General features: G+C 38.6%; 2 protein-coding genes across 3 annotated transcripts; one reads left to right on the top strand and one right to left on the bottom strand.

The window, feature by feature from the left end:
* Positions 1 to 76,131: 76,131 nt before the first annotated feature.
* Positions 76,132 to 102,988, top strand: LOC139140591 (G-protein coupled receptor 54-like). Its single transcript, XM_070709935.1, has 4 exons — positions 76,132 to 76,261; positions 92,388 to 92,824; positions 97,391 to 97,526; positions 98,947 to 102,988. Exons 2-4 carry the CDS (start codon positions 92,486 to 92,488, stop codon positions 99,618 to 99,620), a joined length of 1,149 nt encoding a protein of 382 aa, XP_070566036.1. The 5' UTR covers positions 76,132 to 76,261; positions 92,388 to 92,485; the 3' UTR covers positions 99,621 to 102,988.
* Positions 102,989 to 106,101: 3,113 nt separating this feature from the next.
* LOC139140590 (G-protein coupled receptor 54-like) lies at positions 106,102 to 142,001 on the bottom strand. Of its 2 annotated transcripts, XR_011554027.1 has the most exons (5): positions 141,864 to 142,001; positions 116,561 to 116,989; positions 112,848 to 112,983; positions 107,760 to 109,032; positions 106,102 to 106,731 (listed from the first exon to the last, which is right to left on the bottom strand). XR_011554027.1 is itself a non-coding variant. In XM_070709934.1 (4 exons), exons 2-4 carry the CDS (start codon positions 116,900 to 116,902, stop codon positions 108,347 to 108,349), a joined length of 1,164 nt encoding a protein of 387 aa, XP_070566035.1. In that variant the 5' UTR covers positions 116,903 to 116,989; positions 141,864 to 141,973; the 3' UTR covers positions 106,102 to 108,346. The 2 variants fall into 2 exon arrangements, 1 of the variants encoding a protein (XP_070566035.1); XM_070709934.1 differs by having other exon boundaries at positions 106,102 to 109,032; positions 141,864 to 141,973.
* Positions 142,002 to 144,179: the final 2,178 nt, after the last annotated feature.

The raw sequence follows: 144,179 nt of genomic DNA, 5'->3' as shown, positions 1-144,179 counted from the left end.
AAGAATTAAAATAATTAAAAGACCATTTAAAAAACATGCGGCCTCGGCGCGTTTTGCATTAGAAAACCAATATGCACAAAATCGTCCTACATGTACATTTGGCATAGGAACCCGAATCTTTAGGTTTTTTCGAGTGTCTATGATTTGACACGGAAACACAAGAAAAGAGAAAAAAGAACTGTTTGCTGTGGGCAATACTTTGAGTAAAAACAAAACAGAATAAATTGCTTTGTTATAATTTCTTATGCAGCTGTTTTAACAATGCCTACATTTTCATCTTCTCCTGAACTCATGAAAGGAGATTAAGTTTTTCCTCCGTCTCTCAAAATAGCCAATACTCTGTACAGAAAAATGACTTAGGCAATTTTAATCGCTTCCACATAAAACTCTGTTATTGAAAGCTTGAGAGAGGACACGAGCAGTTTGCGCAAACATCCATCCGTGGTAATGATGCCACGAGCACTTCAGTGCGCAGGCGTATCACTGATCATCAAATTGCAAAATCTCTCAGAGATTTACTACTTGTTTTCCTAGAATTGAAACGGCTTCCCTTGGGGACATTGGTCGACTGTCATGCGTGTGATGAGCTCCATTACATCAACAAATAAGGCTTTTTTTGGTTGAATTTGATTTAAAGGCAAATGATCGTCAGCTGATCATCGGCTCGATCTTTGTTTCTCATCATGAAGGCATGCAGAAAATGCCCAATAATTACACCACATTGCGTCATATTTAACTATAAACTACACAGTTTCTTCTTTATCTGTTTTATCTCTATTTTAATCAATTAAACTATGCGAAATCCCTCGAAGATTTTTTCTTAATATAAATAGTATATAATTTGCTTGTACTCGATTTGCGATGAACTTTGGCAATACTAGGTTTCATTTCAAATTGCCCTTTCAGTGTAAGCCAGATTTTCTTATATTGGAAATGTCAATCATATCCCTTGCCGACTCACGCCCGAAAACATTGATAAGATTCATTGACGTCACGTGATTTAAATGCTAAAACAGGTCCTGTTTGGCTCTTAATAACCATACTCTTTCAAATCACGACTACTTATTGCAAGTTGGTTGTGGTTCCTCGTGGTTTCGAGAAGATGACAACTTGTTAAGGTAGTATGCGCCTCGAAAGTGAAAGACTACAACTTTTTCTCAAACTTTTCACAAGGATATTTCAACCATTCTTTTTCAAATCACCGTGCGAATTTTAGTACTAGAGAAACAAATAACCCGGCATTTACCGATATTTGAAATTCGAAATGGCCGCCATTCCTTTGTTAACTCTATGGAGAAAATTAAATTTATGCGAAATCCTTGAGCCAGTTGTTATCGAATCTTTTAAATTGCATTTATTTATTTATTTATTTATTTATTTATTTATTTATTTATTTATTTATTTATTTATTTATTTATCTATTTATTTATTTATTTATCCATTTATCCATAACATAATTTAGATGGCAGCCACTATCAATGTAATATATTATAGAAAAGAAAGGAAAAAATCTATCCATTAAAATCCATCGCAAGATAAAACTGTTTCCCATATGTTTTTGCCATAACATTACATACCGCCTACGAGTCTTCCCTTCGTACATTTACATCGGTCATGATCACGGAGCAAGACTAAACAACAAAGGTCCAGAAACACAAACTGTTTGGGATAACTGGTCAGGAATTTAATAATATACGCCTCGGGGAAAGATATTTACAGATTTTCACATTTTTTCTGGTACTATACTTGTTTTGCTCATTTTAAAACTCCTGGAGATTCTTGAAGCAAAAAATCTTCCGTATACCGTCTTAGTTTTTCGAATAAAATATTTATTGAAAATTTTATTTTTACCTCATATAGTTAACACAGGGAGGAAGGCCATTTTGAATTTCAAGTGTAAGTAAATATTAGGAAATTTGTTTCTCCAGACTGTAAAACTTTTTGCACGGTAAAGCCTGATTTGTTTTTCTTGAAATCCGAAAAAGGGGTGGTCTGAAGTTTCCTTACGGAAAGTTTGAGCAAAATTTTAAGCCTTTCGATTTCGAGGTGCGTACTACCTTAAAGGTATACAGTTACCTGTAATCTAAATATGCCCATATATGGTCAAAGGGGTGTTCCGTGGTATTCAAAATGCCCATGTGAGGGCGCTGTTTTTAAAAAGCGGCCACCCGCTTAAAATGTGTGATGGTAAGTGCAAATTGGAACAGGTGACAGTATATCTTTAATCCTTGCGATGACTGTCTGAAGAACACAATTATTTTCGGACGAGTCAGTCATCGATCAAACGACGGGGCTGACATTCATTGGAATGATCGAATTCAACTGACTCGGGGTATTTAAGCAACCTCACGGCAAGTGATTTTGGTTAAAGATAATCGGCGCGGACATACTTCAGCCAACCGATTCAACGTTCCGTCTCTCTGTACATTGACCTCTGAATTAGAGGTCGAATTTACAATGCTAATAGCGTCTGCCATTTTGAGCAAATCTCTATCGAGACAGACATCATGATAGATATGATGGAAAAACGACTCAAGCGTTTAATTGAACCTATCAAATACCTATTTTTTCTCTGACGTTGTTTATCGGTGGAAATTGTCAAGGAAGATAGCTGCTATATCACGGATTCCCTGAACTCCAAAAGTAGAACGATGACGCACTTTGAATGAATAACAAGCACTAGTAGATCGTCTAGCCCTTACCTTTGTGAGTTTCAGTAACATCTCACTCTTTTTTCAAATGAATTTTGATTCTTAAAGCGATGCGCGTCCTTCATTGACCTTATGGCATGATGATATCCTGAAATTATGAAACTTACGTAAAGACTTAAATCAATCACGTTTTATATCCCCCTTGCCCGGTCACCATGTGTCACAACCTAATCGAGTCCTCCCTATATTACACCAGTGTCTTCCCATTTAACTTCTAAATCATGCAATATTGGATGCTTTACTGCGTCACCTAATGCATTGGTTCTGTTGAATGTAACATCCAAGACCCCACAGTGTCTTCGTGATACTTTTCATTTCTTAGCATGATTGTTCCGGCGAGATCTCAGCATCTTGTCATCAAATAAGCTCGGTACTATTGGTTTTGACCATTTGAAGAAGATCCCAAATTCTTAACGATTAAGCTCCGTGATATTGAATAAGAATTTTCAAACGAGATCTCAACATTTTACAAGCTTCTTGAGACCAACGCGGCAAGATTTCAAGTCTTAGTTCAATAAATCCATACTATAAGAATCCGTGCAACTTTTAAATTAAAAAAAGAAAAATCTTTTATTGTCAATTTTTAGGTAGTAGTAGCACTACTGTGGTATTCTGATCGAGATTTTAGATCGCTGTAAATACGGCTAGTTTTCAATCGGGTCCGAACCCACAACATACGGCATCAGTCGCCTAGCGGAGAGGCCACAGAGAGAACCGCTCGGCTAAATCTCCACTCCCAGAAAAGAGTGGTTCAATAGCCGGCTAAGTTGTTACATTTTTCTGACTGAGACCGCTCCACACGTTGTAGAGTTCGTGAAGCACTCACGCACGCATGCTCACAATCACACATCACAAATACAAACTTTATCGAAGCGAAGAAACGAATTTCATCGCTTTAACTGGGCGAACGATAACTTCGGGGACAATTCTGTCCACCAGCAGAGTTACCAACCCAGGGTAGAAAATACGGCTAGTTTTCAATCTCGTTTGAACCCACAACATACGGCATCAGTCGCCTAGCGGAGAGGCCACAGAGAGAACCGCTCGGCTAAATAAATAATAACTAAATAATAATAAATAATAACTCATACACATCACGCTATGAATGGTCTCTAAAACAATATATAATATAGGAGAGACAAAATATAGTAAAGGAGTATGAACGGCTCGGTATAAAGTATCAACCCTCTTAATGATGTTGTAAGATAATTCTACATGTACTCAAATTGTTTAAAGATACATTTCCAAAATAGCAGGACTCTCCGAATATACAAAATGAACTTACCCATGGAGTTGTCGCTACAGAATATAGTCCTCAAGTCGTTCTAGCTTTTTTGTCCGAGATATTTTAAACTATAATGTTTCCCTAATAACGCCATTTATTCATGCTTAACAAAACTGGTATAGCCAATTCCGATTCTACTAATGATGAAGTTCACTATGTTTAGTGAATGATTGGCACTAATACTCTGAGAAAACACCATGTCAAACGGCGCAACTATGTCATGGCTGTCATATACTAAGTAGAATGATTATTCGTGCTCGCAAGTCTATATTCTCAAAACACTTCTTCAGTAACTACAACAAAGAGCAAAATAATATTTTAATCATCTTATCTCATATCGTATCACATCACATCATATCACATCATATCGCATCGCATCGCATCACATCACGTTGTATCATATCATATCATATCATATCATATCATATCATATCATATCATATCATATCATATCATATGAAATATAACCAAACTGCGTTATAACACAACAGAAAGCATCACATCATTTTACATCGTACCAAAACACATCACATCACATCCAATCAAACCACACACACTTTTCACTTAATCACAATCCAACTCATATCACCACATCACATCACATCACGTCACATCATATCATATCACATCACATCACACCACCCCACGCCAAACCATATCACAACTGCACTGCACCGCACAGTAACAGATCAGATCAGATCAGATCAGACCAGATCAGGTCACATCACATCACATCACATCACATCACATCACATCACATCACGTCACGTCACATCACATCACATCACATCACATCACATCACATCACATCACATCACGTCATGTCATGTCACATCATGTCACGTCATGTCACGTCACATCACGTCATATCATGTCACATCATATCACATCACATCACATCACTTCACGTCACGTCACATTACGTCGTATCATACCATATCATATCATATCGAAAAGTCTCTTGAGCCTTTTTTTCTCCGATTAATATGTCATCAGACAAACTCTATCACCATTTTAGCGTTTTCATGGATATATACTTTACACATAATGTATCCAGACTTTTCGCTTTAATTCTAATTAATATTCACCTGGAAATTGCCAGCTAAAAATGAGAATAGATAACCTTGTCGTTTTTATCACATATACTCTAGTTTAAAATGAGATATTAAATTTTAGAAAGTAGAATTACGTTTTTGACATAAATTAACTTTTCTCATTAATACCAAATTGAGGTTTTCTACCCAAAGTATGTAAAAAATTCATTCTTCCAGTAAATCATTGCTACCACACTAAACCTTATAAATTCTCTGCTTTTTTTGAAAATGTATATGTATTGAGGGGGTTATATGTAAGTATGTAAACAATTTGTTCTTCCAGTAAATCATTGCTACCATACTAAACCTTAGATTCTCTGCTTTTTTGAAAATGTATATGTTTTGAGGGGGTTTTCGTGTCATCTTTTATAAGAAATATTGCTTCGAAAAAAAGTGTTAAGTGCAGCGCCACCTTAAGTGCCGTGATCTCAAGATTAGGGCAGCAAACTCAATGAATTTCAGCAGAATTCGAACACGTCACACCGAAGCAGATCGACGCTCCTCAGTCCCATTTTTACATTTTTTACAACAATCAAGTAATTCTATTCATCACCGTATTCATCGATGTAAAGAGCATGCGTTTTACAATTTACAATTACACATGGCGTCTGCAATTTTACACGTCATCGTTCCAGGTAAGTAGCTTTATAATACTGTATGTTTTCTTTAATGTTAAGACGTATTGTTACTATAGCTTCCATTCAAGATATTTTACATTCAGGTTTATACGTGACGGCAGTTAGTTTTTTTGAAAAATTCAATCACAGATCGTGATTCCTGCTTTATACTCACTCCCTTGTTGGAAAAGAAAATGTGTTCAATGTGTCTGATAAATATTTCTTCTATCAAATATAGTTAATTCTATCAGATTATTGACGCTGGTAGTATCTTCCATTCGATGCAAAAGTGATCACGCGTTACTGTGTGCCTGAGGAATGTGATAGTTCACATAAATATTTTCTAAAATGTGAGAATTCTGCTCTGACACATATTTGTAAACGGAATTTTGCAGGAATATTTTAACAAATTTTGACACTAATTATTAATGGCCATAGGTAATAAGCTCTTATTTAATATTCACAAATTGCTTTATCTCATCCTTTCGTTTTGAATTAACATCTTTAGTGTTTAGAATGATGTGAGGTTCGTCTACATGATATGATTTTCATATTTGTCAGGTTTATTATTTATGACCAAATTTCTGTCCTGTATTGAAATTGAGCAAGATGTGCCTCGCTTTACACTTTCTGTAAATCCATAATCGCCTTTGAAAGCTTTCAAATCTTGTTTGCATTTTTTCTTATAATAACATTACTGTCAATGTTTCTTTCGAATGGCCATAGATAGATAGATAGATAGATAGATAGATAGATAGATAGATAGATAGATAGATAGATAGATAGATAGATAGATAGATAGATAGATAGATAGATAGATAGATAGATAGATAGATAGAAGACGATTGGAACTAATTTGGGATAATTGGATCTTCATATTTTTCAAGTTTCTCAGAAATGTTAGGTGCTATGCAGCTGAATGTTGCAACATTACAAATCACTCAAAGAACAAATGTGTAACTTAAAAAGAAAAGCAGATGCGCCTACATTTGCTGTTTAAAACGACCTTACTTCACTATCCCGAATTAGTTCAAATCGTGCCATAGATAGAGAGATAGATAGATAGATAGATAGATAGATAGATAGATAGATAGATAGATAGATAGATAGATAGACTTTGCTTCTTACAGCGTCCATCACGATGTCTATTTCTTCGTCTCTAATGCCGATTGTCCAGACAGAAAAAAATCACCAACTGCCTAAATTCTTAATTTCAGGACAACAAAATGAACAGAATTGTTACGAACACGATGCCACTGTATGAATAGCATTCCTCAGCCTTCCCTATAAACTCATGTTATACGCTTTCATATTTGTTTCCTAATTAAACCATGAACAACAAATCTGAACAAGAAACATATTTCAATCGCAGGGCAACGATTTAAAATGGCTAGTACACCAAGATACACGGCGCGAATTATCTCAGAATGCCTCGTTGCCGCGCATGTGTAGCCATGGTACAACAGGAGTAAAACTTTCAACTATAAGCATGAGAATACCATTTACTTGCTTTCAATTAAATGGTAGAATGTGCCTCGGGGACAGAAATTCAGACTCTCGAACTTTTGGTCTACCTTTCATAGGGAATCACGTTGAAGCTCATGGTGTAACTTTTAGTTGAAGTCGAAAATTTAATTTTTCCCACTGAGTTAACGATGGCCGAACGGGATGGCGGCCATTTTGAATGTCAAGATTCAGTAAATATTTGGTAATTTGTCTCTATACAGCATATTGCACCGTGATCCCTTATGTTTATTCTTGATTTTGAATGATTTAAAATTTTGGCAAAAGTTTAATTATTTCACTTTCGAAGCGTGTAATACCTAAATAAACATACACTCGACACTTGGCCAATACAAGGTACCGTGGTACTTGAGAAAGTGAACAAAGAACAAAAAACAAAAACCTAAGAGATGAACAAAGTATAATAATAAATGTTTGTGACCCTGAACTAGTAGTTAGACATATTAGATAGCGTCACCTTAAAAATAAAGTCAGTCAACTTACACACCAACGAAGCCTACAAAATCAAACAACAAAGTAATTCTTAAATCAAGGAATGGGATGGAATGGAATGGAATAAGGGATCATGTCTGCATTAGGAATAGAGGGCTCCTTCCCTACCAGCGAATTCTGAAACCGAGGAAAATTCTGAAGCCCTGATTAATTGCGACAGGTATCAATATACGACTTCTACTCTTCTCATTAAACGCTTTCCAAATGTTGGGCACAGAGTCCAAGTAAGGTCATCGAATTTGACATGACATAATCTTGATTTCGGTTGGATGACTGCTAAATACACAGAGAAGGGCACATGCCCGAGTGAACACAGTGATGTCTGTTGACACTTGATGTCATCCGTGACGTCATCGGCGCTGTTCACGTTGAATCACAAACACATATGTAACTTTCAAAATCACAAGGGTCCGGTTTAATGAGATATACTTATTTCACACTTACGAACTTACTTTCACATTTACGAACTAACTCTGTTACGCATTTTTAATTAATGAGAGATACTATGGCGACAACGTTTCTGTTTTTATCAAATTCACTGTTTTGCGATTCTCATTCTAGATGAGATACATAAATAAATGGTTGATTCATTTTCAGGCTAAGTAGAAGATACTGGATTTCACAAAGGTCTTAGATTCAATCTTCTTCGACACTCTTTTTTCCTTACAACATCAACAGCGCTGGAAATCTTTGTCCTGGATTGATAGGACGTGCTACAATGCCAATAATCTGACTATATACGATCCTCTGTTGACAATATCGCGGAATATTCGAGATTATATAGCCGACAAGGTCACAGTGACCTTGTCAATTCAACATGAGCGAGATATGAGGATGCGAACGAGGCCATGTTCGTAATAATTTCTTGTCCCATGACATTGGTAAGCTTAGTGGTTTGTTTTCAAATAGCATATTGGATTTCAGTACGCGTGGAGATTATCCGTCAGTGATATTAGATTATGATAGCATGGTTTTTACTTACCATGAATTATAAATTTGACCGACATCACATGACAATGAGTCAGAAATGTACTACACTGATTCTATAAGATTATTATTTTTGCATGGAGAACGAATCCTTCGCTTCCGTTTCTCTCTTTCTGACCGAGACTGTCGACGACAGTGATGCATACATCTGTGAAAGTCTGACACCGTCATAGAAATGTATCACTGTCTTCGTTTGAATATGAGCATAGACTCTAAATCTGATTTTATTTTTACCTTTTCTGTGCATAATTTCCTGATGTGCCTGAATTTTGGATGTAATTCATCGAAGAAAATCACGAACTGTGCTGTTCCTTCATCGAGGAAGTTCACTATGGGTCGTCATTTTCTGCCGAAAATCAAAATCAAGCGAGCTTTTGCTCTTTTGCTCCACGCGGGGTTTCCGTCCCCGCCAAGCTCGCTGTAGGACAATTCCCGAACCATTTCACCCAATGTTATCAACACCTGCTGATATCAATGCTTTTGTGATGTTTCGTCATACAGTTTCTTGAAACTAGAGTGAGCAGGTGAAAAATGAAACATCGACATGCGACAAGCAAATAAATCATTGTAGACATTATGACAATGTTTTAACAACATCGCAACTTGAAATATAAATAAAGGAAAAAACCCTGAACATGTGGCACATTTACATCATCCACGTTGAACTGATAAATTTTTAATTCTACGCTAGTTGGCTGTGGATACACGAGATCGCTTTCATGTTGAAGTCACACTCTAAATGGAACCTATCTAAGGCAGTAAACCGGCCATTGAAGGTAAAATTTGGATAGTTTCAAACACTATAGAATGCTAGTGTCACTTATTTTTGTACAAGCTTGGGGTGATGCGTGCAACCACAGAGTTACATAGACAGAGTGGTAACGTCTGCATGCCTTTTGTTCCATGGTCGTCTCGGTAGACTATTGGCTTTTCATATAAAAATGAGCTTCAAAGGTGTTAAACTTTTTGGAGGCTTTGTTTGTGGTTGATAATTACACGAGATTATGCGAAATATACGACGAGATGGCATCGTACTGCCAGTCGCGTAGCAACCATATTTACTTTGTGAGCTCTCAGGCCAGAAACATTGCTTCACGCCAATCAAAACATAACACGCCAGCAGTTTTATAAACATGTCCTTCCTTGACGCACGTGTGAAAGACGGTATGACTGACCGTATGAGTAAAACCAGACAGTACCGATAAAAGACTTTCAAATTTGGTTCAAACACACTCATTATATATTCATAAAAATATGAGAGGAATTTTTAAAACGGTAAAACTCACTTTCCTGAAGCTCAAAACACTCCCGTTTTCGCCAGCACGTCAATTCTGCTCAGCACCACACGAAAACAACAACACAAACTTTGCCGAACATACTTTCGCTTAACAATTGGCGAAAATCCGAAAATTACCGAAGGATTCATGGTCGGCACTCTTCGGAAAAGAGAGGCGAGAGCAACCTGAGGCGAGGCGAACATGGATGGGTTACGTAACCGCTTCACGCCTTAAACAATACCCGTTGCGACTCTATCTATCTTTCTCTATGGTGCAACCCATGAAGTGACGTCGGTCCTCGTCGTTCGGAGGAGGGAGGGGGGTCTTTCGAGTCTACAGATAAATGTTTCGCTTGCACTCATAATGGTTGCAGATCAATCATTACAGCGAATAATTAGAAGTCTTTTTTCTCTAATATTGTAGTTCTTTACAGCAAATGATAATAAGAAATATTTAGTTCTGTTGTAGCCCGGTAGGTAAAAGTTCGATGTCATATCACCGAACGACTATGTTCTGTCGCTTCATGTTGCGAGATCATTAAGATATACCCGGGAGAGTACACCCCAACACCGTCGTCTGTGCCAATTGACGGCCTGCGACGACCGAGTTCCGTCTGCCCATGGCAGAGTAATCACCATCTGTGCGAGACGGTAATTTGAAGGTCAGACTCAGCGGGCCAGTGTTCCTTCAGAAGTTAAACATCCCAAAGTGAATTGAAACACTAAGTGGAAGACCCGATTGCCAGACGTTGTACACTTCTACTTATTCAAAACATCAGGCCTCTTAGTGGTGTTTTGTCAGAGAAGATTTCACCGCGCAAAGAAATTGCCAATGCTTTTACGAATTGAACCCATGAATTTGTCCCAATTTTCTGTAATCACGCTACTGTTTGAAAAGCTCAGCTTTCAGGTAACTCGGCCTATTTTTCCCCGGAAAGCTTGTACTTAATCTACTGCCGGGTATATAACAGAGATGGCTCAGCATGTAGAAAGGTGCCAGACTTTTTGATGGATTTGATGTGCGGTTCGACCAGGAAACCTTCTGCTTAGTCCGTGTTTTAATTGTGATAAGTAATCAATTGTATTTTATGTTCTCAATTCTGTGACAAACATTGCTACTAAATTGTCCATTCTCAAGTCACGAATATTTTTTAACAATTATTTTAGTGGGTATTCTATAATAATTGCATTTTTGATGAACACATTGTATAATGAGAGAGAGAGAGAGAGAGAGAGAGAGAGAGAGAGAGAGAGAGAGAGAGAGAGAGAGAGAGAGAGAGAGAGAGGGACAAACTGCGCCACCTGGCGAACTAAAACGACTTTGAACATAGCATGAAACAAAAGTAAATTTTCTGAAGTAGTTTATCTGTCCAATAATATATCGCTAAATTCGCTTTAGAAGTTAGTTTAGAAGTTAGAAGTGAACTACAGCTGCATTGCCATCATAGTCTCTATTATTAAATTATCAGTTACAAATATCACCTAGAACTACAACAGCGGACGCAAGTTTGAGTGTGAATACTCTGGGTAACTCTCAAGGAAGCCCGTCGATCCAGTGATGTCTTTTACGAAGCCAAAGTTGCAACTGCAGATGACATCGAGATAAATTGCACGGCTCACAGATACAAACGCTAATCATGATAATCATGATAATACGTGCAAAACTAATCATATCTTTAAACAGCACTCTATGAAAATGTCCTGCATTCCCAAAGGAGTCCTCAAATGTCCTGCATTCATCCAAGTTCATCTCCAAGTTCGTCTTATTGCAAGGCGTATGATATGTCATGGTATATTCCATTCAGGTCAGTACCATTCATGCAAACCTACGTAGGGGAGAGGCAAACTGTTATTATTGTAGTTTTCGGTGGTATTCGGATTAGATCTCGTGATTTGATACTACAGACCGTGCTGCCACTTATTAACTCGTTCAAAGACTTTGGGAATTTCCGGTACAGTCGATATAGTTCTAGCCTGGTTTATGTCTTATCTTACAGATAAATGTCACTCTTCTTAAGAATCTATATGTCTTGTTTTCTTTACATTTGTTGATATCTGTACAGCGCCCTTGAGCATTTTTTGAGATATGGCACATAGTATAAGTTTTCATTATTATAAGAAAAGCTGTAGGCCTATTGCATGATTCCTAATGTTGAAACAGCGTATTTACCTGGCAGGTGAGCTTTCTTAGCAGGTTTCCTTGGGTCACCTCCAAAAGTTCAAATACAAGTCATATTTTTGAACGTCTTAAAGGGAACCAGTCGGAGGAACTGCGCCTGTGCGAGTTTCTTGTTTACAAACAATGTGTTTCGTGCACGATATCTAGATTCACCTCATCATCATAGCTGCAACATTTGAATTATACTATGAAGACAGACATGTTTTAACTTTAATCAATCACCATCGTACCTTGGATACAGTGTTTACATCGATCGTATGGGCCCCATACGACCTTTGAGCGCAGAAATAGACCGAACCGTCTGAAGTTTGTTTCACATGTAATGCATACAGCTTGAGTTACGGAAATTGTTATTCTATACATGAGAAATGACTATTATGTTCATACCGTACTGCACGTTGTATCGAGCGCGAGACTTTCCTTTGAAGACACGTACATTGAAATTTCCGAATCATATAATCTGCGTAAGTACGTATGTATGTATATGTACATATTGTATACGTATTGAGTCACGACATTTACTTTTGAATCACTGTCGGGTGCGTTACGTGGGCTGTGTGTTCCCGCGCGCGGGAACGCTCGTCTCCATTTAAACTTCATTCTATTTGAAAGACAATGTGTTTTTCAATTAGAGAAATTGATGGAATATTATACAACGCCTTACAAAGACCGACACAGTGTCAATAAAATCACCCTCTCATTTTGAAGACAAGGAAGTGCATATTGATCTTGTCGTCGCTTAACTAATCTGCCTATAGACAGTTCTTTGAGATGTAATTCCAAGTTCGTAACCACAGCTCAAATCGTGTAATTCAAGTTGATTTATTTAATTTGACGGTGTCTGAATATGTTTGCAAGCTAATGGGATTTAAAGCAGTTCTTGCCTCGGGCGTATTTTAAATGTAATCAGATCTCGCGACGGGAAGATGCGGGAAGCCTCTGCTTTGTCTACACTGTTCTAATTTGTGTAATGATCTTTACTTAAAGATTCATTCATTTGATTTGATCTAGACGACGTATCACGGGAAAACTTAATTGCCTAAACTCTTTTAGCTCCAAACTTTGCGTAAAATTACAGTTGATCAGATGAACGTTTTTTTTTTCTTTTCTGGGTTTCCAGGAAGTGAATTCAAGGAAGGAAGAAACATTGTAAGATACAGTACTCTGGAAGTGTGCCTTGAAGTATCAAGAATGTTTAAAAACTGCCCTTACACATGCAAGAATTCATGTTTGCGCAATAACTCAAAGAAACCAGATACTACGATGGCCAGTGGTTTTGCTTTGCTATCGGGGATATGGATTGAAGTGCGCATGTCTACACCGTCATGCTAAAGTATACACACTGGCAAATCCGGTGTGCTATTCAAAATAGTATCGATGTTTGTCATTTTTTACAGTTTGCATTCTAGATCTGAAAGTTAAAAGTTAAATATTGATGTGGCAGTTTGTATTGATGTATTGATATAGGATATCAAGCCCTCTTGTGATGACGTATCTGTGGCAGCTAGGGATGGTCCATAACATGTCGGAGGGCGGTCAGAATCAGCTCATGCAATTCTTTGCGCACTGCACGATTTGACATTTGTCCGAACTTGGCACAGCATACATTTGACGTTTTAGAATTCCTCTCAATGGCACTTTGAAATCATGTGTATTTTTTGAGAACGCGCTCGCGATGGAAAACTATTTTGGACCGCCCCCCTAAGAGCTAATCGTCGATCCCTTGCATTGTGCAAAATATCCTAAAATGATGTTCTTTATCAACTTGCACTGACACTTACTCTAATTCTATAACTTAAGTGGAATACTTGACAACAAAAAACTTTATAATTGATAAATGCCGTTGAAAGTACAGCTGTTTGCCGACGATGGTGATATTAAAAGGGTGTTTATAACATTGATGTCTCCCCCACACAGCATTGATCTAACTGACACGTTTATCTGTCTTGTTAACACGTACGTGCATACACGCTCGGCTGAGTCGACAGAGCGGCAAACAAAAATCCCAGCGCCCGAAGCAGACACTCTGATTATTCAGTCTGCGAACGGTAATCGGAAAGAATCTGCCCAGATGTTTGGCGGGTATTTCCAGCATCAGAATTTAGTCTCTGATTCTGACTTCAAGGCACGGTTGTGCGAATATATTCTGATTATTGATAGTTTCGCAGGGAGACTTTGAAAACAAAAATCTAATCTATATACTACAGCCTTTGTTGCTACTATCGAAAGCGGGCTTATGATAAGCTCGGCACATTCCTTATTTCACCTAGATTTTTTGCCGTGAGCTTGTTAGATTTATTTGCGATTATCTAGAGTCTTAAAATTTGTTGTGACAAATGCCCTACATATATTTGCAAAAAAAGTGAACCATGTGATGATACTAGTGAGTAAAGATTTAGTTTCAAAGACTTACTGCTGAACACTCGTTATTGAGGCCGAATCACGTGATTCAAAAACACAAACCACATATTCTAATCACAAAATTGCGTTGTCATAACAGGATTCAGTTGATGGTAAAATGTACCCTGACATTATCCAAATATTCTGCGCACGCGTACATGCATACCTTAAGGAAAATCCAATTTCATCAGTATGATAACTTTTTTTTCCAATTTGAAGACAAACCATCGTGGCGCCTGGAGAGGAAATGTGAAATGCGTCACTGATGAAATTTGTTATATGTAAGTTTAGATAGAGTTGACGTCGAGTACGTCATTATCAATATCGTCACGCGGCGGTGGTGCCGGGGAAAATAGCCATGTTCAACAACTGACGGAAATTGATATTCCGCGAAAACAAATACGGATGAGAGGCTCGCGAAAAGGTGGATATAACTGTAGATAATTCTTTTCATCTGCCCATATTGCAGTTTAAGGTCGGTTTCTTGCGATTTTCCTCGATATACCGTTCACAGTCGGTGACTATCAGGTTTATGTGTTCTACGTCACTTCCGGTTGAGGACTCTTACTTGACACCGTTTTCCTTGTAACTTGCACACTACAATGTTGTTATCTTTTTTGGTTGCTTTTAAAATCACAAATTGTACTGCAAGTTTACATGTAGCTGCAGTGTGTCCTTAATCTGCCATAACTCCGATGGCCCCTGTGATGAAATACTACTGTAACGCCCCTCCCTGTAGAGATTATATCGTGAAGCGTCCCTCACGTGGCCAAGGCGTGTGAAGTTCATTGACTCAGATCGTACGAGAAGCAGATAAGAGATAGTGTGATAGTGTAATTAATTATTGGTTAAGATTTCATTGAGAACAATCGAGAACGGGATATTCCATGGTGTGATCTTATTTAATCTTAAGAATCAATCAAAGACTGGCGGGAAAATAACCACGTGATAACTTTTGTAATTATGTAAGTTTGAAGATGTATTTAACTTTGTAGAGAGTTTAGACTGAGACTTGAGATCAGACCGCTGACAGTGAACGTTACGGTCGCCATCTTGCAATAAAGTACAAGGTTGTGTTACCATCTACATCTTGGTGTGTCAGCTTCAGTTACTGAAAGCATTACGATCCAGACTGGTACCTCTCAACTCGTAATTCCCCTAACTACGAGCGCAACACTACATGTTATAGATGGAACGTGAGAATTTTTTCGTCGGAGAAAAACCACTTTACCGGACGACAGGAGGGCGAGTATAGTTTTCTGCAGATAGGCAAATAAATCCCCGTATTCAAAGTATAGGCTCATTATATGCCTCTCAACTACGACGTACGTTTCACTTCTTCAACATCTAGAACAGCCTGTAAAAGAGAAGCAGAAATGAATGAGACCTCCTTCGTCTCATGAAAGTGCACGGCGGGTTGCTTAGTTTAGTGCACCCCTGTACTGGACAGCACTGCAATGTGTACACGCAATAACGAACGACTGCGCCGTGAGAAAGTACAATGATGGCACACATGTCATTATTGTTCGTGGTGTTGGTGGCCATATTGGATATTACGAAACAAATTAATGTGCACATGTATGACGTGGGTCAATGTCCTTTTACCAACTTTACAGACATGTCTGAGTTATGGCTCCGGACATGAACAAATCGTAACAAAATTGCCGTATCGTGAAACAAATCGCATATGTATAACATAGGTCAATGGTACCAGGCGCCAAATGTAAAAAAATTAATTTACACAATCAAGCTTTTTTTAGAGATAGAAAAGATGGAAAATGTATATAGGCCTATAGAGAGGAATTTTATATATATATATATATATATATATATATATATATATATATATATATATATATATATATATACATATATATATATGTGTGCGTGTGTATACACATACGTACATACAGATACATTGCCCCACACGTTTGCGTATGCATACATATACATAGTAAAAAATACGCGCACGCATATAGCGTATTCATTCATACATGTAGAATACATACATACATACATACATATACATACATACATACATACATACATACATACATACATACATACATACATACATACATACATACATACAAACATACATACACAGACTATAGAGCCTGGACAGGGGTCGAGCCTCGACGCGAAAACATTTATGAGTCATTCCACAGTAAAGTGCAACCACTTTGTGACAATAAGGTCAAAAATTAAATTTATTAATCTGAATCTAAAAGTTGAGTGGGTGGACAGTACTACAGGTGTGTCATCTAAAAATATTTTTTTTAAGATAAATAATTTCTTTGTTTAAGAAGGAGGGTAAATTGTCACGGCAACAGTAACGCGTGTAACATGGACAGACATGACATTGTATTGTATTTGATCACATGTATCCCATTATCATCCCTGTGCCAAGTTTGAAAGAAACCCATTAGTCTACAAGAACTAGAAACACACTTCAGAAGATGTTTTAATCTTAATATTATCAGAAGAGGAGGATATCTGATGCAACGTTATGGCAACTGGCAACGTATGTAACATATACAGACACTGGATTGGCTTTATACACAAATTGTGTGTGTTCCATTCTGAATAAATGTACTTGATTGATTTATATATGTATATGTCATGACGAAGTTAAATACCTCAGAATTATGATGTGAATTGTTATAAATTGGCTCTGTTGATAACCATATAGACAACAGAGGGAAGACCCCTGTATTGTCTATGGGATAACGTATGTAACATTGGACACACATCATCAGTTCTGTCCAATTCGTTCATAAACGATATGGGCATCTAAGGTGCATCAATAGTTGTAAAGAAAGCTTTGAGTAACTTTCTGATACAGATAGAATTGTCACACTAAAAAACAAATTAACATTATTCTATCCAGTATTTAATTAAACTACAATTACTTCCACGCGTGTAACGAAGAGGACACACATCCTGCCATTCAGGTGCTCTCTGTAATGGTGGCCATCGGTTTATATTCAATTGCGCCATAAAACATGAACTTTAGGGCACCCTCAAATGACAAAATTTCAGCAATGTATACCAAAAGAATTTTTTTTAAATCTTGATTTTGGAAATGAGTTAACACGTGTAACATGTGGACACACTCCTTCCAGAAATATTTTTAACTGCAAGAGAACCCAAGCTTCCATAAAGACAGAATAAAGAATGTTACATAGTGGAAGATTTCATTGTTAGTCAAATGTATGAGTGGTTTGTTGCAGCTTACAGCCTTCACTATATTTATTGTTCTCATATTATCAATTCGCATAGAGTTGGACAGACATTGTTACACGCGTTAGCAATATTTTTGGGCATAATATTTGGCCCTTTCCCTAGTGCTTTTTTTCTAAGAATAAATTTAGTTCGTAATTGCTTATAATACATTACTACTTTGCATTTGAAATCAATTCAAATAGTATCAATATTGTAAATATCCCTTCCTAATGTTACAGGGGTACAAAATGTCACAAAATGGTGAGCAAATAGAGGCCATATTTACAAAGATAAAAATCTATAATTTTTGTTGAGCTGCACATACAGCTTTAATATTATTTTTTATATATGTTCATATGTAGTACTTACTAAAAATAATATCATTCTGTGTGAATGCTGTTATCATTGAAAAAGCTAGAGCTCCAAAATTGGGAATGTCAAATGTTGCGCTTTACTGTGGAAAGACTCCTATATACATAGAACCTCGTTCTGACTTACTGATACAGCTGGACCTCGTTCTGACTTACTGATACAGCTGCAAAATTTTACATACATAGAACCTCGTTCTGACTTACTGATAGAGCTGCAAAATTTTATATACATAGAACCTCGTTCTGACTTACTGATAAAGCTGCAAAATTTTATATACATAGAACCTCGTTCTGACTTACTGATAGAGCTGCAAAATTTTATATACATAGAACCTCGTCCTGACTTACTGATAGAGCTGCAAAATTTTATATACATAGAACCTCGTCCTGACTTACTGATAGAGCTGCAAAATTTTGTATACATAGAACCTCGTCCTGACTTACTGATAGAGCTGCAAAATTTTATATACATAGAACCTCGTCCTGACTTGCTGATAGAGCTGCAAAATTTTATATACATAGAACCTCGTCCTGACTTACTGATAGAGCTGCAAAATTTTATACACATAGGACCTCGTCCTGACTTACTGATAGCTGCAAAATTTTATATACATAGAACCTCGTCCTGACTTACTGATAGAGCTGCAAAATTTTATATACATAGAACCTCGTCCTGACTCACTGATAGAGCTGCAAAATTTTATACACATAGGACCTCGTCCTGACTTACTGATAGAGCTGCAAAATTTTATATACATAAGCTTAGAACCTCGTCCTGACTTACTGATAGAGCTGCAAAATTTTATACACATAGGACCTCGCTCTAACTTACTGATACAGCCGCAAAATTATATATATGAACTTGTTCTGGCTGACTAATACAACCGCAAAACGATGCTGTGCGTTCCCGGCGTTGAAGGTGCTGGACGGGAGGCGGTAGGCCTCTCGCGCCGCGCTGGGAAAACACAGTATCGTACGCAGGGCCATGGAGCTAAGAATGATCCAGGCTAGGTGCAATTATTGTAGCCCATATGCCGTGCGCGTGGGCTGGCTTTTCTGACCTGTTTCCTTTGCAGCGCTGGTCTGTAGCGGCTGCTGCTTCACAGCAACACGTTAGGAAAAGACCGCGCACAGCCCGGCCGGCTGTGGGCTGCCTTTTTTGCGGCTAGATCCTGGCAAGACTAAAGCTGATACATACATAGTGCTAGCTCTGCATGGCAGGGCTGTGTGTTACCGGCGTTATACGGCCTCCCACCACAAGAGCCACCATGGGAGGCCGTATATAACGCCGGTAACACACAGCCCTGCCATGAAGAGCTAGCATAGTGCTAGCGCTTATGCTATTCAAGTGCATTTGAACTTTCCGGTTTATTTTGTGCTAGCGACAACAATGACCGTGGTTTTGCTATCACGAGAGATCACCACTGATCTATGCTGTTCGTAGAAGCACAGTCCCTCCACGGGACCGTGGTAGAAGAAAGGACATGCGCTAGACGTCGACCACACAGTGCTCGTTCACTGCAGTCGGCTGTGCAACCTACTTTCGCGGTCTACAGAGTTAAGAGAATAAAGACAAAAATTTAATTCGGAAATTTTGGTGCAATAAACCATGCACTATGACGGATGAAGGCAAATTTGTGCAACAAGACAGCAATTCTTGGACTTTCCTCGGGGCATTCGACGCAAGGAGAATGGCAGTACACAGAGCATGGTGCTTGGTTGTGTTTACGAGAATTAGAAACGATCAGACATTCCAATTCACCAGTCAATCAGCGACACTCAGCCGATAGAGTATATGAGATTCATTGAACATGGCATGAAGGTAGAAAGAGATCTCTTGCGACCTCCATGCCGTCTTCAATGAATCTCATATACTCTGTCGGTTGAGCGTCGCTGATTTTATACTGGTGTTTTGAGTGTCTGATCATTTCTAATTCTCGTAAACACAACCGTTGTATTAGGGACTGGTCAGTGTCTTTGACCTAGGGGGCGGTGGATTATTTTTTGCCGACGTCAAAAAGTGGCTGAACCCCCCTTCCAACTTTCGAAAACAGGGTGACCCCCCAGTGTGAAACAAAGGTTAACAAAAGGTGGAATATAAATTGAATAATTCAGTATATATATATATATATATATATATATATATATATATATATATATATATATATATATATATATATGTAATTTTGGGAGTATATTTTCAACAATCAGTCATTCTGTGTTTTAATGAAATTGGTGTCATGTCAGTTGTAAGATATGAACTTAAAAGTGTCAATTCTAAAGTTTGAGTACAGTAGTTGAATGCGCTGTATGTATTCCAACTCTCTTTATGCATAAGCAGATGTCCAGAAACTATTGTAAGGAAAATGTGATTGAAATAATAGTGCATCTTGCTTCTTATAGAGAAAACAGAAAGTATCAGGAACTTGCCATGCTTTTCATATGAAGGGCATGCTGAAAAATATGTTTGATATTTTAAAGAAATGCGCCCAAGGGCGCGCCGAAAAATTTTAAACAAACAGATATCTCAAATATATATATGTCAAATATATAAAGTTTTGCACTAGGACAGGGGTCTAAAAATATGTCTTATTATTATATTGTTAAAGTAACGTGCCCGAAGGGCGCCCTAAAATGCAACTCAATGCTGAAATTTGAGGCTGGCACAATGCATTTTATGCAATTATGAGCCCTCGTTGAACTTGAAAAACACACTGACCCCCCTATTGGGCATTTCAAAAACATGGTGCCCCCATCACCAAAGTCAAAAACAGGGTGACCCAATGAATCCACCGCCCCTCTGGCTGAAGCAACTGACTAGTCCCTTAGCTCCATGCCCCATGCTCCTTCTGTCAGTGTCAAATGCCCCGAGCCCGAAGAAAGTCCAAGACCAAGTATTGCTGTCTTTTTACTCAAATTTATCTTCATCCATCATTGTGCATGGGTTTATTGCACCAAGATTTCAGTGTTAAATTTTTGTCTTTATTCTCGTAACTGTGTAGACCGCGAAAGTTCGTTGCACAGCTGACGGACTTCAGCGGTCTCAGTGAACGATCTTTGTATGGTTGACGCCGTTGTATGGTTGACGAGTAGCCCTGCGTACAGGTCTCTGTGTGTTCCCGGCCGTATAACGCCGGGAACTCACAGACATGTACACAGGGCTAGGCTGCGAGCAGCCCAGATCAGTGGTGATCTCACCTGATAGCAATACCACGATCATTGTTGTGGCTACCTTACTAGATCAAAATAAACCGGAAAGTTCAAATGCACGTGAATAGCACAAGCGCCAGCACTATGCGTGTATTGGCTTTCGTCTTGCCAGGGTCTAGCCGCGTACGATACCGGGCAGAGTTCAATCACGCTTTATGATCACCAGGTATTACACTCAATCCAAGACGAGTCTGTATGTAAAAGTTTCCCACGGAGTCTGTGTATAAAACTTCCCAGCTAGCTGTATGTAAAATTTTCCCGCCGAGTCTGTGTATAAAACTTCCTAGCTGGCTGTATGTAAAATTTTCCAACCGAGTCTGTGTATAAAACTTCCCAGCTAGCTGTATGTAAAATTTTCGCACCGAGTCTGTGTATAAAACCACAGTCGCTCGAGAGCTATTCAGCTCTGGGACTATTCGCCCCATAGACGAGTATACAGAAGCGAGAAATACCCCAAGTCAGGAAATGAAATGGCTATTTCGTATAGGGATTGTGCCACCATGTCATCTTCGACGTTCGATTTTACCGTGAAAAGTAGCAAGTTCATCTATCATGTAACCGTCGACCGTTCCCTATCATTCTCAAAATTCATACCTGGTAGTTGATTTGCTTCACAAACGCTCGTTTCGTGTGATTTTCGGCCGAATTCGACAGACACGTCGCTACAACATAAGCGTGAGCAACATTCCGGTCACCTTACAGTGGACGTTGGGCACCTCCACTTTACTGACGTTAGCGCCGCGTACCCATGAGGGGTGACTGGAAGGTTGTTCATGCCATACGTTTTGGCGACGTGTCTTCTGAACTGGGCCGAAAATCACACGAAAATTCATACCTGATACTTCATCTGCTTACAAAATGCTCATTTCCTGTGATTTTCAGCCGAGTTCGAGAGACACCTGGCCAAAACATAAGCGTGAGCAACATTCCAGTCATCCCTCATGGGTAGGCGGCGCAAACGTCAGTAAAGTGGAGGTACCCAAGAGGTGACCGGAATGTTGCTCACCCCCAGGTTTTGGCGAGGTGTCCGTCGAATTCGGCCGAAAATCACACGAAACAAGCGTTTTTGAATCAGATAAAGTATCAGGTATGAACTTTTAGAATGATAGGGAACGATCGACGGTTGCATGATAGATGAACTTGCTAATTTTCACAGTGAAATCGGACACGGAATGTTACATGGCGCGGTTTTTATAGCCATTCTGTTTCCTGACTTGGGGTATTTCTCGCTTCTGTATACTCGTCTATGGGGCGAATAGTCCCAGAGCTGAATAGCTCTCGAGCGACTGTGATAAAACTTCCCAGCTGGCTGTATGTAAAATTTTCCCACCGAGTCTGTGTATAAAACTTCCCAGCTAGCTGTATGTAAAATTTTTGCACCGAGTCTGTGTATAAAACTTCCCAGCTAGCTGTATGTAAAAATTTTCCCACCGAGTCTGTGTATAAAACTTCCCAGCGTGTAAATTTCCGAGTCCCATCTATGTGAAAATAAATTTCCGAATCCCATCTATGTGAAAACGTTAACGAGACTGTATATAAAGTTTTGCAGTTGGTATTACGTGTATATAAAATTTTACAGCTGTATGTATGCAAAGTGAAAACGAGGTTGAATGTAAATGTTTTCGAGACATACGCTTACAGTTGACAAAATGTACATTCAACCTCGTTTTCAACTGTATTTCGAAAGCGAGGCTGAATGTAAATATTTTCGAGACAAGCTCACAGTTGAAAAAATGTACATTCAACCTCGTTTTCAACTGTATGTCGAAAGCGAGGCTGAATGTAAATATTTTCGAGACAAGCTCACAGTTGAAAAAATTACATTCAACCTCGTTTTCAACTGTATGTCGAAAGCGAGGCTGATTGTAAATTTATCCAAGTCCAGGCTCTATGTATTTATGTAATGTATGTATGTATGTATGTATGTATGTATGTATGTATGTATGTATGTATGTACCTGTGTTTGTTTATATGTATGTATAGTGTGTGTGTTTATGCATGTTTTTGCGAATGTATGTGTGCACATACGTATGTATGTATGTATGTATGTATGTATGTATGTATGTATGTATGTATGTACGTATTTATGCATGTATGTATGTATGTATTCTACATGTATAAATGCATACCCTATATGCGTATATGTATATATATATATATATATATATATATATATATATATATATATATATATATATAATTTCTCTCTATATATACATTTTCCATCTTTTCTATCTCTAAAAAAGCTTGATTGTGTAAATTAATTTTTTTACATTTGGCGCCTGGTACAATGGCCTTGAACCAATTTGAAAGAAATCGGTTTACACATGTCTGAGAAATGCTCGGTGACGGACGGACGGAAGGACGGACATGACCAAAACCATAAGTCCCCAGGATTACGTCCGCGAGGACTAATTAAGACCCTTTTTACGCATTTTTTACAAAAGGACAAACGATTCAGTTTTGCAAGGTCAGAGCGTGAGTAATCCGTACACATAGCATTTTGCCCGCCACTCTCTGTAACGTCATCCGCCTCGAGCTGGTTTAGGTGAGATGATGTTTCATGAAGCAGGATTCAGTGATACAGTTGTCAATACTTAACTAAATGTTTATCAAAATTGTTTCTTGAAAGTTTTGCAAAGAGACATTGGATAATCAATAAACTTAAGATTTTAAGACCTCATTTGGTTGCTCAAGTCAAGGTTATTTTTTAATGGCTTGCAGTGTGGTCAACACATTACCATTGACACCAACAGAGTGCAGGACGTTCGTTCTATGAAACATGAGATGAAGGCTTGTGTATGCAGATAACACCTGTATTTGTTACGAGTTGTTTTGTATGTGAAGATGTTTTATGAGTAATGAACTGGGTACAGTGCTTCTCAGAAAGTTGTAACACTACAGTTCTCGGTTACCATTTATCATTTGCCTGTGCTTCCAATGTTTCATAGTACACAGTTCTGACCATTCTTGAAGAGTGGTAGACTTAACCATGCCGTTCAAATCGAGCTCGTCATTTGCATGGAGATATTTGGCTTGGACGTCATCCCTTCATGACGAATAACCATTTTCATAAGGATGATGGCAACATAGTGGAAACCTTTGTCGCCTAATATTGATTTCCCATCGATGAGGATGACATTGTGTTTTATTACCCCAGATGATCTGGCTTGGGAGACTTGTCTGCAAGTCTTCATCACACAGGTTGGTAAAAACCCATGATGCATTCCTCTGTGTGAAAGGAAAGTGATACTACTTGGTAGTAGTAGGGATAGAGTTTTCACAGTAAAAAGTAAACTTGAATACATACTCATCCACAGGTTTTAGTGGTGGTCTTGAAGAGTTTCCAAGGATGCGTTACATCTTTGCCTAAATATCTTTAGGCAAAGTTAATGCACGCTCACTGATCTATGTGCAGTTTTGACATCTGTAGCCTTTATGCCTCCTTCTGCAATTTCATCTATTACGTTTCTACTATTTCTCTCTTGACCGTTCCACAGGAATTCGAAGACAACCTTCTCCATTTTATAAAAGAAATCTTGATGTGCTAAAGCATGAATTAGCTTAAATAAACCGATTTACTACGAGGGTTAAGCAAATTATTTATTTTTTTACAATTTTAGCAGAATTTCAGGGAAAATGGTCAGCTAAAGGAGGAAAGTATATGTTTCCAAAGCGAAAGCGTAGTTTTAGGTTTTTTCCTCGCATATAATGGGCTAGTGTACAATTTTGCTTGCTTTCCTTCGGTCACATCGAGCAAATAAAAATGGAAAAAGCAGTTTCTGACCGACTTATTCCATTTCTCGAGTGTACGTAGAAAATACACTCATTTTTCTGTTTCGTCACCAGAACACTTAATCCTGGAGATCTTGAAGGATTACGGGGGATATAAGTTCACATTTAGTGTTCATAAACATAAGTGTAATTTGCTATATTATGGCCGATCCTGGCATCTTGTGTGAGAAGACGGCTAGACCATGTGAAAGTTCAATTACTAGTGGGAGAGTGCCTCGTCAGCCCCGAGGGAAACAAGTCCTCCCACTGAAGCGTGTCCTGTTCGCCCATTTTCCGCTGCACTGCACATTGGTTCCCCCACTGCAGTCAGCTATAAGCATTAAGTGATGATATCTTAATTTGCAAGAATTAACCAATGGTAAAAGTAAATCCAAGTCGCATACGATGATAATATGCATTAATAGCTCGGCTCAACTCACTGTCCACTGAAATCTGTAAGCTTTTAGATTATCTGAGACAGATCGAGCCCCGGGAACAGATATTCGCACTTAAAAGACTCTTATTACATCTTCGCTAGTATACAGCTTGTACGAACTGGAGGCCATTTTCAACTCCTAACAGCCCTAAATCTGAAGTGATTTGCTTCTTTGATAAAACTAATGTCCAGGGAAGTACAGCTTAAATTTCTAGTTGATGTGGGGATTGACTAATTCAAAAGCGCCCGTCATTAATATTTAAGTTGTAGTCTGGTCATCAGTGCAATGAAGAATATTATAAATCCGCTTTCAGAATCAATGTAGATGATACAACCTCTATTGTCTGTTTTTGTTATATGTTTTTGTTTTTTGTTATATGATCGACTTACGGTGTTGTACACACCGCAGATAATAGCAGTTCAACAGAAGTATTTTAATCATAACAGTTAAAAACATATTGCAATCCATTTACCCATTCGTCATGCACTGTGTTTTGTATATTACACGTGCTACACGTCACGAAAGTTCAAACGAGATACAACGACATATTTTAACTAGTCCAAAATCGTAGCCTTTAAGTTTGGTTATAAATACACGGCTTCACTCTTATAACTCTGAAATCGAACGAGCCCGCGAGGTACATAGTGAAGCGCCCTCAAGCACTCCACATGAATACGCTTAGATCAGACCGCCATCGCTGAACAGACGGAGTTGATTGGGACTAATTGGCACAAATGCAGACTTCTCCACAACAGTCTGGTACTTCCCTGCATTTCACGAACTGTTCACCCTTAGGCTTACCTGTAAAGCCGACAAATAATAGATGAAGTTTGGGCGATCAGACTCGCGCCGTCAAGGTCGCGATTCAATGTACTGAAACATGCATTTAAAGCCGCTACTTAGGGACTGGACATAAATTACAGGGGGGGGGGGGGGGGCCGGTGTTTTTCGAAAAACCGCTGCGTAAAAAATAGTGACCCTTCAAAAGTTCATGCACAAAAATTAGTGACCCTCCCCCTTATCCGTGCATGAAAATAAGTGACCCTCCCCTGTTACTCAATACCCCCAAAAAACCGTAATGTGTTAAAGACCCCCTTCTGACTTGCTATACTTTTTAAGTCGCCCTCCCGAAAGGAAGGCAAAATGTGGCCGATATAACGCGTTGTCCAAAAAATATCAAATCATATGTGTGTGATAATTCATGTAAATGTACTTTGCTTGAAGTGGCAGGTAAAAAGTGCATGCCTGTACAAAAAATGTAATTTTTAGATTTTATCGATAATGTTGATTCACTATACATGTAGTCGACTATAAGAAAACTACGAACGTGTATTTTCCAGTTTAAAACTAGCTAAATCTGTTCATATACAGATGTTTAATAACTGATATAGATATACTTGATTAGCATGGGTTGTTTACAAGTGCACATGTGAACAAGATATTTGATTTTGGAATTTCTGTCAAAATGTTGATCCACTATACATGGGAGTCTATGACAAAACTATACATGGGAGTCTATGACAAAACTGTCAAAAAAAAATTTTCAGAATTAAAAATTTGCACTATTTGTGCATAAATGGACCCTGAATAATTGACATAATTGTGCTTGATTAGAAGAAGGTGGTAACACGTGCATCTGTGTACAATAACTTTGTTTTTGGAATTTCGCATGAAATGTGGATCCATTATACATTGTAGTCTATGAAGAAACTATGAATAATTTTTTTTAAATACAAAAGTTGGCAAATCTGTGTATTTATGTGTGCTTGATTATTGATATTTATGTTCTTGATTAGACTAGAGTGGTTACAAGTCCATGTGTGTGCAAGAAATTTGATTTTGGAATTTCACCGAAATGTTGATTCACTATACATGGCAGTCTATGGTGAAACCCTATGAATAATTTTTTTCCAATACAAAAATAGGTAAATCTGTGCATTTATGTACACTCAATTATTGGTACTAATGTTCATGATTAGACTAGAGTGGTTTCAAGTCAATGGTTGTGCAAGAAATTTGATTTTGGCATATCACTTAAATGTCGATTCACTATACATGGCAGTCTATGATGAAACTATGAATAATTTTTTTCCAATACAAAAATAGGTAAATCTGTGCATTTATGTACACTTGATTATTGGTATTAATGTTCATGATTAGACTAGAGTAGTTTCAAGTCAATGGGTGTGCAAGAAATTTGATTTTGGAATTTCACTAAAATGTCCATTCACTATACATGGCACTCTATGATGAAACTATGAATAATTTTTTTCCAATACAAAACTTGGTAAACCTGTGCATTTATGTACACCTAATTATTAGTATTAATATTCATGATTAGACTAGAGTGGTTTCAAGTCAATGGTTGTGCAAGAAATTTGATTTTGGAATTTCACCAAAATGTTGATTCACTATACATTGTAGGCTATGAGGAAACTACAAATAACTCATAGGTTATCTGATCCTAAATTGTTATTCAAAAGTTGTTCGACCTGAAGCTTCCGATTGTTATTGATGACACTATGCACTATTCTGAACAGTTTGTATTCTGTCAATGTCCTCAAAAAATTAAAAAAATGTACATACAGCGACATGAACATTTGACACCGACCTATACCCAATGTATTGTCAATGGGAGAATGATGTCAAATAAGTAATCTCCCAAATTGTTATTGAAAGAGTCATTATAGGGGACAGTTATGCACAATAGTGTTGAATAAGTAGAAATCATGACAACTTAAATCAATTTGGCTGCTTGGATCATCAATACATTATTTATTAGACCTGAAATTTGCGCCCGAAGGGCGAGCCGAAAATGGTAATGGCAGAAACTGAAAGTGCCAGGAGGTATTTTTTCTTTTTTCAGTATTCCATAACGTGCACATGCAATTTCAGCTTTGATGCATGAAAAAAGGTGACCCTCTCCCATAGGCTTGCACAAAATTTTATCACCCTTCAAAAATGCTTGCGCGAAAAATGGTGACCCACCCCCAAAAAACACCGGCCCACCCCCCCTGTAATTTGTGTCGAGTCCCTTATATCTTCGCAAAGTATACTGTATCGAGTCAGGCAAGACAGCTTCTCTAGGTACAGACTACCTCGCTATGTGACTTTAAGATCTCTGAAAGTTGGCTTTTCCGTTGAGTAAAGACCTTTGACTATTCTACGTCATTTTTGTTTCACCGGGTCGATTTTTACTGCCTAATAAACACACCTTTCAATAGACATACATTTTATATGGCGTCCCCTTTTTTTGCGAATCCTTATTTTACAAATGCATAGGGCAATCGCTAATCATAAAATGGGCAATAAGGAAATACGATTAACAGTAAGAAGCAATTAAGACTAATTACAGCGATCGCGAGATATGGACTGTCTCTGGCTCTTCGATAATGTCACGGTAACTGATTCTACGATGACGTGTAATTGGTTCGAAGCTAGGCTTGCTGTAGTCTGTGCGTGGTGTAATTAAAGTGAGTGGCTGAGAGCACTTTTCCCGGGCAGTTTTATGATCGGAATTCTCACGTATTTACTTTTATCTCCCCTTTAGCAATCTCTCTTGTCTAATAGCACCACCAACACACCGTTTTTAATGTCTGCGCATCTAGGGATGCTTGATGCAGACCGAACGATAACGACACAGTGACAGATACCTTTAGCGGAGCTCCTTGGCGAACTCTTCACAATGAGGAAGTACAAGTATTGCCCTTAAAAACATTCATTGAAATGATTAGAATCAAAGACATCATGTCCCATCTTGTCCTTGTCCATATACCGTAGAGAAAAACAGGGTCTATGCCTTGTCTCATTGACTTTTCGGTATTGATTTCCGTTTACCCAAACTATTTGAAACTCGGAAGTCTACACAAAAACTATTTCCCCGAAGTTGGCACTTTCCTTCTGTTCCCAGGCCCAAAAGTTTAGAATGAAAATTTTCTGACCTACTTAAACCACTCATCGAGGTTCTGCCACATAGAATAGAAATATACATGTACTGTGTTATCTTGTGCTTACGCTATGGAAATGTCATTTTCGATCCACAAGGCTTAAAAATCGTTTCATTCGCCGAAAACACTATATCAATTATTGAATGTATCGAAACAGGGCGTGGATTAGATTTAAATGGAAAGTATCTGTGCACTAGTCTAAGATGCGTCTTAATAGCAAGGGTCAATGTCTCGAAGATATTATGCCTGTTATGAAGATTTTTTCAGAATTGTGCCTTTTTGTTGTTTTGGACCTAATAATTATTTGATTTACCTATTTTTCTTTCTGGTGCCCCGACTTACTGAATATCAAAAGCAGGAGTCTATATGCGCATATGCGAACGAGTTTCTAAAAAATGGAAGATATTTTACCATTTTTTACGTTATTCCTTTTGATTGTAAGACCCTCCAGCCTAATGAAATCTGCCAAATCTAATTTCTAGATGATATGCCTCAGCAAACACACATTATGTTTTTATGTCCTTAAAAAATAGAAAATGTCAAATTGTCATTTCGATCAACCCAGGCTCGCAAAACAACATCGTTCTGCCCTTAGGACACATGACGCGCAATCGATAAAAATAGTCTATTGATTATTTCGGTACGGAAAATGGGATTTGAAACAAAAAAACAAGCGTGCATACTCTCTTAACCGAACGAATTACAGGGGTTGACGTCTTGAAGACATTTAGAATGTTTTTGAATATATTCGTCAGAACGCCGGTCCACAGTATTGTTTTTCCTTTTAATTGACGGACTTTCTACGTCAAGTAACTTTAAGTAATGTTTCTCAATACACTAGCTGGATTATATCTCGACTCTGTCATTGCTGCTTTCTCTGTACATAATATGTATGTTAATAGTCACAGATGGAGCTTTTACTGTAGTACAACATTGTGCGTCATAGCATGAATCCGTTACCGACCGGAGTAAAATCGCTCAAAGATTGAATGCATGGCTAGTTCGTGAATAGAAAATACTGCTACATCATTCACGTAATTGTCGTCGATTTCAGAACTTTGTTTTCTCTTTCCGATATCGGTGACCTTGCTAAAAGCCCCACAAGGGCAACAGGCGAGTATAGACACTCTCATAATGTCAGTATTGCATCTATTATTGGAGCTTAAAAAAACCGCATTTTGCGAATGCATGTAGGTCCCGTAGAACCCTAGTGTGAAAGAGACTGAGTTAAATATCGGGTCAGTTGGTATATGTTACTATGTCTGAGAAATACAGTGTAGTGCAAAATTTATTTGCAAAAAATGGGTGCTTAGTATATAAGATGACTGGCAATGAGTTCAAAATCCTGCTCATTTCAATGTAGGCAAACGGTATATTTATGATATAGTTATTAGTGACTCCATTTAGCAATGGTGCAGCGGTAAGTGTCTGCCATTAAGGTAGTATGGCCTCGAAAACGACTACTTAAACATTTGCTCAAACTTTTCTCACGGAATCTTTCAACTGTTCTCTTTCAAAATCAAGAATAAAAATCGGGGGTCACGGCGCAAATTTTAGTACTGGACAAACAAATTACCTAATATTTATCGATCTTTGAAATTCAAAATGGCCGTCATGCATGTGTTCACTTTATGAACCGAAATAAAATGTTCGATTTTCGAAAAACTAAGACTATGAAAATTGTTCTTACATCAAAAGCTTTCAAATGAGCCCCAACAAGTGGTAAGATTAGAAAAGAATTGTAAAAGTTTGAGAGTCCGAATATCTGTCCCCGAGGCGTATTCTACCTTAAGCGTGCTCCACCACCGGGGCTTAAGATTCTCTTCAGAGAATCACTGATAATGCCGACAAATAGTTGTTGCGTCTTGCATGGCGAGCATCAAAAGTCCGGACGTTGGGAAGTTCATGTTACATGTATAGAGGTTGACTGCACTTTTCACTTCCCAGAATGATGGACTGGCCCCAAGAGAGATGCTCTTGGAAAAAGATATTCATCAACAGGAAATTATCAGATTATTGTCACTTCAGACCTTATCTCAGGTTCTATAAGATTCAATCCGCCGGTCAAAACGAAAAATGTCAAACTTAAACATGTCGCTGTTGGCTAATTCTCCTTAATAGGTGGCAGCGTTTCGAAATCGATCGCACCAGACAATCCGCGGATGATTTTTACATGTCTCTTAAGACATTCAAATGCTCCTATGGCTATTCTTCGTCAGTGCAGTTTTAGCTATCTCCTCGTTCGTTCATAATCGGCTTCCTGGAAACACGGGACGCCGAGTGACGCACGTGCTCCTTGACCCCTTGACCCTCAGAAAGTCTATTTGCAGGAGACGGTGTGATATAAAGTATCGCTTCTTTCACTCGTGCCTTTGAACCGTACATTTTCACCTTTCAAATCACCCATTTAACAAAGCAGTCTCCCCTATCGACTCGGTCGCCATCCATTAAAAAACGAGTTAAATTGCTACTCACCGTATCGGTGTATATGCCGTACTTGTACGACTTTTGGAGACGTATAACCCATTATAAGGTAACATTGATAGTCAAAACACACCCGTTATGCATTCATCGGCCACATAAAACACTATTTCTGTATAGCTCAGTATTAAAAACTGAGTTGCAGTATTGCCATCATCTGAGACGCAGTGGTACTCTAATGGTTTTACTTTCAATTCACATAAACATGTCGACAAAATAAAACCACTCAATTTCTTTCGCCATGTCGTGCAGCAAATGATATGGAGACTCGCTAACTTTGAAGTTAGCGAGTCAGAGACAGTTTGTTTTCTGAGTAACCACTGAAAATATGTCGTGGTCTAAACATATACTGTCATTTTTCATTATCTCTGCTCGGACGATGTCATTTTCCGCATTTAATTGCACATTTTTCACTGATGTTACGCGGATCGGTTGACCAGAGCACATTTAATGGATTTTTAGAGATTGGTGCTTTGAACAGTCAACCCCTCTCAGTCGTTTTTTGATGACACAGCAAGATGACAGAAGTTTCTTCATTTCTCAGGCTAGACTGATTATCAGAACTTCTTGATAAGGTTCAATTGTTTTTAAGGTTTTTTAAAGATTCATTCCAGTGTAATTAGCATTGAACATGGTCGACGTTAAGTTTTTTACTCTGTGTGTACAATAAATAGTTTATTTGTGGCCAGTGGTATATCGCACTGACCACACAAATGACAGATTAAATTTGAAACATGGTCTTTGTCAGTCAACATCGTTATGCTACTTGATCAATACAGACTCTTCTTGAAACTAAATGTTGACAGCACCTTCGAATATTCACTGTTCTGTTTTCAAGTCCGTGTATATATGAAGGTAATTGCGCATACCGCCAGGACCTCACCAGTTCACACTTCCCGCCGACAGTGCGTCTAAATGCGCACACCTCGACGAGACTTATTTATCACACACAAGCCATGTACCATCCGGGGACGAACCATTGAATACTCACGAACAATTGAGAGATAAATAGTCGAGATCCGCGAAATGCAAAACAAATGAACAACACTTGGGTATCTTGTTCAGGTTACACCAACTGACCAATTCTTGTACAAAGTTATGTTGGTAAAAAGAAACGTTCTCTCCACAGTATTGCACATCTTACCAGCGATAAATCTAGTTTACAGAGTCTAGATTACAGGCCACTTTTTAGTACAGTAGCAATAACACTGGTTGAAAGTTAAATATGAACCTCGTTTTCGTGTCTAACAATTGCTCGTTTTCTCTAGGTCAGTAACGGCTTTTCCCTTCGGAAAAGAAAACATGTTATTCTCAAACATTGAGAAAAACATGCCTTTTAAATTCATTACCTAGACACTAGCTTGTATGCACAACTAAATGCACTCTACAATTCCAGTAAATTCAATCAAATCGAATGAATGTTGTCAACAGGGAACAAATCGTTGGAAGTTTGTCAATAACAAGAGTAGAAGGCGACAATTTTATCAACTGCTACGCGTCAGGCAGTCTTGTTTTTGTGATTGACTGAGTATTTTCATTTTCTATGTTTTGTCTGATCAACGGCGACCATTCGCATGCAAATTTCCACTTGACGTAAAGAAAACGGTCGCAAACTAATCGTTGGGCCCATTACCTTAGAATCTTTGTTTATGACGACGACAACCCTTGCGATGTTGGCCCCGACTCCCAGTCAAGGTATACTGACGACTATACGGGAGGTTCATTGTTAAAATTCTGAGTGTGTGATAAAAATGCTGTTCGACATGTTACAGGTGGATTGTGGCTACATGAGCCAAAAGTACGCGGTGTGAGGGCAAATATATTGCGGCTATAGCACACTATATGCAAATCAAAGATCAAAGTTGATAAGTTTCATTGTATTTTCGAGTACTTTTTCTATCGGTGAAATACAGTTTCTTGTTCTATTCCCAAAATCAACTTCGAAGTATGTGTTTAACTTGTCGAAACAATGTCAAGTATAACATTCACATTTGCAAATAGTGCTTTGTCTTGGCAAAGCTGACACTTTGTACGCAAACACATTTTATGGGGAAAATGAGAAATTTACTCCTTTGATGCATTCAAACTTGCGAAAATACGATCAAAGTTGTTAGTGTTTACCCTTTTAAATGAGGAAAACAGAGATGAAAGAAGCGCGAATGCGTAAAAATTCTGATAAACTCTTTCGTGACATCTGAAATCACTAGTCTCGAGCTCCTGCAAACTAATTTGCAAAACGTACGGATTTTACATGATGAATGAAAAAAAGTATGTCAACTTCAAGAAGTAGGCATTTAGATAAAAATGCAGCCGGAAACAAACTCTTCTGCAGTTTCGAGTAAAGATAAAAATCCCAGACATTCTTTTGACTCATCGCACTGGTTGATAATTACCATATTACTTGCGTTAGTAAGTATAAAATGACGCATTGTTTTTATAAATGAAACTACACAGAGACTTGCGTTATCAATCTATATATACCACAGATGGGCTTGTTATTTCAAAAGAAGAATACGTTGGAGAGGCATAATGAGCAAATTACCTCCGTTTCAAATTTAGTCAAATATATATCATCTGTAAGTGACGGCTGTATCGAAGGTTTTATTTTGAGGCTTTGGTCAGTAGTTTGACTTTTGTAATGCAACGCAGTTTGGACACTATTGTATGAGGTTTGTTCAGAACAAATGCAAGATGGGAACATTTTAAAGTACTCTACGGTCCGAATACAAGCACAGTTGAAAAGTTGGGAGGCTATCATGTGGAGGTTGACTGTGCTCTATAGAAAAGCAGCAAGCGTGTTAATAAATTGCCTGTCTTAACGTTTCAATGTATCTTTCCATCGCCTGCACATTTCTGTCTCTAGAAATAGGTACAGCAGATTCTGCTGTCCTAAACGACTCTAACCTTGAAGTTAAATTGGACCCAGCTTCACGTAAATATTGATGTAGCAGAAGGGTCACACCTCTACGCGGATTTTTGTTTTCAAAAAATGGTTACACCCTTAATCTAGTCCATTGTCTCTCATGGTGTCTTCTGATTATTACTTTCAATGGACTTAGAGAATTCTTCTACAGTAGTTAGCTTGGTAGATGGGTACTGGGAGGCAGTTGGTTCATAGTTAGGTAGGCGAGTGGCAAGCATAGGTATAGATTAGTAGTAAATGGATGCTAGCTCGGTTGACTCTGCGTTTATATGAATCTCCCTATGTCTCAGCATCTTTCACTCCATCTCTGTGTGCTATTCTCTATGTCTCTATCATCCAGAGTAGACCTCTATTTGTCGCCGTCTGTCTCTCCTCTCCCCTCACATTGTCCTCCCATTTAGCTTCTCTTGTCCCCGTGTTGAAGTCCCCGAGCTGTAATTGCTGTTGTTTTTACGTTCCGCCGGCGTCCTCTCACCATTTAAATTATCTGACAAGTCTCCCGTCACAAATTAATTTGAATCATAATGGTGATTAGTGCGTTGTATATGACTTCCATGTTACCACATTGACGCAAGCATAAAATCCCCGTCCACTGGAGATTTAGGCGCCGTGCCACCAATTTGAACAAATGACACTGGTACTATCCATTTCTGGCACACGCGCAAATCGTTTTTGACGATTCACCATTCATTAAGTATCGTTATCTGTTGGATAATATTTTACCATCTTTACACGACCCATCTAATAAAAAACACTACAATTGTAGCGTTAAAGCTGATATAAAGCTAAAATTACTATCAAAAGTACAAAAAAAAACCAGCCATACAGAAGTGACCCACTTAGCTTCCAAAACTTACCAATGTACACGACTGTAAATAGCATAGCGTTTGCTGTTAGTATTTATTAGCCATTTTACAGAATGTAAATAACAGCTTTCAGTGTAGTGGAGTACAATTCAGGCTCGGTACAGACTTGGCACTGATACTTATATCTCGAGACAGAAGTCGAACGCAATGCACTATGATAGACCGAACTCGAGGTAAACATTTGTCTAGCACAGTAGTTACAACAACCAATAACGCAATACATACCACACAGGTTTGTCTGTGAAACGGTACATTTCACATTTTATTCGTAAAATCGCAAGTTATGAGCAAACCTAATTGGCTCCAGCGAGTACACAACGAAGTTGTCTTTGCATTAGAGCATTTTCTTCTACATGGTGAAGCCGCAATATATCCAGGGTACTTTATAACGTTCACAGACTTGAGGGGTTTCCGTATAAAAATACGGAGGAATTGTTCCAGGTTTCCAAAATCTCGGGAAGATAACCATACGTTCTGTTTTGGTAGCATGCAATAGAATATTACCTCCCCCCTTGATATAGTGTTCGCGATGCCTATGGATAAGGCGTCGTCGCCTGATCTCGTGCCTACTGATCCGTCGAATGAATGAATGAATGAATGAATGAATGACATAAATAAATAAATAAATAAATAGATGTATAAAAGATAATGAATAAATAAGTAAATAAAAAATAAATGAATGGATTGATAAATAAATAAATAAATTTACAAAAGAAACTAAATCGTAAAAAGTTATGATGAAAGTAGGCTCTGATGTCTTTCACTAGAAATCGAACTCTGATTCAATGTGGCTGAAATGGAATGCGTGAAATGCATGAAACCATGGATCTTTATCGAGTGTCTACGTCTATGCGCACATGATCTGTCACGAGCACTGCGCATGCCATGCTAAAACGAAGACGTGTATTAACTCGTAGGATTCTCCTCCTCCTCCTCCTCCTCCTCCTCCTTCATTTGCTGCTTCTTCTTTTCCTTTTTCTTCTTTTTCGTTTAAACTCGATAGGCTATTGAGCAAAAGGCTCTTCTCGCACAGTGTCGAGACGCAACAAAAATATGCAATATGTACTTTAAAATATAGAAAAAGAACAAAAAACATAAACATAAAAGATAGCAGGAAAGAAAAGGCAAAATAAAAAACAAACAAACAAACAAAAAACCGAAAAACCCCACAAAACAAAAAAACATGGTTTCAGTATTAGATTTTGCCCAATGGATGAGACTTAGATTTCATTTTTAAACAATGAAGGTTAGGACAAGATGTGATATCATTCTGCTGATAACTATTCCATATTTTGACACCATAACGTAAAACCTATCTTATAAATTTGTGTTCTATGATATAAAACAATTGTAAAACGTCATCTTGGCTCTCTGAGTTTAAAAAGTACTGTACGTTTAAGTTGCAGCAAAAGCTACCATACCTCTAAGTGAATTTACTTGCTTTTCCCAATTTAAGGTGTCGGCAGTAGTTACACCAAACAATTTTTCATGAGTTACACGATCAAGTCGATGATTCTTTTTCCAGCGGTTTTTAATATTGGACAAAATCTTTGTGATCATAATCCAACCTTTCATCCATTGGACAAAAACTGATTCGCTTATTTCAAACTTCAGCCTCTAAAGTGAAGGTTTTAACTCCAAGTCGTCAGTCACGTTGCATGTGATGCCCACTGTCCCTTCAGTTTAATTTATGTCGCTAACATTTCCCATGCCACGTCAATAATTATTACAATTTACTCTGTGAAACCAAAACAAAGAGGTATGGTCTCAACGGTATATTATCACATGCTCCTTTCGAATCTAGCCATCTGATTGGCTGGCTGCCTAATATTTGAAAGTTCACGCAAATTTTGAACTCCAGCTTCAGAGCTCAAGGCGCTAATTTATGTCGCTAACAATTCCCATGCCACGTCAATAATTATTACAATTTACTCTGTGAAACGAAAACAAACAGTTATGGTCTCAACGGTATATTATAACATGCTCCGCTCGAATCTAGCCATCTGATTGGCTGGCTGCCTAATATTTGAAAGTTCACGCAAATTTGGAACTCCAGCTTCAGAGCTCAAGGCGCTATCATGTCGGACAGGTGTACAGCTTGAGGTTGATGAAACTTTAGACTGGTACAGTTTGATAAACTCACCGATGAAGAGCTTATACAAGCAGCAACGGCGATCGAAAAGCAACTATATTTTCGATTTCTTGTTGGGCGTTTTTAAAGTAAAATTCTTCAAACGAAATGCGATTACTTTGATACGTTGTGTTAACTTATTGTTTACTGTGCACGTGCGCATGTGGCTCGTACTGACATCATGCGTTCTTTTAGAGTTTGTGTTGAGGCCCCTTAACCCTCGTCCCAACTTCGCGTCCACATTGTCCACATTGTCCACTGATATTTAACTTTATCATATGATAATGAGGTTGTGAACGGTGCACTCTGGTATTTGGTTGCTGATATAAGAACCCTTTGGTGAAAATTAACATATATGGGTGAATAATTACCATTATTATACATCTACCATAGAGAACAATAGAATTTCGCGTGCGCTAAAAAAGCCGTACGGAACGCCCGTTCCATAACACGAACGGTTTCAAGGCTCCCCATCGTGAGACTAGAGAGGTTTAGTTACACGTAATTACGTGTAACTAAACCTGTCTATTATATCTGCGCGTTCACTGTTGAACGGTTTCAAGGGACTCATTGGACGAGTGCCAGAACATGTCTCGCTCGCTCTGTACGCGTGTAGTGCACACACACACTATCCAGAACTTGCAGAAGCGCGCCCGAGATAGCGTTGCACACTTGTGCTATAAATTTGAAGAAAAATTGTTGACATTGTACGAAAACGGTCATTACTCTGACAATTTGATGCCCCAGTCACGAATGTAAGATGTATAATAGTAAGGTTATTACGAAAATACCGCAAAGGATGCACTCGGACATTGGCGCCGCGCATCGCCCTCCGCTTCGCGTCGGGCGATACGCTGCGCCAATGTCCTCGTGTATCCTTTGCGATATTTTCGTAATAACCTCATAATATCCGCAACTAAATACCCTTGCCTTTTATATCGTTTAATTATTGCAGTCACCTTCAAAATGCCATGGTCGGTTATTCAATAACCTTGTATCCAATAAGTCCACCTGGACAAATTATTGGACAAAATTTTAATGGTGTAAAATAATGGTTTCAACCCTCAATTCAACTGTTCAACGAAAGCAGGGCAACCTAATGAGACAACATGAAGGACGTACACAACAAAATAGTGCGATAAACGTCACACTGTACCTTGCACAGAATACATGATATCCTTAGCGTTCAGACTTCGACAACAATGATTCTTCAACCATGTATTGTAGATAATTTGATTGACAAAACAGAGGGTTGTGAACGTCGCCTCAAAAAGTCTGAAAAGTACAGCTAAATCATTAGTACATAGATAAACTTGGTTCTATCTGAAACACTTTCTGCCTTTCACATCTATGATAAATCCGATCTGTTTAATTTCAAGGTCCGGTAATCCTATTTCGAAGCCTTAGAGATCATTACAGATGCGTTTCTTGTCACCCTGGGATAGTGGGCCGGGCACCAGATTCTAAAATCCTTGATTCACTCAGATATCATCAAACAAATTTCTTCGACCGTGGACAAATAATGAGAACGATGAGCGAGAATGAGGTCAATATACTCATGCGAATTAGAATTCACATATTTTATAAAGTTTCCAAGAAATTATGCATGTACCGTATCTAGAAAAGTGCTTTTTGCGACATTAACACACAGAAAACTATTAAGCTTGCAACATCTTGATATAGGGTGATCTGAAAAATGTGTTATCCTTAAAACAAAACAAAACGTTTTTCGAAGTGGGATGTCGGAAAATACTAGACACAACGAACGAAATATTAGAGTTGGATTACACCTTCAAAGAAGCAAGCATAATAACTATATACGGATTCATTTTAACTAGGAGTCTGCATTTGAAACCATTGCGTATTGCCATGCGATTAAAGTTTCTGTTTAATATTATTTGACGGCCTGATCAAAATGATCTTAAACTTCCTTCTCAAAAATTTCTTCTTTCATTAAAGTGTGACGTAAAAATTCCAACAATCAGTTGAAATTTAATGGTCAAGAAAGCAAGAAAGGTCTTTGCTGTAGGATTTCTCTTATTTGTACAATATTGACACCTGGGATCGGTTGAATATGTTTGATAAACACAGGCGTGATTCATGGAACTTGACTCCTCTCTATCTTTTATTATATTACAGTTTTGTCAATACAAGTGAATTTTATGACGTCATTCCAAAGATTATTACCAATAATGTATCTGATTATCCAGTATTGTGGCGCCAGATGTTTTTTACATCTACAAATTCCCTGGCATTACCAAAACTCTAAGATAATAGCAATGATGTACCCACTCCCGGTCCATAATGTACTCAAGCAAACTTTGCACATTATGTTTTGCAAAATTTCCTTCCGTCGATAATGGTCCGGGAGGGGTACATTATTTTGCATAAATGCTAGACAAAATTTGGTCTTTGAAAGTGTCATTATAAAATTGGCGGACTTTTAGTTTTTCAGTATCTCACCCAATAGAATGCATCTTTCGTGGCCAATAGTGGCACTTAAGCTGCATGTTCTCGAGATATTAATGTTAACCTATATTTGCCAATTGCATTCCCTGGCACTAGCAATTTGGAAAGGAGGGCGTGGCTTAGCTGCAAGCAGGGGGTCAAATCGATTGTCGGTAGAATCCAGGGGTCCGGCTGAGCTGAGCACAACACCGTTTGCTCGAGAGAAAGAAAGACGTATTACTCTCAGAATCTCCTGACCAGTGCCATATCTCTGCTGTACAGCCAAACAGCTCGTCCTTAAAAATTTTTACACGTCCAGCTCCGACGATTTCAACACCCTGATCTAGGTAAGTGATGTACATCGTCACACTGTCAGCATCAATAATTGTATGCATTGTCTAGGTATAAAACAAAATCACAGCCTCCCTACTTGATGTAAGAGGCCATGGATAATTAAAACATGCGCACGGTAAACGAAACAAAGTGGGTTTGGCCTCAACCCCCTCCCCCCTCTCCTGAACGAAAGTTTGGAAGTGCGAAAATTCAACCAAGCCTCATTCTGTATCTGCATCCAACAATCGGTAATTACGTCGCTATGAAATCACGCATACTCTACCGACCGTCCCCCTGCATACCCCCTCTAAAATCAATCTCTGTTCGGCGCCAACTCAACAATGACGCAACCACCAGAATAAAATGAAACTGTGTATCCAAAATGATTGTTACGATATTTTACTCGTGCATTGATTATCACTTGTATGTTAGAAGAGTGCTTGTGTAGCGCCGGTGCCTTAGTACTGGCCTGGTACATGCCAAACAATATAGCGCGATATTTTGCGATACAGATGTTGCGATATAGGAAAACTTGTAGTGCGATTTTTGCGCACGGTAATCGAAATACAGCCAAACCCCCTCCACCCTAAACACAGAAGTTGCGTTTACTTTGCGAATGTTTTAATTATTCACGGCCCCTAAATTCGCACAGTAGATATAGAAGCGAACCTGAAGCATGTAAAACATCAACCATATAAACATTTCGACCATCGCCTCCATATACTCGTATCGTCTCACTCTTTAGTAATTCAAACTGAGAGAAAGATCCCCGCATTAAGCGTCATCATGAGCAGAATGAGCACCGAATTCGTGTATCTATGAAGTTCTGTTGCCTGCTAGCGCCGCATTACGCTTCATAGCGTTGGCTTTCTTCTCCGTGCGATACATGTAACCCAGTTAAGTTTGCACGAATTCTGAGCGCGTGTAACCCGCATTGCTATCTCAATCAAGGGAATGTGTTAGTTAATCAAGTCACACGTGTCATTCAATCAACAAAAAACGGTTGTCATTCCGTGTATGTATTTCTTTTCAATAGTATATTTTCTCCATGAATTTATCATTTGGAGGGTCGGCAGGAATCACGATGCTTGCAGGCGTTGGAGTGTCCAGAATGTTTGATGCCTAAAAGTCTTGCTTCTCACAGCAAAGTGCAATACCTGTAGAAATACAACAACTTCAGCTGAAATCGCACACCTACCATTAAAGATAGATTTCATTTAATAGTGTTCATCAATACGTTGCATACAGCCTGTACATTTTTCATCATTTGAAGGCGAAACAGAAGATACTAAAACAGGGTGCCATCACAATTGCAACTGTCGACAGGAAAAACACTAATTCAACAGTGCGCAGAAAGATAGCTACAGAATCTTTATGTCGTACGTAATTAAATTCCGTTATTTCAATAAAGATCATAAAATGTAATAGATTTCAAATATTAAATTTGAAAAGAGGTTATAATTGCAAAAGTTACATTCACATGTAAATAAGTTGTGGAATAAACTTAAAACTTGCGTAAGTTGTTCAGGGCTAGTGACTTCAATAAATAGTTGTTTCTCAATTGCCATAAAGTTGTGTTATTTTAGACTCCATAAAAGCAAAGAAATGCCTTCTTGGCACTTTAGTATCGATACCTGCTTCTTAAAGTCCTAAGATATACGAGAAATTAAAAGTGTTAGATGGATTGCTTTCAGTAGGGAAGCTGCGATGAAATAATTTGATATCTGAGACGCATGAAGCCGTACTGTTTCTTCGCCTGCTTTTTTGTAAGTAAACATTTAAAATGAATGGCAAAAGGGTACCCGATGCCAATCAAGCTATAGTTCCAATGATTTATCAGCTAGAATGGCATGAGTCAAAAGTAAACACTATATCTCTGTATGTATGTATGTATGTATGTATGTATGTATGTATGTATGTATGTATGTATGTATGTATGTATGTATGTATGTATGTATGTATGTATGTATGTATGTATGTATGTATGTATGTATGTATGTATGTAGTAGTATGTATGTATGTATGTATGTATGTATGTATGTATGTATGTATGTATGTATGTATGTATGTATGTATGTATGTATGTATGTATGTATGTATGTTGGTGTATCTGCCTGTCCGCTTGTCTTTTTTAACATTGGGGTAATTCTCAAAAATATATTCTTTCTGGTGACCATAAGCAATGTCTTAAGCCCTGGGACTCTCGGTACTGTAACCCACTCTTATTGAATAACAAGTACGTCTACACAAGCATCCGAACTCTCAAACTACGTCTATTTGTCTTTCCTGAACAAGCTAGTATAAATATAGCTATCCTCACAACAATAATTGAATCAGACTGACTTTCACATGGGAAAGCCTTGAAGTACTACACGCCTCGAAAGTGAAAGAAAAACTTTTGCTCAAACATTCCTCAATGAAACTTTCAATCATTCTTTTACCGAATAAAGAATATAAATCAGGGGCGCCGTGAAGATTTTGGTACTAGGAAAGCAAATCACCTAACATATACCGATAATTGAAATTCAACTAAATGGCCTTCCCCGTGTTAACTCTATGGGGAATAACAATATTCTCGATTTTTCGAAAAAGTAAGACGGGGGAATGTTTCTTACTCTAGAGCTTTAAAATGAGTTTCCATACAAGACGTAGACCAGAAAAGAATCGTAAAAAAACTGAGAGTCCGAGGCGCATTCTACCTTAACGAACCTGTTTGACAAGACTGGAATGACTTACCTGAGCATGTTATTCAAGCCAAAACTGTGTGTGACTTTAAAATAAGTCTGGACCAGCATATTAACAGAATGAGGGATTATATAAGCCTTTAAGGCTTCCTTCCCTTTCTAGCCATGGCTTTTTTTTTCCCATGGCAATCATAGTAAATCATAGTAAATCATAGTAAATCAAGACTGGGTGAATGTCACGCGTATTTACATGTGGATGGCGACATATTACATTATGGAAAGCAACAAATCATGAAAAGCGCTCGGTCGATCTTAAAATGCAACAATGTCGCTATGAAGGCATAGAATTTTTGCGCACGATACAAAAACATAAAAGCCGAAGCTTTATTTCGTTGTAGTCGGCTGAAGCGTTGCCCAGGGCAAAACATTTGTACCAGCGTCAGGTACTACTTTAATAGTTTTATGGAAAAGAAAACCATCACAACACGACACGTAAAATATGACACGGTAGTTTATTTTTTACAATAATGTTCGTGATATATCGGCAGAAAAACAACTCATTAATACGTATTTACATTTAGTGTCGAAGAATCTCGGTGACTTTATTGTACATTATTGTTAAGATATTTTCTCCTAAGTAGGGGTTCGACTAGCTGTCGGCGTAATGTCCACCAAAATCAAGGTTTTGCTCATCTCAAGTTGAAACGGGAGTTTCATATCAAGCGTACTTATCCAATCCGTCAAACGTGATTCGCGTGAATGGTGACCATATTGTTGGGTAACTAAGCAGCAGACGGTGTGAATTGAAGTGATTTTGTAACCATAATTTCTTCATAAATAGATTTTACGAGGTTCATCATCGCTGAAGAGCTGGTATTGTTCCGTGCGTGTGTTTCCAATTACTGGGTGTGAAAGGAGGAAACAGAATTCTCTGATTTTTTGAAGTGTGTATCATCATGCGGAAAAGCAGAGTTTCCCTTCATTTGAATAGACAATTTCGTCAAAGCTTCTGTTCTATGATAAGGCACGCAGACAAAACTGCACTCAGTACACTAATTCTCAATAGGTTATCACGCCACCTACCTCCCTGTATCTATGCATTCGGTGTTTACTGCAGAGCCCTCTGGAAAAAAAGTTTATAGGACGACGGCGTGTACCTTTTATCACATCTTTTGAAGGCTACTATCAAAGAGAAAGTGCACATTCTATCAAAAATGACCTAAAGTTTCAAAAATTTGATTACATGCGGAATTATATCAAAGGTTTTCAGGTGGGATAGAAGTCGAAGTTTGGTGTACTTGATACACATTCTTGCTTTTCTTCGTATTGAACAATAACTATATCATGCATATAGACCCAAGGAAGCATGTGTTGCTCAAACAATTCTGCTTTTGCGTATCTCCATCATTATGGTTTTGGCCTTACAATGAATGTGATAGCAAATGAAATGAAATAAAGAAAAATGGAATTACCAAATGACATGATGTTTCATGATAAAAATATTTCAGCAAACCACCGACTGCTTGGCATAAACTGTCCAGCTGATTAAAGTTTAACAAAGCGCACCCCGCATTTTTTAAAAATGTTTGCAAGCCACATGTAGACATTAAAACAGAGATCAGGAGAGTGTGCATAATATTATGTGTTTAATACAGGAAAACATTTATGCACATGAAATGTTAATGTACTCCGACATTGCATGAACATAATATAAGTCTCTATTTTTACAAACATGCTCGCACGTGCTTTACTGTTTTCATCATATCCTTTCATTTGTTTAAATTTTCTACCAAAACATATCATCTCTCCATCTCTCGGTTGATATGTAAAATAAATAATATATATATATATATATATATATATATATATATATATATATATTATGTTTTTATCGCCTTTACGTATACCAAATCGCGGCATGTCATTATTTGTCCACAACTGTGGCTTACAGTTCAGGGACACTTTTTGACATTGATAATCTATATTTCGTCAGGGATAATGGCCTCCATTGTAATCCAACCGGTAACAAACACATTGCCTCGGTATGACTTTGAGATGTTCTTGACTGTTGACAGTTTAAGGTAGAACGCACCTCGGGGACAGACATTCGGACTCTCAAACTTTTACAATTCTCTTCTGACATACCACATATGGGGGTTCATTTTAAGGCTCTTGGCGAAAGAAAACTTTTCACCGGCTTAGATTTTCGAAATTCGAAAATTTTTATTTTTCTCCATAGAGTTAACACAGGGATCGCGGCCATTTTGAATTTCTAATATCGTAAATCTTGGGTAATTTGTTTCTCTAGTACCAAAATTTGCACGGTGACCCCCTATTTTTATTCTTGATTTTGAAAGAGAATGATTGAAAGATTCCTTGAGGAAAGTTAGAGCAAAAGTTTAAGTCTTTCACTTTTGAGGTGCATTCTACCTTAAGTGATTTTCTTTCTTAAATCCAGTCTTATCAATGGAACGTCACCCCTACATGTAAACTCTTATCGACATTACTGGTCAGACATTTTCAATGGTACCCATACAAACTTTTGCGGTTTATTTGCTCTTCCGACACGTGATGTGAGAGCTGTCAAGAAACTGATATTTCTAAAGGAAATGATAAACAGCAAACCACGCTTTCAACGGAAACCTTGACTATTTCGCCGGCGAGAACGGTAATACAACTCACGTGATATTTACGTTTTACGAAAACGTATACGATTTCTAATGCATTTCCCCTTTTTCAACATAAGACGATATCAAGTATGAAGTCAGAAACCTGTAGAAAACTCTACCAATGTTACTGCCTTGACTATGGTCATAAATTGAACAAAAGGAATATAAATTTGACACCATTGATGGAGCCAACTGTAACTGCAATTAAAAACTATCTACTGTTGATTGACCAATCAGAGTGCTCAATTCAGGGTGTTTTATCTACTCATAAAGCCTTGGTCACCAAATTCCAGAAACGAATGACAGCGCCATAGTAAAGTACTGTCCAATCAAAAGTGAACATGTCATAATCTGTGGTACGATTTAATATTCAAATTTGGTAACACAGCGGAAAGCAGCTGCAACACAAAATCTGCTCTGGTACAAACATAAACTAATATGCCCAAGGGCATTTATATAATGTGCCCAAGGGCATTTATAGGATGTTCCATTACATTGGATAGCTATTTCACAAATAAAAGTTTTAATTCATATCCTAAACATGTTACATTGACAAAGGGGACGGTTGACGTAAACACATTGAAAACGAAAATATATCAGTTAGGGGCGATAGTTTTTAAGTCGGATAAAACCCTCGTACTCGGGCTCTTCTGGTATATAAAGTCCAAACCTACGATAAAATGTCTCGGCCTGCGGCCTCGACATTTTATCGTTGGGTTGGACTTTATATACCAGAAGAGCCCTCGTACTCGGGCTTTATCCTATACTAAAGCTTATGCACGACAAAGAGACTGATGATCAGGATTATTGTTAGGACGAGACAACAACTGTGATCTTTTCGTTGTTGTTGTCGTTGTTGTTGTTGTTGTTGTTGTTCTGCTTCTTTATGATGATAGTGACAACGACATTCTTGTCTTGTTGTTGTTGTTTACGGTTGTTGTTGTTGTCTTTGATGTTGATGTTAACGATGATGATGATGATGATGACAACGACTACGACGATGGTGATGATGATGATGATGATGATGATGTTGATGATAACGATGATGATGATGATGATGATGATGATGATGATGATGTTGATGATGTTACGGCACGTAATGATGTGAACTAGGTTGATAGAGCAGATCGCAATGAGGAGAGTCACACAAATATACAAACGGGTAATATTTTTACAAGTAGAATTTTCTTCGACCTGACGTCATTACGTATACATTAACCAAATCCTGCTTATTTCTCAACAAACGGCAATGGTAACAATTGCAAACCTAAAATCAACTCTACTGTGTGTGGAAGAATCATTATTCCTTTCTCTTAACAGTCAACCATGGCAACGTGACCACCTCACTGACTTAGATTCGAAATCAAATGCAAAATACCTCAAGCCCACTAAACATGTCACGTGATCCGATTTCTAAACCTGTAAAAAGGTGACAGACGAAAATTCGACCCCACTTGGTTCTTTGTGATTCTAAAAAAACAACAATCCTTCGAGATCTACACAGTTGAGATGTTTGCTGAGAGTGATCTTGCTTAGAGTGACGCTGATAGACTATACCAAATCATAGCAGACTGCCAGGACTCGCCATCAGATGTCATACGAACCATCTGAGAATAAGACTGTGTACCTTCTTCAATGTGCTTTTACTGTTATTTCGATCGACTGAACAAAATTGGTGCTGGAAAAAGAATTACCTTGGCAATTTAAAACAACAAAATGTTTTCGTCAGTTATTAAATATTGTAAGGTAACGTTGGTCCTGCATTTCTTGAAAGCGAGGAGATGTTCTCTCTAGAGATCGACCCACGTAAGCCGTTGAAACCACATGCCAAGCGACCTGGTGAATAGTCCAGTCAATCTACGAGATTTTGGCACCTAACCCACCACAAATTGCAACAGAATTTTTTTCTTCAGAATGCATTTTAGAGAGGTACCCAGAACAACATATTAAAAGTTTACTCGAATCAACCTTGGGGAAATATGCCTAATTTGCATAAATCAAATATGGCGGCCAACCATCCTACAAAATAACAGAATTGGCCATATATCACATGTTAAACAAGTTATTTCAGTGATTTCAAAATCTGATGCTAGTTATTTGGCTCGGGGAATCATTTTTGAGGTATAATGTTTCATATAGGCACTTCATTAATTTGCATAATTCCAATATGGCGGCCAACATTCCTACAAAAGACATTTTCGGCCATATACAACGTATTAAACCCGCTATTTAAGTGATTTTTAAGTTAAAAGTATATTTCTTTGGCATGGACAAACGATTTTCGAGATGCTATGATTCGCATAGGTACTTCGCTAATTTGCATAAATCCAATAAGGTGGCCAACATACCTACAAAAGACATTTTCTGTCATATACCACGTACAATCCTTTGAGCGCCAAAGCCTATTTTTATCAACTTTATATAATGTACCAGTCAATTTTTGTGCTATTTGCCAAAATTTTGACAAAAAACTGTAGCTGTCGAAAAATGAATCCATTTGGTCCAAAATTATGAAAAAAGTAAAGAAAAGTTCACAGAAATTGGCAAAATATTGCATTAAAATTTTGGTGTAAAAATTACAGCAGTCAAAGGGTTAAACAAGCTATATCTCGGATTTCAAAATTAAAAGTATATTTCTTGGCATGGACAAATGATTTTCGAGATGCAATGATTTGCATAGGTACTTCAATATTTTGCATAAATCCAATATGATGGCCAATACACTTACAAAAGACATTTTATGTCATATACCACGTATTAACCCTTTGAGCGCCAAAGTCTATTTTTATCAACTTATAAAATGTTCCACGGTCAATTTTTTCGCTTTTTGTAAAAATTTTGATAAAAACCCGTTGCTAATGAAATAAGATATCACTTTGGTTCAAAATTATGAAAAAAACATACAGAAAAAATCACAGAAATTGGTAAAATATAGCATTAAAATTTTGGTGTAAAAATTACAGCAGTCAAGGGGTTAAACAAGCTATTTCTGTGATTTTAAAATTAAAAGTGTATTTCTTTTGCATGGACAATCGATTTTTGAGGTGCAAGGATTTGCGTTGGCAGTTCGTTAATTTGCGTATATCCAATAGGGCCACCAATATATCTACAAAAGACATTTTCTGTCATATATCATCTATTAAACAATCAATTTCAGCCATTTTGAAGTTTAAATATATTTCTTGAGCATGAAGAAACACCTTTGGCGGTTCAATGTTTTAAAAGACACCTTGATAACTTTCATGAATTAAAAATGGCTGTCAAATTAATGTCCAAATAGCTTCTGATATCAATAAGGTTCTGGTAGAGTTTTAAGCACTAGGAATATCAAGAAGAAACTGTTAAGAGGACACTGCACCCAACACAGCGTATTTTGCTGAAATAATTTTTTTGCAAATATTCATCCAATCGTGATTAATTTGTTAACCAAAGATTAAAAATTGGTTAGGTTCACTTTTTAGCTTGGCAGGCAGTCGTAAGGTGCACGATATAGAAGTGGTAATTTATGAAAATGTATGCAAATCACCCGATTTCCTGAACCCATTTTATCCCAATTTCAAGATCTCCAAAGAATTTAACTGCAGTCTGGCTGGGTCAAATTTTCTGAAATTTTCAAATTATGTTCTTTAAATGCTATATAACGAAATAATATTTTTTTTTGCAAGAAAATTCCTATATTTTGAATGAGAGGCATTTTTATTTTGTTTATCATGATTTTAAGCACATTTTACACTTTTTTGATTGTCATTCTTTCATCCCATGCCATTTTAGAATGAGGATAGATAATGAAAAATAAAATTTTCGGTTTTTCCTACATATACTCTTTTTCAAGTGAAATATTACACTTCACAAAATAGTTTCTATAGGTTTTATTGTCATCATAGATAGGACATATTCCTTTGAAAAAAACTGTATTTAGCAACGTGCAGCTCAACCTTAAGTCCTTGAACCGTTTTATTTATTTTTTGTAAATTTGGAAAATATACTTTAAATTTACTTACAATAAATATCCATTTAAGAATAAAAGTTTATTTTAATAGGTGTCTGTGATACTTGAATTTGTTAAAATACTCCATAGATATATTGTATTTTGAAAAGAGTGTTAAATCGAATTCGGTAGACTTACATATGACTTCCGAACGGATTAAAATACGTATATGTTTATGTGCGTTTACTATTGAGGTGTGAGAAAGTCATGCAATTTTAATTATTTTACGATTTTACACAACCGTTAATGGTTTTTAGTTGTCTAATAATAATCTCTTTCTGAACATAACATTGTACGGCATTATTTATGATTTTTATAACGATGACAGGAACTAATTTGGGATAATTGGATTTCATATTTTCTAAATTTCTTAAAAATGTTAGGCGCCGTATAGCTGAACGTTGCAATATTGCAAATTACTCATAAAAACAACTGTGTAACGTAAAAAGAAAAGCAGATGAGATTACATTTGCAGATGAAATTGTCATCACTTCACCATCCAATTATCCCAAATTAGTTCCAATCGTGTTAATATGTGTTTTATACTGTACAGTGTCAAAACATGCAATCTTTCATGTTTACTGTTTAAAAAAAGTCGCGTATAAAATCGTTAGTTTTTGATTTAGACCGAACCCCCTTCCTATTGACGAATGCATCTTAGACTTTGGTACCTCCCCCTAGATGATGGGCAAGAAGTCATCACATATAACAGCAAAAATACAATAAAGACAAAAAAGATAATAAAAACACAGAAACAAAAAAAAGCGACCAAAAATAACACCAAAATACAAAAATGAGACCAAATTAAAAAAATAAAAACTTTATGGACACAAAAACTCACAAACATTGAAGGCTTAAAATTAATTCAAACAACTCATCAGCCAAACAGAATCCAACCGTTACACAATACAAACATGTACATCCGGAAAAATGACACGTGGAAAAATGACTCATGATGTACTTGTTTGTATTGTGTAATAGTTGGATTCAGTGTTTGAATTAATTGTATGTATTCAGTTTTTGTGAGTTTGTGTGTCCATAAAGTTTTTATGAATCTGACATTGTTTGCAATAGATCTAAGTTTTAATTTATGTGTAGTATTATGGCATTTTTTATATTGGTCATATCATTTTTTCTGTTTTTTAGCTTTGTTGTGTTTATTATATTTTGCTGATATGTGTTATGACTTCGTGCCTTTTATCTTGGGGGATCTTATAAAGATGCACCCATCAATAAGAAGAGGGTTCAGTCTAAATTAAAAACTGAAGATTTTGAACATGTCTTTTTACAACAGTAAACATTACCGATTACATGTTTTGACACTGTACAGTGTTAAACACTCATACAAATTACAAAAAAATGCCGTACACAGGTGAATCCAATGTTATATTCAGAAAGAGAATATATTATTCAGAAGACTAACAATCATTAACAGTCGTCATATATAGAAAATTCAAAATTTTAAAACTAAATGTACATGGACTTAATACTTTCTTCTCGATAGATTCCTAGTGCTAAAAACGATACCAAACCCTTATTTACATTAGTTACTATTAAGCAACGGGGCATTAATATGGCAGCCATATTTAATTTATAGAAATTATCAAAGGGCCTTTGTAAAAATCGAATTACTAAAAGTGTTTCTTTATACCCAAGAAAAATATTAAAACTTTAAAATCACAGAAATAGCTTGTTCCATGCGTGGTATATGACCGACAATGTCCTTTGTAGGAATGTTGGCCACAATATTGGATTTATGCAAATTAGAAAATTAACAAAGTGCCAATGCAAATCAGTGCATCTCGACAAATATTTGTCCATGCCAAAGAAATATACCTTTAACTTTAAAATCACTGAAATAGCTGGTTTAATACGTGGTATATGGCCGAAAATGTCTTTTGTAGGAATTTTAGCAGCCATATTCGAATTATGCAAATTGATGAAGTACCTATATAAAACATTATACCTCCAAATGATTCTCCGAGCCAAATTACTAGTGTCAGACTTTGAAACCACTGAAATAGCACGTTTAACATGTGATATATGACCAATTATGTTATTTTGTCGGGTGGTTGGCCGCCATAATTGATTTATGCAAATTAGGCATATTTTCCCAAGGTTGATTCGAGTAAACTTTTAATATGTTGTTCTGGGTACCTCTCTAAAGTGCATTCTGAAGAAAAAAAATCTGTTGCAATTTGTGGTGGATCTAACCCTATTTTGACTGGACTAGAAATATGTTATAGAGAATCACATAAGACAGATCGAAAGCACAGACAGACAGACAGACAGACAGACAGACAGACAGACAAAGAAGCACGATTGGCTTAGTAGTTAGATTAGGGCGGTTTGTATGGAAATCCTTCGGTATTGCAGTCCAAGTCGTATACTTTCATTTTCGAGACACATATCCTCAAAAACACACACACAGAACAAAAAAGGTGGAAAAATGATACCTTAAGGTATGTACGGGGAGATAATTTGGCCTTCAAGAGAAAAGCAATTACGGGGTATTTTCGTGTTGTGGAACGAGCAAGCATTTTCGCTTTTCCTGTATAATTACCAGCATATATCAGTTTGTATGCAAGGAAAGGAAATAATTAAAAATTTGAATTCAAATGCTGTTGATAACATGTGATTCATATGAAACGATATTATTCTGCATGGCCGGTACTTATCGGTAAAATAAGGAAAATAGTGATGTGGCCACATCAAGGTGGGTTTAGCAACGCCTCCGAGATATTAAATCCAGGTCTTTGAAATTGAAGTGACGACTAGCATTATTGAAAACTCGTGTGCTTGATGTCTCACGATGCCTACAGTCTTCCTGTGTCGTGAGATCCTTCCGCAAAGGACTTCATATCTCAATATAGAAGTGTTTCATATTCTGAGGTAGACAGAACGCCATTGTTACAAAGCTTAGAATATCCGTGTTATTTCTCCGCAATGTGATAAATCGAAAATGATTAAATTGGAGCAACATGTGCGCGCCCACGTATATTCTCTGTGATTTTCTCTTCCAATTCAGAAATATGTCAGCTGTGATTTAATGCATCGCTAAAAGTGTTGCCAGCACATTTCGAATTTCACGTAGATATTCTACTCCAGGAACATTGTATCGATAACTAACTGAGCACTCGATACACTTATGTAAAAGGCAACGGGAACAGAAAATATGCCACTAACTGAAAGGTTCAAGACATTCAATGCTCTCCACCCTAGTCGTGTTTACGCCTCTTGGGGGAAAAGGCTTTGGAAATAGCTTCATTAACAAGCAAATTTGAGAACAGCACCGCGGACGAATTACATACAACCTCGAAAGAGGCATAAAAGTGCAGCAAGTGTGGACGAAGTGTGTGCGTGCGCCCTTGCGTCACCGGAGGTATCTCAGACATACTATGGCCGATTTCTTTGAAACTTGGTACAAAGATAATACACCATAGCGTACATATGCACATTTATTTGTTTTATGATATGACCTAATATGGCCGCCGGGTGGCCATTTTGTTTCCACTTTTTCATGTCTACAGCCGTTATGCAGACCATAGACCCTCGAGAAAAACGGGACAGGCAACTGCTGAGGTTTCTTTGTGCGATCTATAATCTTGGAATATATCAAAGTTTATTTGCCAAGCGGTCCCCGACAACAATACTTCGTACTTAACACTGAATCTCATTAACGATCAAACTGACGTTCTTCTCGAGGGTCTATGTGCAGATATACCTCTGTATCATTCAAACTTGACACAAGGACAATACACTATCACCGGCACGTGCATATCAAATAATTTTGCGGCTGGGTCGAATCTGGCCATCACACCTGGTCATTCTATTGTGATTTTCTTTTCATATCAGCATTCCTTGATATGATACTATCTGTATGTAGAAGAATATATCGGGATTCAGTGATGAATCTTCCTCAATCTGCACACGAATCTGAATCCATTTTCATAAATCAACGCGATGCAAAAGTAAGAAGATCACGTTTCTACCTTTGTGCTATAATACCGCGTTTTGTTGGTCTCCTTTCACCAAGTCCAGGGAAGTTATAATTTTGTGCTACATCTGTCCGTCTACGCAGATATCTCAGATATGCTTTTGTCATTTTCTTTCAAACTTGGAACAAGATAATACACTCAGGCATACATGTGCAGGTCAATTTGATTTTAGATGTACATAGCTGTCAGGCGGCCATTTTGTTTCTGCATTTCAAGCCTAAAGCCATTCCTCGGGCATGCCTTGACTGATTTCTTTCAAACTTGGCACAAAGACAATACACTGTGACTTACATCTGAGAATAGAATGATTTCACGGTGCCATTCAATATTAGTGCCAGGTGGCCATTTTATTCCCACTTTCTATGTCTTAATCCATTACACAGACGTGTAAGGGAGCGCTCAGTTTTTACGGCCAAGGGGGGGGGGGGCGCAAAATCTTGTCGCCGGTGTTCAAAAAAATATAGACCCCCCTGCATTTTTTTGAAAAAAAGATGACCCCCCTTTGTCAGACGAAAAAAATTGATGACCCCCCCCCCTGAAAAATAACCAAAACCCATATGTCAAATTTACCCGCATGGTTTGGATTTGAACTCCGGTACGCGGTGCACTTTATTCGTGTAGCAGAGATGCCAGTGCACAAACTTCTCAGCCACATCCATTGAAACGTCTGTTAATTAGGACGACTGTAAGGCAATTTTTAACTTCATTTCCATAGACAACTCATGTCCATGGACATTGTATAAAGTAAACCTTATTGGAGTGGTTCGCCAAAGGCAGCCCTCCGGTTAAGAGGGTCATGGGCCATTATGTAAAGTCAACTTTATTCTAGTGGGCCACCAAAGGTGGCACGCCTGTAAAGAGGGTCGATCATGGCTATTGCATAAAGTAGACTTTACTGGACAGGGCCGCTGAAGGCGCGCGGCCATTACCATTATTCAGTGCGTGATCCCAGGGGTCCCTCAAAAATGTTTCTAATACAAGCCGCGGCTTCAATTGGGAATTTTACCGTAAGATTGCCGTGGGGTATTACATAAAGTCAATCTATTGTAGTGGGCCGCCGCAGGCGGCCAGCCGGTAAAGAGGATCAATCATGGTCATTACATGAAATAAACCTAATTGGAGTGGGCCGCCAAAGGCGTATGCCCGTTAAGAGGGTCATGGTTAATACATAATGTATATTTATTGTAGTGGGCCGCCAAAGGGCGGCCCGCCGGTAAAGAGGGTCGATCATGGCCATGGCATAAAGTGAACTTTATTGTTGGTATTATGTTTTTGAAAATGTGGTGACCCCCCCTTTCCTACCAGTGAAAAAGCGATGACCCCCCCCCCCCCTTTGCGGATTCCAAAATTACGATGACCTCCCCCCTGGATTTTGCCGCCCCCCCAGGCCGTAAAAACTGAACGGTCCCTTATAAACGTTTTCTTCCAAATTTGCCAAAGTGACAACACATCACAACATATATATGCACGTCTAATATTTTTAGCATTATGGTCAAAAGTTGGTCGCCATTTTGTTCTGATTTTTCCATGTCCAAAGCCTTTACTCACACATGCCCGGGCAAATTTTATTTGAACTTGGCACAAGGATAACACAATATGCCAAGTACCCATTGTGTTCTGACTTTCCGTACTTACTCAGATAACAGACGGCCACATCGATCTATTACCCAACTACCAAACAGATATAGCTAAAATATAATTCCATTCATATACTTGGTACATGAGCGATGCACATGCACATCAATACAAGGAAAGCATTTCCTAAGCCATTTCCCGAATATATGTCTTGACCAATGGTTTTCAAAAGTATTTACCAAGCGGGGACTGTGCCCTTTACAATGACCTCTTTCGTCTAAAATTGACTGACTAAATTCAGAGCAATCATCATGATATTTTGTAGAAGGACATTGATATTCGAAAGCTTAGGTTTTGAAGTGACAGAAATACAATTCTCTCTCTCTCTCTCTCTCTCTCTCTCTCTCTCTCTCTCTCTCTCTCAATATTGATTGCATGATGTATGGCAGTATGAATGGCAGTATGAATGAATGACCTGGATGGATGAATTGATGGACGAATTGATGGACAGATTTCCTTTCAGGCAGAACGAGAATAATATAATTTCACACCCCAATGGACTGAGATTCGGCGAGAGTGAGGCAGAAATCCACCAATGAGCGTGAGACCTTCAATCTCAGCCCATTTTGCTGTGGGATTACTTTAATCATGTCACTTTAATACTTGAGAAAATTGCTGTTATCGTATTTCATTGTAGACAATACCATTGTCACCAATACCTTTCTTTTATTTACATATCATTCCCCTTAAAAAAGCTTACATCCTCTCACATATAATACCATACGTAACATGTTCATACAGATGAAAGTGTTCTTCGCATTGCGCATTTGGCCACATGGCATGGTGCTTTTGTCAATCTTAATATATATATATATTTGTTACCAACGGGGAGTACACAAACCAACTCACTTTAAAGTGTGTCTTCTGCCCGCGCTATAGTTGAGGTTTTATTGTACGCGACCTAAAATTCATCAAATAATGTGCACGGCTTTGGCGCGGGAACAGCAAAGGGTCAATAAGCATTCATCAAACGAAAATATGTTTCATTCGCACGACAATGCAGAGTGTGGGAACACATTGATCCGACATTGGTATTTCACACTCTCAGCGTACTAGGGACATGAGAACAGTTCGTGACTTTTACAACTTTTGTAACTGTATGTTTTTTCATTGTGATAAGCAAACAAAGAGTTGAACTATATACTCTAGTCTCGTTTGGCAATGGAAGATGTTTGATCCAAGCGATCTCAACTATTGCGCCTTACAGTTCAAAGGCAAGATTTCATATCCTGATAGCATAGTATTCAGGTACCAATTACGAACCTTTCTGTGACTGTGCGGAGGTTTCAACATCGACTACTCCAGCTTGTCATTACAGCGTGTAAAGGTCGTGTAAAGTGCGAAGTGGCATTTTGACTAATTGTTGACTGATATCACAAAAACATAGACTACAAAAATAATACACCCAAATCGTTATACATAGTTCTATTCTATAATGTGAGTAAAACCATCCTGAAACTTCCATATTCTTGTCTTCAAACAACTTGGCAGCTCTAGATAACTTCGCACACACACAAACAAATGTCTTTGATAACATAAGAAAGATCTCGTCAAGGATACATGCATCGATCCGTGACAGCGTAGTCCTTGAAAGTAAAATAATATATATACAGTGATTGTTTTAAATGGATACGGCTGATGAGTGTTATCGACAGGTAAATACTCAAGATCAATTAAATGTCAGAGAAAAATCTTTAGAATAATCACGGCGATCCTGTCAGTGTTGACAGCATAAACTGTAAGTCAGTTGCACATGTCGCTTGTACGTTCATTGCTTTTCATGTTAAAACTGACATGAGTACCGTTCTCGTGTATCGAGTTCCCGAGAGAACGTGGATCTTGGTGGTATGATAAGCCCTCGTTAAAGCCACTTAAGATACGGGTAAGCCTGGTTCTCGTGCCCCACAAATGCCAACCGACTTGATCATCTGATTACGCTGTCATGATCACTGGAAGTGCTTTTTGACTACTTCCTGCTATGTGACCCCGAATATTCCGCTGTCTTCCCGCAGCGCCAGTTTCCTGGTCGGTAAGTTGTAGGGTCCTATCAGATAAATGGGACACAGTAGTTGAAAGTGCATGCTATCAAGCAGGTCGTTACTTTGTATTACAGGTGAGAGTGTTATTAGACCAGTTGCTAGAATGGTATTACTGATCTTTGCCTGGAATAATGGTAACGCTAGTAAGCATATCTGAAATGTATTTATATATATTAATAGCCTTTCTTAAACACGGAGGAGGAGCTGCATTATTTTTAGAATCAAGAGAACCTTTACGTTGGGCAAGAAACTTCTCACTTTTTCATATGATGTTATTCTCAGAACATGATAATAATACGATAAATCTACAAAACTGTGGCGTATTTGAACTCAAATCACCAAGCCGCGTTTCGTGTCCTCGGATTGGTCGACGCGGATACCATGCACGTGTCGACTTTATGATGATTTGCGATATTCGCTAGGACAATTCTCACAGATATGCTCGATAAATACCGCTTGTAAATCGAATGCTAGAAATGTCACGTCAAAAACAAAATAACAAAGAAGCAAAACAACAAAAAACGGAAACGAGGACTAGGTAACTGAAATCGATCGATATTTGAGTGAAAACTACTAATAAGTTCAGCGTCATTGACAGATTTGAGGAGAACCGCCTTCTCTTGCATCGCTATTTTTCGACTTTGGTCGTTTGTCACGTGAGACTGAGATTTCATGGCAAAATTTGAGCCCCGGTTACTATCGCTTCTTAATCGTCGAGAGTTCACAAGAGGAAGTCTTAGGGCTTTATTAATGCGTGCATGAGCGTCAAATCAACCCTTGAACGCAACACTATAGCATAAGAAAGGACAGCCACGCACATATTTTCCTGAAGATGAACTTTCCATAATGTGGGCCGTTTGCGTGCATATATATGATGTTGTTGATTTTGTTTAAGTCTTTTCCGTGGACATTTCCAAAACGGTGTGAATTAACTGTTGTGACAGTGAGCGATAATGTGCCTGAGAAACCCGATGGCTACATTCAGGCAATTACATCGTCTTCATTTTGAAAGTAAAAATATTGGCCCATTTCACCCTTCTCATGAACTTGCAACAAATATTAGGTTTGCATGACTCACGGCACGCAGACTACAACGCTGTATGAAGGTCGAATGTCATGGCGTTCTGTGAAGTATCGGATGAAAAGAAAAAAAATCAATCTGGTGTCTCACGCTATATCAATCATGCATGAAGCCTTAGAGAAATCGTTGCAGAGTTCAAGATACGACGACTTTCAATCAACAATACGCCGTAAGGAAGCAACAAAACTAACATTGAGTTCTATTCTTTAAAGTGCTGTGTCAGCCCTTTCATGTTCGATGCAATGACTTTCAGTTTGAACAAATTGATCGATTTTTTTCTGTGATACATAACAGTTTTGAAATTTCACCAGTGCTTAATTACAGTTTTAAATTGAATTTTCTTTTCCCTTTAATCATAAGGAAATAAAAATGAAGGATTACCGTTGCGTGCCAGACTTTAGATTGCAGAAGCAAATCACCCGAATTTCAACGATACTTGAAATTCCAAATGGCTGCCATTCTCTTTGTCGACTGTGCCGAGAAGAAGTTAAAATTTTCAAATTACACAACAGAAAAGAAAGAAAGTGAAAACTGAAGTTTAACAAGCTACACACACAGCGCAAATAGGCCTACTTTATCCAGTCAGCGCAACAGTGACAGTGAAAGCTCAAAAAACTAGATTTTCCGCGAAGTGGGTTCTCACCTGAGACGTTTACTTGATGTCATATTCACTCTTCAGTAGTCAAGAAAGCACCGATGACTCGTCACTACACATATCTTGTCGACAGCGAATTTCAAAATGAGATCTTGGCGATGAAGCTTTAAGAAAAAGCAAACCTTGTAAGGGGAATAGGAGAATGTATCACCGAGTCTAAGATTAATGGACGGAGAAAAATCAGTATGATAAACTTACTACTCTTTTAGTCGCTGCGAACAATGTTAGATGTTTCCAACTTGTCCTTGAGCCGTATTCGTCCGACATTTTTCGTCTGTACTAAATTGTCTGCGCCGAGATTCTTTCAAATTTTGTCGAGACACTTCCTACGCAATAAATGCGTACATTATGCACAATACCATCAAGCTAAGCCATCCCTATTCTTACTGTTTTACGTCTCCTTCCAAAAGCAATTCTATAAGACACAGACGGTGTAGTTCATAGCATGTCCAAAGAGACAGAGCTTCCTGAATATGCCAGACTGTTTTACGGCATGATCCAATACAGCTGCCAGCTTAATAACTGCGACATTGCTGAGATCAGCATGTTGTTGCGTATTTAATGAGTTTGTATTTAGTTGTAACGACCAACTACAACTCTTACTCTGCTGCACTCTATTGTAGCCCTACACAATCACTATTTGACTATTTTGAACGCTTTATTTCTGTCGGTAATTCCTTGGCAATCAATACTTAATCAGTTTCCTTACACGACAAGATATCACTTCCCGCTAGGGATCGTGAGAGTAATTAACTTTACTTTGCCGACCTTGAAGTGACTGATTGTCTTCCTTTGAATGATGCATTGTCTCTAATAGTTGTTTAAGTCATTAGCGATTAACGGAGGTTGGGCAAGCGAATTGGATCTAAATGCTCTGTGTTGGTAGTTACGTTCATCCTGTTTTGACAATCCTTGGTTGGGCGCAGCCCTGTTTATAGGTTTTCGTTTTTCAGGCTAATCTGTACTTAAGTACATATAGATGCATCCTAGTTTCTTTACAATATAAAGATATAGAAACGATACAAGTTGTATACTTTCCAGACTGAGAAACCTAGTCTGCTGTGACCGTGATGGACCACGTCGTTGTTTAATATATCGTGACAATGTACAACTACAGTCAGTGATTAAACCTAACCTGAATGGCGAACGACGTATCTGCACTCCTACAGACCTAGTATGAGTAACCGGGGCAGCGGCGAGCATTACAACAGAGTAGGATACAGTACCGGATGACGACCAATTTTTCGGCTACGTGACACGATCATGTCCAGAAGTATCATTTCACCCATGAGAAACTCTGGAAAAATTTATTCGAAAGGAAAAATTATCGAAAAAGAGTATCATGAGCGAGTCAGTTTTGCTATACGATCCGATATGGCCACATGATATTTTTTTACCATGTGTCGATCCACTTTTTAGTGTGACGTAACTGTTTTCTTTGATTTGACAGTATACTATGACCAAAAAGAAACCATTGCGTAAAACTGCTTCGTTACACTTTAACTTGACTAAAATGATATTTTAATCGCTGCCGATGTCTAAAACATGTTTCATTCAACACTTTAAAGAAACAGGGCAGTGTACAACCATTTCACTTCACAGACTATCCTATTTAGAAATTTATGACCGTTTAAGAAGGTTGAACAAAGGAACTACACTGAGAACGGTTTCTGAATATTCTTTCGAAGTTAGAAAAGGGAAATCTGACAATAGTTTTTGAGCGAGTAACGCGCATTCAAAGAGCTGATAGGCTAGTAACGTAATGATAGTGAATGGGAAAACCGATTAGGAAATATGAACTACTACCGTCCTGCCTAGCATCGGATGAATATACATTCTTACATCCGAAACAATTTCCATGTCTGAAAGGAACACAAATTGTCCATACACTGAACTATGATTTACAAGTGGCAAACTGAATTTCCTTTAAAATGATGTTTCATCCGTGGTTTTCCCCTCTGTGCGTCAGCGAATACGGAAACAGTAATATTGCTCAACAGGGGGAAAAAAGGTTAACTACCGTGCATATGTTTCGACAGCAACGGCAAATGAATACACACAATGTCGACTTGATCGATTTTCAAGTTTCAACACAAGAATGAACCTTGAGATACAGGGACAAAGCAGACATTTTGAATGAGCTGACTCAGCTAATAACCGATAGAAAGTCTTTTTATCATTTAATAGATTATGTATAAGACTTTTACTATGTTCACTCAAAGCTGTCCAACCTTTTTCGCTGATTTTATGCTGCCATCCACCCTCTCTCTTCCTGTCTTTGTCTCTGTCTCTTCACCTAATTGATATCGCTTCTTTTGTCTGTCTTTACCTTTGTCCCTCTATCTCTATCTTAAGTTTGTCTCTATCTGTACGTTTATTTCTCTCTATATCTACCTTTGTATCTCTCAGCATGTCTGTCTGTCTTTCTGTCTGTCTCCATCTGTCTATCTATCTGTCATTCTATCTGTCTATCTGTCTGTCTATCTATCTATCTGTCTGTCTGTCTGTCTGTCTATCTGTCTGTCTGTCTGCTGCATGTATTACTTGCCTACCTGCTGTGTCTGTCTGTCTATCTGTCTGTCCGTCTGTCTGTCTGTCAGTCTGTCTGGCTGTCAATCTGTCTGTCTGTCTTTTTCTGTCTTTGTCTGTCTGCCTCTTCCTGTCTGTCTCTTCTCTCTGTCTCTGTCTGTCTGTTTGCCTGTCTGTCTGTCTGTCTGTCTCTTTCTCCCTCACCCCCTCGTTCGAGTGGAAAAAGATATTGACGTCATGAGACCATTCCGTAAAATCGGACAGAAACAATAAGGCGCACAACTTTGGTATCGGAAGAGACTGAGTACGGAATCCAAATTTTACCTGAAAATAAAGTGTTTAGGAATCCGCGAGTTTCCTGAATAACATTGTTTACTAATTTAGGTCAACGAACAAGAGGTTGAGTCAAATTGATCGAGGTCGCTGTCAGTATGAAAGTCACTCAAATTGAAATATTCTATAGCAATCATCTCAGAAAGCGTGTTTTTTTTGCGACAAAATTAACCGGAACAAATTTACATCTTAAAGATCCCTCAACGTCGTGTCGATGGGTCTTGAAGACCCATGAACACGACAGGCTATTAAGGTGTCACGTGATTTCGCTTGAGCAGGTAGCTGTTGCCGTGTGGAGTTTCACTATCGGGTATACCCGTATAGTCACCAGGGTCATTTGCGGAGGTTTCGTCAGCCAATTCATCTCAGACGTGTTCTAAGGCATCGAGCCATTGCATGGGACAAGACGGCTTCGCTGGTTAATGTACATTGAATGAGCAACTTGATCTGACAATCTGGTAAGCCTGCTATTAATCGTTCCATACTTTTGTCAACGCAATCGATCATTTCCTAAATTTGGAACAAATGGCGAAGCTGACAAAAAGGTAAGATCCAAAAAATTAAATGTCACGATCATTCAGTACCTTGGAGTATGCGTCTAGTAGACGAGTCTACGGTGGCATTTGACTCAGAACGTCTGTTTTTCTGAGAATTTGTTTCTTTAGGCCGACTTCGACTCTCGTTCATTGAATGAATGAAGCGCATTTTTCCAATTGCGTTTATAGCTTTCGACTTTCTTGCGTTAGTTAGCTGAGATCTGAACAAAAGACGGCTTCCTTGTACGAAGTATATATGTACAGTTAAAGCTGCGACTTTCATACCGCAGGCGTTACACGAGAGAGTGAGACGCTATTCAATGCCGCCATGCCATGCAATATTAAGAGTGGATGTATCTTCATGCGACGCGGAGCAAGTGATTATATAAATTCGACGCTGAAGGTTAAAGGAGAAGCACTTCGTTGTCGTGGGCATTGGACATATCATATATCCTAGACACATTACAGTGCGCGACACGGATCTCCCTAGTCCATTACCGCATTTTACTAAGAACAGTCTCCGGGCGAGCACGATATCTTACAAAAAGATGATTATGATTCGAAAATGCTTGAATGTATTTGTCAGGGCAGGATATAGTTCGTGCAGAGTGTGCGTACTGTTCTGGCTTTCAACTTACTCTTTAAGTTTTGTTCATTGTTCTATTTAAAACAAACAAAAACAAACAAATATCTTGTTTTTGTTTCAGCTATGTTATTCTTTACTCTATGTATTCGTAAAAAAAAAACAGACAAACGAACAAACAAACAAACATCGGAGACTGAGCCCCCTGTGCCGTTACCAGACACAGACAGAAGCTAGTCAAACAGTAGTAATCAAATCTGCATGCAAGTAAACTGGAAGTTTAAAGCAAATTTTGTTTTCTTTATCTTCAATATGATCCTCTCGTTACACAAAGCAGCTATTACAGTATTTATATGCATGTATATTTCATGATATAACATAATTTCCCATTCTACAAGGATATCGATGCTGCCAATCATAGACTTCTCCCGATGGTACGATAAACCCGTGGGATGCAGGCAAAACAATACAACTTTCTGTGGTTGATTAAATTCTGCCGGAAGGCTAAAAACCCATCAAAGCTGGGCGTACGGCCTGCAGCTCTGTAATCAGCGATCACTGTATTGGCCATTGTGAAGTACAAACGACTACATATCAGGCAGACTTCAATCACTAAATCTTGACTTCTGTACCAAGCAAAGACGTTCCACGCTCACTTTCGATATTTCAAAGACGTATTTAAAAGACTGCGCTGTGAATACTTCTCAGTAGGTCCTGTGAAAACCAGTTAGTTCTGTGTCTTTTCCTTGATTAGAGAAGAATGATTTAAGACATGTGGATCAGGCATTAACCGCTGACTAGTGATTATTGTCTTATTGAACGACTCTTTTGAAGGATGGGGATTTGGCCGGACGGTATTGACCGCGATGTATTCGCTAGGTGCCTATAGGTGCCGAAGGTTTGTTGGTTCGAATCCGATGGAATTATACACATGCTAACGGTTTTGAGTGTAACAAATGAAAGGATGGTCACAAAAGCGAAGTCACGGTAGTCTAGGCGTTCCAACGGATTATCGACAGTCTATACCCGTTGATTAAAGAGTTACGCAGCTTTTTACGTCTGAAGTTAACTATCACTAACATTATCAACGTATTGCGCGTCACAAACATACACTAACAAAGACGACACATAAGAAGAGTCGAGACTTTTGGCACACTCATATAACGTTGAACTAAAATTCTGAACGCCAGCATCTAACATCACAAGAAACGGTTTCGGTGAATTGCTTTGATATTTGAGGTGCCGAATCCTTACAATATTCAAGCCACAGCATTGAAAGACCCAAGAATGTTTTTATTAAACAAAATGTCGGTATGACATTCTAAACGCTTGGAATTATTAAAGCGTATTCAATTTCAGCTACAGTTTCAGGGACGAGAAACGCTAGTACCGATCCCTTTCAAAGACTCTAGTTTAGAAATACGAATAGACAGAAACCTTCACTCCGTTGATTCCAGAAGTCTTGAAAGCCCTGCTCTGCAAATCGTCTTTGCCTACTTTGTTTGCAGAAGGTCAATTCTATATATCATCTTTAGCAGGGTAACGGTGAGAATATTGTGACGCGTCACATCGGAAAGATATCGTTTGTCCTTTAAAAGTTTGTCCGGAAGTTGTCATGAAGGTGTAAACGCTATAATATCTGTCATTAAACAATTAAAATTGGGTTCAGAACACTTTTAACAGCACCATATTTTCAAGACGTAAACATTTCATCGCTTTACTTTAAGAAGAGAGGTATCGTGAGACCAGTTTGAGCCACTTTTAGCATAATATGTTAAACTTTTATTGATAGGACTCGAATTAAGTGAAAGACGTAGTGCATGCAAGTCACGGATTAGAAATCACCTAAATTTCATCGGACAGTTCCTAAAAACCTTAGCTATACACCGCCAAAAATATAAACAAGACACCAAAAGGCTCATCATTAGAAAGCGACTCTAAATGGAAATTGAATTCAGTGTCAAAAGGTGCTTAATTGACCTGTGCTTTTGATAGATCTTGCATTTTACGACATTTGTTGATGACACAATCTACTGGACATCTGCCAAGTATAAATTTACTTGTTTTTTTAAACTGCTTTCATAAGGCCTAATCGGAAGTGGAAGTCGCATTACCGACTTTGTATTCATCGACGAGACAGCTTAGCGATTTGTTTTACTTGGCTGAAGAGCTGCTTGTTCGTTGCGAAGAGCATGGGTGACTTTCAATAATAAGCAAATCAGAAATCTTTGAAGGCCAGCGGAGACGCGCGTCTCTTCGATTTCAAAATGGTTCACTATTTGAGCCTGATCATGCCCGCTCTGTGCTGTGCCTGTGGAAGAAATATTCATTCACATTGGTTTGATCGAAACCTTCAAACATGGAAAATTCTAATGCAAACCCTCTGCACAGTTCTTCCTCAACTCTGCAATTGTCGCAAATCAGCGCTCATTTCACTACCATATTTTTAAGATTTCGGGGAATCTGAAATATGCAATTTTCCCTACAATTGTTGGCGAATGTATTTTCTCCTGCACTATATGATATTTTGATTTTCAAGCATTGACTGGGAGCGCAAACAGAATTCAGACTTTGGGTAAGTCATGTAGCCAGTAGCCAATTGATAACAAAAGGGGGCGGACCGAAAATATAACATCATCCGAGCAGCAGGATACCCTCCAGACATTAATCAGGAAACCAGACACAATCAGATCATCCTGGAAATTAGCTGGCATTATCCCCTAGTCCGGCAATTACATGGTAATTGAGAAAACGATTATGCAGATTATATCACCGGTCAGTATGATAACTTGACCTGTGTATGATAACCCGGTGTTCATATATTAGTGATCGAGGTTGGCCATGACAAGTATTTAATTTTTCAGCAATCATCCATACAGTAAAGAAAAACAATGATTTCACATATTACACGATTTCTTACAAAAGTTTGACGAATGGCATCAAGCGAGGAAAATAAAACAGGCATACCAAGCAAACCGAATCAATTATACAATCGCTCGAAACGATATGAAATATGTGAATCAAAGCGGGTAAGAGATTGCACTCATGATAGTACACACTAGACGTGCGAACTTCTAAATTCAACTTTTTTAAGGAAACCACCTAAACAAGATCATATGCGGACGTCTAGAAGAAGCCAATATTTGGCTTTAACCGAGGATTTGCACTAAAAATAATTACTTAAATCTTGGGTGGCAAGCATAAAGTATCGATTAGCCCGCGCATTCGGCTGTAATATATGGATTTGCCAGGTCTTAGAGATCCCGACAATTGAAGTGGTTAGCCTTGATTGATCTCAATGGCAACCGATTAAGACTAATAATAATTCAATTAAGCTTTAGATTTTAAAGTAAAACGATGCCCATGTTCACAAGGCCTCGCCCCTGACCTTCAACACTTCTTGATACAACGTTACACAATTTCCTAATAATCTATCGATGATGCTGTAACCGACTTTTGTACATCGCTGACAAGGCACCTCCAGTCTGCAGTGTAACCTTGAGGGAAAACATAGTAAATCGTCTGAACTTCTGTTAATGTTTTTGTTCAAGGAAACTTCAGACTCTTCTTTTTCATAATGAGAATTAAAATCAGATGTGTCAGGATCGGGGAAGTATTTTATAAGAAATTTGCCGATATTTGCAATCCCCTCGGAGTTAACTCTACGCCGAAACCCCGTTTTTTAGATTTCCACAATTGCTTACAATAGGCCAGTCGATGCAACTTTCAGCAGATTTTGACTGGCCCTGCACAAGTTATGGAAGAACTGCAATATTTATATCCAGTAATATTTCCCCTGGTGCTCTCCTTTCATTCTGCTCGACGTTGTGGGTCTCACAGGCATTGGTACCTACATTGAGTTGTGTGAGCACTATGGCAGAATCCAGGTACCTGCATGCTGATGTATCTGCCCGATGGAAATATTCAAATCTGTAAATATCATTCAAAATATCAGAAATCGACTTTCATGCAGTAAATTCTGACTTCGTCATAAATTCCTGCGAGTCATCTGTTGCCTCTTTCATATTTTGGCCGACGCTGTTTGTTTCATTTTGCTGTTCTATAGTAAGTTTGGCCCTCAAGCTTGAACTAATTTGCAACATGCAGAGCCGATCGATATAATATCCCCGCTCGTAAATCACATACCGCGGGAACGATAAACTTTATCAATCAAAAGCATTATTTACAAAACCAGAAAATATCTTTCTTTCGTTATTACAGTCGCATCACAGTACATCTCACCCCTTTCGCACGAACCAGATTGAGTATAAACGGTTTTATAAAAAACCGTTACTGAAAGAAAAAATCTTTATTGTACATCCCCTTACTGAAATTACAGCATGTTACACAAATGTACTACGTACTGATTTATTACTGCGACATCTGTGTCAGTCTTTCACTTAAACTGCGTCTCTCGCCGATATCGGTAAACAGGAACCCTTTGGCTTCCATTTGGCGCCAAAACACTCAGAAAAGGCTCGGAACAAATGCCAGCAGAACTGACCAGAATTGTCATTTGAAAGTATATTAGGCCACTGCGATATTGAGTATGCCAACGGCGCCTTTCTGAAAGAGAACTGCCTAATACGTCAACAACCATATTTCATCGACTTTGAGACCGTTCATTCACCTTTTGTGCGGATAAAACGAATAGATTTGAGAACTAAAAGATGCAAATACCACGCTTCATTATCACAGTCTGACAGCCGCGCAGTTTGAAACTCAGGTTAAAACACTTAAGCGCGGGAAGCACATTGCGAATAAATCTGGAGAAATGGATGGACAGATGTTTCCGCGAGAATTTGAACAGCCGTGTTTTGATCAAAACCCACAAATATAGAAGCGAGATTCACTCGTATGGTGTGTTTCATTTATCATAGTGTCATTTGAAAGAGAGATACACCGGCAGTTAGGCAAACATAGACAGATAGGGATCAAGCATTTTAAGCGTATTGTAAGAACGGAAAATGGACAGTCGAATAAAAGGCTTCACAAAAAATGGACGCTGTTTGAGATAAATATGCAAGCCATCGTCTGCAAAAGAGGAAGACTTGCAGATTCTGTGCAACAGCTTACAGCACACACATCCACGGGACAACAAAACTCCTTCGGGCAGATGGACAACTGGCGCTTTTAAATGTAAATATGCTCTTCTACTCCTGCGTTTTTTAAGACAGAATTGAAATTTCGAGTAAGAGCGACAGATATTGGAAACGCCCTCCTGATACAATATTGAGCTTTTTCCCATTACCTGGCCTCCCTACACTGTCCTAAAATGAAAAACTGCTCACTGGCAAGTTCCCCAGCATGATTCCGTATACCTCTTAGAAAACCCCGCAAACGATATAATTACAGTCGTTACCCGCCCTTTTGACTTGTTTCATGCTTAATCGCTCAGCAAAGGAGTAACATTTGCCCGCTCACAGATGATATAGGCATTGCCTGTCCGCCTGCCAAGAAATCGCTTGTGAAAACTATCCTCAGTTGGCTCCAATATCTTTGTTTGCTGCCCCCTTACCCCTGTATGTAGTGTCTTGTTGAAGAAATGCTGCGAACGGTAACGCGAGGCAAGTCCGATGATTCAACGTCACATATTGCCTACACGAATGATAGCCCTATGACCGACATCTGACCGTAGATCATCGCAAAAATGTAATCAAATCAGCAATTTTCCAAATTGGCCTCTCACTCTCCGTATCGTTACGTTTTAAAACGAGCAGAGCACGTTATTCAAGGCAAGCACTCAATTTTATCAGTTGCTTTGTTTATCGAGGCGATTCTAGAATTACCCAGATATGCGCTAATGCGACCATTTGCTTCCGCCAACATTTACCTGGAGTGCATTACAAGTCTTGTTATTTCCAGCCAGCCATCTGTTGGCTTGGGGCTGATATTTTAAGTCATTTCAGTGATTCTCTTTTTTTACGATTATACATTTTAATTTTTCTAGATCATAGAACGGCGTTTTCATCAGGGGTTTGTGCAGGAATTTGGAAGTTTGTAGAACATACCCTGGTTATTTTCGCCCGTAGTACATTTTTGCATGAAAGGAAACGGAATTCAATTGTGTGAGATATATTTTATCCTGAAGAGACAAGCTTGTATACGGGGTTTGTGCGTTTAGTTGAAAATTTTGAAGTTTCTAGAGCACATACTGCGTATTCTTGCCCCCAGTATATTTTGTCCCGAAAAGAAATTTAGGGTAACATTGGCGTCGCCGTGTATTATTGAAATGTTTATGAAAGTTTACTTCAATTGCTTTCCCTGTTCGGTGTAATGCGGGGTAGCAAATAAGCATTTCAACGCGATATTGGATTCAGAATGATAAAGTGATTTACTAACGGAAGCGATGTTGGAAATCCTGCGTAAGGTACAGTTAAGATGAATTTAAATAATGACAAAACGCTGTCGTATGTGATGAGATGTCGTCGATATGGCGGGTTATTTTGCCATTCGCAACGCGCATGCCGAGTGCTGGGACAACATTTAAAAATGGGCATTAAAACATCTCTTTGCTTTCCTGGCAAATAAAGGGATTCAAAATAAACGCTACTTATGAACACATTTCAAGGCTACATATTTGTGAGCTGAGAAAAAATATCTATTACATTGAATTTTTACGATATGCAATCAATTTATATACATATAAGTGTTGCCGGCGCCATGGCAACCTGGTTGTATTGGTAAACTATTTTGTTTTTGCCGTTTACAATTTTCTGACCAATTAGTCTTTCAATGATGTAATGTTCGACTTTCAAGATGGGTGTTCTTCATTTATGCTCATTGTGTTACTGCGCGTCGTTTGAATATGCAAATGTCCAGATAATGAGACACTGTTTATGAAGAATATTAATTGGCCGAAATCTTGCTCTCGACTGGCAATTACCGCACTTAGATGGATTTTGGCAGGGATGACACGCTCTTTGCGGGTATCCTTTATTCGCAACGATGATGGTTAATTGTCAAAGAGCCTTCTAAAGTTTATCCATTATCCACATGTTTGCCGACATTGTCCTACAGATCAAGAGCTTCAGGGACGTTTTTCAAGTTCACCAGCAAACAAACAACAAACAACTGTTTTTGCTTTGTAGAGCAGGGACTGAATCAATCAATGAATAAGCGACACATTAAATGAATAAAAGGTGAATCGATCACTTTGAGTTACCCTGTAGTTCAATCAGAACCAAAAAACCCCCAGCTGTTTCAGAAATGATGATTTGACTAATGGCAATTAACGATTATAAAGGCTTAAGTCGCCCAAGATGTTGTGCACACAGTACTATTCGAGCTTATCAATGACAAAAATCATGAAAAATCATTTCAGACGTAATATGGATTAAACAATCGCACAGAGAGAATTCTTAGAGGGACATTTGAAACTTTGCAAAAACTGGCCCTGTAATCCCGCTTCGACCTTTTTAAGCGATGAACTAAACCGAATTAAATTGTGAAGGTGAGCATCGACCCGCAAAGAGATGTTATCATCGTCAGCAATGTTAAATGTTGAATAAAAGCAGAGGGGGGGGGGGACATTCACTTTGAAAGGAAATTTTTGTATGTTGATTTCAAAGGTCTCTGCGTTGACGCAAATCGCTTGTGTTGCGATGTTTATCATAATTGAGTATTAAAAAGGTGGCCACTGCACTCGGCGTACACTTACTGCATGTCAGCACTCGAGGGACACATCGGGTATAGCCGAGATGAAAGCTCAGGAAATGATTTATTGAAGCCCGCCCGAGATAAGCCGCGCAACTCGCAGCTATATTGGAGTCTTAGTGGAAAGTCCTATTAAATCTCTGGCCATAATCTACATCCATTTCTTATCACAACAGTTCATGGGTAAAACCTGCTAGTTTCTGCGATGCCAAATTTAAAGTAAATAGAAAAGTAATTACGTCCGCATTTATATCAATTGCGGAGTCTATATTCACGTTTCCATGGCAACAGCGAATAATTTCAATTGATGTCATTATCACCAGTTGCGCTCTCTCTCATTCTTTGCACTTCCAGCACTTTCATCATAGATACATCAAATCGCTTATCGCTAAATAATTTCGAGAAAGCGAAGGAGGAAATAAAATCCACTGAAGCTAGGCAGTCTTAAAGCTGTCGAAAAATAATTGCTACTTCACCACAAATATGATCAATTTAGAAATACTGTGGATTTCATGCGCGTGCTACCGCTGTCGTGACTTCGGTGATTTGGTTGAAAGATCGAGGCGCGGTATTTCTTGTTTTTTTATAATGTCTTCACACTTGCGGCGCAAAGCCTTTGGTACTTGTCAGATCGGCACCGATATTGTCAAATTGTATGTCAAAGATCCATTCGTCCATTCATGCAAGAATTGCAGCGATTGTTGTCATTAACAGCCCCTTAAAGGCATTCTAACTGCCTAGATATCGTATCGAAGATTCAGCATGTCCACTAATTGCAACTAAAATTATATGCCTTGCGGGGAAAACTTATTAACCAAAACACAACACTTTTCTGCTCTCTTGGCGAATGATGAAAATTCAAAAATATGAACCGCGTTGACTCATTGTAAGGATAACAGGATTGTTTCAGTCAGTGTTTGATTAAAACCAGTGGACATGAGTTGGTTATTAATAATCATACCTGTTAATATAATTTTTCTCGTTTTCCCTAAATTTAGTACGTATGATTGTAAAGGGGTCAAACATCTAAGATCTTTAAGATGGAAATAATAATGGATTAAACAATGTAGCACTATGTCAAACTATGACAAATGCATTAGTAGAGGCTCCAATAAGACAAAGGCACCGACAAGCAGTATTGTAATAATAATAATAATAATAATATATATATATATATATATATATATATATATATATATATATATATTCATTTTTTAAATTACACCTATCTTAATGTTTGTAAAATAATGATTTAATGAATGAATGAATGAATGAATGAATGAATGAATGAATGAATGAATGAATGAATGAATGAATGAATGAATGAATGAATGAGGCGAGGTACCCATTGATTCTTTGTTATGGAGCAACAATGAGAACTGGATGCCCTGCTCAAGAGTATCACGTCATAAGTCATGCTCGTTTATCGAACTTACAATTGTGCGATGATGAGTTCCACGCCCTGAACTTATTTTGTTTTCGAACTCGCCATGATCCCTTGTCCGTCTATTTTGGTACGATGTTTCGCAAATCGATGAATGGATGCACCCTAACTAATTTGAGCTTTCTAGACGCAGGTTCGCTCATGGCGAGTGTCCCCTTGTACCTTGTAGGGCAAACAATTACATGAAAGAAAAAGTGACCGATTGTGATCACCTCATCCATCCTGTAACCAGGGGATATCGCTGTAACGTTTATAAACACTCTCCAGATAAAGACGTGTACTCTCGGAATGTTTAGTGGTTAATTTAATCCTATTTTTATCATTAAATGGTGCAGACCCACTGAGGAGACCTAACACTGTTATCAGTATCACTCCCATGTGGCAGATTGAATAAAAGTCTGGTTGATGTAATAAGTGCTAGGTCAAAGGTCACCATCGTGTCTTTTATTCGTGAGAAAGTCAAATTTACTTATTGCAAACAGGGGATTTCAAAGGAAAGAACACAGTGTCCTAATTATGTACAGAAAAGTTCATTTTTGCTTATTTTAAACTAAATACAAAAGTAAAAATTCAGTTGCACTTTGTTAATTAAGTATTCTTTAGGCGCGAAATAGGCACCCAAGTGCGGATACTCTCGATGAAACAAGAATATAACAAAGTAAAGACAAAAGCAACAGAAGCTGCGAGCGAATTTTCTTTCTTATGAATACCAAATAATTGTATGACGCTGAACGTTGATCCAGTTTTAATGAACTCATTCGCTTTATAGTGAAACAAGAGCACAGTTGCAGATAAAGCTGTTGATTCAAAGGATAATTAGCGGTAACTTTCATGATATTGCTCAACAATTTTGGTTCTGAGTCCGGTTTCATTGCCTGCCAAACTATGAGCTTTTTCGTCATCATAATTCATATCCCTTTTCATATAACTCAGTCTCTTAGTTTCCAGATCTGTACAAATACCCCGGCACCTTTTACAGAATGGGCTGACAACATTGTACACACAACGACCTGAGGCTGATTTTAAATTCAGGATTGTCTTGCACTTTAAAATATGAACAGGACGCTTAAAATGATACATAATCGGCCGTCTCAATCGAACTCATGAAAGTCAGGGTTCCTTTTGATGGTACACTATTGTGGATCTCAAAGTTGATTGGGGTAAATAAGCTGAATAAAATTTGTCTGAAATAAAGCAATGATGAAAGTGAGAAGGAGTATATTTTACAGGATTTCCATTATTCCAATTATTCTGAACCGGGAAATTTATTCTATTCTTATATTCTGTTTACGGAGGCAGCAATGCATGGCATGGACAGAGCGTATCTTATGGTGACGATTCTATGAAAATGTAGTTTATAAGAATATTAACGAATCACTTCCACGTGACGAACTCGTCTGTAAGTCCTTCAAAGAAATGGTTTGCAGAGTCTCACATTTTATTGTGATGCGCACCGCCCTTTCCTACCGTCTAATCTTTAAAATACTTTGAACCCAATTCATTGGTCAGCGAACTGACTTTATAAATACAGAACGAGAAGATGAACGTGTATGAAACGTTGAGAAAATACATCTCTCTAGATGTAAAATCCGCTCTGGGACTTAACGATGGCAATTACAAAGTGCGACGAGCTAAGTCAACTTACTATCTATTTTTTATGACTGTTAAAATGAAAGGATTACTCTGCTGCATACTATAGTTAGGCCCATTATCCGGCCTTTCGGAACGGAATAAATAAAGTTTTCAGATATAAATATACAGGGAATTGAGGCACGAGCCGTCCGCCATGGAACCTGACAAAGTTATATTGACGTGGCTGCGGTTGTTGAAATTTGAAGCAGCTTGAATACTCGTGACGGGACGACATGGAGTGTATACAGGCAGGTCTGACGTAATCCTCGGTGGAGATTGCTAGGTGCCACTCTTGTACAGTTTCCGATCTAACTAAAAGATTTTCCGTCTTAAAAGATTTTCCATCTTAGTTCGGTAAAGTACCCCACAGCCTCAAGTCACGTGATTCCCTAAAGGCCGATATCGTTGGCGTTTCGTTTTTTGGCGAAGTGAAAAAAACTGATTTATCTGATCTTGCTTTGGTAAAGCTTGGTACGTACTGGTACCACAGATTTCGAACTAACAGCTTTATTTGATGCCATATGATTTTCGCCACACCCGTAAAACTGATGTCATACATCCACGGATCGCCCTTACACACAAAATCATACAACAGGCAACCAGTACATTTTATTCAACTTCACATATAAGTAGAACACTCACAATTTACCCTATTTGCCTATTTTTCTGATTCAGATGCATGTTTCAAATCTTAACTTCGAATATTTCTCATCTTGAGTAATAGAACGTGACCTTTAGCAAACCTGGTATGCTTTGTTTGAGCCGTTGAAGCTGTATGAATAGATTTTAGCGAGATTTTCAATCAAGCTTCTGAAGTCATAATTTCCTATCAAGTACCTACTTTCGGATGGTTCGAATACTGCTGAAAAATTGAAGCCATTATGAAAAAATATTCGTGATCGTTGCAATAGCTTCTCATGAGAATTTCAAAATTGGCTGAAGGCTTGAGGTGTTTTGGGCTGCCGGTGAATCGCATCCCAGTGACGTAGCGATTGGTGGAGAATCCGCTTTCTTTGAAACAGCTGCTGTCTGTCTCTCTTTACCTCGACAGAGTAACTATCGCACTACTTTTGAATGCGTTTCTCGCGATATTAAAAAAAGAAATGAAAATGCAAGCCTTAAATGTGCATTTTGATTCTAATACGGGCAAACTATCTGCCGACTGCTTGATATTTAACAATTCGACTCTCAACGCACATTTACAGTTAATAATTTGAAAGAAAACACGTACCCCAATTTGTGAAATTAAGGAAGAGTTAAAAGTGGTAAATAACCCTAAGGTGTTAGCAGTTGATTCTACTCCGTGGTAGAAGTGACTAGACATCTACAAAGTATCCGCTTTCCTGTCTATCATTCCAAGAAGATACCGCCTTTGTTGAAGAATAATATATGGCTTTTGCAATGCGCCGTAAATCAAGGGAGCAGTGATACACGATACATGTGTACTCCGCCTTGATAAAAAATAGTTTTCAGTGTCATCTATTAAGGTAGTATGCGCCTCGAAAGTGAAAGACTTAAAACTTTTGCTCAATTTGTACTTAAGGAATCGTTCAACCATTCGCTTTCAAAATCAAGAATAAAAAGGCGGGGGGGGGGGGTTTCATCGTGCAAATATTGGTACTACAAAAACAAATAACCTAAGATTTACCGATATTTAATATTCAAAATGGCCGCCATCCTTGTGTTAACTCTATGGAGAAAAATGAAACTTTCATTTTCGAAAAACTGCGCCGGTAAAAAAGTTTTTTTTTTCACCTAGAGCTTAAAATGAACCCCCACAAGTGGTATATCAGAAAAAAATTGTAAAAAATTCAGAGTCCAAGTATCTGTCCCCGAGGTGCGTTCCACCTTAAACGCAGCCGCTGTTAAATAGATGTGTAAACACATACGCCCTCCTGCCATAGTCACCGTGACGGCATTAAGTCATTCCACATGGTATCTTGAGATATCGGGTCTTCAGTTTCACGTTGTACTTCTTCCAGGCCAGCACGTCGAGGCATTGGCGCTCCGGTTAGTGTAGAAACCTAGCTCACAACCGCCATCGCACAAACAGAAGGCCTGGCAGTTCTTGAATGCAAACATCGTGATGTAAGTACGTCTTTACTGTATCTACAATGTTTCTCCAGTTTCATATGCACGAATGCACGAACGAGCACTAACTTCAAATCTTCACTGAAGTCAGCACTGAGAGAGGAGCTTTGATTGCAGAAGGAAGAGATTAATGCTAGGCGTTGTCGATTATCGTACTGTTATGAATTCAGGATTTCACCGAAGCAGAAAATAAAATGTATGAGCTTTCTCCGACCAGCGCTTTGTTTTCAGGAGACGGACACATCGATTTATCAATGTCTTACAGGTCATACTGCCATTCATAATGCCATACATCATGCAATCAATATTGAGAGAGAGAGAGAGAGAGAGAGAGAGAGAGAGAGAGAGAGAGAGAGAGAGAGAGAGAGAGAGAGAGAGAGAGAGAGAGAGAGAGAGAGAGAGAGAGAGAGAGAGAGTCACTGCTTTATTGACATTAGCGAGACAGTAATTTTCGCATGGAAGTACTGCGGTGATTTCATAGAAAAATGTTTATTTCGAGAAGCAGTTCCACTGATTGTGTTTATTTCTCGCATCTGCAACTGGTACAAATAACAGTGATAGATATTCAAATTGGGAGCGCACTATGAGAGATTGACAGGAGACGGCGTAGGGTAGATGGAGAGACAGGAGCAGAAAGACGGGCAATAGTTAGGTTCTTCCAAAAAATGATCAGAAAATTTCCTCGTTGTGCGAGGGAAAGTCGAAATCGTCACTGCAGACATCGACTCTGATTATCGGCAGCAGTCTGCTGCAGCCATCTGTCATTAGCGATTGTTTATGATTGCTAGTTGTTTGAAGCGCGTTTACTGACTGCACGAGATGTCGTGTTGAAAAACTGGTCTTTTTAAATCTTTGCACCATGACGAAGTAGAACGTTCAAAATTCATCGTGCGAGTATCGGGCGCCCTTCAAGTGAAGCGTGACAGATTGCATGCCTGCCTCCTTCAGTTCGATCAGCCAATTTAACATTCGCCTTGCATTAAAAGCGACAAGCGATCGCTGTAATTTCCGCGAGTGTACACACGCAAACTTATACGCTGTGCCATTTGAAAGTATATACCTGTCATTTTGTAAATCGGATGAAGGTAGAGTGCTTTAAAATAGCCTCCTCAGTAAATCAGAGCCGATACACTTCCAGACATAGGCAGGGGTCTTTCCCGGCTTGATTGAAGTCACGTTGCTGAATTTGAATGTTTCAAACATTTATCGCGTGCTTTCAACAATGGCATTTTGCGTCAGTATTAATTTAATTCCGGCTTTTAAGAATGATAGGTAATATTTTACAGAACTCTACACCATTAGTCGCCACATTACTGTGAGCGTGATGAATGGCTATTAGGTAAATGTCGCCTCCATCAAAGCCCCGCGAGACTTCCGTACGGTACGTGCACTGTACGGTTACCGACACGAGGGATATACTGGTTTCGGAGTATACTTTTCAGTATTCGAATGGAAAAATGTTTGATAACGTAAAACATTATTGTTTTAAACAAATGATATCGACAGGGATGGATACGATAAAAGTTATTAAACTTAATTGTTACGGAAGGCACATGCAGGAAATGTGCACCGGGATGAGAATGGCGAATTTTATCAACCTTATGTATGTAACGTTTTTTTTTCGAAAGTTTGTTCCGAAAAATCAATCGATTTATGCAAATAAGGAAGATTTCCGTCTAACGACGCTGATTGGCGTCACAAACTTTCTATCCAACTGGTGAAAAATATGAAGATAATGTCCTATGAATGTTTTTCATTCGACATTACGGCTGGTATCGATATATATTGATTGACGTTGTCAATACAACCGACATCTGTTCAAAGAAATCGGAATATCAAAGCAAATTTCGCTCTTTTCAAAGGCACAGGGTCGCTCTCAGTGGGTATCAATTTTGTCAATCATTTATTACTAGTGAAGTCAGTTACTTTGTGTTTTGTCTTGCAAACTGGTAAAAGAATGATTGATAATAAGATAATAAGATGATAACAAGCCTGCTAACCTAAAGAAAAAAAATACAGAGACATTTCTGCTACTGACCATACATACGTGCTAGTACATGTAAGTTCTTTCAAACTGTAAACTTCAGCGTGAATTCACAGCACCATGAAGTTAGTTAAAACTCATCTTTCGACATGATGAGAGTTCACGTTTAATCTTCAAATGGTCGTTCATCGTTTCTGGTCATAGAAACAAGTAAGTTTTCCTCAGAAATAGAGTTACTTAAGTATCATGTTACATTCAATGCTTTTCCTGGATTTTCACATTTCTGAACATTATATATTTATGGCTGATATATTGTCTGAAAAAAATAAGATGACAAAATTCGAGTTAAATGTCCTTAAGATAGTATGTTTTGCCCTATTTTTAAAATAATATTTAGGAACAGGTGTTAATCAACGTGCACAGAACCAGATATCTAGTCACAAGGAGAGAGTCAATTGAACTGGATTATTTACAATAAATCTATTGAATGTTTTGGTTATGTGTATATTATCCATATACCAGCTACTTCATTATCATTCAAAAACAGGCTAATCTTCAGCAAAATAGTTATCACGACACACAATTGACAAGTCATGGAATTAACAACAGCTGCAGGAAAATACAAACTACAAAGTTTTGTCATTTAAAATACTGAGAACAGGAAATCAAACGATCTCGAGCAATCTACAGTTTGCACTTGGCCAAGCTGGATAAGCTGTGAAACGCGCGTTGTAGCATATGAAAGTTAGCGTATAATTCAATTAGCAATTTCAGTCAAATGCCATCCCAAATTCTGCACTCGACTTTATCCCTTTCCTAACCTTCATAAAGTCTTAGCGGACATCAGAATTGTATCAATTTATTACCTTTTTCATCAGACGCAAAACATTGTCCCACACAGCAAAGACTGTTGTGTTCTTTAAATTTTAACAGAGGCGCTTCAGGTCATCAACATGCAGTGTTTCTTAGAAGCAACCCTGGTTTCATGCCCTTCGGGTGTTGCACCCTGTAGAGCGAAGTGATTGCAGCCGAGCGTTCAGTCCAGGTTCCCGATTTGTCTAACACTAGTTCACTTGCAACTTGTGATACTCACTGAGAAGGAAGGTTTCTCATATACTTTCGAATTGTATATTTACCAATTTCAAGTATCGTAATGACCCTGTGAAGTACATATACAAATATTACGAGTCTGGCTTCTTGAGAATATAGAGTGGCATTTTGATATGTTTAAGAAACAGGAGATGTCTTAAGCGTACATGGTTCTTCTGTAGGGGCATATTTTCTTTCGCCCAACTGCACGTGATAGTGTTTTAAAAGGAGATTGCACATATTTGATTTCACTTGATTTAAGCATGGTTATCTGAGTCATTCGAGTGCAACAAGAGGACGACAAAATATTTTTCAGTCTGTGATTTTGGACCCTTCTGTCGAAAACACCCCGGGTCTTCATCACACTTTGGCGCAGAACTGTTGTCAGTGCGTGTAAGGGCTTGAATATGGTTGTTGGTGTCGAAAGGTATTCTCTGCTGTTCGTATGTATAGGGTTCCTGGTCAGCTTTCTTTTATAAGGAGTATAGACTATGCGTATGAGCTGGTATGTTCATCTCCAACGCAGACAGGGAGAACTTGTCTGTGGCTTAAAGCAGAAAGTCTCTTTGGTTGGCTAGACGAACGCTCAGCTGTTCCAGCCATTGGTCTGAGACGTGGACTTTGGCTACACCCATAGGTTTCATGGTCTTGTTGCTCAAGTTTATTTACATATAACAGACATTATATTTCACCTTGTCATATACATTTTACAATGACAAAGGTAAATACATGAGAGAAAAACTTTAATACATCGCTATACTTGTCTACAAAATAGTAGATAACGAATAACAGTGGCCTACAGAATAATCCTGTCTGGCACTTCCCTGAAATGTTTTAAGATTCTAAGTGAAGTATTCTTATTGTTATGTTGATCGACTTTTCAATTCGCCCTGAATGATGTTATCATTTGTAATAATTTGGCAAACATTTTGTCCAAATCGCTAACGCTAAAGCCCACAATTATACCTATGCGCTGAATTAAGTAAGATTAATGACAAACCGTAGTCTTTTTAACCATGGAAGTAGTTGTGTGAGAACACCGATATTTTGTTTAACCTACCAGTAGCCTGACGACAATATTAATGTCGTTGTTGATTGTATGATGAAGTAGTTGTTCGCGCTCTCTCTCTCTCTCTCTCTCTCTCTCTCTCTCTCTCTCTCTCTCTCTCTCTCTCTCTCTCTCTGCCAATGTTGAGTTAGATATCCTTATTTTACTTTAACGACAAGCACAAAACATCAACAAGAGCAGTAGGCAACATATCTTGTACTGTTCAAAGGGGTGCAGATGAGCTTAAACTCAAAACCACATATAGTAGTGCGCCCTGAAGTGATGACGTTTCTGTACGTATACCCTAAATGGTCTTTTTCGTTCATTAATTTCCCAAGACGTTGGTTGTATTAATGATGGAGCCGTTTATGTCCACCTGTACGCGTTTTATTTTTGCTCATTTAATCTTTCATGTCACATTACCGTCATTTAGCCTTTACAATACTCATACTGAAATGTTTCCAAAATCTTCGGAGATCCTACCCCTGGTGGTGGAAGTAAGACCGGCTGTGATTTCTGTTATCGCTGTAGGGGCCCTTTTCGAAACCTTGTGGTTCAGAGTAGAATGTTCATTACGACGCAACCGCGGGGCGAACATGTCTGACAAGGCTTTTTATTCTTGATGTATATTCACGTCCACTGTACTTATGATATTAGAAAACCGTGGAATATCGAGGAAGTTTCAACTATGATCGTGTGTAAACATTAACTGCACTAGTCTGGTAGAGTCGTGCTACGTCAGAGCACAAAAGTATAGTCCTTTTCTATTCTACCGATCAGAAGTATATAAAGTAACGTTAAAGCAAGAAATTTTGCCCAGTGGAGAGTAATTTGCAAAGTCATAGGGCACAGAAATTTGTGGAAAGTTTCTATACAACAATAATCTTGAACAACTTAAATTCATAGTAAGAAATTAATTCAACATTAATTGAGTTTCAGACTCTCTCTTAGATCCGACATGCTAAATTGATTGGCTTGGCCTGAGTTCCTATTACCCCCCCCCCTCCCTTAAGAACTGCCCCCACTTTTCCAAAACCTAATGTATTACACATCCCGAGAATGTATCGAAGTATATCCGATCCATTGGCTGGTGCAAATATGTTGCCATGGGTATCATTGGTAAATGTTTCAAATTGAAAAAAATGTCTGAAGAGCCGATATCTGTTTGAATGGTTTATTCGGTCTCTTTGAGCATCTACCAATCTTCATTCAATAAACGTCATCTTTTGTAAACTTTAACCTTCGACTTCGCGGAATTTGCCACAAGCAGGATAATTAGAATAATCTTGTCTATCTACAAACGAAGCCGTAATCAGCTAATTGAGTAATAGGCTTGCTAATTCGCGTCAGTGTTATCGTAAATTTTCCTGACCGGTGGTCACATTATGTTGCAGCCAATTTGCAAGCCTTAGACGTTCTGATTTTTTGATACATTCATCTTAACGAGATACCATTGATCGCGTTGACCATAGACAAGCCTTTAATGATATGCCGCAGACTAGTTGAGGCTGTATACGTAGCGCTCGCTGACCTTGTATGGATTTTATTGGTAACGTTTCTCAACAGTCTTTGTCACTTGCAGACTGAAGCTTTGATGACGAGCATGAAAGTACAATAAAAGCGAAACTTAAAAAAGGAATTACTGTCTTATATGTATTATGGACGCCTCTTGCATTTGCACTGGACACATTTTATAAAACGTATTATTTTCGAGTATGACTGGAGAGAGAATATGAATTTTCCTAAGAATAACGTTGCCGATATCGATTCCCAGTGCGTGCATACGAAGAAAAACGACTGCCAATTTCTTCTCCAAAGTGACATGATAGCAGGATTATTGCCCTGCAATACCATATGTTACCGAATATACGCAGTGAAATATGTAAAAACTAAAGAACTTAGAGCTCCAAAAGATGATAACGTTTCTTGTGTCAGAGAACATTCATGAGTAAATCGCAATGGTTGAATGCTGTTTTAATGCAACACTGACGTAAACTGTTTACGTTCATTTTCATCCGTAAAGCAAGGGGTACTGCAACTCTGCCTTTATTTCATTTGTAGTAGAGGGAGAAAATGTGTGAACCGCGTATTGACAGATTGCTATATAGCGTCTTATCTCGCCAAAACTCAGTCACATCCGAACCCAATGAGCCTAAAATAAATAAACTTTTGACCTTCTACCTTATTCGGTATCAATTTTTGTCATTGCAAAAATACTTTTAGCCCGTTGATCTTGGCTTGAACATAATACTCCTTAGAAATCTGGATTATATGAAATCTCCAAACGCCGGATAGTGTGACAGAGGCGGGGGAGTAAGCAGACGGAAACATTGCCTCGGGAAGGTTGTTTGACGTTTCCTATTTGCACCGACATTTGGCACTAAGTAGTATTCCTTTCTTTCCCACGATAAAAATCCTACTACGACTGTAATTCCGAAGCGAGGAAAACGTCGTCTATCTGTCAGCGGGACTTGTTTCACTGCAATGGTGTTTTTTTCAATGAACGAAGGACGTAACTGTCGTTTCGAGACTAGCACGTAGTAGCTAAACACATTTGATCTTTCGACAAGTATCAAGTGCCGCTTAGGTCATCGCTAAGGTCATTTCGGCTACTAAACAATATCTTAAACGTTCCGCTTGCAGGAATATCCGCTAATAAGTGAGCGGATATTATAAACAGCGGGCAACATTATCCAGACCATGAAATATTAGTGTACACTCCCACAGTCGGCTTAAGTGTTTGATACCCAAACACCTAAAACCAAACTGTGTATCTTACCAAATCAATGTCTTAACAATAAGCAGACATAGATTTTGGTTTCCATGGGTGGAGTTGATATAGCAACTCTTAGCGTACACAAACAAAAAGCGACCTATATCCGCTCTTACCCAATGATCGAACGCAATCGAAATAGGGAGAGTGTTAAAGCGGAGAACGGTCTAGATTGGAAACGATTGTTATCACATATTGCACCATGAAATGTTCTCCCCTTGCGACTTGATTGAGTCCCGTTACTGGACATTATCTTTAAGTTGTATAATGTGTTCATCGAGGTACGGAAGAATTGTCGCTCGTGGTGTTGACATCCTTGGTGAAAAACCGCAAAATTTAAATGTTAACCTATCATTTGTGAAATTCTTGATATGGTTGTATGATTACTCTGTTATTACCCAATGTCGCCTATTCCTTGCTTCGTATCAGCTTTTGAGTCATTTGTGCTGCGTCAGACACTCGACTTCGTACCTTGTCTGACGCAGCACAAATGGCACTCGGGCTGATACGATAAAGGAACAGGCGATATTGGGTACTTGAATACTTCGAATATGGTATGCATCACTTATCATGGAAATAATTATACTTTCTTGGATGAATCATTTGAAGGCTTCGTGAGCACGAATAAGGCGATGTAAATGGCGAAACTTCCTTTGTTGGTTTCCAATATGTTTTAAGTCTCCAATAAAATTAAGGAACTGTTCAGGGTGCGTTTAAAAATAATGAAAGCATATTTTTAAGGCAATAGACCTTACTTACTAAAGAGATCAAGACCTTCAAAGCAGCCAGGACCATATCCCCAGGACAATTGTTCACAGATTCTCTAGGTTTCGAAATTAGAGTGTACAAAAGTAGATCTCTGAAAATGGTGAAAATTTAGCGACAAAGTCACACAGAATATCTTGTTTAATGCAGAAGACTAGCACATCAACCACTACAATAGTTAAATCGTTGTTTAGAGCGTCGGATTGTCCATTTTTGGCATTTCATAGCCATTATGTTCCTGATTTTGGTATCATTTCACTTTAGTTTTTTTTTCTCGTTTCTGCCATGTTTCACCTTCGTAGCAATTATCTTTATTTATTTGCGTAGGTCCGTGTATTGAACCAAAGGTTATCTGAAAAAGGGGGAGGGCCATAGGTGTGATACTTCGGTAACGCCTTTAGTTACGCAAATACCAAATTAAATGAATTATTTTGCAGTGAAGCTTTGAGGTTTTGTTGAGATCCATACGGTCAAAATGTGACGACACGACAACATGACGCTGATCGCTCTTATCGTCGACACTTTCTTTCCTTTCCACCTTATTTTACGCAGTGCAACATCATTAAAGTCACAGAGGGGGGCATCGTTTTATTGCCTTGAATTTTGTCGCTTGGAGAATAGAAATGTAGAGTTTGCGTAGTGTGCGTTAACAAGATGTAATTAGAAAGTAAAAGAGAAAAACTGCTGTCATTGCAAATGTCAATTTTAATAAGAAGGCTGTCAATGGACCTATCCGCTTTTAAGCTTGTAGACGGGTTTTCAGCCAGTTTCTCAATTTGATGTGGAACCCAGAGTTTCCTGTATCTTCTTTAATTCAAATTATGGTACACTGTAAAAATAGCGGACGCCAGACGCGTCTTTACGCGTTCAAAATGTAGGTGTCGGTGTTCAAATTTGAACGGCTAGTGTTCATATTGTTAACACTAGTGTTCATATTATTAACAATGATGTTCTAAACCTGAACACGTAGTGTTAACAACTATCTCCTTCAAGTGTTCAAAAACTCAGCATCACAGAAATTTTACAATACTGTGAAACAATTAACAATCTTTTGTGTTTTTTACTTTACAATGGCTATATTAACTTTACTACTGCCTCGCTGTCCGGCATACGTACACGGATTTCGGTGTAACGAATTTCACAATAAGTGGAAATATTTCAGGTCTACAATTGCTGAAAGCATGTTTTTTCTAAAAAAGGAAGTATAAAAAATAATTTTACACGTTTATTACGGGTTGAAATTTTGAAATTTTGAAAAGAAAATCAAAAAACCACTATGAACGTTTAAATTTTAACATCGGCGTGCAAGAGGTGTTCTACTTCTTAACACTTGGTGTTCAAGTTTGGTGCCTTTTCTTATCCCATGATGCATCAAAACGGAAGTTGCGACATTTTTCTTGTAAGCGCACGCTGAAGTCGTGATCGTGCGAAAGCAAGACCAGAAAGGGTAAGTTTTCTCTCCAATATATTATAAGGTATTGGATTTTGAAGCATCTGTATTATTAACCTTCGGAACTAATTGTATTGTACTTTGAAAAAGCTTAACTACGTGAAGAAACCTTTATTTCTTTCAGTGGCTGGTGGACCATACACTAGCTGTGAATACGCAGCAGTGTTTTGGGCCATGGGGTATCGATCGCACTCGGGTCAAGGGTCATCACTGGAGCGATGACCCTTGACCCGAGCGCGATCGATATGCCACATTACCGCTGCGTAATCACAGCTAAAACATGTCTTTTAGTAACCACAATCGCATGTAAATTTAAAACTTTAGTTAAACATCGAAGAATATTGTTTTTAGCATATGAGAGTTGGCTTTGCTTTCACTTTTCATCAGTTGATGACACGAAGAAGCCAATATTTTGTAACATTGACGAAAAGAGGCACTGTATACAAAAGTCACTCCTTTTCCTTAACCTAATAAGGCCAAATTGTCTTTCATTTGAAGTCTCATGTCGCCATATTATCTATTGTTGCATTATTTTCAGGATGTGAAAAGTTGGATGAACGTGAAATCGAAGAGTTATTACAGAAGCTATTGGTACAGAAATTGAAGAATATGAGTGTACAGATAGCTGTCTGGAAACAAGCTTGAGAACCTCAGCTCATCTCTGATGTAGATTTGAACTTTCGAGGGTTAGTACTGAATTGATAAGTTTCTGTATTCTGTTCTGAATTTATCTGAGCTATGTCCAGAACGCTATGATTAACTAAATGTTACTGGAGAATACGCTTTCAAATACTTGTAGTCACCCTTATCAGATGCAATGGTGGAATGAAGAATTAAAGCAGAAAGCCACAGAAAATTCACAGTAAAATAATTACACTCTAAATTTCGGAATTTTCTGAAGTTTCCACTCTGAATTTTCTGTCGCTTTCTGCTTCAAATCTTCATTGCACCCTGGCATCTGATGAAGGAGACTTCACGTCTTTGAAGGCTTATGCCAGTAACATTTAGTTGATCATAGCCTGCTACCAAATCTTTGATTATTTTATATTTTAGATCAAGACGTCTTTGTTCTCGGTTTGTTACTGATTTTAGTTTTGCTGTTAAGAACGTAGACCTTATATCATAGGTAAATGTGTGGCATCATCCTCAAATGTTTTCATCCCAAGCGTTTTCTTCAAAACGGCCAGTACGATTCATTTAATATTTGGAGTACAGGTTTCCGGGGATTTTCCTAATCATATATGTACAAGTTATGATGAAATACACAAAATTGTATTTTTGAGACATTAAAGACATTTCAGACATTTTTAAGACATAAGGAATTATCAAAATGTGATATATTCAAGTAAGCCAAATTTTTAGCTTTTTCAAACAGATGTTTTCGTACGTTTTTGCAAGTATGAACATATAACGTAATCCACAATTATAAGTAAAACCTGTTTTGTCACTACTTTGTTCATATTGTTTAAAACGATCTACAGTGTTTATGGGGATTTTCTTTTGTTTATGTTTTGATAGGAAGGTGTTAATTAGCGTTGGTGTTTTCCTCTGACAAACTTTACAAAGTGGCCATATGGCCACTTTGTAAAGTTTGTCAGAGGAAAACACCAACGGTGTTTATGTGCCCAATTGACACTAAATAATTGTATTTTACAAAAGGAATTTTTGTGTGTTTTTAAATAAAATATTTTTACTGAATATAAGTGGTCTGTTTTGTTATTCCAAGGCTTGAACACCCATGAACGCGCAAAATTAAAGGTGTTCAACAAGTGCATATCATGTGTTCTAACCTTTAACACACTTATCGTTGAACGGCGTCCATGCGTTCAAAAAGTGTTACAGCCCTTTGAACGCGTAAATGCGTTCAATTTTTTGAACGCATTTCATGTGCAACGTGTGTTCAGATATGTAACACATGGTGTTCAATATAATGTCTGATGAACACGAAGTGTTCAAAATCTGCACACGTGTGTTAAAAAATTGAACATTGGTTGAACACGTAGTGTTAAATTTCTGAACGTCTAGACGCGTTCAAAAAGTGTTACAAAAAGGCGTTTAATTGGTGTTCTATCCTTTAACACTTAACTTTACAGTGTAGCAATGCTGCCGTGCTGTCGCCTGTCGCCTTGAAAACGAAAAAAGTAATCAGAGTCTTCAAACGAGCGCTTTTAGTGTCTCGCAGAAGCGATTGGAAACCTGTAAGCGATACCACTCGGTAGTCTGTTTTGCATTCATCGCTTAAACTACAGTAAGGTACATGTACGCATGACACAACTTGGTTATTAATCAATGTGAGGATAGGAGGAGCGATAACACGCAGACATTTGACAGGAGAATCTTAATATGCCAATTGGCTTCCATCTTCGATTCATGGTCACTTCGATGATACCGGAAACTCGTCATGGGTCAACGGAAAGGGGTTTCGCATTCAAGAGCCAATGCGGTCTTTGAATCGTATTGAAGCGGGTCATGAAAGAGCTGAATACTGTAGTATATGGAAAGCCATGACTGCCTTACATGGTCTAATATCATGTTGTGCTGGGCATTCCATATATTGTGCTGGGCATTCGATATGTTTTGCTGGGCATTCCATATATTGTGCTGGGCATTCGATATCTTGTGCTGGGCATTCAATATGTTGTGCTGGGCATTCCATATATTGTGCTGGGCATTCCATATATTGTGCTGGGCATTCGATATGTTGTGCTGGGCATTCCATATATTGTGCTGGGCATTCGATATGTTGTGCTGGGCATTCAATATATTGTGCTGGGCATTCGATATGTTGTGCTGGGCATTCCATATATTGTGCTGGGCATTCGATATGTTGTGCTGGGCATTCAATATATTGTGCTGTTCATTTGATATGTTGTGCTGGGCATTTGATATGCACAACATATCAAATGCCCAGCACAACATATCAAATGAACAGCACAATATATTACATGCCCAGAACAACATGAACAGCACAATATATTGCATGCCCAGAACAACATATCGAATGCCCAGCACAATACATTAAATGCCCAGCACAACATGATATTTGACCATATAAGGCAGTCATAGGTTTCCATAGTAGTACATCTCTTCAATTGTGATTCGAGTAAAAGTAAATAATCCAGAAGTACATCTCAGAGGTATCGGGTCTTTGACACTGTCACATCAAATCACTTTATAGAACGCGCCATCTTACCATGACAGCGGGAAATTACAGGGATTAGCTGTCTAATGTTGTTAGGTGTGCGAACGATTTTTCTGACCCTTCTCACAGGATGACGTTGGTTAAGTTTCCAAGGGGCATGAAGCGCCTAAAGCAGTTGATCTGATCACTCAAAGTTGGCAAGGGTTTCTTAGTTTCCTGTGTTGTATAACTGTAGTATGGGTACTACCTCGACAGCAATGACCGATGTTGCCATATGACTTAACTGTAAATTAGGGCCAAAATGTAGTTACGGTACATTGTGACAACCGTCATCTTCCCGCCCGTTCGTCTATCTATCTGCATTTCCGCCTGTGTGCGCTCGTGCACGCATGCATGCATACATGCAAACATGAAGATATGCATGCGGGCAGATATTTATGTATGTATGTAGGTATGTATGATGGTATGTATGTATGTATGCATGTATGCATGTATGTGTATGTATGTACATATGTATACACGTGTGTACGTATGTATGTACGTATTTATGTACGTATGTATGTATGTGTGTATGTATGCAGCCACGTACCGTCGAAGAAATAACTTAATATGTAACCAGATACGTATGTTACTAGATATCTAGCTAGGTGTGTTTGTATATACAGTGAAATAGGTATATATATATATATATATATATATATATATATATATATATATATATATATATATATATATATATATATATATATATATATATATACATATATATATAGACAGAATAGTGGGCAAGTCGCACTTATTCACATGCATTTATAGGACAATTGACTCACCTGTAGATATGTTTATCCTGTTAAAGTTAAGTTAAACTCGATCAACGTGTTTGTAGTAAGGAAGTTGGCGTTACTTTTTGAAGCATCCTTTATCCCACATTATATAACCATGCCCTGTTCATTGCGTTTTAACTGGTCGAGCTGAACCACGAGACTGGCGACAAATACACAGTAATGGTTTGTTTTCATGCCCGTGAATATGAATAATATTTTAAACACAGTAACTTTACGGCTAAAACGAAAATTGTCATTTGTACAAAGATCATAATCAACCACAAAGTAAAATGGAGCATTTGTGGGCCAAGTTTAGACCCTTTTTTCAAAAAAATCTCCGGATTTGCAAAATATTTGCAGCGCGTGTACTACTCACTGGCAGATTCTGGGGCCCCGTCGTCGTTCGCACGGGAAATTTTCGTAAATTTTGACGGTTTTTTCGGGGTTGGTTGATAATATAATTGAAATAACAGACTCCGCGCTGACCATAAACGTTTATTTATTGGCTCGGGCTCGAGGAAAGCCAAATTAACGGGCGAGGCTTTGGCTTTCCTCTCGCCCTTGCCCATAAATAAAGGTTAATGGTCAGCGCGTCGTCCGTTATTTCTATAATAATCTGCAGAAACACCGGGGATGAAAGTAGCCTATTTCTTTGAAAAGTTAACATGTAAACTGTGTATTCAGCACTCTGGTATGACCCTCTGTGAGAATCTTCTTCATTCCTTACTCTACCATTGAAGATGGTTAGAGCATTGTTCTAGGGATCCTACAATGCATTAACGATGAGTGTACATATATGTATTCCCCAAAAGCATTCCATATGATTTCTGCTATACAAAGGACATTTGAAAATGCTGTCCTAGGAAAGGCCAGTCATAATTGATTGTCATACTAGAACATGTAAGACATTCCCTGGCTGTGTTCTCTCTGGCGTACATTTTTGTCATCGGCCCAGTTCATTTTAAGGGACATAGCCTATATCATTATCTTTTGCTATTACTGTGTAAGATTTTGAGTCGACAAAGGACGGGCTGTGAGGTCAGTTTGTAATCGAACGTTCGTTATGCTTCGAACCCTGTTCAAGAAAATGTAAGAGCAATAATAAAAAGAACAAAAATCACGGAGATAGAATGACAGACACAACATTTTATGTTGATTTTATTACACCTTTGGGATATGCTGATCTGCGGGCAAGTCATTTATTAACTTGCTTTCCGAACGATGTTCTGGCATCGCCGTCGAATCCTGTCGGAAATTGCATCTATAAATTGGAAGGTTTAAATGCAAAGAGGAAGTACACAACTCAATGCAAAGGAAATGACTTTCTCATTTATTTCAAAAAAGTTTGTTGCAAGGATTGGTAACCTAGTTCGCAAATTTCAGACGAGCGATATAAATATCAGTCGTCAAGACCAAGGTTATAGGCTTTGTGCAACCTTTGCTGGTTTGGTGAGGCAGTGATGATTTGTAGAGATGAATCAGCTAATAAATTAAGGAGTCTTGAGTTTCTGAACAAAGAATTCGGTTATAAAGCGTGCCGCTTTGTATAATCTTGCCAATCTAACAAAACAGACTCTGAATGAGAGATTCAAGTGCGATTTCGACCAAAATTGGAAAATATGTACTTGAGAATCTGGGCAGACGACGGAGGATATCTGCTCCGTTCCACCACCTGTTACATTGGATGAATAAAAATCCTTCAGGTGTATGTCGATCGGATTACGCTGTTCACTGTAAAAACCAGCGAACACTTTGCCAAAATGCCGAGAGAACGAATGTAATCTTTTTAATTCCATCCGTTCCCTGTCGTTACCATGGCGATGCTCTTGTATTTCAATTTTTCTTTAAACAGCCGGCAAAGTCGTATCTATATTATTTATCATTTTAAGCATATACTTTTATCTATCTTCCAGTGTACTTCAATTTTACACCCACTACCTTATATATGTTTGTGAAGGTTCTTGACTCAAACACGTTTTCACATAAGACATAAACACACAATCACACACACACTGATACACACACGTGTATATGAATATATATATATATATATATATATATATATATATATATATATATATATATATATATATATATATATAGGAGAGAGAGAGAGAGAGAGAGAGAGAGAGAGAGAGAGAGAGAGAGAGAGAGAGAGAGAGAGAGTGTGTTTTTACCAGACGGTTATTTTAAATTTCCGGTCAGAAGCTTGGACACTGGTTTCTGATGACACTCGTATAATTGCCGAAAATTAGTTATATTAATGGAACATCCGACGGATGCCTGTGATGAAATTAAAGGGCATATTTTGTTTGCAGCTGTACAGTCGATAATTGTGTCCTAAGCAAGCAACCAAGGGAGCTTACGACTTTGATAACTTTGATACCGTTCTTGTAATATTTCATGTTCAATCAACCAATCTGCTCTCTTTTCTTTGATATCAAAAGACTGCGGGCTTCAGAAAATCGTGGAGTTGGTATATCTTGATTAAAGATGACTCGATTGATTAATTGACTTATATAGTTTATTTGGGAAGTCAGTCAACGACATGTACATAACCTTCCTTTGCAACAATAGCAGTAGGCCCGCGGCTTCACAATATGGCGCATTCCTCTTCGTTAATATGTTGACGTTCTATGATGAACAATGTAAGGTAAACAAATCGGTACCTTGCGAGATAGAAGGCAAATGTATGCCAATATCAAATAAAACATATTTCATAAATCGATGCAGGGACTGTCGACAGCAGACAAGTTAGCATTTGTCGCTGGCGGCAAAATTATATGAAAAAATAATGGAATATTAATATTGATTGCTGGCGAAGTCAAAACGAGGACAACTCTAGTGACGTCATTGATGAACGCAAGCTGGATATGCGAGAGCCGTGCCTATTGGTTCCTCTCCTTCGTTTTCGCGTAGCGTCATGAGAATATCAGAGAGTGTGCCTTTCAAAGAAAACGCATGATAGAGTCATCCGTATGCAAACATGATGATCGAGGCACTGGCGCGGCCAGGACTAACTGCATGTGATTCTTGCTCCCCTCACAGGACTCTTTAAGTGTCGCCTCACCGACTACGAGACCCCACGGACCTGAAGTGCCGCTGCGACTATACTCAAGTGCCAACCTACTCCGTTCGGTGAAACCATGTCATTCTGGAACGAATCGTACTATTCCTTTTATGATTACAACTACTCCTACAATTACGAGGAATTCGACTACAACCTGGGTCCAGCGTCCGTCGTGGTGCCAACCCTCTGGGCGATCTTCTCCGTCTTCGGACTGGTCGGCAACGTGTTTATCATATTCATGGTCTTCAAGTACAGTCACATGAGAACCGTCACCAATTATTACATCGTCAACTTGGCCCTCACCGACATTGCCTTGCTTTTGATATGCGTTCCGATGACGTCCTCCGTATATGCCTTTCACACCAAGTGGATGTTCGGGGACACCATGTGTCGGATTGTTGCTTGGATGCAGTTCGTAAGTCTTTTCTTACAATAATTTCCTTTTAATGACCAATTGACACATCAACACTACCGTTATACACAGGAATCGCACTGTTTTAGGACAGAATGGAGCGATAGCAACATGCAATGTACTCGCTGTGATAAAACAAAATCTTCGTGACATAACATATTCCTGTGCTGTCGACTTTGAATTTTTTATCACCCCGCGTAATAATATTGAAGCAAATAATGTATGTTCTCCGCGAAGAGTCGTGGAGCCATACTTTTCTTAATCCGATCGGATGTTGAATCTTTGAAGGCCGCACAGCTCTTACCACGTAATACTCTCTCCCAGGCACACGCTTTTGATTGTGAACTCAATGTCAGCGACCTCTTAAGTTTCTTAAGGTTGAATGCCCTATTTCTGAATCCACGGGAATCCTGAAAGAGCAGTATCGCGAAAAAAACCCCCAAAAAACAAAACGAAAACAAAAAATACCGTGATCGCACCGGCAAGCGCAAATACCTATGCACAGATAGCCAGTAACCTAATGAAATTGTTCTGAAGGGTATCAAGACGATCACCCCGGACATTTTAATACCCGGATTCAGTTTGGGCTTGGTAAGGGATGGGGTCTGAGTAAGTTTCTAGGTTGAATGCCCTAGGGACGTGTGGTTATCCTGGAACCGTCTGAACCGGGTCTCCCTTGAAAGACTTCTTTGATTCATGACTTCAGAGCGGCATTCCATATGCACATTACATACAACTGTTAGATTAATATATTAACGTATAATAACCATTAGAATAGTCTAACAATGTATATTATCTTATGGGTGTCTGCATTAATATCGTTATCCATGCTTAAGAGACTCATATGTATAAAATTAACTGACATTTTCATCGGTGTTCTTTATGCTTACAGACTCCGAGCTTCGGATTTCGATTTAAATCCAATTGATCGCGTGATTTTCCACGTAACGGCTTCATAACTCTGCACTGATTGACAAAGATTGTACCAGCAAGCTAGCAATAAGAAACCCAATATATCTTACTAATACAGTATTAGTGATACTTGAGCAAGACAGACGCTAATGCATTAGACGCAACTTACATATACAGTGTAATTGAAAAATCGGATAAAAATTTTTGTCGCTACTGTGAGGGTATTCTAAGCTTGAAGTCTTTTGCGTCAGGATGATCAAGCCTGGCGGCGTCTGCGTCGAACCCATTAACAAACTCATAGCGTCAACCTCGCGAATAGACTGACCCGTCACTCGTACTGTATGTATTTCTTATTCAATGCGCTTTGTGAAGATAAGTAAGCTGCGCCTGTTTGAAACTTGGCAAACCTTGTAACCCAACGTTGCCTTTTCCGACTTTGATATACAAACAGAGCGTACTTAATTCCGCAATATATTATCGTGATGAATGCAAGAAGTCAGGCTGTCAGTGACACCAAAATGAATGGTAAGATTCTCATCCCATTTGTTCTGAAAATCCGTTTACATGTTGGTTTAATAATATCAACATGAAAAATCTACCATAATCCCCGTCCCATTTGTTGTGTTCAAAAGCTGGCTATTTATAGAGATCTTTCATGGAGACATTGTGGAAATATGATATCGTTTCGTGGAATTACCTCAACAAGAAGCAGCGATGGAAGTATTGAAACGATTGAATTGCTGTTGGCACAGGCCGTACCTCATTGCTCTATGATTGTGGCATCTGGCTGAAACATCGTAAATGATGGAGACAAACGATAAAATACGATTGATACTTCTTGTTCACATGTGGCGCGTTCCATTGCTATGGTGGAAATGCCGAAAGATTGTTTATTCGTAGTTCACATCCCCCTCCTGTTCCTCCGGATTATCGTCATTGTTGTCTTCACCACCACCACCACCACCACCACAACAACAACAACAACAACAATAACAGCAATAACAACAAAATTCATCATCATCACCATCATTATCACCATCATGATCATCAGCATCATCATCATCATCATCATCATCGTCGTCCAATTAAACTGACCATATAATGTACCAGATTAATGCTACACTCTGTCGTGACTGATGTTGCCACTTACTATACTAAAATGTGTTCATGCTGGAGATACGTGATAGCTGTTTATCGCTACCATGAAACCATATCGGGGAAAACTCGCCACCACACAGATTTTTAACAACATATCGTTTGATAGCGAGAGTGTTCTTGTAAGAATGAGCTGGCTAGATATCATACGTAGGTGGAGAAAACAATATCTAAGGTCCATCCATGCGTGATACCTACAGGAACGAGATCCCGAGATGAGACGCCCGGCCCGGGGACGATTTTACCATCAAAGAGAAGTCAGCACTCATACTACTGTTCAGGGAGTAAAGGAAAAGCGTAGGCATAGACCCTTAGGGCCTATGGTGTACGGTAAAGTAAAACATATATGACTATTTTGGATATCAATACAAGGTACCCAAGGATGCCACACACCTAATCTATGACCAAGTATGACCTGTCAACAGGCTTAAAATAATATGTCGGCCTAATAGTTATTAAACTGAGAGAACAAATTGAATAACAAAATTACCGTAACTCAATTTAAAGTGTGATTTTCTGCAGTGCATAGCTAGCACCAAGACGAACAGCGTGATGAAAGAAACGCGGTCGATATCATGTTGATGTCTTTGACAAAATTGCCCGATTATATAGGATAGTATAGCGTTCTGGGATTTGATTCTAACACGTGTGTTCAATTGATCATATATCGGCTAAATCAAAGCGTTATAAAGGAATCCGACGGAAAATTAACCAGTAGTGTGGCTTGCTGCAGATGTCTTGGTCGGTTCCAACAAAAGCAAAATGTAAAAAAGCGATGCTTTCATCTGTGCTAAGCTCACTTCCTATACGAGCTGGGGCCGCTGAAACAGTAATTATCAAATCATCAAACTCGCCCCTGGAATTAGCCAGCAACGCGGTATAATTTCTCCCCTGGTAACCTTGTCTCAAATTCTGCTCACATTTGTGACGTACTTGTGCCGCGAACAATAAATTTGACGTCCAAAACTATGCAACGTCTAGTCCTTTTTTTATCACCAGAGAAACTAAACCAGCGAAGGGCGATTTACATTTGGCACACCGTATAAAGACTCTACTATTACTCAGGGTACTTAATCCTGTTCAGTCATGTAGGTGTCTATTGAAGCCTTTAGCAAAATGAAAGCAATAGTGCTTTGTGCGGTATTTAAAAACGGACTCTATTTGCCGTGGGTAAATCTGAAATGTAGATCTCTGTAAATACGCAATTGAAAATGTGAGCTCGTTCAAACATAAAATAAAAACACGAATAAGGCCTTTGCAGAGGCGGTGAGTGGCAAGCGCGATAAAAAACCTAATTTTCTATTAATAGAATAGAACGAAATCTAATAATACTGCTCGGGAGAGAAACTTAAATACTTTTTAATCAGCTTTATATAACATGTAGGGGACAAAGGAAATCCATCAATTACGAGGCAAAGTCGAGCTGATGTACTCTTTATTTACACAGCAGCGACGGTGCTACTAAACATTTGCTGATTTTCGTATGTACTCTGAGCTGAGAACATTTTACCTCATACCAATTGTTCTCAATTGCGAGATCTTTGCAGACAGACTTTTATCACTAACATTCACAAAGTCCTGTGGGCCCTATGACATATACATTGAGTGATTGCTAGAACCGTTGACGTGTCTGACTTAATCCTTCAGTGTCTTGAAAAAGATATGGTGCCAAGCGTTGGAGGTGTGAATCTACTTTTCATCTCAGAAGCACGACTGTGTCCTGAATTTAACACGAAACGCTGGAGAGGTTTCATAGGCAAACCTTTTTAACTCTAATTCGGATTTCCAGTCGACAGACTCGGTCACTTTGCGTAGTTCGCCATGGATACATGCGTGCTTGTATACGTGCGAGCTTGTGAATGAAGGGTAGGGGAAAGAGGCAGATGGAAGCTGCTCGCAACGCTTTGTATGCCGAAGCACAGAACTCAACACTCTTTATTCTCTAAAAACATAACGTTGGAAACTAGTGTCCGTGTTGTTACCGTTGATGCTGTTGTTGTTGGTTTCTTGAATTCATTAAGCCATAATTTGCATTTCTTGCTTAAGCGTTCAAAGACACTCAGATGCTAATCTTGGGATTTTGACTGTTTCAAGTCAATTTTTTGTATATATTTTGTCTTATGCATTAACCGTACGTTCCTTTAATCTCTTACCTTTTGTATAGGACTTACGATTCAAGTCTTTCAATAGATTAATGGTCACGATATTATTAAAATTATTTTATGGTTAACTTGTAAATAGATTTGCAGCTCTTTCGCCATATTAGTTGAACAAATTTACATTTATCGGGTTTGCTATTTTTGTTTACAATACTGTGATGGTAATACATTTAGCAAAATATATGTCGATGCGTCAGCAGATATTAAAACACACAAAATGATTACAGCGAGACAACATCCAGAATAATGTGCAAAATAAATCTGATGAAAAGAGACGAGGTTTCAGGTTTTCGTTCAATCACGATCTTTCTCAGGTCTGGCATTTTATTTGTTAAAATTACAGGCTTCATGGCAGGCAACGTGTCTGACACTGACCGTGATCAGTGTTGATCGATACCACGCCATCGTACACCCGATCAAGTCCATCAAGTACAGGACACCGAGGGCGGCCATTGTTGTCAACGTCTCCATATGGCTATGTAAGTACACTAAGAACCACCTGCCTATGATGTAGCTACCATATCCAGACATCTCAACTTGGAACATTAAAGTAATTGCAAAATGTCTAACCTTCGCCGACCCCGGAGAAACATTTTCAAGATATCCTTGACGAATCAGCCTGTAGTGTTTGCATCTCTTGACACATCACTCAAGAAAAATAGTCTTGAACTGCAAAAGGCACGATGGTAGTTGACCGTAACTAGTCAAGTGCCTGTTTCTTTCAAGATTGCCATACCTGTCGTGTCTTGCATGCCTAATAAACTTAAAGGTTCCACTCTCTTATTAGTCACCTGAATGCCAATTTAAAGGACAGGACTGATGACGATACCGTCAGCCATTGTCGAAAAACGTAGAGCAAATTTTAATACAGACAACATGGTCACGACACTAGCATTTTGTGAAGCCTCTTTCCTATCGGGGTACGTAGCAACTCCTCGAGCGTTGCAGATGGTCGTCATTATTAACTGTCTACGTTATGTTCCTCTATTTACGTAGTTAGATGGTTTGCTGGAAAGCTGTTAATCCACACTTACAGGCATATATGTCAGATAAATACAACTTTAACTCGGTCGTAAAATTATACCCGCCACCGCATACATTCTAAGATAACCGGGTCCCTTTGTAAATTTATATGACGCAGTTGAGTTATACACCTTGTAATTAGAACGATGTCAGTTTTCGTGTGAGTTTTATGACCAATGTCGCAACGTCGAGCACTTTTCGATGAACCAATTAATTCTGCAGTGGAAGTTATTACTAGTATTAAGTCATAACGTTTAATTCCGGACAAAACGAATTTGGCAGGAATAATTCACGCGGGCACTTTCCTCTCTGCTTAATAAAAGCCGCAACAAATCAAAATCATATTATCTGAACAGAAACCCCGTACGTTACTTTGGCGTTAAAGCCGAACACTTCTCATAAAAAAATGAATTGCTGTGACGTTTCCAGTTTACATGTTTACAGTGAAACACCTAACGGAGAAGCTAGCTCGTTAAAGCGGGAACGTGATTTTAAAAACGACGTCCATTTTCTTCTGCAAGGATCCAAAAGAACGTGATAACTGATCAGAATAATCAAAATATCTTGAAACAGAAACGTTGTACCTTCGTACCGATTTGTAACCGAAACCTCTGCAATAGCATTGCAATAATAATCGACTCTAGGGAAAATGAGGCACCCTTGAGAGCCATACGTACAGCTTAAGGAAAGAATTCCTTTTTGGCGGTTTTAATGTCGCCAGTCGGATGTCAAAAAACCCCGAACTACACAAATATACTAGCCGCGTCGACGCATCGTTCAAGAATGTGAACACTACTTTTCTTTCTTCGCTAAGGGGGTATACGCATCGTGGTTTATTTAATGTTAACGATGTGATTTTTTTTTTCATTTCTATAGATTCATACCTGGTTACCACGCCAACACTTTACTTCTATAGACAGGAAGTCTATTCCTTCGATCCAGATCATCCTTTCTGCTTGGAGTTCTATGAATCCAATGCTACCTTCAGCGTCAACAACATCTTCGCTTTGATTTACACCTTGCAGGCATATCTGATTCCTCTTGTAATAGTGTTTGTCTGTTATGCGCTCATGTTAAAAAGACTTTGGAGGACGTCGGGTCCGTCGGAAGACGCTGTCATGTCGGAGCAAGCTTCGAGACAGAAAAGGAAAATAACGAGGATGGTCTTCGTGGTGGTCATGCTCTACACGTTGTGCCATCTGCCACACCACGTGTTCAACATTCTCTTCAGATTCAACTACGACATGTTCTCTGGTAAAAACGACTTGCTGAAGTACCTGAGGATGGTGACGGCGAGCTTTTTGCATTTCAACTCGGTGATCAACCCTGTTGTCTACAACGTCCTCGGAGACAACTTCAAGAAGTCGTTGAAGAAAGCCTTCTTTCATCACTTCAGGAATAACAAGGTCAGGGACTCCAACACTGTGCAGACAGTCAATGGCAACGGCACACGCACCATGAACGTGTCCAACTCCAACCGGGTGCATCCGTCGATTTCGCAGTCAAGGTCAGAAAATCCCGTGGAGACAAGAAAGTTCAGTGACCTTTGATAACGTTCTCATTGACTTTTTTGCACCAAGTTGAAGTCGGATTGGCCCGGATTGTCTACATATAGGAGCGCCTGGCTGCCTAGGTATGCTCTAATCTCGACCAGTTTCACGTTTGACAGGAGAGAGGCCAACAAAGCGAACAATCGATTTCCTGCCAATGAGCAAATTAAGTTAAGGGAAAGTGCTCTTGTAAGAAAAATCGATAACACCACAATGGATTCGGAGGAAAACGTGCGTGACACCTTGCTCTTCCTCAAGTAGATCTTTACAGTTTCTTTCGGGAAGCAATAAGGCACTCTAGGCCATTATGGCAATCAAATTTCCTTTTCTGCGATAAATAACGTCTGCCCGATCAACCACTGAGTTTAAACAGTGCTTGATAATTAGAAAAGTCATTGACTTGGCAAATATATCGCACAGACACGTGATTTTGTCAGGAAGTACCGGAATGAATGGATTGTCAATTCAAAGACTCGCTGGTTTGTACTGTCCATTTATGAACAAGGAAAAAAGCGCATCTCTCCAGCTTTTTTAAGGTCTCTGTTATTGTACTTTTATTGTACTTTTATTCTGTACTTTTATATCTAAGCTTACAAGTCTATAGGGCACTACATTGCAGCATAGGTAGTCGCTTTTTCTGTTTATGTTCACAAGATTTATCGGTAATCAGATGAATTAATATGTACTTTATCAAACGAACAGTTCGGTATATTCATGTTTTAATTTTGTGTCGCGGGTAACTGCCATTCGTGCATTACTAAGTCAAAATGAAACGGTTGTTTTTCTGCCTTGAAAGTTACCTACGGGATTCTGCTCGGCATCCATTTCAAAGAGTGGATCGTCAATTGTTGAGTGTGGCCTAGGGTAGAACGCGCCTGGGGGGCAGGTATTCAGAATCTCAAACTTTTACAGTTCTTTTCTGATATACCACTTGTGGGGGTTCATTTTAAAGCTCCTGGTGTAAGAAAACTTTTTGCCGTCTTAGTTTTTCCAAAATTGAAAATTTAATTTTTCTTCATAGAGTTAACACAGGGATGGTGGCCATTTTGAATGTCAAATATCGGTAAATTTTGGGAACTTTGTTTCTCTAGTACTAACATTCGCACGGTGATCCCCGATTTTTATTCTTGATTTTGAAAGAGAATTATTGAAATATTCCTTGAGGAAAGTTTGAGCAAAAGTTTAAGTCTTTTACTTTCGAGTCGCATTCTACCTTAAAACAACTGAGTCACATTAGAAAACCTTATGATGACTGCCCATAACCAAGTGTTATCACCCGACATCCGGTATACTTCCGATATGTATCATTCGGATTTAGTTTGTTTCCGACGATATGTATACATTTACGCGGTCTTTGAAGGAAAACAAAGCTTATCTCGCCAAAGTATCAATGCTTTGTCAAAGCCGGTAAAGCATACATGAAACAATTACATTTTTATAACTAGCGACCTTCAGTGAAAATAAGAAATGCGAAAAGATGAACTATAATATATATTTTTGTAGATTTTAATTTGTTTAAAGTAACCCGAGAAACAAGAATTATGAAATTTAACGATGACATGTCAAATCGCTGATGCAATGTTGAATTTTCGACCGTTTTGTTATGGACTCGATGAAGTTTTCTGCATTGGCTCACAATGGGACAGCGTGATACCAATGAACAGAGATGCCTTCAGGGTGTCTTGTAATAGTACGCTTGTACATTTCTTCCTGTTTCAATCTGATTTGAGATAATATTCTATATATCAGTGCTCTTTAAAGGCGCACCAACTTGTTAAAGTAATGGCCCCTAATCCTATTGAAACACAACTGTATAGGGCATGAGTCGTCAGTTCAGCATGAGTAATCTGCGAGTCTCAGGCAACCATTTGTAAACTGCAGCACTAAAAGTAATGAAGAGCTGTCATCAAGACACGAACCCCAGACTTATTATCACCACAACGTATTACAGCAAGACCGATGACAAGCGTGTTGAGCCACATCCAAATCCGTAAAGAGAGATGGTGCAGTGGCCCAAATATGTTGTTGCTATTTTTTCATAACTATTGGATACTCTCGCACACTATCAGTCAAACAAACTATTCAGAAATACTGTACCTTGTCACACAGTCATTTTACAAAGATTAATATCTCTTGAGACACATGCGAAGGGTAGTTTTCTGAGATATTTGAAACGTCAGAGATAGAGGCATTTTAATGTACGTTGACATTGCAAATGCATAATGCCATTGGTTCGATCCAGCCACTACTGCAAATATTTTACTTTGAGTGAGAGTAACTGTCTAAGTCATACATAGAAAGTGCACATAGACATCAGGGCTGCAGGAGCTGTCGTGTCCGTCGTTTTTCTTGACAGTACGTACAGTGACTTCATTTCAGCCTAGGTCACAGTAGGCCTGGAAGTAACGTATGGCTTGCCAATGCGGATAAAGCAAATTGCTTGTAAACATAAACATCTGGGCTTTCGCAAAAGGATTACATCCGTTTTGTAAGTTAACATTCCTCAGGGGTTTAGTTTAGATCCGTCTGAACGACTAGCTTGCCAAAATGGCAACATCAAATTTTATCATCGACTTACTCCCTCGCTCTCCAGGGTTGACAATGCGCTAAATGGGTACGATCATTGTTTTAGTCTTCTGAACGGCGATGGTTAGGTCCGGTCTTTGAGTCCTGATAATTACTCTGATTTTAATGTTGCTTTCATCAAAAGTTTAGCCCTGCAGGCTAGAGAAAAAAGAAAAGCTATCTCATATTTCAAAAGAGTTTACGTCCCAAAATTTATTTCATTTATAAAACCTCAAAGCAACACATAAAAAACTGTTGTTTAACGGGTTACTGAACTGTACTATACAGGGTTTGGACATAGAAACGTAAGACAGGCACAAAGCGTTGATTTTGCGCGGTGTGTGACCTATCTGGTTTTGCCAGAGATGGTACCCACTCACACTGTAATTTTATTACGATGCTTGAAAGCAAAGCCGATCTTAAGTTGTGTTTTCAGATTTGTTTGGTTATTGTTTACTCCATGGGTCTTGCAAATGGTGACATTATTCCTCCCACGAGGGTTTATATGAGGCTTTGCGAAATAAGTGGAGGGAAGATGTAAATACTTCAACTTACATTTAAAACAAAACGAATAACATTTAATCACTAATCATCAACGTAATCGTATTTATTATTTGTCTTAAACTTTGTATTTGTACTTTATAAAACGTTTATGTAAAATGAATAAGTACGATAACAATTTCTGTTATGACCCAGGCCGAATAAGTTGTCATACGTTTATTCATGACCATAAATCCTTGTTGTCAAATGTACAATATATTTAACATTTGAAATAAAAAGTGTTATCTTTCATATTGTTGATATAAGTCATTGTCTGTTGTGTATTCTATGAGTGAAAGCGACATACTAGTTAGGCTTTGTAAGGCATGGACTTATGACCTTTCAGGTCAATATGGCGGCGTCTTACAAATTTCATGACGTCATCAAATATGGCGACACGTTCAAAATGGTGACACCCTCGTTATATCGTATAGTTAGATAGTTAGCGTCAGCTTTGATACAACGAGAGAAAAGAATGTGTATCTTCAGCAACATCTCATCTTAACTTCCCGAAACGCGTTGAAAGAAGGTCAATAAACGAAATTGATACTTTGTTTCGAAATAGGTCGTTCAACGGCATACGATGCCATAAAGTAGTTGCTAAGTGAAGACCATCATTACAACCTTTTTATGTTCTTTTTGCAACAATAATTACCTATACTCCATGGGCCTTATATCGATTTTCGACGTATAATGTAAAAAAGGTGTAACCGGCGATGTCTGTCTCACAGAAATGTGGACGGTTGATGATATTACTCCTAAACTTCTCCAAATGCAATAGATATTCAGGATGATCGAGAGTGTCCAAGCTTAATGGGTATTGACCTTCACAAAGGGGTAACCTACATGTAGGATCAACTGCACGGAGACCCTTTACTTTATCGTACATTTTGAAGTAATGACACACTTACACGTTTATTAAAATCTAGGCCCATTCGTATAAATGCAAAATGGGATGGGTACAAAATTGCGTTCGATAAGTTATTCCTATATTTGATTTTATGATGTAAACTCAACAAATTTGTAAGACGTCAGACTGTTCATTGTGTCGCTAACAATTGACCATGTCAGGTTAACTGACAAACCAAATTTACATTTCCTTATTGATTATGGAAGTGTTCACTCTTCCTGAAAAACATTTTTGGGTCCCGGAACAAAATTTGGTTATTTTACGCATTTTCTGTATTATTCTACCCAATGAGACGGGCGTATGCTAATTTTTCACACAGACAAATGACATCGTCTATTTGATAGGTATCGTCATTGCATGCCTAAAGCTGATACATTGATTTAAGATAGTCCAATGATCAAATCGTTTTCGGCATTCGTTACCTTTTTGAAAGGATTTCAATGAATTGTATTTATTGACATTTGCTGCCACATTTCTAACGAACTCTGAAAGCACAGCATACAACCACAGCGTAGAGTTGAAAGAACATTTTGGAGTCTGAATCATGACATATAACCAAAAATAGGGTAGATTACGTCTCGAGGACAGATTTTTGGACTCCGAAATTTTTCCAACACATTTTATGGGCCAGGCCTACTGTTTGTGGGGGGCTCATTTTAAAGTTAAAAACTTTTGGATTAAGACGAATTTTCACAGTCTTAGTTTTCATTCTGAAAATCGAAAATTGTGTTTTTCCCCGTACAGTTAACACAATAATGGCAGCCATTTTGAATTTCAAATATCGGTAAATCTTAGGTAATTCTTTCTCCACTTCCAAGCCTTGCTTTGTACCAGGGATATATTACAATAACCAATCGCGATGATAAGGCTACATGTAGCTGACCAAAAAATTACCTTTATAGATCAGTAATGCCATGGAAATGGCAATGTAATAACAGTAACGAGAGCTTGTCATATACTACAACGACTAGAAATCATTGATATGAATGACAAAACATGGTGGCGCGAGGGAAAAATGTGACTCTTGTTTTGCTCCTTTTTAATAGGTTTACAATGCCGTCATCTCTTTAATTCAAACACATTGATATTTGTTGTCATTTAAGAATAGTTTCTGATAAGCTTCCAAAACTTCATTTCAAAACGTTCTCCCTCATTAGGTAACGTGAATTAAAGTTCACCGACTTGTGGGGACTGCAGAAAAGTATGGAAAGACCAAAAACCAATTAACCCTGTCTGAACAAAGCTCTAAATATTAATACGTCGAGCAAATTTACAAGGCAAGCATGTAAATTTGCTGGAAGCCTCCCCAGTCGTCTTTATCTCATGACGTCAAAGAGTGGTTATTCTGGGAGCCATTTTATAAAATCTCTGGAACGGTTTATTGAAATTGAATAAGTAGTAAAGTCGTTCTTTCAACGTTTATTGAATTCCTTTCAGGTCTGATTATTTTTTAATTAACTTTCTTTCCGTTCTTAGACGGCAGAAATTATTAAATCTGTTGCAAATGAATACTAAAAAGATTACTTAGTGTATAAAAATTGATAAGCTGTCTGCCGATGGCACTAAGTGAAATGGATTTGAAGTTTTCAATATATTTAACTTTTTATGTTGTTGCCGATGGATTGCAGCTGTGCGGGAGCACTTTATATCTGGATCTGCCGCTATGTGGAAAACTTGGCAAATGCTTGTAGATTAATTTATGCATTATTTAAGCAAATGGGATCATCTTGACAAAATGCAGAATTCAATAAATCGCGGTAAGATCACTACCAAACAGTTTGAAAATATTGTATCGTAAACTGCTCAGATGTGAGATCAATGCAGTATAGGCTAATTGTTCCGTGAAAATTTAATCCTGTTTTGTTGCTCTTTTGTGTCCTCGATCTTGTTGTGACACATAAAAGCCAAAGTGCTATATGAATAGTTGCCTTTATTTCAACGTTTTACCGGGTGTCACGTAATACATGGCCGAGCAAACATAAAATTTGATACTCATGTTAAAGTAATGATGTGTTGCATTGTGCAATATGTTGCAGTTTTTAATCATCTCTTTTAATGATCCCTAAACTGAATCCTGTCAGCTGTTTCAAAGGCTAATTATTGAAAGAGTTTTGACCACTATCAGCTAAATTCTTGATTTAGCTACCACAAAAAATATAATGGGCGTGCTTTTCAAAGTATAATATTTAAACTGATGCAAGTAAATGATCGTTACTAAATCCAGTATCTTTTATCAGAGTAACGGATGATCAAAGTTATGTATAAATTAGTATATTTCAAACATTTTCGTTATGTACAGTATGTATAGTGTAATACCACAAATGTATCAGTCATTTGCATAAGAAACATTCTTCAGTCATCGGATCAATATTGCTACATAACAAACAAAAGATGCAGCTATTGATGATAACTATCTCAAGAACATATCTATTGTGTTATAAACGTATATTCATAAAAAGGCGCATGAAAGCTTGTCTATCTCTTTAATATCTGTCCTGAAAGCTTTAAACAAACATATCTACAGCATCATTATAGACGAGCTCGATAAAAGTATAATACATAGAGAAAGTGGCAAATCATTGTTATAAATATCTGAAAGCAACAATTAAGCAGCACACCGGTTCAAATATGGAGGTATGGTTCCAAATTGCATTGATGTCAGAGTCAGTAGATTTTGTGATGTGTGACGATCACCATTATCATTCTGGGTGCATCACCGATCATATTGTCTTTTTTCCAGCACGTTCGTAAAACCGCAACAATGTTGATACAACAACTTAGTATACATATTCGAATCTATGCAAACACTTTATTTCTGTTGGTAGTTATACACCACCTGCCCATGAGTTTCCATTTGAGCTTATGCTACAAAATGAATAATAGAGTTGACACAAAGTAACGATTCCCGAAGAAAATAATTTGTGTGATTTTGAGGTGTCTCTCCACTTCGGCTTTCATCACCTGCAGAATATTGCATTTCATTCGATTTTACTGTTGTCGTTCAACTTGACAATCCATACCGCATTTGTGTTCTGCAATGTTTCCTTTCCATTTGCTGAACTTGTTGTGTTCGCATATAACGATTTCCTTGGCAACCTGGAGAGAGAAATAAACACTTACAAAAACTGGACACGAATCGGGCTTTTAAAACTGAGCTTTCACAAACTTCGATCCTATTGCTAGCAAACTCTCTCATAATCTTCCTGTTCGACGATATATTTTGCTAAGATGGCCACAAACTCTGACATATCACAGACATGAAATAAAAATTCAAAGGTAGTTGAATATGACCATGATTGCGGGTAAATAACTGGTTTGCATGCTGTCAAGACTTGTTTGTTGAGCTGCATTTGGCAGATTTTGTAAAATACTTTGTGAGATAAGATGGACTTTTTTCTGGAGGAGTAAACCATTCACAAGAATAATAGTCGTAGGTATGAACGATTTGTCTTTAAGTACAACTCTGGGTACTTTAGCAACAAACATAATGTTAAACCCAAACACATTGGTGTGAAATTTGTTAAGATGCTACATGTTCAAATTGATGATATTTCAAGCAAATATGTAGACTGGCATTCGGGCAAACTATAGGCGTTCCTTAGGGCACAAGCTGTGCACCACTTCTTGCAAACCTATTCATCTATTATGGAGGTGGGTTCATGCAGTCTCTCCACAAGTCTGGGTGTAAAAGGACTGTTTGGTGGTTTAGTAAATTCGTAGATATATTGATACTCTAATAAGTGAAAACAATCCTGGTATACAAAATAACCTCCATAACATCTATTTAGATAACTTGAAAGCTGGTGGCTCAGCATAATGCCTTGATATAGTTTTCGACAATGGACAAACTACATCGTATACAAAGCTGTATGACAAAATGGACGATTTCGATTTTGAAATAGTAAACTTCTCCTTTTGGTCAGATAAAATACCACCCCGTTTTGTACAGGTAACACGCAGTTGCTTTTGTCAGTATCTAGTATCCACAGTCCGATCGGCAAAACATACAGTGAACTAACCACAGGCCATATAAACTTCAAAAGCAGACATCTTGCAGCGTAATTCTGTCAAACGAGGTACTATCCGCGAACCAAATCTAAACCGGGAATTCTAGAAATACTCACACGTTTCGGTATGGATGAATCAATTGGCCAAGCAATTCATCCAGCAAAGTCAGATAAAAGCACTGGATGCTTACAGTTAGCGAGCTAGAGTAAACTATACAGTGATCATAAAAGTTTGTAGACACTTGCACGTTGTTTGTCATTGCTCCAATATGGACTGTGTCAACAAACAATGAATCTTGTGAGTTTCGTCTTTGCTGACAAGTGCCATTTCTGCACAAAATATTTGCCAACTTCATTGCATTTCCAATTTCCCACTTGTCGATCAGGCAGACTTTTCCTTCGCAGAAGAAAGGAAATCGTATTTATCAAATAGCCCTGATCGCTGTATTACTTCCTTTAAAAAGTATAAGGTTCCTTGAAAAGGAGTACGATAACAATGAATGTTTTCCTCCACTCTATTGTGAAGTGATCAATGTTGTCTTGAGAGCACTTTCTCTTAACTTAATTTAGTCGATGGGAGGCAATCAATCGCCTCTTTGTCGGTCTAGCTTCTGTCGAACGTGACTGACTGAATAAGATAACAAGAGGATAGAGGTAGTCGTTCTCGTGTTGATGTCAAGCACACAGGATCCGATTGGATTGAGTCAGGTGAGAACACCTTTAAAGGTCAGTGACGTTTCACCTCCGTGATTTTCCGACCTTGACTGAGAACTAGATGGATGCACCCGGTTGGAGTTGGACACGTTCATGGTGCGTGTGCCGTTGCCATTGACTGTCTGCACGGTGTTGGAGTCCCTGACCTTGTTATTCTTGAAGTGATGAAGGAAGGCTTTCTTCAATGACTTCTTGAAGTTGTCTCCGAGGACGTTGTAGACAACAGGGTTGATCACCGAGTTGAAATGCAAAAAGCTCGTCGTCACCATTCTCAGGTACTTCAATAAGTCATTTCGACCGGCAAACATGTCGAAGTTGAATCTGAAGAGAATGTTGAACACATGGTGTGGCAGATGGCACAACGTGTAGAGCACGACCACCACGAAGACCATCCTCGTTATTTTCCTTTTCTGTCTCGAAGCTTGCTCCGACATGACAGCGTCTTCTGACGGACCCGACGTCCTCCAAAGTCTTTTTAACATGAGCGCATAACAGACAAACACTATTACAAGAGGAATAAAATATGCCTGCAGGGTGTAAATCAAAGCGAAGATGTTGTTGACGCTGAAGGTAGCATTAGATTCGTGGAACTCCAAGCAAAAAGGATGATCTGGATCGAAGGAATAGACTTCCTGTCTGTAGAAGTAAAGTGTTGGCGTGGTAACCAGGTACGAATCTAAGAAAACAAAACAGAGAAAACCTATGACAATACAGACAGAATATCGAGCACATCATATGTAGGCTAAAAATAATATATTCATTCTATCCTGGGATTCTCCAAACATAATGCAGTGTCGACTTTCAAGCATTTGTTTGCAATTTCGTTTATTATCTCTGGTTATTTGAGCTCAAGCTCTCACTCATGAAGAGAAAATAAAAACGCACGCATCCAGATGTTTGCATGGAAGGTTAATTTTGACGCGTGGCGAATGCTTAACATTTTGTCTGCCCTAAATCCCGGTCAAAATAATAGACATTTCCTCATTTAATTATGTATGACGATATAAACATTCAACGTTACTTGATATGACTATTCCGTATTGCGATATGCATATGGTGGCATACATGTCCCACAGTGGATACGAAAGAAGGGTTGACGCGGCCAGCCAATGTCGACTCATCCAAGGATATATGAAATATAAATCTCCTTTTCTGGCGTTGGTTTAATAAAGTGGCGCAATTCAAAAAAAGGTACTGTTATCTTGAGGTGGGACTGATGCAATTATTTCAGAAAACCAGTGAAAAGGATATTTTTTTCTGACAAAGTTCAATTTCCTTCATAAGGACATCACAGAGACGCTGTCCGTCGTTGTGTCCGTCATCATGTAGCATTGCGGCTAATTCGCTGGTTAATGAGAAGGCGGTTATTGTGATAATACCATTTTTCCAACAAATTGTAAATCGAACTTCATTTAAGTCTTCAAACAGGTCTCTCTAATATTGCACTATCAAGTAAATAGGCCGTAGTAGTCGGAAGGTGGGGGTCGGTGTGAATAAGATGGACAGAATAGACGCGTTTGTATGACATGATTGTCATGAATGCTTGTCAATGTTAATCTAAGTTGCAGTTTGACAGTAAGTAAACTTAAGAAGCCTTTCAGACGTTTATATTAGCAGTGACAATACGCTATATACTTGTCTCGAAAATTGATAATAGATGAATTATCATACTTGGTATTCCACTTGACCCTAGCTTGTTACAAACATTAATCATGATCGGCTGTATGACGTTAAAGAGAACATTATGGATATAAACGTTTCCTCGGAATATTGACCAATTGACAGATATCTGAACGGATAGGGTCTGCTTTACCTTCAAACGGTGAGCAAAGTCAAGGAAGTCCATACCCGGGGTCGAACTGTAAGTTTTTTGCTCAAAACAAAATTAAAGTAATACTAACATGTTGAAATTCAGTTCTAATTGACTCACAATTTCTATCTGGATCATTGTGTTTAAGGATTCAAGTGTCACTCAGGTCTTCCAAGAGGAAATGAATGTTACGTTTAAACGTTGTATAGATGCAGCTTTATGAGCTCCTCACAACTGTGAATTAAAAATGAACACTTTTTATGTGTTTCTTTAAACTTTAACGCCTTATTAAGCTGAGTCACATACAGTTTTTCTGTTCAAATATTAATTTTGATTTGTTGTGTCTTTTATTGTGCAGTACATAGGGAAAACGGCTGTGGATCTAGCTTTACACATCTGACGCTAACTTTACAAGTTCTTGCTGGTAACTTCCCGTGCGAAATTGATGGCATCATCAAATGGTTGCGTAGAGTGGGAAATGGGTCATAAAAGCCCATGAAGACGGCGGATGTTCTACATGTCTTCGAACAAGGCAGAAAATCAACTTCGTTGTATACATTTACAAACATTTAAGGGGCCAGCGGAGGAGCATACCACTTCGCTTTTCGATATGTACATTTATGATGGCAGGCCTGGGATAATTTGGCTTGTAAGAAATTTGCAGTACCGTTTGTGCCAACGTTTGCAGAACAACAGATCTCGAAGCTTTCAACAAGCAATCTCAAAACGTAAATAGAAAAACACTACAAGGATTGCCATGTATTTTACACAATTAATTCTCTGACATCTTCTGTAAGACGTTTTATAATTTCTATTCTACTTGTTAGACCCTGCCTTCATGATGTTACTCTTTTGAGAAACTAATCAGTGCTCAAATTATTTTCAATAATGTCATACTTATGGTACCACTATATATAAATGCATGAAAATGAATATTTAAAAACCCATAACTTGCTATGTATTTGCTACAGGTTGAAACAATTATCAACTGGAATTAGAAAACCGTAAGGCTAGGGTTGCTCAGAATTACGCTGAGCTTGACCATGATGAAAGTCTTGAATTTGGTGGATACTTTGATTTCGAGTCAACCACCTCTATAGCTAATTTAGGAGTTTGGATGTACTCTATCCTAATCACACCGCAGCATAAGTCAAAGAATGGATTAAAAATGACTTTAAGGAATACATGAAGAAAGATAAGTGTTTTGCTTATATAAATTGACTCTTAAATATCTGATTAGATAAATAAATATCGAGAGTGAACAGATGGATTGAACTAAAGACGACCATTAATCCTTGAGAAAACAAAGGATATATAACTTTTGCTCATTTTGCTCATTTTGAATTTGAAAGAGAATTTCTTTGGGTTGTGGTTACTGTAAAAGTTTTCGACTGCGATGATATATCACAATTTACTAACGTCTAGGGTAAGGATTAATTGAAGGTATATGAGCTGCATCTCTGTGTAAATTTAGACACCGAAATACCTGCCCCATTTCGCAAAATATCCTTTGAGTTGTACCATTAAACGGATTTGCATTTTCACTTCATTACACTAACATTGAATTTGTGCCAGAATGGGCATGTATATTAAAGAAGTTTCACGTCATTTTAAGGTAGAATGCACCTCTGCGACAGATATACTCAAAATTCAATAATACATTCATTTGAAGGTTATACTTTAAAAGTTAAGTTTTTATCGGCTTATTTTTGTGAAATCGAAAATTAATTTGTTCCCTCAGAGTTAACAGAGGGATAGCGGCCATTTTGACTTTCAACTGTCGATAAATATTGGATAATATGTTTCTCTAGTACACGATTTTGCAGGTTACCTCTGGTTTTTTATTCTTTAATTTGAAAGGGAACCTGTCAAGGCTTCCTTATGAGAAGTTTGAGCAAATGTTGAAGAATTTCTAAGTCGAGGCGCGAACTGCATTTAAACAGATGGTATCATTACAAAGACATCGCAGAATACAACATCCGAACAGGATAACATCTCGCGCCAAAAGTTTAATGTGATACCATTCCTATATGCACTATCTCTGCTGTCGTTTGCCTATCCATGGAGGCGGGCATATTTGTGTGGACACCCGTTTAGTTTTGATTTTGTTGAAACGTGTAAACGCATATTTTGTCCGTGATTATTGATACTTGTTCAAACATTATCCGATAAGTACGTTTGCTTGAACTAATTTTAGCTCAAGAAGTGAAAAACCATGGAGATAAATGCTGAAAGTTGCAGCTTAAAAAGAAGCGAGGCTCTACAAACGTATCAAAGGACGTTTAGAACATTAGCATTCATTCGGCATTTGGAACTATAAAAAGAGATTGCTTAAGTTGAGAAACTCCTGCGAGATTGAAATATTTTATTCCTCGAGAAAACAGAATCCTACAACGTATGTCATATGTTTGTTATGAATATCTAAGAACTGCATTGCTGAATTTTCCTTCAAAAACGATTAAAATGTCTGTCCAGTTTTCAAGGATGGCGGTACGTGGGGAAATTTTAAACTCTTCTCATATTGACAATGAAGCAAGAACAACGCCGTGAAATCGACTATAGAAGATAATTGTTCGAAACGTGTTGGTGAGTTCTTCGTTGGCGTGCTCAGTGCAAGCAATTTAGAATTTCCCTCGGTTAGAGACCAGCAGTATGGGGCAGACGGTTCTTAATTTACTTACATAGCCATACAGAGACGTTGACAACGATGGCCGCCCTCGGTGTCCTGTACTTGATGGACTTGATCGGGTGTACGATGGCGTGGTATCGATCAACACTGATCACTGTCAGAGTCAGACACGTTGCCTGCCATGATGCCTTTAAGAAGATTGAGAGAAACAGCCATTAAATGATTAAACAAATACTGAAAGTCTGCCTTCTAGTGATAAATTTGTTTGTCTAATTGTCATTGTTCAAAAAGATGGGATTTTTGTTGTTTCAATGACATGTGGCTATTGATTTCTGAGATGCCATTACCGCACCAGCATTAAGAGTGATACTTTATTTTTGATTAAATTTAACGGTCAATAAGGAGCAGATTACCCCTAATTTAAGAATTAACACGATTGGAACTAATTTAGGAGAAATGGATCTTTTAATTTTGCAATTTTTAAAAAAGTGTTACTCTATAGCTGAAAGTTGCAATAATACGAAGACAAGTACATTGCAAAAAAAAAGAAAGAAAGGCAGATGTGCTTACATTTGCAGATTAAACCATCATTGCTACAAGGGAGGGGGTCGTCGGAACTCTGAGCAAAGGTTGCCAGGGACCCCTAAGACTGACGTAAACACTGTAACTAGGGTATGTTGGCGATTGATTAGAGTCAGAACATGTTTGTTAACAATGAATATCGTAAAATTTACATGTTGCAGTTATGTTGACATGATGCATCTAGATATCATGCATGAAATACACAGTTTGTAATCAAAACAAGTCGCACAGGCGCAGCTCCGACGATCCCCTCCCTTTACTTGTGTAAGTGTACCAATCAAAATTCAAGTTTGACAAACTTCAAAGCCACGATATTTTAATTGAAAAATTATCTTCCATCTGCTGGCAAGAATTTTTTTCAGAATACTAAAGAAAAATAAACACGGGACGAGAGTTTTTACAATTGTACAAGCGATTTGACCAACATTAGCAATAAGTAGTACATACAAATTCAATAACTTTCATAAATGTCCCATTTTTAGCAGGTGAGATGCGTTGATGATCAAACACGACATCTACAGAAATACCACCGACACAAATCGCTGCTAAAATGTAGAGAGTGCGGGCGATACAAGCAGTCGCAGCAAGTAGCACCATCGCTGTTAAGATGACGCACCGGGATAACGAGCTCCGTATTGCCCGTTAATGGGCTCGTTTTCTCTGTCCTTTATTCGCAATTAAAAAGCTAATGAAGGCATGTGGGCTTCTGTTCAGTACATTACTATTACATACCATTCTCTTAATTGAAAATAAATGAAGTTCACTGCTTGTGTTTGCCGCTAGCCACCGCCAAGGCCATAGTTTAAAACATATTGTGTTTGTTTCATCTGCTGAAAAAGCACATAGTTTTAACTGCATAGTACAGAGAGATTAAACTCAGGTTTATCCAGGGCAAACCGATTATTTTGAATAGCTGCATACCGAACAATACATGTAGCTAATGTATTTTGTTAAACATTTTAAGTATGTAATGAAAGAGACATGTACGTGTAAGAACAGACGGGTGTGCGGACCATTACACAGTCTTCTAGTTTTTGTTACTGGTGATAATAACCTTACTATGGTTTCATTTTCCTGATTAAAAATTGTCTACATGTTACCAGTTGTCAAAAGTACTATGTATATTACTTTTGCTTCGCGGCGTAAACACTTCACAAATGTGTACAGGATGTGTGCAGCATTGCCTCCTTTCCTTTCCAATGATAATCACCTTATAGTTGTTTCCATTTCCTGATTAAAAATTGCCTATCCGTTACCAATTGTCGAAAATAGTCAAATATATTTTATTTTTGCTTCGGGGCGTAAACACGTCTCAAATACAGGATTGGGTGGGATAAAATTACAAGTACGAGAGGGGATGTTACATTGGCTTTCATGACGACCCATCCCCGGGGGGAGTGTGATAATTGTGCTTTGCAGCACATATGCAGAAATGAACATATGCAGAAATGCTGTTTTTCATTAGAAAGGATAATACATTAGATAGGAAAGCAGAGATATAATATCTTCGAAGTTTCTATCTTCCTTGATAGAAAGAAATATATTAACATAAAATATTTCTTTTCTGTATGTTGCCTTTCTTCGGGATCGACTGAATTATCTGCGGCTTATCCACACGTCTTGTCAATTTGACATGAGATTCCTGTCAAACCCTTTGATTTAACCGACATAATTGACCAATAAACGATCAAAGAAGACCTGTTATTTAGAATCAGATCAAAGAGCTACACCACATAATTGTAATAGGATAATATCAAAAACTTCAGTCGTGTACACATCGTGCCTCTTTGTATTTGATAAAAAATCACTTTCCGTCGTGTTGCGGTAACACGTTGACATCAATCTCTTGTGATAACTCTCATTCCGATGTGTTTCAGGCCTATATACTGCTACTGACAGGGCAGTTTGACTGCACTATCGGGCGAAAGGCGGCCAATGTGTATTACGGTATGAAAGAATTACATATATTTCGATTCCCGCTCTTTTTTTGCAATTCCTCGTAACATTACGTATACATCGTACATGGAGTATGGAAGCTTGCGATTCACCGATGAAATGTGAACAAAATTCACATGCTTTAGGTATCAATAAGAACCGCCGTTTTAAGTATTATCAAAGCGAGGACGTAACGGCGAAACAAGGATTTAATGCAAGTTTGGCTCACGACTCGAATAAGGATTACAAAGTAGATCCGCTCCGACGTAATTTAATAGTGTTGCTTATGTCTCTGCGCATGTGTATGCCCTTCTTATAGTGATGCTGCTGTTTTTAAAGTTGTGTGTGCTTAAAAAGAAACATTGTCTTGTTTCGAAAGCGTTGCCGTCAGAGGTGGGTGTTGAAGCCTTACGAATTACAAAAAACCATACGGTTTCTCCACTTTTCCCGGGGTATATGCAACATTTGTAAGGTTGCTTGGATCATTTCGCGAGGGGCCTATAAAAGATTACCTTCAGATCAGGCACAGTCATGTCATGAGAGCCAAGCATTTAAAGTTAGGGTGACCCTTTTATTTTTTTTTGTTTCTCATCTCCAGAGGAATACTCGGGCAGGTGCGGGCGGTCGAATTAAAAAAAAAACAAGTACCAAAAAAATCTGTATTTGTTTCAGTTTAATGTTCTGGTGAATATCAAGTGGGTCAGTCCAACCACAGTCCGAAACGTTAGGAAGAATAAACATCTATTGTATAGTAGCAGATGGGTCTTGTCAACTATTTTTCACACCTTAATGTTCTGTCCATTCAGTCTCTACAATTTTTAAGTACAGAAAAGCGTGTACTCGTTTCAGTTCAATGTTCTGTCCATTCAGTCACTGCAATTTCTTGTCTTTCACTTCAGTGTTCTGTGCTCTCTGTCCTTTCAGTCTCAGTCGCTGCAATCTCACAATTTGATGATGGTGGTGCTGTTGCCAGGATGATTGCCTCAGAGGCGGTGCAAATAAAAAAGTTTTTTTTTTATTTTCATGTCGGAGCTGAAATTTACTATCGGTCGGGAGATGAGAAACACAAAAATAAAAAATGTCGCCCTTACAGTGAGTACGTGTATATTTTATGTTGCTATCACCGACGCGATCTATGATGTCAGAAACAAATGCAGGGTGCGTATGTCAGCGATGTTCCCGCACCTCTGGCACAGCGATGGCGCGTCGTTTTGCTTTATGAGGGGGGAGTTTTAAAATGTTACTTACGAACTGCATCCAAACCACAATCCGACACATGGTGTCCCCGAACATCCACTTGGTGTGAAAGGCATATACGGAGGACGTCATCGGAACGCATATCAAAAGCAAGGCAATGTCGGTGAGGGCCAAGTTGACGATGTAATAATTGGTGACGGTTCTCATGTGACTGTACTTGAAGACCATGAATATGATGAACACGTTGCCGACCAGTCCGAAGACGGAGAAGATCGCCCAGAGGGTTGGCACCACGACGGACGCTGGACCCAGGTTGTAGTCGAATTCCCCGTAATTGTAGCTGTACCCGTAGTCGGAGTAGTTATAGTCGTATGAATCTTTCAAGTCTGACATTGCGGCGACAAGCGGAGCAGGTCGACCGTTGGGTGTACTCGCTCGGCGTAATAACGTCGATGTGATGGCACTTTAACAGTAAAAGTCCTGTGAGAAATCAAAAGAAACACGTTCCCTTAGTCCTGGCCAGTGCCTCGATCATCGTGTTTATATCCGACTGAGTTATCATGCGCTTGTGTTTTCTGTTTATACGACGCAGACGCTTTACTGATCCCATGATGCTACGCGACGAGGGCGGGGCAAAAGCAATGGGCACAGCCTCTCACAATTCCTGACTGCGTTTAATTTGTGACGTCCATAGATGACCTGTCAGTCGTCGACAGTCATTGCATAAAAGTTTAAAGTTTCTTTTCTACATACGTTTATCAGACTTCGTGCAAAGTTCCGACATTTTTACGTAAAATTATACGAAGTAGAAAACATTTACACGAAGAGTGATGCGTCCTCAAGCTTGTTTTGTATAAACGTTTGTTCGCAGTGTAAACACAGGTCGTACTAACTTCTATAATCGATTCTGCTTGATCACTATTATTATTTCCCCAAATAAGATCAACTGATCAATCATCAATAAATTATATCTTAACGCTTTGCTTCAGTATATCGCACTGTTCCGGCAATGCCACGAAAGGAAACGGGAATAGAATGAGCCGAACTACCCGGATTGTGCCTACAAGCATCGAACGAATCCGGCGTGTAAGTTGACAAATACTCTTATTAAGGTAGAGTGCGCCTCGGGGACAGATATTTGGAATCTCGACCCCCCTCCTCCAGTTCTTTTCTGATCTACCACTTTAGAAGGGTCATTTTGAAGCCCCTGGAGCAAGACAAACTTTCACCGTCTTCAGTTTTTGAAATCGAAAATAGAGTTAACACTAAGGATGGTGGCCATTTTTAATTTCAAATATTTGTAGATCTTGGGTAGTGTGTTTCTCTAGTACCAAAATTTGCACGGTGACCCTTGATTTTTTATTCTTGATTTTGAAAGATAATGGTTGCAAGATTCATTGAGGAAAGTTAGAGTGAATGTTTGAGTCTTTCATGTTCGATGCACGTACTACCTTAAAAGCAGAGCGCCATCTCGCCACACATGATGATCATGGTATAATGAATGGGTAGCACCCATCAACAACATGCACCTTGAAGTTTTAACGCACGTCTTTCGTAAATTCCGTCAGAAAACAGTGCTTCGATATAAATGCATCACATTAGAGGTATACAGTCACCTGTAATCTAAATATGCCCGTACATGGTCAAAGGGGCGTTCCCTGGTATTCAAAATGGCCATGTGATGGCGCTGTTTTTAAAAAGCGGCCACCCGCTTAAAATCTGTGATTGTTTAGATTTCTCTTTCCATGGTAACTGTGGCAAATTGGAATACGTGACAGTATACCCTTAATAAATATGTCATTTGTGTGTAGAAATATCCTTCTAGATGTCAGAGTATAAATACACGTGGATGGTACATGGACAAGCACACTCATGCCGATAATAAATGATATGGTTTCTAAAATTAACATGTCCCTTCGAGTATCTTCCGATTAAATAATGATAATGAAAGAGGTCGCCTTGGTAACGGATGAGAACGCCAGAGATTGGGACAGATGACATATGTTTCTCAACCTTCTTTGTTTGTCAAAAGAATTCACGATAATATGATGTATATATACATACCCGCAGGACTGTGATTCGCTCAATTTAACAGGTGAGTGGAGAGAAGGTTACGGTGTTTGTTCCTTTTCCAATGCTCAGTATTTTTGATAATTTCTTCGAAAGGACATCACAATCTTAAGGTTCAACGACTTTAAGGAAGGTCACATGTCAATGTCACCGAATAAGGTCCCTAAGTTAGCGGTTATTTGGGGATCGATCACTAATGCCAAATCATCATGGCCTATACCCAGCCAGCAAAGGCGGGAAAAAGTCACCTTCGAGATAACCGAAGATATATGTCCCGGTCTTCTCAAATCCGCGATCTGGATTCAATCAATAAACGTCATGTGTAAACAAACCTTGCAAGAAACTTCTCACTCAGACAAATAAGAAAGTCATTATATTTTGAGGGAGTTGCGCACTTCCTCTTGGCATTCGAAGTCCGCAATTTATTGATGCAATTTGCGACAGGATAGCAAAGCAAGGACTACGTTTTGGACAGCGAGTTAATTACTCGGACAGTGAACATTAAACACAATACGAATTGCTTACGATGTTATGCTACCCAACGGTGCAGTTAAATGGACCGAAAGGGATGTTGCCGCCTTAATGTCTTCATTGTTCCTATTCTTCAATTTTTGTTTCTTTTATTTATCTATCGAGTTCTGTTTAAAGAGGGCATAATGTACAGCTTGTTTAAAAATAGTTGACAGACTTTATGAAAACATTACACAGCTCTAGCTGCGGACGGGCGACTTTTAGATGGTAAATCTCTCTAAACCCGCTAAACATGTAGTGTGAATCGAAAAAAACGCAAATAGACAGTGAGTATAACAACAACGAAATATTCGAATCCACCTTGCTTGTCCTTCGCTCAGAAGCAATTTTCAAATTTGCAAACAAGTGATGCCCAACGCCTTTAGGGTATATACATATATGTGTACTTTAGCTACAATAGTTGTAGTACGCGAGCCGTGCGCCCGCTTCTTCTTTCGTATTGGCTGTGTAGCGCCGGCCCGTTGGCGCTACACAGCCAACACGACAGAAGAAGCCGGCGCAAGTCCCGTGGGCTACAATTATTTCAGCAGAAAAATATGGCTCTATCATTCTTCATCCCTACTGACATCTTAGCGGAAACAATCCTTGGGACCGTTGATCCCAGTCTATATCAATCAAACACACCGTGAGCTTATATATACACTACAAGGTCTTGGCTTAAACAATTATGTCGAGTATTGCCACAATTTTGCTTCATGGATAAAGGACGCATTTTAAAGCAGCCAATGGAAGATCGTAAAAGGGAAAAAAATATGAGAAGCCAATTTTATTATCAAGAAAATGTGTGCGTATCTACCTATCCAAGTACATGAATATGCACAGGTTATAATATTACAGACTTATAGTCTTGTGATTAATTCTTCGAAATAATATACATACATACATACATACATACATACATACATACATACATACATACATACATACATACATACATACATACATACATACATACATACATACATACATACATACATACATACATACATACATACATACATACATACATACATACATACATACATACATACATACATACACACACACATACACACATACATACATACATACATACATACATACATACATACATACATACATACATACATACATACATACATACATACATACATACATACATACATACATACATACATACATACATACATACATACATACATACTCTAGTTGTCGATCCGTGTGCCATGTTTATCTTTAAATTCTCAAGTAAATTCTCAGTGCCTTTCGTGAATTGAAATATTTGAGCATGAAAACTTTATGTCTGCACTGTTACAGATTGTGTCGTCTGTAGACATTTCCATATCAACAGATAACACTGGCCACTCGGTCATTCAACTCAGGGCAGGCCTACTCGATGCTTTATGTTTCCTTGTTATAGGCGCAATCACTCACGAGATATATCGATTCTTTTGTAGCAGGCGACACATGCGCATAATGCTCCACCTACGAGACTGTAAGTATACAGTGCGTTAAACAATGCTACGCGTTATCGTTCTCTACTAATGGATGGTAAGGATATTGCTACACGAGAAAATCCGGTCACAGGTCTTCGAGATTGTAAGAACAGATTTAAATAATCCTTACAGAGGAATCCTTTAACGAGTGTTAGATTAATCAAATGCATCCCTCAAAAGGCGAGACATTAAACCTCAGTAATTTCCCATATTGTGCAAAAGATCACTGTCGGAACTGAAAACGTCAGTGGCTTGATAAGACTCTAAGACCTACCACTCCATAGGTGTTTTTCACTTTTAATAAATTTGAATTGATGATTAAATCTTACAAGATGTACAGCTCGACTATGACGTCACTCTAAGACGAATCCTATGGCAAAGTGTCAGGAATGCAGGGTGCCTTTTAATTATTCCAGGCTGGGTTTCTCTTTATGCTGTTAATGGTCAATCCAGAACTTTGTGCGAAAAAGCAATCCAATACGTGATTAATGTTTAAGCGGGAAGGTCATTTATTTATACAGCTTACCAATTCAACTTGCATTCAACGTACACCAACATTTCCTTTGTTGAAAGATATAATTTCATGTTCTCGTTTTTCAGTACACAGCAGGCGACAGCCATAAACGTAATAACATGGTGGTTGAAGGGAAATTAAGCGCCAGTGTTTTAATTAAGAAAATCGCATCTCCTAAGGTTTCAAAAATTGAGTTATAAAGCGTATTCTCATGTAAATCGTTTATCTTTACACGGACGGCAGTCGGCCATTTTACCATAATTTTAATTGCATCAATTTTGGGCCATTATGTTACTGACAAAAAAACAAGCAAACGAGCCAAATCTGCACTCTAAATTAAAGGTATCCTGTCACCTGTTCCAATTTTGCCACAGTTACCATGGAAAGAGAAAATCTAACCAATCATAGATTTTAAGCGGGTGGCCGCTTTTCAAAAACAGCGTCCTCGCGTGGGCATTTTGAATACCAAGGAACGCCCCTTTGACCATATATGGGCATATTTGAATTACAGGTGACTGTATACCTTTAAAGACAATTCTGAGTCAAATGATGGTATCTGTAGATGTAATGATATCGCTGTGTGTCAAGTAGAAGGAAAGTAGGAGAGGTGTCGATTGCTATGAAGGCCAGGTTTCAACGATTTTGTCGGCTGAGCGTTTACAATGGATGCCTGTATGGCGGCATATTCATGAGGTTATGACATCGGCAGTATGGCTAATTTCAAGGACAGATCTCCTCGCATAGTGCTGTATTTTTGTCGTAAATTTGAATTATGTAGCGGAAACATTTCTCACGTGTAATCAAACGTTGGAAAAGGCTCATTACCTTGTACGCAATAAAGTGATAAGATTTATCCCTGGATCACAAAAGAAGGAAAGTGATTCATTTGATTTCGAGGCTTGAACTGGAAAAGGCTTTTTTTCTGTGAGTATAGTTACCATGAAGGTGTCATAAATTTACTCGTCCTTCGCCGAGGAGTGTGTAGATAGAAGAATATTATATGGCTGCGGATACCTTGTACAGATGATATTGATTGCACTTGCCACGTATCAAAGGATGAAATGTGATTCACTCCTGGTCTGGGAGACGGTTGGCTTCAGTGAATTATTGCACATTTGTGCTGCACAACACAGTAAACGCGGTTTATTTTCCATTGGACTATTGATGGCTCCAGAGAGTAAATATGCGGTCTCTCCACAGCGTGAGTAAGACGTACCATTGTCGTACCTAATTCAACACCGTTCTGTAAACATTCTGAAGACATAACATGAGAGAGCTTGTCCACTATGACCTACAGGAGATTGCATTAACACAAAACACTCTCCCAGCCATTTCATTTTGTGTTGACACAATACAAACGAGAGAGAGAGAGAGAGAGAGAGAGAGAGAGAGAGAGAGAGAGAGAGAGAGAGAGAGAGAGAGAGAGAGAGAGAGAGAGAAGAGAGAGGAGAGAGAGAGAGAGAGAGAAGAGAGAGAGAGATGGGTGGGGGATGAGGATGAGGATGAAGGAGGGAGGAAGGGAGAGAGAGAGAGAGAGAGAGAGAGAGACAGAGAGAGACAGAGAGATAGAGAGTTTTCACTGTCTCAGATTAGAGAAAAAGTGTCCAGTGTCTGAGGTTAGAATGGATATTCATCTACGCAAATCAGTCGAGTACGATAAAAAATCCAGGAAAAGTTAGTCATACGGAAAAGCCTGATTAAAGTCGGAGGGTTTCAGTCATTAACCGTTTAGTCTTTCAGCACTCTTCCACGCCCACGTCAACTTGAGCGATATAGGTGCAGTGTTGAGACGATGACTGGCCAGCATCCGCCGTTTAATGTCGTCGTTACCTAACATATATTTACGAGGTGCTCATTAAAGGAAATTATGTTTGTTCCTTGATAGTGGACAAGTTACTGTTGTCGGTAAAGATAAGGCACCTGTGGTAAGTTTTATAGTTGCTATCTCTGTTTTTAGGGCTTTAACACCCATCATGGCATGCACATTAACCTTTGTCGCCCATCTTTGTATGATGCGATGTCGGCATCATTAACGACCGATCAGCTCGATGGGCCTTTGCTTGTAGGCATAACATGATCTTGGATCTGGGAAAGTCGCTGAATGATGAGGCCAGAACAGTCTAGTCCGAACCAAGTCGAATGTTAGCAGGAAAAATGAAAGAACATGATTTGCAGGCAAACATGTTGATATGATAATCGGAACTGTTTGTCATCTGCAGCAGTCCATACATATATATCTGTCATACTTGATACAACACATGTATAAGATAATCAATTGATACACATGCCTCTGATTTGATACTTGTATCTTTCGCAGCAAAATATTGAAACCGTTTCTATTCCTTGAAGTTAAGTTCCAAGAGTTTGAGCTTAGTCGGTGATATGTACGTATGCCGTTCTACAATTATAAATGAGTGTATTACGTTACGACAATTATCTAAGACAAATAATGTCATTACAAGGTTATATCGCCTTTACTACAACTCCTCCTTTTTTTAGATATGCTAAATATATGGGCACGTTTTCTGTAAGACATGCCAGCACTTTCAAATGGAAGTCAACGGTCTTGCAAACGTTTTCTGTTTGGCAGGTTAGCACTGCGAGACATTGCAACCATAGAAAGGTATCTCATAAAAGGAAACATTTGTAAGTTTCCAAGTTTGGATTATATGTACTGAATGATAGAATTGACCCTTTTTTCATCACTCATAGACAGTTTTAAATGAATCAAGTTGGGGACGACCGTACTTGAATGATTGACTTTTTTGAAATGGCCATCAATGAGCCAGTGATGCCCATAAACATTATCTTCTTATGTTTCCTGAACGATGGTTGTCATGCGTTTGATTTGAAATACGACGGTTATTCCAAAACACGTTTCAGCGAAAGGTGAACGGACTTTTTTCGGTTTCGTTCACGATCAAGGAACGGAATTGGAAAATGACGAGGATCAGAGAACGCTTGATGCCGTATGTCATCGTAAATAAGAAGCGCCACAACAACCTCGGCCCGGGTAATGTTTCCGCCTTGCTACACCTCTTCCCCGCCTCTGTCATTCTATCCCCCGTAAGGTGAGGCTTAATATAGTCTTAATATCTCAAGGGTATCATATTATCATTTTCATTGCGTTTTTAGCGGTCAACAACGCAGCTTTACTGTTCAGGAAAAAATATTTTGATGAATATAGTGAGCTATTTTGGGCGCTTTTAGATGGAATAGAACTTTTTGGATGCTAGGTCAAATGAAAGTCAACGGCTTTGCAGTACACTAGTGATATTTGCTTTATAAGCAGTGAACAGTTTATAACGATATTGCGCCATTGGCCACTGTATACAGTTTTACATTTTACGGTATACCCATACTATATCAGTGTTCACTGTTATTAGTAGTTATACGCTCTCCATAAAGCGAAATCACCGGCATTTAAAGTTTCTTCCTCGACTGCTTGAGGAAGAATGAGACACTTTGCGCTTTGTGCCAAGATTGTCAGACACAGCTTTACCTTACATCAAGTATTTACAAGACCAGACGTAAATGTCTTTCATATACTTAGTACTCAGTGATTTTTATGAAGTATGCAAAGCGTACGTGAACTGCCGTCCAAAGGAATCACCTGTTAAACTTCAATTGCTAGTCGCTGTCTAATGAACACATTACGTAGAGCAATGCGCGCGCGCGCGCGGAGAGAGAGAGAGAGAGGAGAGAGAGAGAGAGAGAGAGAGAGAAGAGAGAGAGAGAGAGAGAGAGAGAGAGAGAGAGAGAGAGAGGGGGGGAAGCCCTGGAGCTAACAGCCGATCTCACTGTCACTACTGGAGGTCTCGCAAGATTGACTGAAAATTTGTTACCACGTGCCTAATCTCAAAACCGAGGGTCATGCAACTGACATGGGACACTGTAAGGTTATGAAAACGCAAAAGCTGTAAAGAGAATCCCTCCGTAGAACGATGGACCGAAGAGTTAAATGTTTGTTTAACCACTCACAATCCGCTTGAAGCCAAACATAACAACTCGTGCATTAGGTATGCGCTACCGAGGCTTACCCTGGCCGTGGGCGTAAAAACAGACGTCCGTACCCTGGCAAACCGAGAACACAGATGTAGAATATCTCACGACACGGCTAACCAGGTCAGGCCATTAAACGAACGCTTGACAACAGCTACGGTATTTTCAGGGGGCACAAGAATCATTTACCAGGGGAAAATAATTGAGAACAAGTGCTTTTGAGAAAAACTTGCCTCCTTATATCATTGCCTGCAGAGCCGTGCTTAATCCACCGAAATCCAATACATGTAAACTCTTTTAAGAACACTATGAGGTGGAGTGGGATAGAGGAAAATTGTTACTCCCCTGTGTAACTGAGAATGGGTCTTAGAAGAAGCTTATGTGATTAAGAGTACATTTATTTTGTACCGTGACTGTATAATTTAAGCACCGCACGACGTAAATTTCCATTTTGCACTATCTTTCGCCCAATGAATTACGCAAAACTAGATTAAATTTTCATGTCATGTTATATAGTTTAGGTGAGAGTTTCAAGACGAGTGGGAAAGCATTTGTCGTAATCAGCGATTGGTAGCCTCTGGTAAGATGTTGGCTGCGATCCAGAATACGAAATTGAACATATTATGCGGTGTACTTCGCAGACCGAGCTCGGATAATTGCGAACGACAGGTCGTTCAGGTTTGATTTTTCTGTGTGAGTTTCGCATTTAAACGACAGAACTGCGTTCTACACCAGCTAATCGTTTCCTGTTTACTATTACTCAGTATTTTACTGGCCGATATTTTGTGTATGTTTAACAATTAGATATATGATTGCATTGCAGTCCCTCAACCAAAAGACTGCAGGTTGCATGGAATTTCTTCAATGTGGTAATATTGAACTGAGTATAAATGCGTTAAAATGTCTAAGTTAACGGTGACCTGAATCAGTCTTAGTTCATGAATAACTGTTCCCATAAAATCTTTTTTAAAATGAGGTCAGAAGATTTGCTATGTCGTTCGAGTTTTTGCCACCCTGCTGTTGGGACGCTGCAGCCGCCACAAAGATATAGCTTATATACGACCAGTAATATGAAAACGAAGGGAAAGAATTTAATGTGATCACAGGCACTCGCGAGCAAGAGATTGATTATTAATTCATTATAATCAATTGATTAATTAATCATGATACATAACTCTTATTATTTATTAAACATTCTTATAACAAGCTTCAAGTCTGTGTTGCTATTATAGCTACTAAGGCTATTTCTGTGTAGTATTTCAAAGAAAACGTATATATATATGTTAATTGCCTACCCAGTTATCCCCATTAATTAATTATTTCTACTGATCACCAACGCGGGGGATGGTACTAATACCGCACAGCGATAGTGGCGTAGCTACAATAGCAACGCAATGACACTGTTTAAGCTTGTTATAAAATATTTAATAAACATGTACAACAGTTATTTATCATAATTCATAAATCGATCTATCGCTCGCGAGCCCCCATGGAGAGACCAAGTTGTAGTTAAGTATTTTAATATAAATGGACAAAAAGCCAACTTGAAGCTTTATATCGTTTTATGACAAGAAATGATAACACATCATTTCAAGATTGTCCCGTGAACTCTTAAACTGCACTGCAGTGCACGAAATGATGAGTGTCTAATAAACCCTTTGGAGTTTTACGTTAAAGTTTGTAATTATTCTGAACTGTCGATGCTAATGATCTGGTCAGCAGAAATGCCACCTCATCCTTTTACTTGTAAGTTGCCTCTTTGTGGATTGACCACTCATTCAGCATTTTGATAGACAAATACTTCTCTGATGATCAGGAAGCAATTTACAAAAGTCATGCCAAGAGGGAGCCGATGTGTCCCTTCATAAAAGACAACATTTCTCAGCGTCGATCTTCAGATTGCATACACTTTAGATGGAAATATTGACAGCTTCGACAATCAGTAAGTTGGTACTTGCTATAATGCCGCAAGAAAAGTTTGTCTGTTCATAACGATGTTGTATTTTTCTCTTTGGCAGGATGGATGCTGAGTGGGAACCCCCTGTCCCTTGGGATCATCATTCATTAAACCTTTATTACAGCCGTGCCTAAGAGACATCATCAATGAAAATACTTATAATGGAAACACACACTGATCGTCAATTTGTTCACTCAAATATACAAGCGGGCGGTCGGAATTAAATATATCGTTTGTGTCGATATAGCACCTTATACGAACTATGCGACAATCTCGCGTGACTTTGCTAGCAGTGGCATTTGCCTAATAGCTTTTTATCGCGCCCTTCCTAACGTGGTTACTAATGGCTTGAAGTTTAAAAAAAATGGTTGCCTATCATTATTAAAAGCCGGAACCAAATTAAAGCTGACGCGAAATACAATCGTTGAATGGGTGCTGCAACGGTTTGAAACATTCAAATTCAGCGTTGTGACCTCAAGCAAGCCACCAGAGACCCCTATCTGAGTCCTAGAGTGTATTTGCTCCGATTTACTGAGGAGGGGGTCTTAATGTACTTCACTCTAGGCATTCAAGTCACGTAATGGTAGGTGTAAACTTTCAAATGACACAGAATTGAATGCGCGTACCTGCACATGCGGAAACAACAGCGAGGTAATAACAGTGATCGCTTGTCACGTATGACACGCGCACGTTTAAAGGCGGACGGCGCCTCGGGGACAGACGTTCGGACTCTAAAGACCTTTACAGCATATTTTTGGTCTACCACTTGTGGAAGCTCATTTCGAAGCTCATGGTTGAGTAAATAGAGTTTTCACCGGTTTATCTTTTTGAAATCCAATATTAACCCCTAAAATTAACATAGGAATGTCAACCATTTGGAATTTCAAGTGTCATGCAGTAAATTAACTTCCTCTATTAGCAAATTTTGTGCCGTGACCTCTAGTTTTAATTATCGATTTCGAAAGGGAATGTTTTAAATGTTTCCTTCAAGAACGTTTGGGCAAAAGTTTAAGTCTTTTCAATTTTTAAAACTACCTTAAGTAATAGATCACATAGAAATAGAAATATGCAACGCTTCGCTGGAGAGGTATCCGATGGTCACGGACTGAATTTTAACCCTTTCACCTCCATGGTTTGTCCCAAATCCATTGTTTTCTATGGTAAAGTTAGACCTGTACACAGGGAACTGGGGGTTAAAGCTTTATAACTGTTCCAATTCCTGGGGTTATACGTAAAAGAAGCAATTCTCAAATCTGACACAACGATACCATCTGCAATCAGTGTACGTGTTCAAACGGGGATAACCCTGATCGATAAGTGGTGAGACGGACAGACGGTTTTAACAAACACCGCTTCTGAGAATCATACTCCGATAACATCTGCATCGAATATTTCTTTTTTTGTGATAACGGGGTTCCCCATAACGATAAATATCCAACATCTCCCAGATTCTGTCTACCTTTCTATGTTTTATCTCATTTTGTTTCCTATCTCTGCCAGTATCTCTCAAAAAATTTGCCTCTGCCTCGCTTTTTATACATCTCACTGACATTATGCATATGGTGCAGCGTACCTGAATTTCGCATTTGCACTTTTAACGGCTGGAGAGGAGAAAAATGCTATCCTCGGGGGAGATGCTTCTCGCAACAGGCAAGAATTAATGCAGCAATGATCTGTCTCTGTATCTGTGTGTCTATCTGTGTGTGTCTGTCTCTGCCTCTGTCTATCTCATTTACCCTCTCTGTCTCAGAATCTGTATCTTTCTCAGTCTCTGTCTCTTTGTCTCGGTCTCTTTCTCTGTCTGTCTGTCTGTCTCCCCTCTCTCTCTCTCTCTCTCTCTCTCTCTCTCTCTCTCTCTCTCTCGCTGCGCTAATATTTCTGTTCATCTAACTTAACTTACGCTCTCTCTCTCTCTCGCGCGCGCTAATATTTCTGTTCATCTAACTTAAACTTACGCTCACAAAGAAATTTAAGATTGCCGTTTGTCCTAAAGATAAGATTTTCAACCAGTAAGACGTTTAGAAGGTAACGTAAAATCTCCTAAAAAGGCGCCAGTAATATTTACGTTAACAAAACAGTGACGTTGACTCTTCCATTTTGCTTGGAGCTCACGTATTTGATTTTCTGCATTGATGAGTCCCTGAATTCATTACAGCACAGTCATCAACAACTTCAAACACTGGTCCATTCTTCTTCTTGAAAGAAAATCGGTCGCGATGCTAACCTCGATGAAAGGAATCTGAGTACACTGTGCGTTCGTGCGTGTTAAACTTGAGAAATGCTGTAAATAGACCGAGGACATGCTTACATCGCAAGATTTGCGTTTACGCGCCGTCAATCCTACTGTTTGTAAGATGGTAATTTTAACTACGTTTCTGGATCATATGCTTCACTGCATGGCCGTGCGAACCTTGAAGGCAGAGATAACGTGACACGCTAAACCAAGTATCTGAAGTTACCATATGGGATGAGTCTAACGCCGTGACTATATATGAAGGGAGACCGTTTATGTTTCCACAAGCATTGGCTTATTAATAGATGAGGCTGGCCATCATTTATCGAGGCGAATGCGCATAACGCCTCTTTCATTGTCGTTATCGTATTGCTGCTCGCTTGATTTAAGGTAGAACGCGCCTCGGGGACAGATATTTGAGCAGCAAAATTTTTCCAATACGTTCCTGATATACCGCGTGCGGGGGCTCATTTTGAAGCTCTTGGAATAAAAGTAACGTTTTCACCATCTTACTTTTGTGAAAATCGAGACTTTTATCCCCCCTCCTTACATAAAGTTAACAAAGAGATTGCGGCCATTTTGAATTTCAAATATCGGTAAATGCCAGATAATTTCTCTCGTAACAAAATACTATGCGCGGTTGTCCTTGATTTTTATTCTTGATTTTGAAGGAGACTGGCCGAAACAAACTACACAGTAAAGATATAATTATCCATCAATGTGACTCAATTTGTTCACTATGCCTATGGGATTCTACATCTTTTAACACTATCTTTTAAAGTTAAATCTAGTCAAATGTTTCTTTATTCAAAGTGAAAACGCCACCGTCGTGCAGTGGCTTGTTGGTAGGCACCCCATGACCTAAGACTTGCAAATCATACAGTACTGCAGAGGAACATGACATTGAAAGCTTTGAGTTAACGCAGAAACTGTGCAATTGTAGCGGCAGTCGACCTCCACAAAGCATTAGGTCAGACGTTCATCGTGCGGATCTGCATATATGTACCAAACATAATCGCTCGCTGGTTATCAATTAAGGCTGCCTCCCATTTTTTACCATTGCACAGACGGTGAAATGATTTTTTCACGCTCTAGTGCCGACGACTTATGGCTTTAATCCTCTCTATATGCACGTCGGAACGGAACGATTCATTGTATTGTGACAGGCTGGATTATTGGCCTAACGGTCGTGTGTAACGGAATAATCCTTTCATTTTAACAGTCATAAAAATAGATAGCTTTATTTTCCTACATTTGACAGCCGAAGAGAAATGTAAGATATAGGAGACATGATGTGCGTCGGCCCTGGCTGGACGCAAGTTGTAATTGGCGTCGTTACGCCATTGAGTGCATTTCACATGTACCGACCAGATTGAGACATATTACGCTCATTTTTCAAATCAATTCATCTTCTTTACACTGTCTTAACCCTGGCTCTGTATTCAGAATTAATTTGGTTACGTGCTATTCAAGGATGTTACAGGGTTAAAACATTCTAAGACTGGACCCTGGGAAAAGGTGACAAGAAAATGCGGCGCTCTTATCCATTTCTTTTCAAGATGATTATCAGGTTGACTTGGGGGTATAAGATACAGGGGCATAACAGAAAAGAGGTCAGGAACAAATTAACGACAACGAGACAGTTGCAGGGAGAGAGAGAGAGATCATTCGGCGACAGTGAGATGGACAATATATTCATTGGATGAATAAAGTAAGCCAAAGACTGATACAAGTCTTCACAGCGGGAAAGTAGGAAGCCTCGTGCTGGGAGATGTGCTTCTATGGCAGTTAGTTGTATGGTGAAAATTCATTTTTCTCTGATTCTATTGATGAATGATTTCAAGTCATATGCCATTTATGGTTTAGATATTTGTTCAGTTGTGATAAAAGGAATTGAATTTGTCCGATATAATTTTTTCAGGGTTGTTGACTCTTAAGAACTTTGTCAAGGCAATTAATAATATACTAAATTTATCAATTTTCTTAACGGCACAGCGAATGTTTTTACAAGTTGACAAATAACTGTTGCATCAATTTTACAATTCAGGTGAATACTTAAAATGTACGTGTAGAGATGGTCCCTGGAAAATTAATAGTAATGTTTTACGATATAGTGAGGGTCCTAAGGCTTTTCTCAAATCGCAATTTTATCGTATTCCTTGCCGTTGGCACCACGTGATTTTTTAGTAACAAGTTTTGAAGTGTTGACAAAATGTTCCCTGTACTTTCAAGAAAGAACTTCTAGTTTGGTCCACGAATTCATCGCCTTGGACTGCTTATATTTGGCAAGAGTGTTTGCAGTTTGAGTTACTTTTTTCGTCGCAAGTGGCGATAATTTGTGAATGTTCTAGAGTTCTATTATTCTTAGTTATTTTCTCAGAAGAATGAGATCTGTCTTCACATGACTAGGGTACTACCCTTCGTTTGGCCAACCCCTTGTGAGATAGTCAATTCGACGCATCCTTGGCCGCAATAAATGATGCAATCTCTATGATAACCCTAGAACCATAGGATATTTTATTGGTTAACCTCCCCTTCCGTCTGCCCAATGGGAGTGATATAGGTTGCTGTTTCAGACCCTTTCCCTGTACATGGATTTCCACGATTAAATGAGAAAAAATCTGTTGTAATTATCCAATATACGTTCTGGATTGACCTCTTAACCTTTACATCGTTCATGAACGTTTCAGAGGTACCTCACTCTGGCCTCAGGGACATGAAGTGATCGGAGACTGTCGTTTTCGTGAAAAGTGTTTGTTCCCCAGCTTCTGAAGACATTTTGCCAATGAGAAAGCTATGCTTTTGAAAACGTGGTCTTAATGAGGACGCACCGACCCGCGAAATTCATCGTACGAAACTATGAGAACAGGGACACTGGCACGCGATAACTTTGAAGGGAATCGAGACCCCGTGGGTATGACTGGGACCGAGCGGACTTCTCATCCGAGGACGTTGAGTTCAGAAACCGGGCATGACTCATGGTGTTGTGCCCTTTAGCAAGGCACTTCATTTTCCATCGCTCCTCTTCAACCCAAGGGTAATGGATACCGCACCCTGTAAGTCGGCTATACTTCCTGCTAGATGGTTGACAGGAAAAGTATAGAGTTTTCATACCAGACTTACTCATTATTGTTCAGCAAACTGCAGCTTTTGCATTATTTTCATGATTTTAGTAGTTCGATGTGTAGACTATATACATGTATAGCCTGTATGTACCTATACCTTAGCCTATATACGCAACTATTTTAACTAACTTACTGGAACTGCATGCAAAACTGGATGAGGTGGCATGCTTAGGTTTGCGCAAGACATAATATAAACATATGCACCACCCTTTTATTATACTCTCTGTCGTCTTCCTTAGATGACCAGTTGTTGAAAAGTTGCGGGATGTTTGACACGACACCAAAACGATCAAATTATCGTACACACTACATCACGTAAAGAATGTTGTCCATACGCAGTGCGGGGATATATCGTTCAAAGGATATTCAAAGAATATAGGAAACAAGAAAAAAATTTTAGGTCAACAATTTACTTGCAGCTCATGGGTCTCTAAGAAATCAGAAAATGTGAATACTATCAACTGTTCAACCGACTTTGAAATAGATTTAAATGATACCACATATCACGGTAAATAAAACCACTTGTTGCCTGCCCAATCGGCGGTAAACATAACGGTAATATTGATATTTCACGAGCCGGAGCCGAAGGCGTACTGTCGTCTGACCGTGTACATTACCTTTTCCCCTGGTAAACAAAGCGAAATGATGCCTTGGCTGTCATGTGTTATTAATTTTATTGCTGCACCGAACTGACATTTGTGTGTCTGAATCCCTGCACAGCACGTTACGTTGTCACATGCTTAGAGTCATCACAGCGAATGCTCCCATTTTCCGATCACTACAATGACGCGAAATTGGTGGTCTAAAATTTCTGAACTCGGAAACAGGGTTATTTGTCACTGATCTCCAGTAATTACTGTCCAATTGCACTAAAATACTATCTAATTCAGTTTAAGTTCATTTGGCATCTACTCCCCGTGTCCTTTATGCGCAAACCAGTACAAAGCACACCCCATGATGCGCAGAAAAGAGGCGCACTGAACTCGAAGTGCCTCGGCGGATTCGAACGTCACCAAATCGAGCTGCCAAGAGTCTCCTCAACTATACGCATGTTGTATCACATTTTTCGCTACGCAATATAACTAAGTCCAAACCAAGTACGAAAACCGAATAATATTTGAGGTGTAATAGGGGCAGCTTTAAATCTCAGTAAACTCTGTTTCCACAGCCTGGCAGTATTAAATGCATTGAATAGTACTATTTTGACATACTTCAAAGTCCTTTACAAACGATCCATTCCTACTGTGGTGTTTGGTAGTGCCTTGGATACATGTTGTTTTTCTCCCGAATGTAAAAGCGTGGCTGTTTCATTATTTGCGTCTGAAATAATATCTCTCCACAATCAAACGTGACGATATTTCACAGAGAACTAATACATACAGGTATGGTTTATAACTGATGAATGTCTACTTGTTTCAAATAAACACTGGTACTAAGGAGACGATTTTATATTTACCAAATTTGAACACAGTTCACATATCTTCTTTTTTCATTTTTTTATCTTGGGAGAAAAAACATGCCATTTTGATCGTTTCCCCAGCAAAGCACTCAATTTTAATCGCATTTAGCAGGCGTTACGAAAACTGTGATATGATATCTAGGCAGTTAAAATGCAGTTAAGGGACTGCTTATGAAAATAATGACTTAAATGGTCGTGTGATTGTCTGCCTTTTTTCACATGGGATTGAATTTTTGATAATATAATAATTTCAAATCATTTCAAATGGGCATGACAAATACTTAATGCCTTTCGCCGTAAAACGTGAGGATGAGTTTATTAGTCAAAATGAAAGAGGAGCCGTGCTCTCTCTACCGAATCAAAGTAATTTTGACCAAACAAAAACTTTGACAACGGTGGCAGGCACAAAATTGAAACAAGACTAGGTATCTAAATTGACCATAAAAGTGGTAATAAGCACATTTCGTGATAGTTTTCACGCTGCTCACTCTGTATGGATTTAATTTCCGCTTTTCACTCTCTCTTAAGTTATGAAGCGATAAACAAGCCGTCGCGGCGTATCTATGGTAAAGTTTGCATTATCTGGAAAGTGGAGCTTGGAAGAGCGTATAGAATGGAAGGCCACACAGCAGTGATTATGAATGCAATTTCAATTTCAATTCACCATCGGTTGTCGTGGAAACATGAATGTGTAAGCTTCGATTAAATGCAAATGCAGGCGTAATTTCTTTTGTATTGACTTTACAGTTGAAACGGCCAGCTTTACCAAAATTGTTGAAGATAAGAAATAGGGGTAGATTATAGTTTGAGATTTGACAAGACTTTCGCATAGCCGTGAGTTGCACGGCTTATCTTTGGCGGGCTTGAATAAATCATTATCTGAGCTTTCTTGTCGGCAACCCCAGGCGTCCTTCGAGTACAGATATATATCAAATAATTACTAACTGCGCGAAATGCTCTCTTTTCTATCATGTTGCTCAGTGTGATTAACTCTACGAGAAAAGAAATATGCGTCAACGCCCTGACCCAAATCAACACAGTACTAATGTTTTAACACAAGGTAGAAATTTGATGCTTTTTATGGAATAATTTCTGATCATGAATACATTCTCTTTGCAGGTCAGTGCTCCCTTCATCAATTCCATCGCTTGGTTCACCGTTTGTTAAGGTCGAAACACGAAAGCGGGACCAGCTTCTAGACCTACAGTGAACCACATTCAACTTTTTCTTTTCTCCTAATATACGTTGTAAATGTGCAGATCCCAATGGCGTCTCTTCGACTCGGATATGTTTTTATGAAGCCCGGCGAACTCAAGGTCCAACTCGAGTTTTCAAGGTCTTGATTGAGATTTGATAGTCCAAGATAATCGTGTAATCTTCGCTGTAAAAGCGAGTGTAAGCTTCAAGCTAGATCTCTGAATCCAAGATAAAAAATTGCGCCTACTTATTTATTTATGCATACAGTGTAAAAATTCTTTAGGAGCAAAACAAAAATTGAGGATTACGCTTAAGTTTGAACACTCTCCTAAAGCTATTGATTCATGTAGCGATGTCGACCAACACACTTAATCGCTGACGATACGCAAGTCCTAGGGCAATACAACATCATTGCTGAGAACAGACTTTACTCAACATAGATCGTGCTATTCCCGCCAAAAAGTATATAAACAATATATACTGCATGATGTTAGGCCAAATAGTATTCGACATTGACAAAGACGCACAATCAATTGATGCGCATGCTCAAACAATTTTACGGTTCATTAACACACTTTGCATATATGAATGCATTTCTCTTTAGAATGATCAGGTGATTCGAAGATAGTAAAACGAGGAAAAGACACAAATAAAATAGTTTTCCCATGCTGCCAGGTAGCCATAGCGTCAGTGACTGTTACATCCGTATAGTTTGATAACAAGTCATAAAACATTCAACACGCAAGAGATTTCGAATCGCCTACAAATGTAACCTTGAAATGTGATCGTAAGCAACATTATTGAATCGTTGATTTTTTTTCGCTCACGGTGAACGCAAAGAGATAATTTGTGTTTTTAAACTTTGAATGTGAAAATGGAAAACCCCAGCGGCGCTTAAAATAATCCTCATGATAAAAGAATGGATTTTAAATTATTTTAAATATTTAATATTAACATGGCAACACTTTTTCAAATGACCCATCTGAAGGTACGACGAAAGCCACAGAATACATGTTACTGTTACGGACTGTATATTGTTAGTTTCCTTCCGCAGGTTTTGGTTACTAAAATCATAATTTAAAAAAAATTAACATTCCTATGATACGCCGCGGAGCGAACATTTTCCCTATTTGCTCACGCAACAAAAATGTTTATGACAACACAGACTGAGTCATTGCGTGTATATTTCAGACACATCAAAGTGTTCTCATGCGACGCGCGAACCGCATATTTAAAGCATTGCACTTTTTGGGAGAATATCCACATAATATCATAAAAAATCTCTGAAGCTTTTAACAAATCAACGCGTTCGGACAAGCGCATGGCAATGATACACTCTGGTGGAAAATATTGACGGAATTGAATTGAGTCGCATCGGCGTATATCGCCGTGGTTAATCTAAAATCGCCTCGATAAACAAAGGGATATTGAGGCCACAATAAAGGTGACATAATTGACTGCTTACATTTGATAACCCGTTCTGCTCATTTCACACTGTAATGATGGAGCTTACAATCGCTGGTCGATTTCGTTGATTCGATCACTCTTTTGCCGTGGACCACATTCAGAATATAAGTCAAAGGGTTAACATTGGTATTGACAACATGGTACAACCGATTTGAATATCGGCTATGCCCTGTCACTATGCCGTACTGTTTCCAAGCAGGCAGGTATCAACATGGGCAGAATACGAGCTTTTCGTGAAAAAAAGTGGTCGCTTGCGGTTTCTTTGTTGCAGGAGAGCAGCTTTTCATCACCAGTGAGAAGACAGGTTGGAGTAATTTTTTTTACTTTTAAGAGGCAATTTTTTGACACGCAAAGGGGCCAAAAGAAAGCCTTTTGGATTTTTACTGATGGCTGCTAGGGAAAGGCTAGAGGAAGATTTTCAAGTTGCAACGGATGGGCATTTTACGTCAGCTATGACGGTCCGTTAGACATTGCATAGTATGTTTACGTAAGTGACTGTAAAAACAATTTCTCTAAAATGACAAGTCAGTCCGTCTGCCTACCTTTGTTATCTATGCATGGCATTCTGTGTGTAATTGTGCTCTCAATGCTTTGCCTGTCTAGAATGATGTATCTTTATGTGCTACCCCCTCAATCCCTCCCTACTATCTCTCTCTCCCTCCCTCTCTTCTCCCTCAATCCCCTTCCCTACTCTCTCTCTCTCTCCCTCCCTCTCTCCCTCCCTCCCTCCCTCCCCCCTCTCTCTCTCTCTCTCTCTCTCTCTGCTCTCTGTCTCTCTCTCTCTCTCTGCTCTCTCTGTCTCTGTCTCTCTCTCTCTCTCTCTCTCTCTCTCTCTCTCTTCTGTCTCTCTGTCTCTCTCTCTGTCTCTCTCTCTCTCTCTCTCTCTCTCTCTCTCTCTCTCTCTCTCTCTCTCTCTCTCCTCCTCTCTCTCTCTCTCTCTCTACTCTCCTCTCTCTCTCTCTCTCTCTGGAATATTTCTCGAGGCAAATAATCAAAGAATGCCCATTTTATTTTATAATCTGCCCAATGTGACTTTCCCGCGTCAAATTGCTATGACCTGATTTGAAATTCTCAGAAAAAAGGGTACCATTAGATTCCTTATGTCGCTATCTGTAATGAATACAGATTCTAATGGACATGCCTATTTCAGTCACGCTCTGAATTTTCTGACATCCCACTCTTTGCCATTTCTGAGTGTTTTGGCGCCAAACATCATCTGCAGGCTCGGTTTTTCGCGATATCGACGAGTGACATGGCGGAGCAGTTCAGATAAAAGAGGGACACATAATATCGCAGTTAGAAATCAATGACGACCGCGGGGTATGCGCACATTGCTATAATATCAGTAAGTATATGATCTCTAAAGGTTTTTTTTTTCTATATCGAGTCATTTTCTAACTGTACTCTATAAAGCGATATTCAACTTGGCACTTACAGTGTAATTCAACGTACAGAAGGAGAAATATACATTGAAAAATACATACTTTTATGATCACAATAGTGACTCAGAGATGAATTATGCTTGTAAGTATTTAGTTGATGGCATTTATCGTTTACCATCACCGCTTTCTTGAAGTTCTTCAAAAAGAGTCAGAACGACAAGGCAATTTCAAAATTGTATGGGAAATAGTGTTTCCTAGCTAGGTTGCGAGATAAACGCCTTTCTTTTCAAAGGAACCAGCGATAAACTGCTGATTTCTTTGTGCCTGTTTCATAAATGCATTGTTGTGCGGCTTTGGTCTTTGGTCAGTAACCCAATATGTATCTTTATATATCTGAAAGTTATTTGTGAAGGAAAGTATAAGAAATCGACGCTGAAAGAAATGTAAGTGCTTTGGTTTAAATCAGTTAAGTGAATACTTAAGGGCCGAAATTTGCCACAAAGCAATACCGACTGCATAAAATCAAGACATATCATAAGCATTTCTTTACGGTGTATCTTAAAAATGCAGAATGGTACACCAATTTTCTCGCTACATTTCTTGTTTATTCACTGTTACATATGATTATAAAGAAAAAAGTACCTTGTTTATTCATTGTTACATATGATTATAAAGAAAAGTACTTTTTTGCTTTTAGTCACCCACCTTACACCCAACTATGAGCAAGCTCAGGCCATACACTCCGGGGGGGGGGGGATTTTCGGACTGTCAAAATTCTTTCAAAATCTACAACTTGTGCTGACACATTTCCTAAACGTATACAGATAACATTTCCACCAGCTGGGTTTTTTTGTGAGAATCGAAATTAACATGTTTACAACTAGGGTTAAGGTAGTATGCGCCTCGAAAGTGGAAGACTTAAACTTTTGCTCAAACTTTCCTAAATGAAACTCTCAACCATTCTCTTACCAAATCAACAATAAAAATCGGGGGTAACCGTGCAAAGTTTAGGACTAGCGAAACAAATTACCCAACATTTTGCGATATTTGAAATTCGAAATGGCCACCATTCCTGTGTTAACTCTATGGGGGAAAAATTAAAGTTTGGTTTTACGAAAAACTAAGCCGGTAAAAGTTTTTCTTTCTTCAAGAGCTTTAAAATGAGCCCCACAAGTGGTAGATCAGAAGAGATTGTAGAAATTTGAGAATCCGACAATCTGTCCCCGAGGCGCATTCTACCTCATAACGCTGTGAGGAATTGGGATCTTTGATACTGGCATAAAATACTGGTAAATGTCGGATGATTTGCTTCTCTGGTCGCAAACTTTGAGCCACAAATTGTGATTATTTATTGTGGAAGACAATATTTCTGGTGTTTGTTTTGAAGAAAGTGAGCGCAAATATTCAAAACGTTTATTTTAGAGGTGCGCAGTAACTCATAGGGGCAGCAGCTGAACTGTTGATAACGTGTCCTTTATTTTGTCTGATAATGCTTCGAAGAATAATTACACTGTTCCTTGGAATAACCGCTTCTACTTTTAAATTAGCCAGTTTGGAAAGTTGATTATTATTATCCCTCGGCTATGAAATCAACATGTATGAAGAACTCTAATAATACGCCTTCTGTATTACGCTTCTCGTCTGTTTTTCAAAACATCACACGCAACCGCGGGGTTTGATCAATCTGTTTTAAAACCTCGCTGATAAAAAGTGCGTTGGTTTGCAACGGTGTAAGAGCAGCTGAGGGACGACGGAGATAGTTAATGTTACAACTACGCTTGAAGGTTTAATGTAACCCGTGTGAGTGAACCAACGACCGACGGGCATATCATATAATCATAATTAGACCCGGATAATGAACCATGTGAAATCAAGGAAAAAAAGCACATCACGGCTGGTCATTCTCCCCTTCAAGATCCTTGTTTTGCTGATTGTGTATGTCATTCACGCTCTGCTTGATGAGCGAGTAGCTCTTCGGTTGCACGAAACGCCAAGCTGTCTCCTCATCAGCGAATGCAAAGTAGGCATTTTGCTTTCGAGTAGACCTTCTGAAAGAGTTACAAAACACAACGCATGCAGTGACAAAAGTAGTGATATGGATCGTTTCAGGATCCTATCTCTAAAGTACAAGAAATCTTAGATGGCGTGACCTATAGTGAGCATCGTTTGACATTTAAATTGATCCCTATCACAAGTTACTTTATGATAATGAGTTGTTTCATTTCATGATGATATTTTTGTATGGACTGTATTAAAGTCTAGCAGCTGTCGAAATTCGGTTAGACGCAAATATGCTAGATTAGCTGCATCATATAACAGTACCTTTAACTAACATACTGACGATAGAGTACAGAAATACGGGTTCTCTAATAGCTTTCTCGGTTGCCCTTCCCTCTGTAAGCCACCGGGTAAAGTGAAGGGCTCATAAAATAAAAAGAAAGTTTTGAATCCAAATACAGCCACTCGATGATAAATTGTGAAAGAAACTTTATGATTATTATCATCTAAAAGCATTTGCTGTCGATAGACTTCGGCTAAGCCCGTACCAAAGTGACCAGAGGTTATCCTTTCACACATCACTACACCCGAAGAGTTATAATATTCAGTGTTTAACCGTTACAGCATAAACGAGATATTTTATCTTAACCTTCTATTACCGATTAAACCAATCAACGCTGACACTGAATTTTCCCAGCGCAATATTTTTAACCTCTGAGAAAAGCGAGCGCGTCACACAGGTTCGTGATAACGTCACGATTTTGCAACTGAATCCGTCAGGTGCGCAGTCATTCGATGTTGCAAAATGGCTGACGCGTGGATACTGATTACAGAAATAAAAGAGGAAAACTCCCTAAACGTCAGTTTTGGATGAAGAATTTCCCCACCGGTATAATTCAATCAAAGATGAAAGTTTTCATCTGCATTTTATGCCACAAAAATGAATCGTTTATGAAAAATATTTAAAAAAATATTACTGTGCTAGTATTCATCGAATTCATCTAGTAGAAAAATGTAGGATCAAATACAGGTAATTTGCGTAAGGGGTGGAAGTGGAAATGGGATGTTCAAAAATGGTGTTTTACATTTTGCTTGTGCCGTACGTGCTGGGTAATTTTGTTTTGCAGTCCCTGCTAGGGCCGTGATGCAGCGATTGAGTTTCGCATTTCCTGCAAACGCATCGGGTGCTCGTCGGAACCATATCACCAATCAGCCCATAGACCATATCATCTCTCTCTCGGATCTACGATGAACTTTATAAATTCAAAGAGATATACATATTCTGCGTCTCGGTTCCAGTGAAGAGATGAGCCCCAAGTTTCTCATGATCATCTGTGTCGTATACGAATAAGGATGTATATAGCAAAAGCTATTGATTTCTTGAAACTCTAGCGTCTAAATCCGAGTGGAAATGTGATAATGGGCTAAAAATGCACGCCGGGCCGAGAAATGAGACAAGACGAGTTCTATTCTCGCATTCTTAAGTTTTCAATTAAATTTTCAGATTGAATTTCATCTTTTTCCTTATTGCATCTATCTACCTCAGCTTCAATTTGCGCCGGCTGTCCCTATGTGAACAGCTTCGTATCTTCATTCACGTTTGTGGTCTCGCAGATGTTGGCTGTACAAAAGGTCGTTTAATGCAGTGTCTTCCACTGTTAACGTGGCCAGCTATAGAATTAGGGAAGAAATTTGAAAGGCATTGAATATACTGATTTCATCACTCACTTCTCCAAAGCCAGTTAAAACCCACCAAATCGCGGATCCACATGCGTACTGTGCTTGTCTTATTCTTCGATACGGACGCAAAAGACATACAGAATTTGATGTCAAATTATCAAGTTGTCTTTTTTTTGGTTAAGTCAATTATCTGAATTTTATGATCCGATCGATCGTATAGACTTATGTAGGCTTACGTATAGGCAGTGGAATTGATGGGCTTACCGGATTATAGGATCGAGTGGTCCTTTCGAACAGTGAAATACATGTACATCCTCCAGCAGGGCGGTCTTGTCCCCGATGACTTGGTTGGAGAAACCGTCGTAGTTGAATGTGTTGTATACGGGGATCAATCATGTTATTAACACGACCATCACGCCGAAATCACGTGATACTCGAACGACCTCTCTCGTGTTGTGACGGGTCTCCGTGACGTAAGCATTGTTACAGTTACTTTGGCCCTAATACATAACGCTTGCTAAGCAAAAAGTACAATCGTAGAATACCTGAATTTGAATGACTACACGGATTTATACTGGCAGCTACCTCGTCGGTCGAGCTGACCACACACTTACAATTGAAAGGCCTAAATTCGTTTACCCACATTTCATAAGCAATTCAAGAACTCTAAGGATGGGAAATCATTAATGCAATACTAAGGAAAGTAAGATTAGAGATCCTTCCTGCTCATCTTGTCAGGTTCAGTAATATTAATGCCAAAGGGTAGAGGCAGACGGAAAGACAGACGACAGACAGACAGACAGACAGACAGACAGAGAGACGCATGGACAGGCAGATATAGGCTTGAAAAGAGAGACGACAGAAGAGACATACAGGTGGACAGACAGACAAAGACAGGAACAGGGACAGAGAGTGAACAAAGAATGTGGATCTAAGAAAGAGAGGCAATGAGTGAGAGGCAGATAAAAATACAAACAAACTGACTAACCGATAAAACGAATAACAGTTACCGTAGATTACCCAAACACACTATTTATTGATATAAAATGTTTAATCAATAATAAGCGACCTTGCTTCACTTTCCCATTGCGCTGTTGCTGATATTCGAAAATCTTCCAGTTCGATATTGCCCACGACGTTCATTTCTTATTACTTGGTTAAATTTACAGTACCCCCCTCTTGCATCGGTGAAGACGTACTATGGCTGACGGCTAGCTGAGTCGCTTACACTCCTGACAGAGGGGAAATCAAAGAGAACACAATTTCGCTGACAATGAACGCCATCACTAGTAATAACTTTGTTATGAATACAATAACTTTATGTTCCTTTAAGTTTAGAAAATACTTCGGATCAACTACAAGCTTGAGAACACAGCAGTACTGAAGTTTATTCAATGCAAATCACGACAGTCGTGACTGAAATAGTACACGCCTCCAAAGTGAAAGAATTAAACTTTTGCTAAAACTTCCCACATGAAACTTTCAACCCCATCAAGAATAAAACTCGGGGGAGGGGGGTTCAGCGTGCACAGTTTGGTACTTGAGAAACAAATTATCTGACATTTACCGATATTTGCAATTCAAAATGGCCGCCACGAACTCTGTAGGGAAGAATAAAATTTTCGATTTTCAAAAAACTAAGACGATGATTATTTTTCTCCCAGAGCTTTAAAATGAGCGCCCACAAGATCAGTTAAAAATTGTAAACATTTGAGCGTACGGATATAGGTCCCCGAGGCGTTTTCTACCTTTAGTGTACATGTGTAAGTGCGTTCTCTTTTATGTGGTTGTAGGTCTTCGCTTGTTGTTCTCGATTTGAAAGAGTGAAGCATTAAAAGAAAACCTCACGACCTTCTCAAATGAACTCTCAACGACCTATGAACAGTCAATAGCCGTTAGCTTCCGACGCTTAGAGAAAAGTCTTACGTTCCAGGGACCAGCTACCACGGCCGATGCAATGTGATGCATGGCAGACTTTAGATTCAAATCCATTCATCACGGCAGTCTTATACATGTAGGTATGTCCTCGTTTTCTGGATATGTCACCAAGGTCTGCAAGCTGCATTTGTCGACCACATCTTCAAAACCCTTTGGGCGCCAAAAGTCTATTTTTGTCACCTGTATAAAATATACCACAGTCAATTTTTTCCGATCTTTGCCAAAATTTTGGTAAAACCTGTGGCCGATGAAATGTGATATCCATTTGGTCCAAAATTATCATTACAGGAAAGCTCCATTAACTTAGGAATACCCTACTTCCCTACTTAGTTATCAGAGGATCAATTTCACAGACCTGCCTTTCCTACAATGGCACTATGTATACAATGGCACCAGCTGGATAAGATAAACATAACAATGGAACATTCACACCTTGGGGATTAAAAGTCTTCTGTTTGTCACTCGAGTTGGTCAGGCATGGACCCGGGTTTCAGGTACCATGCAAGTTAATGCAGTCTTTCCCTAATGTGAAAAACTTACAGAAAAGTTCACAAAAATTAGTAAAATATTGCATTAAAATTTTGAAGGGAAATATTACAGCAGTCAAAGGGTTAACATTGCGCCGACTGCTGAAGAAGGCAG

This window comes from Ptychodera flava, chromosome 9, assembly GCF_041260155.1.
Source record: "Ptychodera flava strain L36383 chromosome 9, AS_Pfla_20210202, whole genome shotgun sequence".
Lineage (NCBI taxonomy): Eukaryota > Metazoa > Hemichordata > Enteropneusta > Ptychoderidae > Ptychodera > Ptychodera flava.
Note: the sequence above shows the minus strand (reverse complement) of the source record. Positions and strands in the feature narration are given on the sequence as shown.

Coding starts and splice junctions, on each gene's coding strand:
- LOC139140590 (XM_070709934.1), bottom strand. CDS start 116,902: ATGTCAGACTTGAAAGATTCATACGACTATAACTACTCCGACTACGGG. Junction 112,984..116,560: donor TTGTGGTTTGGATGCAGTTC/GTAAGTAACATT, acceptor ATCTTCTTAAAG/GCATCATGGCAGGCAACGTG. Junction 109,033..112,847: donor CAACGTCTCTGTATGGCTAT/GTAAGTAAATTA, acceptor TTGTTTTCTTAG/ATTCGTACCTGGTTACCACG.
- LOC139140591 (XM_070709935.1), top strand. CDS start 92,486: ATGTCATTCTGGAACGAATCGTACTATTCCTTTTATGATTACAACTAC. Junction 92,825..97,390: donor TTGTTGCTTGGATGCAGTTC/GTAAGTCTTTTC, acceptor TTAAAATTACAG/GCTTCATGGCAGGCAACGTG. Junction 97,527..98,946: donor CAACGTCTCCATATGGCTAT/GTAAGTACACTA, acceptor TCATTTCTATAG/ATTCATACCTGGTTACCACG.